Source organism: Gossypium arboreum, chromosome 9 (assembly GCF_025698485.1).
Source record: "Gossypium arboreum isolate Shixiya-1 chromosome 9, ASM2569848v2, whole genome shotgun sequence".
Taxonomy (NCBI): domain Eukaryota; kingdom Viridiplantae; phylum Streptophyta; class Magnoliopsida; order Malvales; family Malvaceae; genus Gossypium; species Gossypium arboreum.
Genome location: NC_069078.1, coordinates 82,290,287 through 82,433,792, shown reverse-complemented (window position 1 = coordinate 82,433,792; position 143,506 = coordinate 82,290,287). Strand labels below are relative to the sequence as shown.

Sequence of the window (143,506 nt, the reverse complement as noted above, 5' to 3'; positions counted from 1 at the left end):
ATAACCATTTCATAAAATCATTATTTCATATATTTCATTTTTATAATCTAATTCAATAACTTATTCTATTCCATATCTAAAACCTTACAACATTAGTCTTTCAATAATTATTTAAACTAACATTTTTCAATAAGAATAATTATAATTAATTCATAAGATTATATTCAACTAACTCCTACACTATTTGATTATTTCCAATTCATTCTATTTTCACTTTTTATTTTGATATCTCAATTTCAATTCACATTTCAATTCATAATTTCACTTTCTCATATTTCCAATAGTTCAATCGATCAATTCTTTTGATTTTCTCATTTCATTTATTCAACTGATTTCAATATCAATAATTCAATATTTTAGCAAATTCGTGAACTTAAGTTCATGCTTCAAATCTCACATCTTAATTCCATTCACAATTTAACTCATAATTTCTTTCTCATATTTTTAATAGTACGATCAATCAAATTTATTTAAGTTTCTCATTTCAGTTATCCACCCTATTAACAAACTCGGACTTTGACGGATACACGGATTCCAACCCAAACATACCAATACGGCACATTGTGCCTAATACAGTACATAGTACCTGATCAGTATACGATACATAAGTGCCTGAAACGACACACGAGGTGCCTGATACGACACACGAGGTGCCTGAAATACGACACATAAAGTGCCTGATATACGACACATAAAGTGCCTGATCGGCAAAGCCGATATATCCCGTACTCTTCAAAATCCTATGGCATGCGAATTATATCCGACTCAGCCCTACTAGTTAATAGGGATTTTAATTCTCAATTCACTTTCATTTCCATTTCAAGATCACTTTTCAATTACAATTTCACATTCAAACCAATATACAGTTCAATTATACATACACATTCACCATTCAATTCAATTCTCGGTCAATTCAAATTCACTTTTCTATTTTCTAATCAATAAACAATTCAATACCAATACATATTTCAAATAATCACATTTCGATTCAATTCAAACTACTTTTCAATCAATACACAATTCACATATTCACACATATTCATAAATTAATTCATTTTTGTTTAATTCATATTTTTAATTCATTTTCCAATCAAATTCAAATCATCAATTACTTTTCAATCAATATACATTTTAAATACTCACATATTTTCTTCATTCAATTCAATTTGATTCAATTCAAATCACTTTTAGTTTCTAATCAATATACTTTCAAATATTCACATAATTCGTAATTCAATTACTTAATTCAAATCATTTTAATTTCCAATTTGTTCACATTCAATTTCAATAGCCATAAATATTTTTGAATCGATTTCATTCAAATCAATATCATCATTTCAATTGCTTACCTAATTTTACTTGCCATGCATTTTAATTAAAATATAACAATTAATAATAAATATATTTAAATTATAGTAATACAAATCCGAATTTGTTCGATTACTCCTCGATAACTTTCCTTTCCTTTCGGTGACAATGCCTCGGGTTCTTTGCTAACTATCAAAGCTTTAAACCTTCAAACCCTAGTTTTTTTATTTTTCTTTTCTTTCCTTTTCCTTTCTTCTTGTTTTCGAGTGGTTTCTGCTATTCTTTCTTGTGCTTTCTTTCTTTCTTTCATTTCTTTTATATCTTATATATATATATATATATATATATATATAATAGTTAATAATGATAATAATGATAATAATAAATATAATAAATATATTTTAATAACACATATTTACATTATTACATATTTCTTATACAAAAATCTCACAATTTAATTATTTATCTAATAAATATCTTTTACTTGGTAATAATAAATAATAAATATATATTTACTAATTAAATATAAGTATTACAAATGTACATATATTTATTTTTAAATTGTACAATATCATCACCATCCATTTAGCAAAATTTTGATTTATTTTGGCAAAATTTTGATTTATTCATATAATATAATATTTTTAATTTATAACTAATATAAATTACCATATAATAAAATAATTATATACATTATAATTTAATAATAATTAAACAATAAAAATCTTATATTTTTATCAACATTTGCCGCCTCATTTATGGTGAATGGTATATTTCCATTTTGGTCCCCCTTTCTTTTTATTAATCTATAATCCTACTTTTACCCCTTATTCAATTTAGCCCTTTTTCTTAATTTCTCTTAATTAAGCTAAATTCAGTTAATTAAAGCCTAATTAAACAAACAACTAGCCTCACAAATATTCCTAATAAATATTTACGAACTCAGTTCACTAAGACAGAGGCCCTATAACTCGCTTTTCCGGTGCTCGTGAATTTTGGGTCATTACAAAAACAACAAAAATTGGTTGTGATTAAGAGGAGGAGAAAAAAAAAATCTGCAGAGCTTAATTCTCAGCAATGAAGCACTAAAGCACATGACTTAGTTGTCACGTTCTCCTTCTAAATACCTACTCTTCATTTCAAGATCCTTGACATACATCTTCTTCCTCTCCTCTGATCTCACAACTGCATCTCTGTTTCTTAACTACTTGAAAAAGAAACCATTCAGATCCATCAATTATAGTAATACCATTTATTATCTTTAGTTTTGGGCATTTGCAAAATACTTGGGTTTGTATGAATATTGGAAAGATTAATCAAGCTTTAAAAGTAAAACTAGATTGAGATTGAGTTCCTCAGGTAAACCATTACACCTCTACCTCAAATTAGACATGCAACTAACAAAATTGAAACAAAATGAAGTTTCAAAGAACAATAAACAAAGACTGATAAATTGGGAATATCAATTTATACTTTTTATGTTTCTTAGCAATGGGATCGTCTTTATCGACGTCAGTGTGGGTCTGGCTTTGTTTGTGCAAATCACCACCGTTGACGCCAACCACATTGCCGTTACTACAAGGAGGTGACCAGTAAATCAGCCAAGAAATCATCATCGGGGACAAGTTGAGTCTCAACCATATGATCAAAATTATCATCCTCCATCAAAACCTTCTCGATCTCCCCGATTCACGAAGACACCACTGTTTCTTCATCAGGATTCTGGGTCAAACAAGGTTGAGGAGGTGGTTTCATTACCTATTCTGGTTCATTATCTAAGATATCCCTGAAATCGGGTAAGTCAGCCTCGAACAAAAGGGTATCCCAATTGATTTCCTCCATGAAAACCCAAAGATTTATGAAAGGGGAAATTGAAATTGATTTCCTCCATAAAAACCCAAAGATTTATGAAAGGGAAAATTAAAGTCTAACAGGATTTACAGAGAAGGGAACATATTTTTCATCTATTTTATCTCCAAGCATCTCTGTAATACCCTTAACCCGTATCCGTCGCCGGAATAGGGATTTGGAGTATTACCAAAATTTACAGATCATTTAATAGAAATTTCGCTTCACATAACATTCATACCTGAAATCAATCAAATTTAATCATAGTGTCTCTTATGTGAGCCATCGAAGCCCAAGATATATATATCGAGATTTAACTGAGAACTCAAAATTTTTTTTTCAAAAATATTTAAATTTTTTTTTTCAATACTGTAAGGAGTCACAGGCTGTGTGGCTAGGTCATGTGGTTCACACAATATTCAGGAAGTTATATTCATCAATTCACAAAATAAATAAATCCACAACATTATTTATACATATCATCTCTAACTTAATAAAATTTTAACTTTTCCGAGTTCCTTTATTTTCATATGTATTTCTTTACTTTCCACACTCATTCTTTATGTATAACACACCGGTTATAAGCATACCATGCCATCATACCCACAAGCTAGTGCGTTTGGACATAACTCTTTTCAATTAATCACATGATAAGTCATTTCATAAGATATTGCATAACTTAAAACTTGCCACTCTCTCATGAGCATAAGTACATTTTCATTTGAGCGCTTACCCTTTCAACACATCATACAAAAATAAACATTTTACCATTTAACCAATAGCTTGGCACTTGTCTAAGCATCAACAAAGAACACTTGTTAGCATACTTGAACATATTCATATAAATTCAACATAGATAAACTTATTTTCTCATCATATCACACTTGAGTTTATTGCTCGTCTCAACATACATAATTTCCCTTGTAACAACATATTAAATATAATTACGTTTTTACATATCATGATACATATCATTCTTTTGCTGTTTCTTTATAAACATTTATCATTCATTTCATTATATTAATATTCCACGTACCATTATTTCCATATATTTCAGGTATATACCGGTAATAATTCATTTCAAACTCATATTATTTCATATCAGAACTTTACCCCTTGAATCATTTAAATATCAATGGGTACACTTATTTCAGATCAATATCAATAATAACCATAGGTCTACCAATACTATTTTCATATCTCACTTACCAATCTTTGTCAAATTAGAGAACGTCTTACGGAATTGAGTCCTTCGTGATCTGAAGCCCGAAGTTTAGCTGAAGCACATAAGTGCTAAACGGAAGCTCGGAGGCTAACTCAAGCACACAAGTGCTAAACAAGCCGAAGGTCGATCAAGCACACAAGTGCTAAACGAAGCCAAAGGCTAATCAAGCTCACCAGAGTGAATCGAAACCCCAAAAGGGTTAACTGAAACTCATATGAGTTAACGGAAGCTCGTAAGAGCTAAACGGAAAGCAAACACGAGAATTCACAACAAATGCTGAATCTCGGTTTACTTGGGTAATTTACCGTCAATTCATCTTTTTCACTGAAAGATTGTACTCATTTCCTGCATTCCGTTCCTCCAAATTTTCAAAGGTAATTTCATAACTTTTGTACATAATTTACTTATTTTCAACAATTAACATACATAAATATTAATCACCATTCATAAAATAATATTGAAATTTAATAATATTAACAAATGGTCACTAAATTTAGTTATATAATCTCACAAGTTCGATTTTTGTATTATAGCGATAATCATAATTTCATAATAAATATTACAAATAAAATATTATATCGTTTCTAATTCAACACTTATCGATTATAATTGGGCATGTGATCAATTTATACACGAGTCATTCATATATTTTTTGTATATTTTCCTCCTCCTCCTCTCCATCCACATCCTTAGTATAAACAACACACTTGTAGGTAACATTATCCATAATTTTGACTATTTACTTATGTGAATATTCAAGCTGTCTATCTGTGTCATAGTCACTAAATTATTTTTATCTTGAGCTACAGAAGTCCAAATTAAGATCCGTAAATTTTCCTAGAAACTAGATTCACCTATCTTCTTACCATAAAATTTTCATAATTTTTGGTTGGGCCAATTAATACAGTTTATTCATTGAAGTCTCCCCTGTTCTGCTGTCTGACAGTTCCGACCCTTCTTCACTAAAAATTAATTATCTCCTCGTACAAGATTCAAATGATATTCCCGTTTGTTTATCTTGAAAATATAATCATTCAGGATTCTAAATATATTAATTTAAGCCCTTAATTATTTTTATCCAATTTTTGATGATTTTACAAAGTCAGAACAGGGGAACCCGAAATCATTCTGACATTGTCTCACAAAAGCTATTGTATCTCATAATTTACAATTCCATTGCTTACATAATTTCTTTTATAAGAAACTAGACTCAATAAGATTTAATTTCATATTTTATTCATCCTCTAATTCCATTTATAAATTTTTTGGTGATTTTTCAAAGTTAGACTACTGCTTGTGTCCAAAACAGTTTTAGTGCAAAATGTTGATTTCCATTTTGCCCCAAATTTCACAATTCATACAATTCAGTCCTTGCTCAATTAACCCCTCAATTAAGATAATTTTCTCAATTAATACTTTTCATAAACATTATAAGTTATTTCATAACTATTTAAATTCAGAATTTCCACATAAAACTCTAACTTCAAACTCTTTTACAATTAGGTCCCAAACATTCACTTTCTATTCAATTCTTATAATAAAATCAACATATAAACAATTTAAAGCTCTAATTCCATGCCAAATCATCATATACTTCCAGAACATATGTATAGAAACTTTAATTTTCTTTCATAGAATCAAAAACTAATGATTTCAACAAGTGGACCTAGTTGTAAAAGTCACAAAAACACAAAAATTTCAAGAAATAATCAAGAATTGAACTTAATTGGAGTAAAAATATGAAAAACCAGCTTAATAGAACTCCTCCATGGGGTTTTTCTGATGAGAATGCGGAAAAATAAAGAGAAATCTAGATAATTCCACTTTAGTTTTAGCTTTATTAAGTAAATTTTGCATTTTTCCAATTTTGCCCTTAATTCTCCTTATTTTATTGCTGATTTCATGCCCTTGCCGTCCAGCCCAAATAGACCTTGGGTCTATTTTCCTTTTAAACCCTCTTTCTTTTATCAATTAAGCTATTTAATTATTTCTCACAATTTTACATTTGATACAATTTAGTCCTTTTTGTTCAATTAACTATCAGAACTTTAAAATTTCTTGACGAAACTTTAATACTAACATATTAACACTCCATAAATATTTATAAAAATATTTATGGCTCGATTTAAAATTCTCGAGGTCTCGATACCTCGTTTTCGATTCTAATTATTTTAATATTTATTTTTTTAGTACACTATTCACTATTTCAAAATTTTTCCTAACTTCACATTTAATTTATACTCACTAAATTAATAATATTTCCTACTCATTTGTCGGATTTAGTGATCTCGAATCACTGTTCCGACACCACTAAAAATTAGGCTGTTACAATCTCCGTTTTTTCTCTTCTCCTTTTTTTTCTTCTTTTTTTTCTTCTTTTTTTTTCTTCTTCTCTTATTATTCTATTGTATAAACCTTAAATTGCTACTGATATGGCTGTTTAAATTGTTGCTAACCGGTCAGCTGGACGGTTAATGACACCAAGCAAGCTGTCATCTGCCACGTCACTTTACAGTTACGTCTGTAACGGAAAACTGTAAAAAAGACTGTTTTGTCACTTTTTAAAAGTTGAGTGACTGAAATGAAACTAATGTGACTGTTTTGTCTGCTACCCCAAAGTTGAGCGACTGTTGATGTAATTTACCCAAAAAATTATTATAGGTTTTGATTGTATCTATTCTTCTTGATACAATGCTTAGAACTACCCATAGCCTCTCTCAATCTATAAATAGGAGGATAATTCACTTCAATGCATTCGAACCTACATCCTCTTACATTAGGAACAATATTCATAATAATCGAGCTAAAACTCAATCTATATATATTTTTATTTCTAAATATAAGTTTCTATTTAACGAAAATATAACCATCAATATATATATATATATATATATATATAAACTGAATATATTTGACTGAAGCAAGTCTTAACATATATACCAGTTTTAATGCTAGCATTGCATTGGATGACAGATTTTTTGGTTAATATCATACCAGAAATCTGAGATGTTAGTATTTTAAAGGGAGAAATTTCAAATTAAATTTAAATATATATTTAATTATTTGTATTTAAAGAAATAAATATATTAATTTATTTTTATATTAGATAAACATTATTATTTATATATGTAATATATAAACATAAATTAATGTTATATTAATAATTATGTCAATAAATTACGGAAAGTGATCAAATTAAAATTATATACATAAAATTGTATATTAAACAAAAATTTATATATGATTTTGAGATTTATTCCTATTTTAAACAATTATATACCTTTGAGAAGTTAAAAGAGACCCACCGTATTTGACGGACTTTCAATTTAAGTCTTTTTCATTTTACAATTTGGAGGTGAAGGTGTTCATGAGTTGAGCCAGGTGAAATTTGGTATGAGTTTGGTTTAAGCATAATATTAACATGTTTATACTTACTCAAATTTGACCCGAGTTGAAATTAACATTTATTGTGTATAAAAATATCTTGAAATTATTTCTGTTAATTGTAATTTAATTCCAAATAAAATATTTTATTTACAAAATTATAAATTTTTAAAAATATTAACTCTGTTAAATAGAAAATAATATTTTTAAACTGTAAATGTTAATAATATTTCAATAAGCTTTATTTAAATTTTGAATAATTAAGATGTTAAATTGATCAATTTAATAATAAAAAGACTAATCAATTAGCTATTTATATTATAAGTACCTTTTAGATACATTCACCTAATTTGTCCAGTCGGTAGGAAGAAGAAATGAAAAAAGATAATTCGAAAGAAAGAAAAAATATTCTCCTTCAAATTGAAAAAGAAAAATGAAAAAGATATTCGATCATAAACCGTCAGGATGTTCCCACGTGGCAATCTAGAAAGAACGAAGAAAGAGGGAGGCAGAGTGCCCTCATCGTAGAGAGTAAAAGGACGTAGTAATCAATCCATAACCTGAGGAAATCGTGATTCGCCCTCGCTTGACTTTCCAATTGCTCGCCGTCTTCTTAGTCAACCGAGTTGTAAAAGGAAAGAAACCAGCCGCCACCACCACCACCACCACCATTACCTAAAGCGTTAAAAATGGCGGAGCAAGCTGTTAAGCTTCGGTGCCAACGAATCGGCTGCAATGCTACCTTCACCGAAGACGATAATCCCGAGGGTTCCTGCACTTTCCACGCTTCCGTATTTATCTTCTTCTTTTTTTCTCCATAGTCTGTGGTTGAGTTTTTAATTTAGTGGATTACATCGTATTAATCAAATTACATGAATTGACCAATTAATTCATAAGCCCAAATCAAAATTAGGTATCTATTCAATCTATTGTTAACTAAATATTACGTTTTGGAATGCAACAATTTGATTAATCCCCCTCCCTTGGGTTATATTTTAAGATTAGATTTAATTTGGTTAAAATACTAAAGAAACCCTAAGCTGCTTCACTTTTCTTAGATAGGCCCTTATTATGCTTTGATTTGTACGCAAATTAGCTTCTATTCAAATGAAATGTTGATTTAGATTGATGTTTTATTTAGGTATATATTAAATGTTAAGCTTATTTGGTGTAAATAAAAAGTGATCATCTGGGTGTAATGAATAGGGTGACTTATCGAGATAAAGTGGTAAAGTTCTTAGTCCTTTTATTACTTTCAACCTTTGTTTTATTTCTCTTGCACAGTTTACTCTTGCATTATGATGGTCACCTTCACGTTTTTGAATTTAATGTATTCATAAAGACACTATAGTTACCCATAGACTTGGTTAAATTAATGTCTGCTTTTTCGCCCGATTTCCCCTCTTATGGTTAAAATCATGAGGTTTTCTGTTTCCTGTTATAAACAAATTTGTGTTATACCTCCCTTCCTTGCGGTTTAAGAAATATATCGTGGGAAATTTTGACATGTTTTCGATAGTGTGATTATTTTCAGCTGCTATTTATAATTTTTTTCCCCTTCCTAGAGTCAGGGTTTGTTAATCATAGACAATAACTCCTTTGCAGTGCCCGTCATGGTTAAGTATGGATTTTGGCATGTTATTAAATCTTGTGAATCCTCCTGATTTTTCTTGTTGTTGTTGTTGTCTTGCATGTTGGCTTGGTTCCTGTGCATGGGCGGATTTATGCAAACAGGGTGTAAGTAGAAATTATTAAAATTAAATAATTTTATTCTTTTCAAAACATCTTTTGCACCTTCAGTTTTAGCTGGTAATGCAAACTTAAATTCCTTTTCCAGCCTATTTTTCATGATGGAATGAAAGAGTGGAGTTGTTGCAAAAAAAGAAGCCACGACTTTTCTTTATTCCTAGAAATTCCTGGGTAAGTACCTCTCATAATTCCTTTAGGTCTTGAGCTATAATTTGTGCTTTTTTGAGCAAGTAATATAGAACAGGATTGAATGTTTGGGGTCCTCTATGGAGAAGGAAGTTCACTGCTCGATAAATTTAATAATTGTTTTGCATCTAGCCAATATCATTTTCTTTAAGTTTTCTTTCTATTTTTTTTTTTTAATGCAGGTGTAAGACAGGTAAGCACACAACCGAGAAGCCAGTGTTGAATAAGCCAGTAGCTACTAAGACGATTCCAACTTCTAGTCCTGCTGTTACTCTTTCCACCAGTGCAACATCAAAAGAATCCTGCCCTAGATGCTCTCAGGGTTTCTTTTGCTCCGATCATGGTATTATCAATAGATCTTCCTCTTTCTGCTTTGCTAGACCATAAAAAATTCTTGTTATTTGCCATATCGAAAAAATAAAAATAAAATGTTATTTAGGTCTCTTACTGTCATGAATATGATATAAATAGGGTACAATGGCACATTATAATCTTAGCAGGGAAACGCTTCACATACTGTTGTGTAGGTATTCCTTTCCCTGACGCGTCAAGTGGGTTAAGTGAAATTTCCAGTGCATCAATTGTCCCTCTCCCCAAAGAAAAAATGAAAAAAACATAGTGCATCATTGTTCTCTTGTCTGTGGCATGTCAATTTTGTCTTGAGAGATTGGAACATCTTTGGGGTAGTAACTATGTAATACTTGCCAGAAAAGAATCTGTTGGAGTCATTGGTTTGGACCGTTGTTTCTTTCAGAACCTGATTATGATTGATGGTTGGTCTCCAAGAAAAGTGGAACTTTTAGAGGGCCATGTTGATCAGTTTTGAGGTTTACAGTTTGCAAGCAATAATACCCGATTATTTTATGTATCTTACAAGTTGAAGTCTTCAGAAACCTGGATATGACTAATGGTTGACTTCCAAGGAGCAAAACTTTCACTAGGTTATGTTGTTCAGCTTTGGGTTAAAGCATTTAGGCAGTCCCTGTAAGTCAAATTGCAATTTAGTCCCAGTACTTTGGAACTGAGTAATGTAATCCTTGTAGGTTTGTTATTGGTGCAAAAAAGTAAGATTGATACAGTGTTTATGGAAAAACTATCTACATGATGACATTGTTTTCTCTTTATTTTGTAAATAATCTGATGACGTGGATTTCTAAAATCTGAAAATAGAGACAACCTCAGCATTTAGATTGTTTTTCCATTAACATTGTTTTTTAATTTTACTTGTTTGCACCAATACCTAACTTATAAGGATTAAACTTAGTTTTATATTATATAGTTTACATTGTACTTTTACTATTTCTCTGATTGCTTAGGAGCTTAAACCTCAGTTTTAAGGTTTATTTTTTGCAAGCGGCAAGTGATAATGTCTGAATATTCTGGGTCTTAGAACCTGAAATCATTAGTTATCCTTTACAGTAGAGAAAACTGGTGATTTTGTTTAAAGTATGTTGTTATAGTATCGCATGCAGAGCTGAAAGTTATATACTTTGTAGGTTCACAGCCCAAAGTACCAAACCCTACCCCAGCTGTACTGGCTAAGAGCAGTGCGGATGTTAAGGAGTCTTCTCCTCCACCAAAGAAGATAGTTGACATAAACCAGCCTCAGACTTGCAAAAATAAAGGATGTGGTAAAGTTTTCAAAGAAATAGAGAACCATGAGTCTGCATGTAGTTACCATCCCGGACCTGCTGTTTTCCACGATCGAGTGAGAGGGGTATGCCATATAATCCTCCATTACAATGAAATGTTGCTATTTATTACAAAATTCTAAAAAAAAAAATGTTGTCAGCATATCCTTTTCTTATATTACCATACATCATTCACTTGAATCTCTTTGCAGTGGAAGTGCTGTGACATTTATGTGAAGGAATTTGATGAGTTCATGACCATTCCACCATGCAAGAAGGGATGGCACGATGCCGATCCAGTGCCCTAAGTCATAAGCATGAGGAGGAATAAGTTCCTGTCTTCTGAAAGAGGTTTCCTTTATCTTCTTTCTTTTTCCCCTATTTTTGAACGGACTCTAGGTTATTCAATTACTTACCGCAAGTGTAATCTAGGATATGCAATTATGAATGTGTTGGAAATGTTCTTTTTGCACTATCTTGCAACCAAAACATTTGAGACTGTTTATTTGTTATTTGTTTGATATGAACATGCTATGGATTCAAAATGTGATATCGGAGTGGTTGATGTCTACAACCCCGAAATTCAAAGAAAGGGTTCAGAATTTTGTGCATATGTTTGAGAAACTTTGAAGGACTTGAGTACGATCTTTTTTTGTTCTGTAATTAAGGTTTTAACCAAGGACTGTGCTATCACCAAAATCCATTTTGCGTGCTAATGCCACATAGTTTTTGTTTTGCATGTTTCGGCATTTGTCCCATAGGGTCGGTCCAGCCAACCAAAGTTAAAACACTAAAATAATTCATTTATGATATAATGTTGCGTGTGTTAATGGATGCGAGTAGAGGTGTGCATGGGCTGGGTTTGGGCTGAATTTAACTAAAAATTTCAGTTCGTTTGTTAGGTTTGGGCTCGGGTTGGCTTGAAAAATAGGTTTAAAATTTTATCCAAGCTTGACTTGAATAAATTTGTTAAAATTAGAATTTGATTTGGTCTGTCTATATTAATTTTTATATTTTAAACATCAAAATAAATATTTTTCAATAAATTGAAAATAAATTTTAAAAATATGTATATTTAATTAACACTAAGATATATGTAATTTAATAAGTAAATGTTTTAAAATAATAACAAAACTAACAATAAAGTAAGTTTTATACAATATCTAAACAATAACAATAAAATAATAGCAATATAATAATAAAATGGTAGCAAAATAGGGACAAAATAATAAGAAAATAATATTTAAAAAATAGTTAGTGAATTTGAGCGTGGCCTAGGCAGAAAATGCTTTACCCGAGGTTCGGTTCGTTTTTAAATGAGCCTTACTTTTTTGTCTAAACCTATTTTTGGAGCTTATATTTTTGTCCAAATTCTCCCACATTTTAGGTGGGCTTTTGGGCCGGGCCGGACCCATGAACAGTCTAGATGTGAATTTGCAAAATTTATTTAAATAAATAGGTCACTTCTGATATCACACAGTGACGGAGTTAGGAGGCAGTTTAACTCTCAAACAAAAGAAATTTTTTAAGGTATCGAAATAAAATGAAAGCAAATACAAAAGATAAAAAGCACGAATCAAGCAGAAAAATCATAAGAAAATAATAGAACATTTGAGTAAATATTTTAAAAGTATTTTGTTATTCCAAAATGAGTGATCACAAATGAGGGTTAATAGTTGAGCTTTTTTATTTTGACAGTATAATTTAAATTATATTGATAATCGAGATTAAAGTCAATTCAATTCTTAAATTAAGATTTTAAGGGATTTTCCAAAATCTCTAATCATTATTTTACATATTTACCCTAATCCTCCAAGGCAGCCTAATGAAACTTTAAAATGATAGCGCTAAAAGATTAGATGATATTATATTAGCGTGTTTGATTCTTGAAAGGTGTAATATATATTAATTCTCTTGTTATGTGTTTTATACGTGTTAAAATATAAGCGTAATTTATTAGTAGTCTATTTTACTTTTAATATCCTTAGTTTTTATTATTTCTTAAAATATCTTATTTTTCTTAAGTTTTGATTAAATAACTAAAATAATAATATCAATTGGCTTTACTAAATTCAAGAAAGTGCTGAATTACATGACTTATAAAATTTCATTGAAAATTCAACAAAAAATTTTAAATTAAAGAACATACAAAGCAAGACAAGTAGTAGTAAAAACAAAAACAAAAATTAGCAAATAATAAACTATATATAAAAGATAATAATTACTTCGTGTACGTAACTTTGGGGTTTGAGGAGACAGACAATCTTTAATAATTTTCTTTACTTTAGATATGGTTTGTTGAGTGAAGGTAAATTGAAATAAAAATAACTAAAGTTGAATAAAAGTGGTTCTTGGTACACAGCTTGACATGAGAGAAAATTGATGCTCAATCAAAGTCATGTGAGTTTAATATGTATGTAATGTTACCAAATATCTAGTTACGTGTGATAATTATATTATAAATTATTTATTATTTTAATTTCAAGCAAGTCATTGAATTCATAGCATTTTATATGATTATTTTAAAATAAAATTACAATATGTATAAGATAAATATACAAATTGCATTATCTCGCTTTCTTTCTTTTTTTCTTTCTTTCTTTTAATTTGCCTTTATCTGTCGATCATAAATTCACAAAAGCAATTCTAATTAACAATGTTTTCTTATTTGTGATCTAGTTTCACTTTTAAATTAGAGAAAAAATTAATTATATAATATCATTATGAAATTATATTATTTGGTAATTTATAATTTTATTCAAAATATTATATATTTGATTTTTAGAAAAATTAAAAGATAATTTAAAATATTTAAATATTTTGTGATTAATATAAACATAAGCTTAATAAAATTAAATTGAGTTTCATTAAAATAAATGGAGTCAACTTGATTGTTGTCATTAAAATTTAAAACTTAAAAAATGAAGCTTGTTGAAACTTGAGCTCATTCCCAATCAACCATATTGAGCAAACTCAAGTAATTCAATCTTCATTTTAAATTTGAATGAATTCAACTTTCCAACCCCTGGGTGATAACATAAACTAAGCACTATATGAGAGTCAAAGGAGTATCAGCTTTACTAGTTTGCTCAATTTTAACATCTACACAAATATACAAAAACAAATGTTGTGAACATTTCAGTTTTCATACATTTATGCTCTTTCGTAACTTTTTTTTTTCTCTGGAAAGCATGTCAAAAGCTATCAAAATGTTTAACACTGCTATACATTGCTATTTTCTCCAAAATTCTTTCTTCTCTTTTCAAGCAATAAATACCGCAATCATTTAGAAACAAAGTATCCACTGTTCTCAACAAAAAACTTGCCTGCAATGAACCCGCTTTTCTCGTGCAAGAAAAAGGCCAATATGACAACCTAATTTACTCGGGGTTGGGGGGTAACTTTACATTATGTCCAATCTCAGTCTCCTGTGACAAGAAACAACCCTTTACAATATTGTTCAACTACATGCATCAAAATCATAAGGTTCTTGTTCTTAAAATGCTCTACGTAATCAAACATTTACGACAAAATGTGCATATATATATATGGACAAACATGTCAAAGATATCCCATCTAAATACTAGCTAAAATGAACCATAAATCAGAAAGATGTAGGCTAATGAATTAATTCAAGACTATCATCATATTAGTTTTCAACGCTCAGCCCTTTACCCACAACCAACTTTAAGAAAGGCATTTTGTGATTAGGACTTCACATTTCTTTGATTACTCTTTTTTTTTTTTTTTTATTAGTTTGGCTAATGGAATTTATACAAGGTAGTTTCAGTTTCTATGAAAAGTACTTTAGAGTTTACAATCTAATCTGCCTTAGACATTAAGCTGCCAGTGCTTGACTTATTTCTTGAAATTCCAATAACCCAAAATACAGTCATTACTCATCAAGACACTGCACAGACCAGATATCTGACCTGTTTCACATGCAAAAATTTTAGCTGCACTAGAATTCTAAAACTCGAAACAGACCGGGTCTTTTTTACCAACAGGCTAGTTGTAACCAATCAAGCTAAACTAGATACACTTGCATCAATTTAGCCAACGCTTCAATTATTTTCAAATAGAAGTGGGAAAAGCTGTTGGAACCAAGATGTTATAGCAGAAAAAGAGAAGAAAACCCATAGGTCAAAGTTACTGATAAAAGTAGGGGGAAAACCGAGCACCACAAATCTGACAGGGTAAACTAGGCTATACCTGCTAATGTTCTCTTGTTGCCCAATTACAGCATTCCTTTCTCTTCTACACTGGTACTGCATCCTTCCATTCCTTTGCAATTTTTCCTTGGCCACTTTCATGATCTACAAATTGCATATTTTGTATTCGAAGTTAATAAAAGAACAGGAGGAAGATGTATAAAATTACTTCAATCCTGTGATCTAGCGGGTGCATGCAAACATCATATAATGTACCTGACATTGCAGAAGTAAAGTACCTGGCTCATTCTCTTTCAATCCCTTAATTCAACAAGTGCAAGAACTAAATTAGTATACAATTTATAGATAGGTTTAGGTTCAGAAAAATGAAGATTTTGAGGGAACCAACCTCAGAAAGAGCTATTTTTTCTCGAGGCTTTTCACCAGAATGGACTTCAGCTGACAGCGTGAGCTGGATACATATCATGCAAGTGAGCGGTGAAGTATTATTACAACCAAATCAAGAGCAGATTGAGAAATTCTACTAAGGATGGTTAAGGTGTGAATTATTCCAAAAACATTTTAGGAGGTTCATTTGAAGCTATAGGTTGTTGTTGAATAAAGCTCGGAAAAAGTACGAAGTAATACCTTATTGAATAGTTCTACTGGTGCTTCATCCGGAAGCTTCATTGTGGCTGTTGTTTGGTTCATATTCTGGAGGACACCGTTTTCACCTTTACTAGAAATTGCCTGAAAACCCAACAACATGGTTCGGCATGTGATTATTGTTTTTAATAAAATATCTAAATAACGAGGACAATCAATATATTCGCTTAACCTTCTTATTAAGAGCACAAGCTTTAAATTTGTTAACAGCTTCATGTTTCTCCTCCTTTAATGAACTGATGGACTTGAAGCTATGTACGCAAAGCAAAGGAAAAAAGGGCTACTTCAGCAAGCAAAATGAAATCATCTCAATGGTTATATATCAAAAAGTTTAATTTTGGCTATTAACCAAGTGATAGTTCACCACATGAGAAAAAAGAACATCAAGCACAAGAAAGCATGAAAGCTTTGTAGAAAATAACTGAGTGAAGTTAAAAGCCAAAGTGCCATTACCTTCTGAGGCCTGTGTTTGCATTTCTTGAAGTTGACACATAACTAGGTACTTTCATTGCCTGCAACCGTAGTCCCAAGGATTGAAAAAAGTAATGACATGTGGAATCCAAATAGAGTTAAACTTGAGAAAACACTTAAATAGAATACAGGTGCTGTATGTAAATAAAATTTTAAATAACCCACATGATTAGATGCATGCTGCCTGGCTCTCTCGGATGTCCTCAGATGAAACAACTGCAGCAATGAAACAAAGTAAATCTGTGTCATAAAGTTATCCAGAAAAGGTTCATGCAGGATATTTCTCAAGACAATGACAAGAAGGGCAACCCTAAGAGGTAGCAAATTAGTAAGTTACTGTGGCTATCAGTTACCTGAAACTCTGGTGGTTGAGGCAGGCTTTTCTTGGGAAGGGGCAATGAGGGAGCCTGAAGAATCTATCAAGTCCAAAGAAAAAATTGAGATTACACATTCAACATCAAAGGTTCCTGAAACTTATAACAAAATTTAAGTTCCAGCAAAAATAATTTTTAAGTGCTAAAAGTACCAACCTTTTTGTTTAAGGGGAGTGCTTTAAACAAATGAACACTTGATTTTGCATTTTCATCTGACTCTGCCTTACCTTTAGTCCTGAAATCATCACCGTTTGGCTATCAGCTTTTTAGGAAAGCACAAAAACATAAATCTCAAGATGAATGGCAAAAAATGATAGGAAATCAATTGTACCTGTGTCTCTGAGCCCTTCTTGCTGTTTGTAGTTCTGGTTCTTTCGGAATTGTGACTTTAGGTTTAGCATGCAAACTACCATCAAGGGATTGGACCTGGACAACAAACTCAAACTTGTAAGAAAACTGAAAATGCTGATGATGTTAACTCAATTGTTATTACAGATTATTGTCCCTGCAAACACGCACAGGAGGTGATGGCTTCTTTAAATAAGCCCATAAGTAGTTAGCGGCAAAAGGAATTTACACTTGAGTATTAGTCTAAGTAATAAAAAACACTTTCTTAATTATACAACATACCTTTTTTGGTTTCTTGTGCACAAATAGAGATTGATGCTTCAGATGAGCAGCCTGTTTCACAAAAATTAGAAATTATGGAACATCCTATAGGGCCAAAATCTAAACTCTAGCAAACAGATTTGAGCTATATATGACGACAGTGAAGTAACATGTAATATCAAACCAAAAAAGAAAGCAGAAACAACTGTATATACCACGATACAGACACGTATGTAAAAGAAGGGGAAAACAATATCATAAGCCAAATTACAGCTCGCTTTACAAAATATTCTTGGACATAAGATATACAAAGAGTATATTGCTTTCCCAGAATCCCTATCACTTCAATTTTGACCTGCCTGATTATTTCCATTTTCAACATCACATGGAAAATTATAGAAGGTAAACTCAGACATTCTGACATTATTTATAATGATTGGCCTGGTTCCAGAACGATTATGAATCACAGAGACCCTTTGAACCATAATACAGGAAAAATGAGGTCCAATCTTATATTAGATAAGTGAGAGTACCTTGCACAGGTAACCAGCTTCCAGCTTTTGTCGTTTGGTAGCATTGTCTTCATGAAAGGAATTGCTCTTATCAAGCCTGTCAGCAGACTTTAATAACCTGAGTAGTAAACGAACCGACAAGTAAATACCCTTTTACTTTATTATGACTCCAACAGAGAATTAACCCTTGAATTTGGGGCCAAAATTCATATAAAAACAGAGTTCTAACTACCGATGGCATCATATAATGGTATCCAACGACAATAGAGTAACACCTTTTCTGATATTTATTGGAAATAACCATTCGAGATTGGTTTTGCTTTGCCAAGTAACTTGCTGTAGGTTTCATCAAAGTTGAATTACGAGATAGAGATGCCTTGCTCCGAGAATTAGTTTTAGCCGTCGGATTACCTTCGCAATAGCTATTACATGGTTCTAATTCAGAAGTAAAAAGGGGGGAAAAGAAGAGCATTAGTGCATTGCAAATTAATTTTTTTTAAAAACCCTTGTTCAAACGGAGATCATATTTAATCGATCCTGCCAAAGAAAACTAAAGTTACAAAGAAAACTAAAGACAATAATATACCTCCATTATGTTCATCACAATCTGTTGAATCATTGCCAAATTCTCCATCTCCATTCATATCATATCTCCATTTCAACTTTATTACAAAAGCTGAAAATTAAAATATCTTATAAGATTATTAGAAGACTTCACAATAAAAGACTTTATATAGCATAATGAATTGATTAAAAACGAAGAAGAAAGAAACACATGAAAAGGCTTACGCGAAGGCGGATAGCTTCCAGCTAATTCGAACCAGAGTTCGGCTTCTTTAGCCTCACAATCAGTTTCTAGGTGATTGAAATCAAAGCATCGCGGTGCATCAAACTCGTAATCAAGATCAAAACATCTTTCACCCTCAATCGATTCCTCGATGGAATAAAACTCCTCCTCACCGATTTCATCAACCATTTTTTTTTCCTTTTCACAAGAATCCTCTCTGCAAATCCGCGGCGCTTAAAATCACAATTCAAATATTCCTTTTCTCTGTTTCGGCAATAATGTTATTACCAAATCTTGGATAATATTTTACTTCTTTTTCCGTCTCTTTCCTTTTAAAAATCGGAGCGTATTGATTTGTTTCTTTCCCAAGTAACCAACAAAAAATAAAATAAAATAAATAAATGAAATTGTGAAACCACTTTCTCTCTCGAGCTTGGTTCGAAATTGAGAGAGAAAGCTCGTAAGTTTCAAAACTCCATTGAATTGGCCTTTTTCCCCCTCCTCTCTCTGTGTGTCTAAAAAATGCGAGAGCAAACTAGAAAAGAAAAATAATTGATTGGTTGATGGTGTAGAGCCCTAACTTTTAATGAACAGAAAAAGGTTTTTTTTTTGGTTTGTATCATCCAAATTTGCTTCGTTGTGTCGAAGTGAACGGCGAAAATATCGGATGCCGAAGGAAACCATGAAATGGCAATATCAAACCAATGTCCTTTTTATAGAAATTCAGCCTCCAAATTTTTGAATTGGTGGGGTCCGCCATCTGTTCGATAAAAACGGAAATTAATTTGGTGGATAATGTTGTTTACGCAATTTTATGTCGAATCATTTTTAGCATCTTTGAACCCTCTAATCAAAGTTATGAGCCCAAACAATATCTAAAAGTAAAAAGTGTATAATCATGACAACTTTTTTGTTTTTGTTATTAAAATACTTTTTATTAGTATAGTTTCGTCTCTAGCTTCGAGTTCGGTTATTTTTTACTGAATCATAAAAAAATATTTAAAAATTATAATATATTCTTTTTATATATTTAAAATTTAATTTTTTAAAATAATCTTACTTTTAAAATTTAAAATTTACAAAATATATTTATTAATACTATCAAAATATTGATCTGATATTTTGAAATTAAAAAAATATTCATTTATAATTTATATAACAAGAAAAAAGTTGTGATGAACTTAAAATTTAATAGAGAATTTTAATACTATTAATATTTCTAAAATTCTATATCAATATTTTAATCAAAATAAAGTATTTGGGTAATATTATAAAATTTGAAATGTCAAAATTAATGCATAGAGATTAAAAATCAGTTTAACATTGCTTTTGAGAAGTACTTTTAAAATAAAAACATTCATGAAATAATAAGTTTTTAAGCTTTTTAAAAGTGTTTTTGAGACAAGAAAATATTTTGCAAGAACATAAAATTTTAATTTTTACTAAAAATAATTTTTAACATAAAAGTACTTTCAAGACTTAATGTTAAATTAATCTAAATAATCAAATTTGAAAGAAGTATAATATAGAAGAGGAATTAAAATTGAAATTAGTGATTATATTATTTAGTAAAAAGAAAAGTAATGGACATGTGTGAAGAATGACCTTAGAGCATTTTTTTTTCTTTTTATACATACTAGTAAAGATTATTCATATCATCATTAATCATGAATATTTAAAACAAATAAATATTAATTTTAAATTTATCCACATAGTTAAGTGCAGCAATTCTAGTTCAGAATTATGAAAAGAAAATTATATTTAAAAATTTAAATTTCTTGTTTAAACTCAATCAGATAGTGGGATCAACTTAATAGCTTGTTTATTTTAAAAAACTAATATATAAATATATATTTTTATCATCAATAAAATACTATTAATATTTAATAGTAAATCGAGTCTTGTCTGTTTGAATTAAGAATGATTTTGTCCAAGCTTCAATACATCCATCATGGGACTACTATGTATCTAATACAGTTGTGTTGGAACTTTTTTTTCTTAATTTTTTTTGATTAAATGACGGGTTATTTAAATTTGAATTTGATGACAGATTTGCACATTAATTTTTAAAATTTATCACAAAAATACTTAATAATTGAAAATTGTTTGCTAGACAGGAAAATATGATAAATATATAATTAATGATTTTTACTATATTTTAATTATTTACATTATAATAATATTTATTATTTATTATTTTTTAATCGAATTAATTTAACTTATAACACCAATTAAATCAATTATGTTATATTTATCTTAATTAAATCAATTATGTTATATTTAATAAGATAAGATACGATACAAATTGAACTATTTTATTATACGGAAATTAATGAAGACATAAATTTCAATAAATACTTTCACAATTAATAGAACCTTTATCATTTTTGACATTTTATTATTTGGGGATTGGCTAAATTAGAATTTAAAATAAATTATTCTAAACGAATAAATTTAAAAAATTGATATTTATCTCAATGGATAGAATTGAAGCTAAATTTCAAAAATTAAAATTTAAATGAAGCTTGAAGGCTTATATAACTACAGACGGTCCATTTGTTTCCATTTTGTGGGTGGGGAGAAGACGGCCTATAAATAACCTTTTGGCATATTATAATTTGGAGCAGACAAATAGTAAACAAAACTCATAGACACAGGACGCTCCCCCCAATTCAAATTCCGCACAATGCTTACACTCTAGCTTTTGTCATTTTATAATTTCCAAATTTATTTATAATTTAAAAATAAATTATTGTCACGCACGCACAAATCACGTAGGCTTTGAAGTCAACTTTGAATTTTAAACATGCTTTTACTTTGACACGTGTATTTGCTTATGAGGATAATCATCGTATAATAAAAAAAAACATTAAAAATAAATATATTTGTGTTAGAAAAATACCCAACACCCACTCCAATGAAATGATAATTTTACAGTAGACTTTGAGTTGTATTCCAGATCATTGTGCGCACTACAATACTTAAACAATTTCCAAATGCATACCCGTCTTTAAAAACTAGCCCAAGTCATGGAATGGTTCATATTTTAAATTTAGAATGCTTGGTTAAATGCGGACATAGTTTGTCTTAAACTTAATTAAATGTTGGTTTAAACAATACATCAATGTTTAACGTTTGGTTTTATTATCATCGTAATATTAAATATTGACATGTTTGTTATCATCCTACTTTTATTTTTTATTATTATAATAACATTCAAGGTATTATATAGATTTAATCATGGTTTCAGAAATTTTATTTTATTTTTTATATTTGACATAATTATTTTCATAATATCATTAATAAATCTAATTGATAACGATGCTGATGATGTGAACATCGTTAAGGTTGATTTTGTGCTTCTAATGTTGGGTTCTTTTTTAGGCAAATTTGGTAGAGTAATGTTAGGTAGGATGGGTTCTGCTCTGGTGGACAGCTATTCGTGTTTCTAATCCTCATTTCATTTTGTTTTATAATTTATATTTGAAGTTTATAATTTTTACTTTTTAACTATATTATCTTTAAAGTTGAAATACATATTTTTCTTAAGAATATAATATATCTTATTATTGCATCTAACATTCTTGTTGGTAAATTTTTACGTTTTAAAATAAAAATAAAATTATTTCAATAGAAAATAATTTATACTATTATAAATTCAACAACAGATTTCATTTTCATAAATATTATTAACATTAATTACAGTTTTAATAAATTATTCAAAACAACCTTAAAAATAAATTATTCAAAACATACAAATTATTAATTACTTATTATATTCTCCACTGAGTTAAGATAGTACTTATATATACTAGATTTTAGGTGCCTTGCACTTAAACATACATATATTTTTTATGTGATAAAATATTTTTAAATCATGTACCTAATGTAAGAAATAATTATTAAAATAATTAAAACATATAATATTCAAAAATAAATATTTTAAAATCATAAATTATATAACATTCAAAATGAATAATTTGAAATCAAATTTTAAGTAATTGAAGTTATATATGTTTAAAAGATGGACATGTCTATTATTGAATCTTCATTTTTAATCTATGTAAAATCGACATAAATAAATTAGTTACATTATTAAGTAGCCAATATTAATTTAAGATATAAAATATATTGCTTATCAATGTTAATAATATTCTGTTTTTAGATGGTACGGAAATGACAATATTTAAGTATTGAATATTATTTATATTGATAAATCTTAATCATAATTATATGTACCCATGATACTAATAAACTAATAATTAATGAAAAATATTTATTATTAATATTTAATTATTCTTCTATGCTAATCTCACTTGTATAATTCAAAAGAATAAAATTTCTATTCTAAAAATAAATAAAATATTATTTATAAAATTTTTATCTATTATTAATTAATTAATTAATTAATTATTAATATTGCTTGAATCTAAATTTTAAATTGTATAATTCAAAAAATACAAAAGAATAAACTTATTTTACAAATGTGCCTACCAAAATAAAGCAACTTCAACATACAGGACTATTACTCCTAAAAGTTTACAATACATAAAGCAATAATACAATGTGTAGTGCGAAAATGATGAGATAGGCTTGATGAAGAATATTATACATTATTCTTGTACATGGATCTGACTATTCTGTCTGCCTGAAAAATAAAAGTATTTAAGTAAAATTATAAACTCAAAAAATGAGTTTGGATAAAAAAACAATACTTGTTTAGAAAATTGATCAGGCCTAGGTAAGGGGTTTAGAAAATTGATCAGGCCTGGGTAGGGGTTTTTTGGTTTGGCTCAATCCTAATTTACAAAAAAAAATGTTATTTTCTTATTGTTTGTATATAATTGTGTTAGTAATTAATGTATAGAATTATAATTCCATGTATAAAATTACGTAAAATCAAAATTAATGTATAGAATTTCACATTAAATTATAATTCATGTATAGTTTTGGGATTTATCCCTAATATAAAAAAATGAAAAGCTCAATAATGCTCGCGAGCTGTTCGAGTCAAGTATTATTAAGTTCGAATTCAACTTGATCAATAGTTTGATTGGCTTGAGCTCAAGCTTGACTCGATAATTACTGAATTGAATTTAAATTTTTTTATAGTCGAACTTGAATAGCTTGCGAGTACCAATGTCTTATTTATACTCCTAGTACTAAACACCTTAACTAAAACACTAATTCAATACTTGATTAAATTGATGTTACAAGTTAGATAGACAATACTCAAATGAGAATTTACCACAAAAGTTCTCTGTTAAAATAAATATTATTATTGATGATTTTATTTTTATATATTTCTATATAAAATATATAAAAATAATTTAAATATGAAATAATAATAAAACCCAAATGGTGGGACCGTAAAAGATAAACATTAAAATCCCAAAACCCTTAATTTTGCTACCTTTTTTATATAATATTTTTATAAATATATTATTTAATAATTATATTTCATCAAATAAATACACATAATAATTTCTTAAAATAAAAAAAAATCAAATTTAAATTTCTTAACTATAGCTAATATCGGACCCTTGAAAACAAATCCGTAACGAACAAGTGCTTTCTAACGGTCCATTTTCCATAAACGCCTGCACAGCACACAATCTCTCTCTTTCTATCAACCTTTGAATTCATAATTTTTGTTGCAAATCAGAAACCACTTCAAGCCTCTAATTCTCGCGTATTTTTCTGTAAGCCTTGCGTTTCTATTTTCTAACCCATTTTTTATTTCTTCTTCATACCAAACAAACACAAAGCTTTTGAGAGAAGCAATATTTAAAAAAAAAAAAAAAAAAAACTGTTCGTCCCATTCTCTTTTTGTTCAGGTTTATCTTCATCTCTGCACCTTTTCTTTTTCTTTTCTGTTTTCCTTCAAATTCTAACTTTGCTTGGCTGACGAGGAGAGCTTAAAGTTTATATTTCATGTTTCTCATTCTTCGTCAAAATGGAGAGTCTTGTAATTGCTCATCCTGAAATATTTGGTGCTCAGTAACTTAAAATTTTAATATAAGATCATGATTTAGTGTGTGTTGTTGAGAGATAAACATGATCGTTGATAAAACTGTTTCCATTAATCTTTACGTTGGAATTGATTTCTTGAAATATTGGCTGACAATCAAATTTAGAAAACAGAAAGGAAAAAGAAAACATGAGGAGAGCTGAAGATGGAGGCTAATTCTTGTAATAATGTTGTTAATTTTGATTTTTTTTTTTGGTGATTATTCACTGAATATTCTAGAATAAGATAAAAATTTTGTTATTGACTGGTAAACAAGGTCCTTGAAACTTTAAAGCCATGGAGCTTACAAATGATTTTTATAATGAGATGTTGATGGAATTGGGTTAGTTGATGGATGAAACTAGGTTATCTTATCGTCATGGATCCTATGTCATTTTCTTTCCCTTTTCCTTGGCATGTTCATCCGAATATTCATTTGTAATCAACTCCTAGTTTAATGCTTAATTTAGAAAAAGAAAACTATGGAAATCCAGACCCCTGTATACTGTGTATTTGCCTAAAATAGTAACAGAATGTCTTAAAACAACCATTATATCGAATTTGGATACTGTTGTTATTGACAGATTCTTTAATTTCAACTTATAGTAGTCCAGAACAAAGTTATTACATGCTACGAATTGGAGTCAGCAAAACAATAATTATCCATTTTCATGTCCCAATGCAAGCTTAAAGCTTCAGCTTATATACTTGGTGAATGCAATTTTTTTTTCTTTCTGTTGTTTCATTGTTCTTGCTTCTCATTCTTACTGATAAAACTGACCTGAACCAGTATTGGCCATTTTTCACACTTTTATACATCAGCCGAACTTTCAGTTTTCCATTTTTAGTCTCCTGGCTTGCATTACTGTGTATGATTTCTGATTTGAAGATACTGGTTTTGTCAGGAATTATTAACATGTCTACTCAGCGAATTGATCCACTTGTTCAAGTGGAAACAACCTGTAGAGCCCTTCTAAATGAACTTCAGGTATTGCAGATCGTTCCACAGAAAAGATAACTTAAAATCTTTTATTTTTGTCCCTCTTGACAAGTTAATTCTCAGTTAAAATATGCATCTTTCTGCTTCTATTCTAAAAAATTGAACACTAATCGAATATATATGCTTTCACGGTTCCTTGAAAAACAAAATTAGATAATCTGGGAAGAAGTTGGGGAGACAGATGCTGACAGAGATGAAATGCTGCTTGAGCTTGAACGAGAGTGTGTGGAAGTATACAGAAGAAAGGTAGATCAGGCAAATCACTCCAAAGCCCATATAAGACAGACAATTGCTGATTCTGAAGCCGAACTGGCTGCCATCTGTTCAGCAATGGGGGAGAGGCCAGTGCATATTAGGCAGGTCAGGAATGAAAGGATAATGAACCCTAGATGAATAGTTTCCAATTAGATTGAACTATTTACATTTTATGGTTCACTTTTTCAGTCAGATCAAAACATTGGCAGCTTGAAGGAAGAGCTCAGGAAAATTCTTTCACAAGTGGAGGAGATGAAGAAAAGGAAGGAAGAAAGAAGAAATCATTTCATAGACGTTCTGGACCAAATAGAAATGATCAGAAATGAGATAAATGGATCCACCGAATCAATTTCCTCGGAAACAGTTGTGGATGAAACTGATTTATCCTTAATGAGGCTTGAAGAATTGCATAGACAGCTGCATGAACTTCTGAAAGAGAAGGTCAACTTTTTTTTCTTTTTCCAATTCTTTATTGTTTCCACCTCATGAAAACTCATGCTTATCTTTTGCTCTCTGACTGATCTTTCTCTTGTGCAGAGTAATCGTCTGAAGCAGGTTCAGGACCATCTTAACACATTGAACTCACTCTGCTCAGTGATGGGTATGGATTTCAAGCTTACAGCTACCGAGGTCCATCCTAGTTTAGGTGAATCTGAAAGATCGAGGAGCATTAGCAATAATACACTCGAGCAGCTGGGAACAGAAATAAATAAGTTGCGGGAAGTTAAGATACAGAGGATGGAAAGGGTAAAAATAAACTTTAGTATTTTGCATACCGCAAAATCCGGGGCCTCTCCCTTCTCTTTGATTATAATAGTGATCGTTTGACCCTTTACAGCTACAAGATCTTGCAACTACCATGTTGGAGTTGTGGAATCTGATGGATACACCGATTGAGGAGCAACAGAAGTTTCAGAATGTTACCTGCAATGTAGCTGCTTCAGAGCATGAAATTACTGAACCCAACACTCTCTCTGACGATTTTATCAACTATGTAAGTGATGGATGTTTAAAGGCCAGTTTAGCTGAACTTCAACTATGTAAGTGCTTTACTCTGGATTAACAGAGAAATAAATATGCTATGCTGTGCAGGTTGAGGAAGAAGTTTCTAGACTGGAAGACTTAAAGTCGAGCAAAATGAAAGAGATCATTCTCAAGAAGAGAGAAGAGCTAAAGGAGATCTCTACAAAGACGCACTTGATTCCTGACACTCATTTAGAAGATGAAATTGAAGCTATTGACTCAGGTACATGCTAATGATATATCACTGTCATCATACGATTTGTACTTATTGCACCAGCTTTTCCTAGTGTGTGTCATTCTTACTTTCTTTATTCAGGAGTGGTTGATGCTGCAACTATACTAGAACAAATTGAACTTCAAATTGCCAAGGTTAAAGAGGAAGCTTTTAGCAGAAAAGAAATACTTGAGAAGGTTGAGAAATGGTTGGCAGCATGTGAGGAGGAATCTTGGCTTGAGGAATATAACAGGGTGAACGTTTTACTTTTTGCCATCTCTTCAGAGGTTCTTTTTTTTCTTTATATATATTCCTAAAATGGTAACGTTGCTTCATTTTATGTTATTCCATAGGATGAAAACCGATATAATGCCGGAAGAGGTACTCATCTTACACTGAAGCGCGCCGAGAAAGCTCGTTCCTTGGTTAATAAACTTCCAGGTATATGGTACATTTAAGATAAATGGTTGAGAAATAAACTTGGTTTTGTTGTTAAGATTTCACATCATCCATCCCAGATTTTTGAGGCTTCTTGCGAAGTGTTTCTTTTTCCTACCTGTTTGGAGCAGAATTAGTTAACACAGTGCTGAAGCTTTCTTATATCATATTAATGCAGGAAGGGTGGAGGCTTTGACTTCAAAGATTATGGCATGGGAAGAGGAGAGAGGGACTGAATTTTTGTATGATGGTGTGCGTACTCTAATAACTTACCCCCTTGGGTCTTTATGTTCCATATTTGCTTGCACTTTTGGTATCTAACTGTAGACCTAGCAAAATTAGACGACGATATAGAAACAAAGACATGATGTGAATATAAAAAATATTGAAATCTATACGATACAAATTATTAACAGCTCAGAGTTTGTTTAAAATATCAAACACAATTATGACAAGAAAACTATAGACAAATTCCGAACTCTGTCTAACTGACCCGTTTTACACTATCCAGACTTCTGTTCTTTCAATGCTTGAAGATTATGCTAATTTACGAGAGGAGAAAGAGCAAGAACGCCGTAGGTTGCGGGTAAGATAACTAAACTTATTCCCTAATCATGGTGCACATGTTAATAATGTTCTACCGATTTAGGAACCTAGACTATATGCAAATGGGGACATTTTCCTAGTTGAAATTGATCTTTAGTCATTTTTGTTGTTCAGGACCAGAAGAGACTTCAGGGACAACTAATAGCCGAGCAAGAGGTACTCTATGGCGCAAAACAAAGCCCACCAAAGCCGCAGAGTGCAAAAAAGGGTTCCAAGCAGTGTACTGGAGTTCCAAGCACTAAAAAAGTCGCCTTGGGAGGACCAATGCTTCAAGCTCATAAACTCGATTCAGTCAATTCCCCGAGGATTTCTCAAACACGTTCTAATAAGAAAACTGAGTTTATGTTACAAAATGACGCCATTCCAGCTTCCCCAGCTTGTAAGTTCTCTGTCCATGCTTGTTACAATCAAGAACATCTCAACTAGACTTTGATCATGTATTCATGTGTCATATTTGTGTTATAATTGTGTTCATGTGTCAAACATTGGAAGAATTTTATATACCCAAAACCGATTTATAGATTCATTTCACAGTTTGACTCTATAGCTGCTATTGAAGGTTGTATATTTTTATATAAAATATGGCATGTTAATAATAATTTGTGTTAAATATATATTGATATTTTTGTATATTTGTCCCATACTTTATAGTCATGTAATTGTGCCATGTTCAAAATTAACAGTCCTAATCTCAACTCTAACCAACAATCAAAATTGTACTAACTACTAAAGCACCTTCGGTTCTTTCAAAATTTGTTCATTCTTTTAGGTATTAAAGCCTGACACTTTCACTATTTGCAGTTAAGAGAGACCAGGACATTGCCGATGCTCCCTTTCGAAAGCACCCATCAAACGGCGTAAACACTAATGAAATAGAATCACAACTGGTTCGTAAGCCATTCTCGCCCATCTCCCCCCCAGTATCATCAAAAGCCAATATGACAAACAAGCTTGAAGATAACGGTGAAAGTAAAACTTTACAGAAAACAATTCCGACCAACGATCCATCCAACAACACCATGACTCCCTTGAAGACGATTTCTTCAGTCGACGAAGAGAATAGGAAGCCAAAGGCAATGCATTCAACAGCGTCAGTTCAAATGCAGACAGACATAACACCACCTCCAACGTTGCAAACTTCACTAGTCGAAGAAACTCATGAAGAGATGGAACAGTCGTTTGAAGAAAAGAGGCTTGCTTTGATGCATTCGGATAAACAAATTCCATCAATGATACAAGTATGAAAGCTTCAGAAACCTTCTTATTACTTGATTTTTTAAAAATTTTCACTCTCTTTGATGTTTATAATTTTGACTGTTCTGCTGTGAATGTATAACTGCGAGCCTGAACGTGGACGAATTGCAAGCTTTTATTATCCCAGTATTTTCGTCATTGAGGTTCTTTTTTAAAAGAAAATACCTTGTTTTCCCTTCTTTTTTTGGTACATTCTTTTATCCAGTCTTAAAGGTTACAGTAATTATTTGGCTTCTTTCTGACTTTGGTTCTTGTCTACTTAATCTAACCATAATCCAATCTCATTTTATTAGTCCGAAAGAAAACAGCAAAGGAAATACTAATAAGACAGGGATAATAAAATAGAATAGAAAAATAGCATGGCCTTTTGGATAATGATGAACCAAAGGAAGAGATAAACTTATAACCACAAATCTAATTAGAAATGGCAAGCAAATACATCAATAAAATGAAATTAAAAGAACAAGAACGAAGAAAACAAAATTTGAACAAAAAGAGATGATGATGATGATGATGATGATGATGATGATGATGATAAATATTTAAACGAAGACAAATAAAAGAAGAAGAAGAGATGGATAATTGGTCCCCCAACAGGTTGTTTCTCTAAAGACAATCTGGTTGAAATGATGGCATAAAACCTTTTCAAGTTGATCCTTGACAAATCCAGAAGTGGAAAACTTCTTCTGAAGAGTTATTGTGAAAAAGAATCTCAATAGAAAAAAAAAAAAAAAAAAAAGCCATGAAGCTGTATGGCCAGCCCTATTTATAGTCTCCAAGTAGTAGAGTTGAAGCTACACCAAACTCTCAAGGATAAAAGTAGCATTTATCTACTAGAGTTTAAATTAAATCTACCATCAGAATTTTAAAAGAAAACAAAAACTATAACAAGTCAAAATTCGTCAATTTAAATAAGGAATTTTTAAGTTATTTACCACTTTAAAACTGTATAGGTTGTGCCAAGACAATAATAAACAATCCAAATGAACTAATTTCCTCTTAAATGTCTTCACATCTACGTCTTTTGCAGGCTTACTAAAAATGTTCATTTAGCTTTACTACTCCTTGTAACCCAAACAACATGGAACTTAGTTTTCAATGCTTGGTCCTTCCAATCTCATCTCTTAAAAAGTCTTTTAATACACATTTTGAAATAAATAAATAAAATTTCCCTTATTTTATAATAAGAGGTGAAGTAAAAAAAAAAATAGTTCCTACAGGGTCAGAATTAAGTGTACTTTTTTAGAACTGAAATGTAATTTTGTAATTTTAGTAGTTTATATATTTTTAATTTTTAAAAGATTAAATTAAAAATTTGTAAAATTTAAAAGTGAAAAGTGAAATTTTATATTTTAAGGGGCTAGGGCCCTTGTCACCCCCCTCAATGCCGTCATTGATTGTAATGAACTTGAATTTAATAAAATAAGTTTAACATTGATAACAATTGGATGTGAATTTTGAATTAATAAAAGTAAAATGTCTAAGTTCGTAAGAATAAATGTATGAGAATTAAATTCCAAATTTCCGCATAGTACATGGGCTTAAGACATATTTTAACCGTTTGAATAATATTGCTTTTGCATTAATACATGAAGCAAAACTATATTATACTTATGTAATTGTCTAAGCGAGTTGGTGTCATAAATTAACTTGACACTGACTCATTTATAAAATTATTTAAAACATATTTTAATAAAGAATTCAATATTAGTACAATGATACTTTTGTCTTTTACTATTTTTATATGAAATATTTAAATACAACAACTAAAAATGCAATACACATGAACCCAAGTCAAGCAAATGCTTAATAATAAGCACTTTATCATTTTACTTATAACACAATAATTAAGTAATTAGGTATTAAAATTAAGAAATTAAGTATTAAATTTAAGTTAAAATTAAATACGAAATATAATTTATTTATTTGATAAATGTAAAATTTAAAAGTTTTGAAGTAAAGTATTTAAGAACTAGTATTAAAAGAAATAAAATAAAATAAAATATTGAATTTTTTACATTAATTGATAAATAACTCATTATCTATTTATCAATTTTACATTTTATTGTTAAATTCTATAATTTATTTTTATTACAACTTATTAAACATAATTAAAAATTGAACTAGTGAAAATATTAATTTTTATTTGGTTTAATTTTTAATGGTTTATGAAACAAAATTTAAATATGAGACAAATACTTTTACAAAAAAAAATTGTACAAATAATTTAATTATTAAATAAATTAATATATTTTAATTATATTCAACGAAAAACAAAATTAAAAAGAAACCACTTAGAAGCTAATTATAATAATTTAAAAACATTATTTTAAAAACTAATTAAAATTTGATAAAAACCCTAAAGACAGAAAAACGCCATATAAAACTGATAAGAAGGAAGGAAGCTAGGGTTAGTCGTGCGCCTGCCTTGTACGTAGTAACAGTAGCGGGAAAGAGAGAAGCCTCACCACCGCTGCCGCAGCCACCATGGGTCGTATGCACAGTCGCGGGTATCCTCCTCCTCCTCCTCCCTGTTCCTCCCTATCTATATATGTGTGTGTGTTTTCTGTACATTGTTAACATTTTCCCTTATTTTTATTTTTTGCAGTAAGGGTATTTCAGCCTCAGCTCTGCCTTACAAGAGGACCCCGCCAAGCTGGCTCAAGATCTCTTCTCAAGATGTGAATACTTGAAAGCCCTTTTCTGTTCCCTTGATTAATGAAATGCCCATGAATGTTTTCTAACGGTTCAATGTTAATAATGTATTCAGGTTGAGGAAAACATTTGCAAGTTCGCAAAGAAAGGCTTGACCCCATCTCAGATTGGTGTCATTCTCCGTGATTCTCATGGTATTGCTCAAGTTAGGAGCGTTACTGGCAGCAAGATCTTGCGTATCCTCAAGGCTCATGGTATTATATTCTTCTTCACGCTTGGATCTTATTATTCACTCATTTTTTATTTCTTGTCTCTGATGGCTGCAAATTTTCATTTTTATGCCAAGATTGAAACAGTGGGTTGCTATTAAATTTATTGTTTTCATGTTAAGGTCTGGCCCCTGAAATTCCTGAGGATTTGTATCACCTTATCAAGAAGGCAGTTGCCATCCGCAAGCATTTGGAGAGAAACAGGAAGGACAAGGATTCCAAGTTCAGGTTGATCCTTGTTGAGAGCCGGATTCACAGGCTTGCTCGCTACTACAAGAAAACAAAGAAGCTTCCCCCGGTCTGGAAATAGTACGTCTCTAATCTCTTCCTATTTTCCCCCCTTGTATTGGTATTGACATAGCGATTGTTTGATATATAGTGATTTCTTCTGCTGTTGTGTATTTGGGTTCAATTTTTCTTTACATCCTCTCTAGGTCACACGCTGAGCTTTCTTGCAATCTATGTCCAGTTTCTGAACTGGGATTGTTTACTCTATTCCTTCATTCATACCATTCTTGGCTCGGTGTGTTCAATGTAGTATGTTATGATGGTGCAAGGGATGAACCTAAAGAGTTGTCACCATACTTTGCATAATTTCGTTACAAAATGGATATTCTGCACATTGTATATCTAAGGCCATAGCATTAGACCATAAGGAGCATGTTAATTTGTCCTCCATTTGTTTCAATTGTATTTCTTGTGCCATTTTTTGTTATCTATTACCATGTATGTTTCTTCCTATATATCTGGCCTGTATATATATTATGTTTTCTCCAAAGCTTTGAATTGCAATATTGATTCCCACATCTCGGTTTGCAGCGAATCTACAACAGCCAGCACTCTCGTTGCTTAAGTTAGGCATGTGGGGTGGTGCAATTTTGTGGGAATCCGGGTTTGATGTTGATGCTACGGTGGAAGCTAGATTGTGTTTTGTTGTTCTAGTGAGATGTCCTGATATAAGACTTTAATTATAGCTGTTAAAATTTTTGTTATGCTTGGAAAAGAAAGTCGAAAACTTGTTTTACTTATGAGATTGTACTTGTTTTCTTTTCGTCCATTTGAAATTTTAAGCAAGAAATCTTTGAATTTTGAAACCCTAGTACACCCTTTTCCTATAAGGGTTCTCGAAATGGAAAGGGTTGGTGTTTGAAGAGGCATTTTTGTGTTCAACATCGGTTTTGTTCAAAACCTTCACATGGACTTTGGTTTTAAAACAATTTCTCCTTCATCTCCTTCAAGGTGCTGACATGCTATGTTGAACGTATAAATTATTTGTTGTAAACTAGCGTAGTTTGTACAATTTATGGTATTAATTTATTAACATAATTTTAGTGTATAAATATGAGTTTAATATATGGACTAAAATTGGAAAATGCATACATTAAAAACTTGTTAAGACGTAAAATAGTTTCATTATGATTTTAGGTTTTTTTTCTATGTTAAGTTTTAATTTCTCTAATTTAATATAATCTGATTTTTTTATAATATTGTTGTTAGTAGGTTAGTTGCTGACATTAGAATAATGGTGTGAATTATTGGTCACTGTTTGCATAAGTTTTTAGTTATAGAATTAAAAAATAATCATTTTATAGTTATTGATGTTATTGACTTATAATATTGTGACTAAGTTGTTCACTCTCTTTCTTGTTCACCTGCGGGGTTTTCATTTTAGATCAAATTGAATTATGATATGGTGACTTAGTTGTTAACTTGGGCATATTAATTTCAATTGTGGAGTTTACTGGGGTTGTTTTTTTTTTTTTTGATAATTTAGTGAGGGGAATGGAATTATTTAGGATAAGCTAAATTCTGATGCCTATGATATAATGTTTTTACATGAGTTAAGAGGTTGTTTGTCTCGGTTTTTATATTTTTTATATTATTTTTGTTAATTGCATCTTACATCTCTAACTTATAATATTTATTTTAAATTAGCCTGTAAATTTTAAAACTTTCTAATTATATTCCCAAACTATTAAGGTCTTTTGATTACAAAACTAGTTCATTTAACCATTATAAGACGTTAAATTTTATGTTACATAATTTAAAATGAAAATTTTGATGAAAAATGAATAATGTAAAAGTGGTTGTAAAAATATTAGTTTTGAGGTTTTCAAAATTTTTACAAAAGTTTTATTGCTCACTCTAATTTTTTTTACTTTATTTTTGGTTTAAATTTTAAAAGTTTGCAGTAATAGTTTACTTTATTTATTTATTTAAAATTATGTCACAATAGGGAACCTAATTGATACATTATTGATAATTTGAATATGTAATTAGAACGTTTTAAAATTTTAGTACTGATTTAAAATGAAAATCAAATGGAGATGACCTCTAACATTGATCACATTATCCAACAAGCTATTTCTAAAATGAGTAGCATCATATGTCCCAGGAGCTTTTAACACAAACTTCCCAGATAATTTTTCTTTGATCAGCATCAACTTGAAGCAAAATTGAATCATACCCATATTTACATTTATAAAGTCGTTAAGTTTCAATCCACGGACGTATATGGGGCTCCCATTAATAGCTCCAGAAATGTTGGGGAATGAAGTCAGCCAAGGGACTAGCCACCATGTTGGTGATTTTCGTTCAAAGAAGAGTGTGAAGCGAAGGTTTTAGTGGAGAAGCCATGGCAGAGACAAGAAAGGACCATGGCTACAGCGTAATTTGAGGGAAGGGAAAGATCCAAGGCGGGTATAGAAGGCTTGAACTTCTCGGCCATGGTGGTGAATACCTGGTTGGAGAGTCCGTACAAGGACTGCCTCTAAGTGTCATGGATTGGGGTGTCCATGGACCAAATAATATGGTCCGTCAAGAGAGTGTGAAAAACCGTGACGGGGAAGTGGGAGGAAGACAACGGAGGAGGGGATTTGATACCATAAGCAAGAATGTTCCATCCATTGATGGAGGAAAATAGGGGTTTAGTTGGATGCGAAGAAATATATCAATTTTGACAATGGATCCAAAGCGTTATGTTATATCTCCTTTGCTTCTTGATGCAAATATTTTGGTAAGAGAAAGAAATAAAAGAAAATTCAAAAGAAAAAAATTGAAAAAAAATAAAAATTAACCATATAATTTGACCTAAAACTCCATTAATCTAGTTAACAGCTCAATGACTATAATATAATAAATCAATAACGATAATGACCATATTCATTATTGGACGGGATATTTATATAGTTTTGTTTATGCAGTTGAGGGGGCAATGATGAGAATCCACATAGAATGAGAAATCGTCTTCCCAAGCTAGTCTTTTTAGATGCATCACTGATGTTAGTTAACACTTGGGTCCTTTACTAATCTTTGAATCATGGGATGAACATAAAGCAACTCATTCAATTCCTTAATGCCAAATAATGCATAAAATCAAAATATCGCAACATAATCTTTAGGTTACAAAAAGGAATGAAACTATAAAGCCACCCAACAGATTAGAATTTTACTTCCATTATGGGAAAAACACCAACTATAGAAACGCTACAACATTCATCCAAGCTTGAGATTGATCCAAGCAAATAAGGTCACATCAATCAAAAGTCTCTTTCAAATAAACTAAAAACCTTGTGAGGCCAAAAAGCAAAAGTAAGGCACATTTAAGAATCTGCAATGGTGACTTCTACCTCAACACCGGGTTCAATGGTGATAGATGTGATCTGCTTTACCACGTCAGGGGAGCTGAATAGGTCAATAACTCGCTTGTGAACACGGAGCTCAAACCGATCCCATGTGTTTGTTCCTGCAAAGCCAAACAAATTACTCACGTTACATGAAACCCTTAGCATGCTTGACTACATAGGCCTGCATGTCGAAACCCTAGCTATATGGCTAACATACACAATCAAAAGATATAGTTCCAAACAACTACGTCATATTCAACAGTAAACCAGTGGACATCCAATTAAAAAGAACACATATAAAAAATCCATTATGTAGGACAAACAAAACAATGTGTACCAAATGGTAGTCCTTAAAGATTGTTCCGAAAAATAAAAAAAAAGAGGATGGTTCTAGAATTCAAATGGTAGTAGACAAGCATATACAACATCATCAGATGTGTTTGAATATGCGTTGAGCATGGATAATTAAAGAAAAGCATCATAAATCATCAGAGTCAGTCAGATGCAAGGCAAATAAATACCTTCACCACAGGGAGACTTCCTGGTCGTGATGTGAAGAACCTTGGTGGGCATTCTTACTGGTCCCTTAACCCTCAGTCTCTTATCCTTTGCACCGCGAACCAAATCAGCACAAACTACCAATCAAACAGACACACATTGAACTAATGAATTCTGTAATCAATTGAGCCAATATCCATTATAAATGAAGCCATACTACTCTCATCAAACAAAAAAATTTGTACCTTTTTCTAGGTTTTTCACATTCTTAGAGGAGAGAGTGATCCGGATCTTGTGAATCTGCTCTTGGGGCTCCTCCAAACCCGGCTTGGTAGGCTTCATCGCAGCATACGCCATTGCTACTAAACTGACTTCTGGCTTCTGGTTCAGAACAATGAATTACAACAAACAAAATTTCTCATCACAAACTTAATTCACAAAGTTTACAGTCTTAAAACCATTGAGTGTGAATCACAACATGAGATTGAATCACCAAATTCAAACCACTTCAAGCTAAGAATAAAACTTTCCCATATTCCTTACATAACTCAAGCCAAAATTATCTGAAACAAGTAGGAAAAAAATCTATATGCAACAGAGATCCTTGTATTGCATAAATTGAAAAGGTTTTAGGCTAAGATTAGTAGCCTTTTATCCTTTTACTGGTTTAATTGAAGATCAAAACTCGAAAACCGAAAACATAAAACCTGATGGTAAAACATTAAATACAGTAGAACAAAAACAAAAAACCAGGAGGATGAAGAAAAACAATCCGAGCCTCCATTGCAATGAAAGCCTTTTCATATATGTGTGTGTGTATATATATATATATACAGATTTAACATAGGAAGGAAAATATGAAAAGCGAGGGGGAAACCTGTAAGAGGTGAGAGAAGGGAAGTGAAAGCCGCGGCCTCTGCTGCTTTTTTTCTCGAAATGAAATGGTGGGGTGCTGCTGTGCTTTGTGCTTTATCATTAGGGTTAAGGTTTTTCGAGAGCAAAAGCTGTTCTCCGGGTCGGGTTGCAGATACTTGACCCACGACGGAATCAATTTTTTGTCTTTGAGATATTGGATGGTATTAAGTTAAATTTGGTGTAGTAAAATTTGATTTAATTTGAAAAATTTTGAAAATTTTTTAAATTTTGAGTTAATTAAATCGAGTTATGAGAATAAATTTGAATAAATAATTCAAGTTCGAGTTCAAATCGAGTTAAATTTTACAATTTGGATAACTCGAATAATAGATTCTCAGAAATATCCTTTTAGTCCCTATCAATTTTAAAATGAACAAATTAGTATTTCTCTCAACAAAATTTTAACAAAATTCAAAATATTTATAAAAATTCTAAAATTTATATTTTAAAATAATAAAATAATTTTAAAAAATCTAAACAATATATGAAGAAAGTTAAAATTTTCTAAAATTTCTAAAATAATAATTTTGGGACCTAAATAAGTTAATTATTGATTCAAGTTTATCATACTAAAGTATCTTATTGTTTTTGTTATTTAATTTTAAAAAAATCAAATATATATAATTTCAAATTTATGTGCTTTAACAGGAATTAGTTATCTTGTTATAAGATTTTTATTTGACATATTTAATTTTTAATTTAACTCAAGCAATTTCACTTGATTCGATTCGACTCAATTTCATTTTACTCAACTCAATTTGAAAAACTTCAAATTGAGTTACGATGATAAAATAGGACTTGTCAACTCAATTAACTTAAATTTTTTTTACTAAATTCGATCGAATACTCAACTCTAGTTTAAACATAAGGTTTGGGTGTCATTTCAAGAGAGTTTTTGGTCTTTTTTAAATACTCAAAAAGGTCTTAAATTTGTAAATTTATTCGATTTCAATTAAATAAATTATTAAAAGTTTGTAAAATAAAATAATTTAAATTTTTTAATTTAATTAGTTCAATCAGCTTTATTGTCTTAGTTAAGAGTGATTTGCAATTCAACCGGTTCAACCTTTTTTTCGAGTCGATATGTGGATTGAATTCAACCATTCCAATTTCATCAACTATGAGTTTTACAATTTTTTTTTTTTGAATAGTCTAAGATTAAACTATCTGTCCAAGTTGAAATTTACTTAAAATATAAGAGGACTTGAAGAAGAATGCAAAGCTTAAAAATTAAGTTTTGACATAAGTTTAGACCTGTTTTTATTTAAATACAATATTTATATTTACAAAATTTAAATATATAGAAGCCTAATCCAAGTATTATCAAATGGAAAGTCCAAACTCAATGCTTAATAAATAAAACCCAAGCCCAAATTTGATTTCTACGAAAGTTGAAACTATTTTGCCATCAAACAATATTTCCTGCAACCATTTCTATTCTATCATTTCCTTTTGTTTCCATTCTATTCTTACTTCAATTGGGGCATTATCTTAAACGAAACAAAAAAAATTGTGTTATTATCTTTCTTTTATCTATGATTAAAATGGTGCTTTATCAAAATAAATTGAAGAGGGGTGATTCTGTTAGGAATTATAAGATTGATTCCGTGTTTGGGCTTTCATATGGCTCATCATGCTGTTTGCCTTGTGACTTTTGGGTCCCGTGGAGACTTGATTTTCTTTTGTCCTTTGTGGCTTGGTCTCTTGAGTTTATGGGAACTTGTTTTTGGTTAGATTTTTATTGCAACTGTTGTTTGAGATTTAGGGTTGTTTCCACTGCTATGACGACAAGGATTTGAAAAAAGAAACACCACGTCAAAGTTTTGATCACCTGATGACTAATAACGCCGAGGTTACATGTTTAAGCTTACTTTTTATCTCACGCTACAGTATCGTTACAGTATCTAATCTCACCGCCACCACTGCTTTTACACTAACCGCAGGTAAATGCACCGCCCATCCAAACTCACCATTTGTTTAGTATATGATTAAGGTCCTTTCTTGATTTTTCCGCTTTGTGAGAATGAGTTTATTACTTTGATGATGACCTTTTTATTGTATGGATGAAAAGACCTTTTATTTCTTTATGATTCATGAATGTAAAAAAAATCAATACCATCTTCCTATTGATGGATATGATTTTTATGTTTGTTGCAAGAATTTTTCAATACGTGTTTAAACACATAATGGTTTTCACTTTGGAGATTGGTATTTATGAATTGTATAAAATGAATTAATAAATAATTTTAAAAATTATTAAAAGTAAATATTAATTAGAATATTTTTAACATGTGTATGGAGGGTGAATAATAATTTCACCCACCAAGAACCTTCCTTGGCTACACCCTTAAATTTATGAACATATACTTCAAATATAAATATTTTATTGTAGAATTCATATTTTAATTTAATGGGAATTGAAGAAGAAAAAAAAGGGAAAATAATATTTATAGAAGATCTATATTCGAACAATGGAAAGATTTGGGTGTGGATGCTACATCATCAACAATAGTTATATTTGACATGAAAGCTTTCTTAAGTCTTTTCACTTTTATTGATCCCCTGTAATCATAAATAATTAATCTAGACATAAAGCTTAATGAGGTCTATTAACGAACACATAATGCCTCTTTTCATTGTTCACATGCGTGCACAAAGGCAGGGCAGTCCCTAATAGGTGCATGCTAAAACTTGCCACCCATGTCAAGGCAAATTCATCCCTAATATTTCACTGAAACCACTAAATCCCAAGTTCCCATCATCGTCACCAGCATCCCCCACCAACCATGAAAAACAGGTCTCCTCCTTTGAAGATGTCCCAATTTCACTATATTCTTTCCACCAAGAATCAGTGCCATGGAAGTTCTCCGACAAGTCATGGAGAAATGCCTCTGACCATATCAAGTTGATCGAGGGGTCATCATCGGACTCCCAAGATGATCTCCATTCGTCGGTCCCAGTTGGAAGGCTGAATTCATGGGCACAACTTTTCGACAAGTTTTCTGGTTGATTAGGATCAAGATTTGGCTTGTTTTCAGGGGTGTCTGGTTTTTGTAAAGGCTCATGTGTGGCAGGATCGATCCCCATCTTAATAAGCTTCTTTTTTATATGGGTGTTCCAATGATTCTTGATCTCATTATCAGTTCTTCCAGGCAATCTTGCTGCAATTTTGGACCACCTAAGGAAAAATCAATGCCATTTTAATGTTATTTCTTTTAAATATAATACACTGTTTTTACTTACATATAAAACATATTTAAAAATGACAAATTGCAATTAAATCTGTCAATCAAATTCAATACACCTATATCTTCAATTAAAATGTCATAATAGAAGCAGTATAAAAATTAATAGAAATTGTTAACTTTGTAAATCTTATCTAAATTATACTATCTCTTTTTTTGGAATCAATTCTCTTTAATTTAATATCTCAAACAATAATTAAAACTCACACTTATGCCCAAGATGAAACCAAGACCACATTGATCGTGTTTCTACTATTTTATGTTACGTATATATTATATATGTTATCATTATCATCAGATAATAGGACCCAAACAAATAAGTGAAATTAATAGTAATGAAATTATGAATTGCCCATACAGTTACGTAGCTTTTCAGGTCTTCAAAATAAAAAAAGTAATCGAGGAAAAGAAACCTATTGCCAAGGCGCGCATGGAGATCAATAACAAGTTGCTCTTCATCATGATTGAGGAGACCTCGTTTCAAGTCGGGCCGGAGGTAATTTGTCCAGCGGAGTCGACAACTCTTGCCGCAGCGGCGGAGACCGGCGAGCTTAGGGACTGCCCGCCAGCAGTAATAACCGTGAGTGCGCATGAAATTCACTAATTTTTTGTCCTCCTCAGCTGTCCAAGGACCCTTCTTCACCCCTAGCTTGTCACAACAAGGCTGCCTCCCCGTCCCTCTCATCTTACACCAATCAACTCCAACCATGCCCAGATCCCCCCCTACTCACCCGCCTTTATATACTATCATTTTCATCTCTTTTTTTTTTTTTGTGGTAAATCATATTTTAATTTCGGAATCCTGAGCAGCCTCACGGTCTTCTTGCGCGCGTGTGCTCACTGGCTTTCTTTTTCTATTTAGTCTCCTATGAATATCAAAATAATCAACCCATAATATATTTAATATATTTTTAAAGCATTACGACTGGTATAAATTTAAATATAATTATAAGTAGCAAATTATTATAACACAAATCATCTGAATAATCACTAGAATCAAACCATTATAACACAAATAAATTTAAAATTAGTACAATCCAAACTAAAATCAACAAATTGAGTTAACTAGTCTAAACTTACATATGAAAATTATATATGATGAAACTCAAAGCCCACTCATCTAAATTGTCATGGTAGATCTCAAACTTTGATGACTAACTAAATCAAAGCCTTATTAACATATTCAATAAATTTGAATTTGATAGAAAAATACAAAAATATGCCATATGTTAAGTAAAAATATAATATATGGTTATTTAATACATATATTACATTTGTATTTAAATTTTATACTAATTATTTTTATTTTATATTTAACCATTGTAACATAAATATATTAAATAAGCTCTAAATTGTAAGTATTTTTATTTCGATAATTAAAACAAAATATCTAAAAATTGTGTGACCAATTAAATAATTTATCTTTCAATTTTTATTAATAATTTTTATTTAAAAATTTAAGGTAAAAATAAATTTTTAAAACTTCTAAGTTAAAAATTTTAAATAATTTTTAATAGCACGATGAACTCTTAAATGTTTTTTTAAATAAAATACTTTTAAGACGTAATATTTTTAAATTTAAACACATAATTCTCTTAAGTTTTTAAAGATAAATTAAGCTCAAGTGATAGAAAATACATTTAAAAATTTAAGGTTAAAATAATTTAATCAGAGAATTTAAGCATGTAATACCTAATTAAACTTTTATTTCAAGTAAATGTTGATTTATGGTTAAGAGTTTATTTAAATATAAATTAAATATTAAAATGATTATTTGGGTAAAAGGCTTAATGTTTTTTTCTTTTAAACTTATAACCTTTAAAAAGTAAACTAATGTAAGGCTTATTAAGATGCTATAAATTTAAAACGGTTTTACCTAAATAAAAAGTTGGAAATATTTTATTATTTTTGCTCATTTTCAATTAAAAAATACCAAATAAATAAGAGAGTGCGAATCACGCTCGGAAAAGAAGGGGAAATATGTGTGAGGCCGAAGGGGAGGGGCCAAGGGATGAGTTGATGACAGAAGGCTGCTACCGGAACATGATGTCACTCTCACTTTACTACTTTCCTTTTTTATACGAGTAACACATCCCCAGTATACCTAAATTATTAAATTATTATTATAAATTTTATTATTAATGATTTTTCAAAAAATAAATAAAATGTTTAATTTAAAATTAATAATAACATATTTGTAATATGTATGAGTGAAAACTTTTGTATAATAATATTAAAATGTAAAAAAATCAAAATGTAATATTTGTTACAATTAAAATTTGAACAAGTCAAGTTTATCAATTTATCAGTATGAATTACTCAAACAATCTATTTTATTCAATTGAATAAATTATTTAAAAAATTAGTTCAATCAATCCATATCAATTTTCGAGTCAACTAATCGAATTGCTTCCTTTGGATTGACACTCGATTTAAACAACATTAGCTATGATAGTAAAGTTAAGGTTTTATACATGTTGATGATATGAGTTTAAATATCATCATTTACACTTTTATTGGTTTTATTTTAAATTGAAAAAATAAAAATTAGCATGTATGAATATAACTATTTTAAATCTGTATGATAGTAATTTTCATAATCAAATTGTTGTCTGTAACACCAATTCAATTAAGAGTTTAAATGATATATAAATTAATTAATTAATAATTTAAATTTAAATAAGATTAAGAGATTTTAAAAATAAATTTTAGATTAAAGATAGTAAATGAATACGATAATAATTAAATATCAATACTTATGGAAGTATAAAAATTATTTATTTTATACAATTTAAAAAGTTAGATATGATTGAACTCACACTTACAATCACAATAATATCAATTTCAATCAATTTATTTTATAATTTTTAATAATCCAACTAAGTTATTATATTCATGAATAATTTTTTGGTAAATTATAATAACAAGATAAAATTTAAACAATCAATACAATTTAAACTCAGACCAAACATGAGGTTGTATAGTTAAAAATAACCAAGATTTATGATAATTTTTAATTAAGAAATTAAAAAGTTCTCGAGCATGAAGACAAATTTTATATATTTAATATTATTAATTGAAAGTTCTCGTGCATCAGTTAAATCTGTTAAATGAGGAACGTATTTCTTCATTCAATAACGTTCCTACTTTTTGAATGTCGGTTCCGATAAAGTAATTAAGCATTAATCACATGATTTACAATTTTTTATTTGAAAAAAAAAAAGAAAACAAAATTAACTATTTAATTTCAGTTTAATTACAACTGATCCCTGCATCTTTCTTACTTGAGCATATCACCAGCTATTACGTCAGCTCCCTTTAACTATAATTTCTTATTAAAATCGTAATGATTTTATTCATTTTGTTAATATTCAGTGTATTAAAATATCTTGTCTTAAAAAATAATTTCGTTTTTCAAACCTCATATTTTAAAAAAATTTTATACCAACTAATGGACTTCGTACCAGTTTAAAACAACTTAAGATAAAAAAAATCATAAAAAACTAATTAGTTGAATTAATGACGTAATATTTAAGTATTGGCATCGTCATATATAGAAATTAAAAAGAGACGAGGAAACTCTGTGAAGCCCCTTCAAGTTAAAACAAATGAGTTAAGTGGGGAAAGGGGGTAATCATTAATCTACATATTTTTATTTTTATTTTTATTTTTTGAAAAAGTAACATAATGGTGGAGGGGGAAGTTTTTAAGTTAGGGCGAAGCCAAAAAATTTTTTTAATAGAGATTGGATGAAATTTTAATTTTATATAGTTTATATCTTTATAATTTGTAAATGATTAAATCAATTTTTATAATTTTAGGGGCGCTAAAGTGCAATTTTAGCTTTACTAATTTAAAATTTTTAGAAAATTTAAAGAGCTAAAAATATAATTTTACATTTTAGGGGGCAGGGCTAGCTACGCCCCTGAGTCCAGCTTGAAACGACTAGGAAAGCGTATCTTGTTTGCCATGTAATGAACAGCACTTTCCTGATTTGCTTGCCTGACACATTTTAATATTGATGATCCTCTGTTCTTACAAACTTTTTAAGTACATATGTATTGTTAATGGCCTAAATTTAAAGTTATCGGAATAGTAGTTTCGTAACCACAAATCCGATTTAAAGAGAAATTTATTTTAATATTTTTGCATGAAATTTGATATGATAGGAAAACCGCATGAAAATATTGATAGAAAAATTTTACCGATTTAGTGGTTAGTTAGAAAAATAAATTATTGAAGAAATTGGGTAAAAACAAGGTATCAAGACCTCTATTTCGTAAAACCAAGTCGAAAATAATTTTATAAATATTTATGAAATGTTAGTAATGTGGTATTAAAATTTCGTTAGGAAATTTTAATGTTTGGGTAGTCAATTAAATAAAAAGGACTAAATTGTAATAGGTGTAAAAGTTGCTAGAATGATTAAATAGCTTAAGAGTCTAATGAGAAAGGATTTAAAAGGCAATTAGACCCAAAATTTATTTGGGCTGGACGACAAGGGCATGAAATCAGCAGGAAAATTGATAAATTAAGGGCAAATTGGAATATTGCAAAATTAACTAAATAAAGCTAGGACTAAATAAGAAATATCTAGATTTCTCTTCATTTCTCTTCAATTCCAGCAGCTAGAAACGCCATAGGAGGGTTCTCTAAGCTGGTATTCCATAATTTTTGCACCAAGTGAGTTAATCCTTACCTTTTTCTTGTAATTTTGTGTTTCTAAGACTTTTACAACTAGGTCCTACTATTAAATTCATTAGTTTTTGATTTCATGGATGAAATTGAAAGTCACCATGGTTGAGTGATATAAGTTTATGATGAAATAGAATGAAATTAAAGCTTTAATTTGTTTATGAGATTGTCGAAACCATCCCTCGATTTAAAAAATTTTAAATTTAAAAAAAAGGGGGGAAATCGACTTTTGAAAGACAAATGCAGGGAGTCGCCACCGATCTTTTGTTTTGGTGTGATCGAATCACTTAAAAATGAGGTTAGTCTAATAAAACATTTTTGGTTTATTAAAACAATGATTTTGGTCTACGAACTTTTGAGAAAACGGGTTCGGGAGTCGGTTACGCATGAGGAAGGATTAGCACCCTCACTACGCCCAAAATTGGTACCGAATCGATTAAATACTGTCCTTATGTCTAAAATTAAAAAGTTTTTGAAATGTGGTTCTTTTTTATAACGTTTGAGTAACCCGAGATGGTTGCCAAAATCTTCTTGTTTCGTTGTCCGAAAGTTTATAATTCGAGAATTACAAAAGGATGCTCAACTATTTAGTCCAACGAAAAATCGAAACCCAGCACAGTAGGGTATGATTCCTTGAATTTCCAAACATTGACCATTACCTTACCTTATAAAATACGTGTGAAATTCCAAGGAGATATTCGATTATTTTGGACAAATGAAAAAGCGCAACCCAGCACGATAGGGCTCGATTCTCAAATCGCCAAACATCGAACATCACCCTCATTTTAGAAGATTTTAGAAGATGTGAGTGAAATTCCGAAGGGATCTTCAATTGTTTCGATCCAATGAAAAAGCGCAACCCAGCACGACAGGGCACAATTCTCAAATCGCCAAACATTGAACATCGTCTTCTTTTTTTAAAAGACATGAGTGAAATTTTGAAGTAATATTCGATTATTTTGAGCAAACGCGAAATTGCAACCCAACACGTTAGGACACGATTCCGCGAATTGCCAAACATCGAATCTCGTCTTCGTTTTGAAGAATTTTTGAATGAATGATTATAAAGCTAGCTTAAAACGTATTAATTTGATTTTAAATAAGACGACATTGATCACGAAATTTGGGTTTTATAAAACCACATTTCAAAAATCAAGTGGAAAACGATGAATGGGGTAATATGTGTATGCATAAAAATACGACAATGGAAAAATGAGGATAATACAATTTATTTAATCAACTACAAGAACTTAAATGACTAAGCATAACTAGCTTGGAAATATAATTCAACTTCAATCATGCATGGAGAACAATTAGCTTGACAATAATGAATACATAAAATGCAACGACAGTATACATGGCATAATAAAAATTATTAGAGGTACCAAACAAAATGCAAACCAAAGAAGCAATATGGTATAAAACTATTTCACAATAATGACGAATAAATGGACATATAAAATATAGGTTGAAAAATTTGTATAAAACTAAGAATATATATATATATATATATAATCTTTTTGAAACCGATATTATAGAATGAAAGTTTAGGTCAAATTGCATGTAAAATATTTTAAATACAAATACATTTAAAAGTTGACAAACTACATGATGATTTAAATAATGTAATATAAAAGAATGAGAATAAAGATATATGACAAGACTTAATACATAAAATAGATTCTGAAACATGTGTACATGTATAAAAATAGTATTTAAGTGTGAAATTTTAAACCAAAACAATGTGTGGTAAAATGTATTCTTAAAAGGTGACTTATGTACGTAAAAGAAAGTATATATATATATATATATATAGAAAAATTTAAGAGAATTCATAAAATAACTTTAGTATGGGACTAAATATGTACATAGAACTAAATTATTAACCAATTATGAACAAATATACGTGGAACATTTGAGCAAGTGTTACATAGATATTTTAAATAATATAGTATAAAAATGAACTACAAAATGGTGGTGAAAAATATATGAGAAGATTATTGAAATAGTTCAACAAATATATAAAAATGTTAAGCACTTTAAAGTACAAATATTATAAATTACAAATTACGAACCTTGATTAAAAATGTACATGAAACATATATAGAATATTTAAAGAAATATCATATAAACAGCGAAATAACATGATAAAAAGAACCTTGAACTCATTACACAAAGAAGACTATAGGTATAAAATCATGGATCTAATAAAGTATATAGATCAAATATATGTACCAATATATATATAAGTACAAAAATATTTTAAACGATATGTAAAGCGTATATATCAAACATATTAAAATAAAAAACATATGAGTCTAATTATGTATAGGTTAAACACGGTGTCCATATATATATAGTAGTTTTAGAAAGTATATTACGTAGGGTTACATAATAAAATACAAGAATAAACTTAAAAGAAATTGTATACATAATAACAATATAAGGTTGATAATAGATATATATGAAATCAAATCAATTTTAATGCAAAGTGTAAATATACATGTATAATAGTGTATATAAAATATGAAAGTATAGTTACCTAAATTACAATAAGTAATGAAACAAATAAGACGATATATACAAATAAATAAACACAAGTAACATAAAATAAAACATGAAGTGAATTTAGAAAAACCTAATTAAAATCACATTAAAAAATGGACCTGAATGAAATCACATTAAAATAAATGGATAATTTAAAAATAAAGTAAGATATAAAAATAAAGGACTAGCGCGCCACGCACACGGATTCTCAGGGATCAAACGGGGAAATACCCCGCTTCCAAAACGCTGCGTCACGACGCATACCAGATTGCAAGCAAATGTAAATTAAAGGGCCAAATTAGAAAATAATATAAAATGCATCAGGTGCCATTGAGTACTCGTGTAAAATGGGGGACCTCGTGTACAATTAACCCTCAGAGACCCAAAACACGCGGATCTAATCTCATCTGGGTCGGGTCATCGGGTTTGGCCTATAAACGACGCCGTTTTGAAGCCATTGTGAAGGGCTTTAAACGACGTCGTTTTATGACGTATATAAGAAGAAAAAAACTAAAAAAAAAAAACCTAATCAGTACATTATTTACCAGAAACAAAAAAAAAAAGGGAAAAAAGACAACAGAAAGCTCTAGGGCTTCTTCCTATTCGGTTCGTTAAGAACCCATCGTCCAACCACCATCCCACCATTGTAATCGGTGGATGGTGTGAAGGGACTCTCTTATCTCTTCCTGAACCGGGCCTTAAGGCCTATTTCTATTGCGAGATCCCATCTTAACTCTAATCTCGACAAAGGAGAGAGATCCCGATGGCGCAACTGTGAAGGTAAACCCCTTTCCTCTTTCGTTCTTATGCTAAAGTGTGATATGCACGAACAAAGAGAAACAAAGAAAGATTGGAAACCCAAAAAAAATAGATCTGAAATCACCTTCTAATATTGGTTGCTTTTGTATTCAATATGCGTTTTTTTGTGCCCGTAAAAAAAAAACCCCTTACAATCAAAAATCAAAAAGCTTTATAGCCGAAATCAAAATGAAAATAAAAATAAAATACAATTTTCTTTTTCTGTCCTATTTGTTGTTGTCGCTCTCGTTTGTTTGCAGGTACGAAGAAGGCCAGCTGGCGTGCGGTGCTGCGTACGGAGGTACGGAGAGGCCTTGGAGGTTGCTGTTGCGGCGCTAGAGTTTCTACCCTAACTTGTGTTCTTGGGCCAGGGTAGTTGGGCTTAGGAATGGGTTTAGGTTTTGGGCTATTGAGTTGTATTAGGTTTAGGTTTTAAATTTGGGTCATGTAATTTGGATTTGTGGACTGTTAATAATATTTATTGGGTTTTTATTTTGGGTTTAATTTTCGGTTGTTGGGCCTGGACGGATTTGACTCATTACAGAGATGATTTTATTAGGTAATTTCAATAAATTAATTTTTAGGACCTAATTGTGAAAATGCTTGGAATTAAAGTCTATTGCTGAAATTTTGATTCCTAAAGGTTGTAAACTAGTTTAAGGTGATAGAATAAAATGTTAATTGAGAAAAATCAGCTCAATTGAGAGGCTAATTAAGTAGGGATGAAATTATCATTTATTAAAAGCTTAAGGGAAAAATGGTAATAAACAGCTTGCACAAAAACAGTTTGGACAGCAGCAGTAGACTAACTTTGAAAAATCACCATAAATTTTAGAAATCGAATTAGAAGATGAAAAAAATATGGAGTTAAATCTTATTGAGTCTAGTTTCTCATAGAAGAAATAATGTAAGCAATGGATTTGTAAATTTTGAGATATAATGAATTTTGTGACACAAGGTCAGAATGAATTCAGGTTCCCCTGTTCTGACTTTGAAAAATCATAAAAAATTGAAGAAAAATAATTAGGGGCTTAAATTTATATGTATAGAATCCTGAATGAGTATATTTTTAAGAGAAACAAACAAAAACATCATTTGAATCTTTATGAAGAGATAATTAATTTTTAGTGAAGAAGGGTCAGAACTGTCAGACAGCAGAACAGAGGTGACTTTAAAGAATAAACTGTACTTATTGGCTATATAAAAAATTCTGAAAATTTTATGGTAAGAAGATATATGAGTCTAGTTTCAGGTAAAATTAACTGATATTAATTTGGAGTTCCGTAGCTCGAGTTATAAATAATTTAGTGACTATGACTCAAATAGACAGCTTTGAATAAACTATAAATAATAATAGTTGAATTATAGAGAATGTTGCATATGAACATGAAATGTATTAAATTGATAATGAAATTTATTTATTTAGATCCAGAAGATTTAAATATGAAGCTAGATCGAGGAAAGGAAAAAGTTCGGGATTAGTAGATTTTTTTTGTTTACAAACAAGTATCAAGGTAAGTTCGTGTAACTTGAATTATATTCTTAAATGCTTGAAATGTATGTTATTGATGTGAATATAATTTAAATGTTCATTGTATGAAAATTGATGAAACATTGATATATTTGATAAATTCAACGAGATAAATATGGAAAAATAACAAGGAAATGGAAATTATGATATTGATGAGCTCATCGATCATAGTATATATTATTGGTACATGGAAATTATTGTACTAACTTGAATGTTGAGTTCGTGCATGTTAGGGTAATAATGTATTGAATGGATATAGGAATGTTTATTGTATTGTTTTGAAAATATTAGGTAAGTATAATTCTTGTTACATGAGCTTACTAAGCACGAAGTGCTTACCCTGTTTCCTTTTTCCCTGTTTTGTAGTGTTAAGAGCTCGGAGGTCAGATTTGGTCGGAGGCACATCACACTATCAACCTCAGGATTTCGGTATGTAAAGAAACTTTATTTTGGAAATCAATGGCATGTATAAGCTAATAAAGTAAATGTTAACGTTAAATGAATGAAAAGTTAGCCGTTAGTATGGTTAACAAACCTGGTTTTGGGTATGTGATGACGTTATTTTATAAATATGCATGAATTTATGTTGAATTGGATTGGTTGATGTGGATTGTTTTTGGTTTAAAATTTCAGGGAAGGTTAGATATCTATAAAAGGGTTATATTGAGTTAAAAAAAATTAATTCGTAAACTCTGGTAATACTTCGTATCCTATTCCGGTAATGAATACGAGTAGGGGTATTACATTTATTGGTATCAGAGCTACGATTTAGCCAGTTCTAGGACTGATGTAGCAAATACGGGATTAGCTATACATGCCATTTAAATTATTATTAATAGTGTGATATCTCCTGACCATTTAAAATGTGTTTTTTTATAGTAAATGTCTACCGACCAAGCTCAATCTGAGGAAGCTGGGAGTCATGCTCCGGCTTCAGTACAAAGAGAAGAAACTAGTAGTAGAAGGCCTGAGACAGAGGGTCGAGGGGAGGAGGCAAAAATAGCCTTCTTTTAAATGATGAATGAATGATTTAGTCAATACTTAAGAACTAACCCTGTAGTGCAGCAAGTTCAAGCTCCCCCTCCTGCTCCTCTACTGGTTCCCGAAATCCCACAGTGCATGTCTAATGAATCTGTCGAAAAGGAAAGCTCCAGCAGATAAAATTGAAAATATAAAGAAGAATTTCAAGCAAAGATTGATGATGATTCGAACGGCTGAATTCGTTAGAAAACACTACTCAGGTTTTGGAAGAATTATCTTGTACACCAGAAGAATATCTGAAATGTGCCGTCTCACTGCTAAAGGACACAGCTTACCATTGGTGGAATATTAAAGCTTCTGTTGTTCTAAAAGAAGAAATTACATAGGAATTCTTTCAGACCGAGTTCAGAAAGAAATATATCAGTCGGAGGTTTCTCGATCAAAAGAGAAGAATTTCTTGAACTGAAACAGGGTAACAAATCAGTATCTGAGTATGAAAGAGAATTTGTTTGATTGAGTAAATATGCTCGAGAATGGGCACAGTCAGAAGCTGAAATGTGCAAATGATTCGAAGAAGGGTTGAATGAAGACATTAAGCTACTGATCGGAATTCTTGAAATTCAAGAGTTTGCTACATTGGCAGAGAGAGCTTATAAAGCAGAAGAATTGAGCAAAGAAAAGAAATAGGCTGAGAGGAAAGCTCGAATTTTTAGTAAATGACCGATGGGAAAATTTCAGTTTTCTGCTTCAAAGAAATTGAAGAAGTACCAGGATCGTTCTACCTCAGCCACTGGGTATTCGGGTAGAGAGCGAGGTTCTCAACGCACTAATCCAAGACCTTCTACTCCATCAGTGACCAGTATTGGCAGTGTTGGCACTCCTAAGCCGAGATGCCAGTACTGTAATAAAGCTCATTTTGGTGAATGTCGATTAAAGAGCGGGGCTTGTTACTGATGTGGTTCTTTTGATCATTTCCTCAGAGATTGTCCAGAAAGGGGTGAAAAAGAAGCTGAACAGATATCGAAGCCGAGTAATCTAGTTTTGAGAGGTAGACCACCTCGACCATCTGGTAATGTCAGTGGTAGCCGAGGAGCTACGAAAGATATTGCAGGCAGGTCTGAAGTACGAGCATCTGCTAGGACATATGCCATCCGTGCCAAAGAAAATGCCTCAGCACCTGATATTATTACTGGTACATTTTCTTTGCTTGATACTGATATTATTGCATTGATTGATCCTGGTTCTACTCATTCATATATATGTGTTAAACTTGCAATTGTTAAAAATTTATCAGTTGAACCTACTAAATTTGTGGTTAAAGTCTCGAACCCCCTGGGCCAGTCTGTGTTGGTGGATAAAATTTGCAAAAATTGTCCACTGATGGTAAGAGGTTATTGTTTCCCAGCTGATTTGATGTTACTGCCATTTGATGAATTTGACGTGATATTGGGCATGGATTGGTTAACCCAGCATGATGCGGTAGTAAATTGTAGACAAAAATATATTGTACTAAAATGTCAGAATGGTGAGTTGTTCCGGGTTAAATCTGATCAGACAGAAGAGTTATCTGATGTGATTTCAGTAATGGCAGCACAGAGGTATGTCAAAAAAGGGTATGATGCTTACTTGGCTTATGTACTCGACACCAAGGTATCTGAGTCAAGAATAAAGGCATTGCCAATAGTATGTGAATTTTTTGATGTGTTTCCAGAGGAATTACCAGGGTTGCCACCAGAAAGAGAAGTGGAATTTTCCATAGATTTGATTCCGGGAACTACTCCGATTTCCATAGCTCCGTACCGAATGGATCCTACTGAATTAAAGGAGTTAAAGACACAATTGCAAGAGCTTGTTGATAGGGGTTTTGTCCGACCGAGTCATTCACCTTGGGGTGTTCCGATTCTGTTTGTAAAAAAGAATGACGGGTCTTTAAGACTATGTATCGACTACCGGCAGCTTAATAAAGTAACCATAAAGAATAAGTACCCGTTACCCCAGATTGATGATTTATTTGATCAGCTGAAAGGTGCTACTGTGTTTTCAAAGATTGATCTCCGATCAGGTTATTATCAGTTACGGGTAAAGGAGTCAGATGTGCCAAAAATAGCCTTCAAAACCAGGTACGGACATTATGAGTTTCTGGTTATGCCGTTTGGGCTAACTAATGCACCTGCAATATTCATGGATTTGATGAACCGGATATTCAGACCGTACTTAGATAGATTTGTAGTAGTATTCATCGATGATATTTTGGTTTATTCTCGGGATGAAGAAAGACATGCAGAACATTTGAGAATTGTGTTGCAAATTCTGCGAGAGAAGCGGTTATATGCTAAATTCAGTAAATGTGAATTTTGGCTCCGAGAAGTGGGTTTTCTTGGACACATTGTATCTGCCGAAGGCATCAGGGTAGATCCAAGTAAAATCTCAGCTATTGTCAATTAGAATCCACCAAAGAATGTATCTGAAGTTAGAAGTTTCTTAGGTTTAGCTGGTTATTATCAGAGATTTGTACAGGGATTCTCTATGATAGCTTCTCCGATGACTCGATTATTGCAGAAAGATGTAAAGTTCGAGTGGACTGATGAATGTCAGCAGAGTTTCAACCGATTGAAAGATCTACTAACGAAAGCACCTGTATTAGTGCAACCTGAACCAGGTAAGGAATTTGTTATTTATAGTGATGCCTCATTAAATGGTTTAGGTTGTGTCTTAATGCAAGAAGGTAAAGTAATAGCCTATGCTTCAAGACAACTTAAACCACATGAAAGAAATTACCCAGTATATGATTTTAAATTAGCTGCTATTGTATTTGCACTGAAGATATGGCGACATTACTTGTACGGTGAGAAATGTCATATTTATACTGATCATAAAAGCTTGAAATATTTGATGACACAGAAAGATTTAAATTTGAGACAGCGCAGGTGGTTTAAACTGATAAAGGACTATGATTTGATTATTGATTACCATTCGGGTAAGGCTAATGTTGTAGCTGATGCTTTGAGCCGGATGTAACACCTCAAACCCATATTCGTCGCCGAAACAGGGTTACAGAATGTTAACATTACATACAGAACATTTACAGATTAATTGAAACATTACTATTCACTTTCTGAGATCATATATATATAACGACCTTTATTTGGGCCCCCGAAGCCCAACATGAAAGTTAAAATCAAGTTGGAGCTCAACTAATTTCTCATAAATTTTTTTCGCTTAATTTTTTTTTAATTTTACTTGTAAACAGTACCCACAAGCCCGTGTGATTAGGCCGTGTTGATTCCACACGCCTGTGTGGCTTGGGACATATCCGTGTCCCTTGTCCGTGGAGCTTTTTGTTTATGACATCATCATCAATTTAGGGGCACACGGTCACATCGCACGCCCGTGTCCTAAAGTCGAATTCCATATACGGCTGAGACACACGGCCGTATCTCTACCTGTGTGGTCAATATCTAAGTTATTTTTCAAGCATTGGTCAACCTTAATCTCTTACACACTTATACAAAATCAAAAGCATATAACATGGTATTTATTTAATGATTAAACATTCTCAATTAAACTAAAAACATAGCATTTGTATGTCATCATACATGTGTCTCTCATACTCATTTTACCTTGTCTATTATGGTACCACTTATACTTTTATACCATGATTATCATCTTACCAAATATTTTCAGCTTAATCATCAAGCATTCATATTTTATTTTTTTTTATTTTTTGAAAAAGTAACATAATGGTGGAGGGGGAAGTTTTTGAGTTAGTCCAGCCAGGGGCGAAGCCAGAAAAATTTTTTAGAGGGGGATCAGATGAAATTTTAATTTTCTATAGTTTATATCTTTATAATTTGTAAATGATTAAATCAATTTTTATAATTTTAGGGGGGGCCAAAGTGTAATTTTACTTTACTAATTTAAAATTTTTAAAAAATTTAAAGAGCCAAAAATATAATTTTACATTTTAGGGGGAGTAGGGCCCATGCCAGCAGCCCCCCCTAGCTACGCCCCTGAGTCCAGCTTGAAATGACCAGAAAAGCATATCTTGTTCCATGTAATGAACAACACTTTCCTGGTTTGCTTGGCCGACACATTTTGATATTGATGATCCTCTGTTCATACAAACTTTTTAAGTACATATGTATTGTTTATCAACAGGCTCTTTTATCATTGTATGATTAGAAGGGCAACTGAACCATGTTGAAGTTGAGTTTATATGACAAGTCAAGGTGGTGAAGTCTTTATAACAATGCTCTTAGTTGACGAAGAGGTCATAATCTTCACAATGTTGTTGAGGCGATATATGTTATAACCATAGTCACACTTGATATTTGACTTTTTTCAATCATCCTTTTCCTCGTATGTAGCTTGAGTGTTTTCAACTTTTAACATGTAGTTAGCGACGTGTTTAAAGTGATTTATATTTCGTTTTTGCTTCTACCTAAAAGAAGCATCTTTTCTAATCTTTTGCCATTTTCGATAGATATTGCCAAGAAAAAGGCAAAAATAAGGTTGTTTCGCTTAGTTCAGTAAGTGTTTGGTGTTTAAATGATCTAAAGAAGTGTGCTTTTTGTTATAGTGAAAGTGAAACTATATTCATAGACAGGGCCGAAGCCAAAATAATTTTTTAGGGGGGTTGAATGAAATTTTAATTTTTTATAGTTTATATCTTTATAATTTTTAAAGGATTAAATCGAACTTTTATAATTTTAAGAGGTTTAAAGTGTAATTTTATCTTTATTAATTAAAAATTTTAGAGGACCTAAATGGCAAATTTTCATTTTAGGAGGACCGGGGTCCATGCCAGCCCCCCCTAGAATCGCCTCTGCTCATAAGACAAACATGTAAGTTGGTTCCTCTTTTCAAATTTATGCTAGAGAGTTGTTCATGCAATAATTATTTAACGCATAAAACATATACCAAATAAAAATTCAATACATTTTAAGAAATAAAATTAGAGATTTAAAACATACCATTTATGAAGGATGTAACCATGATTGAAACTTTAAGTCCCTTAATCAAAAGCTTTAATTCTTGACGCTTTTCTTTTTTCTATCTAATTCTTTCTACATAATTAGTAGGCCAATTTTATATATAATATGCGTTTAACATTCTCACTCAGTTCACTAAATCGATTATGTAAAAGTTGATATTTACATAAGATATCGTTAATATTTATTAAATTTGCCTTTCATTTTCATAGCTCCATGAGTTACAACAAGAGCTAAAAGTTGTCCATCTTGCCTCCTCCTCAATTTTTCCTGAGTGCACTTGCTAGTTAGCTCATTCAAATTCCATTGCTCGTGTTATAGTTATTCTTGAATGGAGCAAACTGAGGAAGAGTTATTCGTGTTATAGTTAGCTCATTCAAATTCCATTGCCAGTTTCCTTTACTTTGATTTTTTTGTTAATGCACTTCAGTGTCAATTTAGTGTGTTAGCTGGATGATCTATATATCCATTCGAGTCCGAGAGATGTTAATAGGGGTCATTAGTAATAAGCTTGACAACTTATACTAAAATTAACTGGTATGATTGCTTGAGATTTTGAATATGTTCATATATGAATTGACATGAGAAGCATGTATCTTATTATGCAAGGCAAGTGAAATCGAGCCCTAGGAGCGAAAACGAATGTGAACAAGTCGGTAGACTCCAGAAACGAATTGAATGGTAAGTATAAGGTGAGTGAAGGAATTGATCATGACAAATTTATTGAAGTAATGGCTTTGATGAACAGTGAGTTAGCAACCATTAGACATGTATTAGCAACTTAATGACCCGCTGATTTAAATAATAACTTTTAAATCGTTTAATAACTAACTTAAAACTTTTTGAAATTGTGTGACAAAGTATAAACTAACTAATAGGCAAGTCATCCTAACTATAATGCTATAGGCCTTACTACTTCAAAGATCGCTTGAGGGCCACGTTGGGTTCAGTGGAATAAATCCTCTGCAAGGAGTTGGCTTTTGAATATGAATGGAGTAGTCAAATTAAGATCCCAAATGGCTTCTATAGGTGCTCTCTTGCAAAATGAAAATGGGAATTGGATTGGAGGTTTTATGTTGAATATAAGTGTGATTGGTAATGTCCATGTTGAACTTTGGGGGTGTTGTGGGTCTGTAACTAACGAAAACTTTAGGTGTAGCACATTTGACAGTTGAACTTAATATTTTGTTAGCGATTCAATTCTTCAAGAAACCTTACGAGAATTGCCACCCAATTGACCATTTAATTAAATACTACTTAAATACTATAAATGAAGGTTAAGTTGTGGAGATTTGCCACATTTAACGTGAAGGTAACAAATACCTCGATCACTTAACAAATTAGATCTAGGATATAAATGTGGGTATGACACATTTAAACAAATTGTTGTTGAGTCTTATACCCGCTCCTTCTGATGCTTGTGGTAAATGGGTAGTTGGAGTTTAATTTTTTATAGTTCTTTTTTTTTTTAATTCCTAACTATAATTTATGATATAGGTATAAATAAATAAAAGTTGAATCGAAACGGGGCCAAAGTACCGTTGCTCACCTGGCCCTTTTCTATCCTTGAATATGTTATGTTAGCCTTCAAACAGGCACAAGGGGAAACGGAAAATTATAAAAAGACGGGAAAAAGAAGGAAGAGAGGTCGCAGTTCCACCTCATCTTCTTACACCTCTTCAACCCAGTTTTTTTTTTTAATCAAACAAACAAAATCATGAAATTAAGTTCATCACCACTCTCTACCATTCGCTTCCTAAATTTCAATTCCCCCTTAATTATATCTCCTCTTTCATTCAATTTTCCCAAAACTACCTTCACCCATTTCCCTAATTTTTCTATCCATACTACAACTTCTTCTCCCGCCATTACTGCGGATGAATCCCAACTGGTGCCGCCCAAGCTCCCGCCTCACCTGCCCTGGCTCATTGTCGGCCTCGGTAATCCCGGCAAGAAATACAACGCCACTCGCCACAACGTATTATATCTTCTTCAAAATATCCTCCTTTAGTCTTTTTTTTTTTCGCATTTAAATTTTTTAGTCCTTTTTTTTTTCTTTCAAACAGGTGGGCTTTGAGATGGTAGACGCCGTAGCTGAGTCTGAAGGGATTTCTATTAACAATGTTAACTTCAAAGCCCTGTTAGGAAGAGGTTCTTTTCCTCTATTTCCCTTTTCTGACCCTAAAAGAAAACTTTGGGTTTCTTCAATCCTTGAATTACTTTCTCTGATGTTAAATTTACGGTCTTTAGTATGCCTTGAACTATTGAATATTATAGCAATGGCTCTTTGCTACGTACGCATTTCTTGGTGCTTCATGGAATTAGCAATGGGCATTATAGGATCCCTCGAATTTGGTTTTGGAATTTTTAATTTTTACATTGATTTGATTCTAATTCCGCGCCACTGACTTTGAAAATCAGAATATAACAGGTTTAAAGGGTATATTTGATAATCGGTACTTTCTTCTCGGTACATTGTAATCACTACTTAGATGTAATAATGAAATGCTTAATCCAGTAGTGTAGTAGCATGGTTCTTATATTGGAGAATTTTCACTTTACTAATTTTCTGCTTTAATTTGCTTTCTCTATTGAATATGAATTTGCGATTAAGATATTAAGACAAAATAATGGAATAGAAAAGAGAGAACAGGGCGCGTAGAATGTAGATAATGGAAACTTATTAAATCATGATGCCATTCCTCAATTTACTTTTGATTTAGATGATGGCAGACAACAGAAACTACAATTTTTCAGTAAACTCTTAGCTTCTTTTGTCCTTTTTGAAAGGTGCATGATATAAATTATGCCAGAACCTTTATCTTAGCTTCTTCAGCATAAGTTTAGGCATCAATATCGATGTCTCTTCTGAAAGCCTAAGACAGAGATATATGTGAAGCTGAAGATAGCATGCTTGGCAAAGTCTAGAAATAGAATTACACATGGTTAATGATTAATTCTGTATAAAGATTCTATGTGTGTATATACATGTACAATGAGGTTGTGTCTAATAGATGTAAAAGAAAGTTAAAAAATAAATCTATCCAGTTCATGAAATTCATGTTGCAAGCTATAATAGGTAACTGAAAATGCCCTACTATACAATATTTGATTGGAGATAGTTACTGTTTTCCAGGGTTTATTGGAAATGTTCCAGTCATGCTTGCCAAACCACAAACTTTCATGAACTCAAGTGGTGAATCTGTAAGTGGCCGTCGGACCTACAAATTGTCCATGAGGGTCAAAGCCTCTCAACTGAACGAAATTACTATAATTCTAATTGTCATTTCATGTTTTTTCAATATATTTTGAAGGTTGGTTCCATTGTCTCGTATTACAAGATTCCTTTGAAGCAAGTACTCGTGGTAAGTTTCTTTCTTTGATGTGACTTAATGCTATTCTTTCCCTCTCTTTCTACACTTATTGTTCTCCACAGGTTTACGATGATTTAGATTTACCTTTTGCCAAATTGAGACTACTTCCAAAAGGCGGACATGGAGGACATAATGGGTATTTATTCTGTGCTTTCTTATCCTATTAAAGTGAATATGTTAAGTGTAATATTTGGCAGTATGATATGTTGGTCTTTTCTTTTATTCTAGCATGAGAAGTATCATTGACCGTTTAAAAGGGAGCCGTGATTTTCCTCGTCTAAGAATTGGTATGCCACTAAGAGCACTAAATTAATACCTGAAGTTCTGGTAATAGCCTTATATGCTGGTTTGTTAAATTTGTTGAACTTCTCTAGGCATTGGGCGGCCTCCTGGGAAGATGGATGCTGTTAATTTTGTTCTTCGCCCTTTCAATAAGCAAGAACATGAAGAGGTATGCAAAAATATATAAAACAACAATATATAGAAGTAAAAAAGAAAGAAGTTGGCAAACTGTTTCATGGTTATGTCTTTGTTTTTATCATTCAGCTTGAGTTTACATTTGAACGTGGAATAGAGGCTGTCCGGATTCTTTTACTTGAGGGTTTCAATAAAAGTGCTACATTTGTCAACAGCACCAAAGCAATGGAACAACTTGGTTAAATTATAGCCCTTGGTGGTTATATCTTTCGTTTAAGGCAAGTGCATTGAGGTAATTTACGGAACTAGAATGTGATTACAGTGAATTTTTAGCTAGAAACTTAGGTTAAAATTTTCGAGGATGGAAGCATTCAAGTAAGTGGGTAGATCTTTTCCTGAGCTTCATTTCCTTTTAACATAAAAGAAAATTTTAATTCTACAAGTAGGGCTCAACTTCTGTCATGTGTCCTATATTTTTAATACTTACTATTTATTTTATTTTTTGCCTGACCACGTATCAAATATGTTTTCATATTTGTAGAATTGGTAATAATTTCAATGTTCCGGAATAGGAATAGAGAGCAATAAACATGGCTGCCATGCAACTAATTTTCCTTTTTTGAGGTGACACATGTTTTATTCTTTGCCATCTACTTCATGTATGGAATTCCCTGAAATGTTTTATTTTTTATTAGTTTCTTTGTTGGAGGAATTCGGGTTGAGCTACACATTTCTATTATGACAGAAAATTCTACTGAGTTTTTTTTTTAGTTTATGCTTTGTGGTCTCATGAACTTTTGGTTTATTTTTTATTTAAGCTTCTTTTTAAAGCTGACTTATATTTTGGGTTGTATGTAACGATGGTGGGTATCCAGGAGAATCGTTTAGTAAAGAAGTCGAACTATAGAGATTCAAAGGATGACAATCTGAGAAGCGAGGAAGGAGATGCAAAACCAGAAAATTTACTTGGTAAATAGGCGAGCAGAAAAATAGCCACGACCCATTGAAGCAGTCAAATTTGCATTTTGTTTTAGGACTATGTTGTTGGCATCCAAAGCTTTATAAATTAAACATCTGCCATTACCAAGCTCCTGCATATCAATTTGCAAAATTGGGTGTGTTGAATTGAGACTGTAGCATTAGAAAACAAATTATTTTATTGTTAGGTGATCTGCCTAAGGGATTAAGGAGGTTGAATGCAACTCTTTAGAATGGTCATCCATTCCCATTCATTTTTCTGTGACAATAAGTCTTTGTTTTTATTGGTTTCATGGAATGAGATTACTTGTATATTATGAATGAGAACACAAATTATCGAGAAGCTATGTGCTAACGTATAACATTACTGCAATTCTTTTTGTCATACCGATGTTAAGGATTAATTTTTCTTTTACAGACAATTTTCCTTTTAATCATTTTAAAATAAATTATATATTGTGGTGAAGCACGAGAGACGGTATTACTTTCAATTTGTACATGTATTAGAGTGCTATAAAACATAAAATTGAGACACATGGCATATGCATTGGCATAGATTTGTACATTTATAATTGATGGGGTTGTGGGCTGAAGAGAAAGAGTAGTGACATTGATAATAACGCAAGTTGTTTAAGTAGACAAATTTCTTAAGGAATGGGGTACCCAATCCATGCAATTCACACTTGTTCAAATTTTCATTTTTATTTGGCTCAAGTAGTGAAGAGAAAACAGAAAGTGAGCGCAAGTAAACAAATTTTGTACATTTTTGTGTGTTCAAAATAAGTTTAAATGTTAAAATATAAGTTTTCATTGAAATTTTCTATAGATCGTTAAGCAATGATATGACAGTTAACGTGAAAAGACATTGCCCATTAGATGTCATTATAAATTAAAAATTAGAGGTGTGATTATAAAATAATTGTGTTTTCATAAAATTTAATACGTTTGTTGTATAAATCTGGACACTTAAATGTGAATTTAAGTTGTTGTTGTTTTATAGTGTGGTGGTTAATTATATTTCTGGTGTTTAATTGGAACAATAAATGAAGGATGTGGTGGTGTGCATTTATGAATGTTGTTGAAGGAGATATGAAGATGGTGTTTTTCAGTTTGTTCAAAACTTTGGCACACATTTAATGAAGCATTGAAAGGCGCCAAAAATATGGTTAAGGATGATAAATATGAATATGAGTGTGATGTTTGGAAACTGCATGTCCACCCCCATCTTCACAATTTTGCCATACATGAGTGGTGCAAATTCTGGAGTTGGGAGTTTGTTTTGTCAGCTGGGATTCAAAATTGCTTCTTAGATCGAAATTAAAATATATAAAAAGAAAATGGTAATATGAAAATAAAATTTATTTCATGGAATCCAACACATAACTTAGATTCGACAATACCTTTAATAGTATTTATTATGGATTAGGACTACAAGTTGGGTTGAAATGAATTTTAGACACCAACTTCTCTTCCCAATCAAAATTTCCAATTATAATCAATAAAAATTGACATTTGTTCAATTGAGTATTTGTATTGTAGTAAGCACTAAAATTTAAGTTACTTTAAAAACTTTGAAGTCCCACTAAATTAAAGATGAGATTCAATTAAATTTTGAAACTTTATATAAAATATAAAATTCTAATTTTACATTAAACTAAGAAAAATTATTTAAAACAAAATATGTGGCCACAAAAATGGTTGAACTAATAATAATAAGAAGAAGAAGGATGGAAGAAATGAGATTGGTTTGATCGAGATTGATGTGTAATAAAAATAAAAATAAAAAGGATTTGTTTGAAAGAATCCAAAGTATATATTGGGAGGTTTGAATTAAATTCACAAGCATCTCGTTACACCAAAACTATATGCATGAATACACAACTTGAGATGATTTACCTTTTATATTTTTAAATGAATATGACGAGATAAATAAATAAATAAAACATAAATTTATATAAATATACTACATTTAAATAAAAATATATGATTTATCATATTTTGTAATTTTATCGGAAATTGCTGACATCAGAATTTTTTAACTCAAATATGGGCTAAAGTATTTAAGCCACTTAAAACATCTAGCAAAAAAAAAAAAAGAAACTTAAAACAAATGTTGTTAACAAAATAAATTATTTTGCTATTTTAGTTCTATACCTATATTTTTGTATTTTGGGTGTTCACTTGGGAAAAAGAAAACCATTTTTCTTGTCAATGTTGGCTTAATTGTAAGTTTGAAATTTTGGCAAATTTAACATCTACTTTGATTTTGTTTTTCTTATGTAAGGGTTTTGTTTAGTTTTTATCTACATTACGATATATTTGGATTATTAATTTTTAATAATATTTATTTAAATTTGTATTATTTGTAATGTAACCATAAAAGTCTTCAAATTTAAAAAAAAATCAATTAAATTCTTGCCACTTTTTTACATCTAATTGATCCCTTGAATAAATAAAATTGGTCAAATGGGCCCTTTGACTAACATTGACTGTTTCAACATTGATATGACAATTAACGACGTTAACATGGAGCTCGTTAACAAAAAATAAAAAATTTAAAAATATATTTATTTATTTTTACTAGAATGAACTCGGATATAACTTAATTTCTTTTAAAAAATTATAAATTTGTAAAACATTATTACAATTGATAACAATATTAAATAAAGTTCAAAAATATATAAATTACTAAAACCATTGAAAAATTAAGTCCATAATGAATCAGGATATATGGTTGTCTGGATTCAATGTAAATTTAGACAACCTTATGTCTAGATTCATTCATTCAAGACGATTTTTTCTAAATTATATAAAGATAAATTATTGTTCTTTAAAAATTGATATGTGTATCAATGTTTTAATTCTATTGGACATATGGTTGTCAGCAATTATCACTAACATCGAGCACCAACTTAGTGCCATTAACGGCCACGTCAACAATGCAAACGGTCAACATTAGTCAAAGGGCTTATTTGGCCAGTTTTATTAGTTCAAGGTTGAATCGGGTGAAAAAATCGCAAGGGGCATAATTAATATTTTCGAAAAAATTCGAAGTCCTTTTAAACCATTAAACCTAATTGGACTAATGGCTGAAACAATTAGAACACCCATTCTTGGCTCAATTGATTAAATTGTGAGCTGACCAATAATTAAATAAAAATAAAAATAATAATTGATTGAATTAAGGGTGTGCAAATTTTGGGTAAAATCGAATTAATTCGGTTAACCAATCGAATTTAGTTAATCAGTTGGTTAACCGAATCAATTCGGTTAGGGTCGGCTAATAATTTTTTAGAAGTTTGGTTAACGGTTAATTAACCGAAAATTTATATTTTTTATATGCATTTTACATATATTAAATTTGGTTAATTTGATTAATTCAGTTAATTTTTTATATGTTTTATACTTGTTTTAACAAAAAAAATATAATAAATTTCAGTTAATTCGGTTAATCGACCAAATTAACCGAAAAAGTTCAATTCGGTTAATTTTTTTGAAAATATTTCAGTTCAGTTAACGGTTAAAGTTTAAAAGCGTCAGTTAATTCGGTTAATGATAGTTTGAGTCAGTTAATCAATTGAACACCCCTAGATTGAATCGCTAATTTTTTTTCCGAGTTTTGATTTATTTATTGGTTCACATCGCTCAATTAGTTACTAGCGGTCAAATTGATCTAGTCCAATCACGAAATATTTATTTTATAAACTTTCTTTAGCGCATTATTCATGGTCTCTACCAATTAAAAGTAAATTCGTCATTTTTTTTCCCACATTATATGTAAAAAGAGATCATAGATGATGTGAAAAAAATATTTATTTTTAATTGATAGAGACCATAAATAATGTGGTAACAATAATTAGATATTTTTTTTCAATGATAATCCTAATTATAATCGCACTTATCACTGTACCGGTAATTAAGTTTTAACATTTTTAAAATTAAAATGGTTATATTAAATCAATAAAAATATTCAAACAAGTTGACCGAAGATCCCACGAAAGACTCCTGCTTTTCATCGCCCCATAGCCATATACATTAAAGCAGATAAAACTGAAAAGCAGCTTCCTAAATATCTGGTTTCGGTGACATTTTACCCCTTTCTTCGTATGTCTTTTTATTACAATTAAATATGTGTGCCTCGTATTCATCAAATTTTCAACCACTTCTTTTAATTTTTTTTGTCTGATTTAAAAATAGGATTAATTTATTTATTTAAATTTAATTATAAAATTTATAAATATTAGTATTAATATAAATAATATAACATTCCGAAATAGGGCCTAAACGGAACAGTGGTTGCGAAACCACAAATTTAGGGTAAAAAATATATATATATATATATTATTATTATTTTGAGGTTCATGGTATGATTACATGATTGTGTGAAAATTTCGTGATAAAATTCTATGCATAAAGTGCTTAAATTGAGGTTAGGGACTAAATCGAATAATTTGCAAAACTTGCATTCTAGAAGTTTTTAGTATGAAATTATTTTGGAATATTAATTAGGAGATCTTAAATGGTAATTTGACCAATTTTAAGTTCATGGACAAAATTAGGACATGGAAGGAATTTTTGAAAGTTTAGTAAGGAGGGGCATTTTGGTCATTTGGTTATTAACATTAATAAAAAGGTGAAAAAGATGATAAAATTGTATCATCTTCTTCAAGTTACCAGCAGAACCTTACCTCTCTCCATAGCTGGGGTTTATTCAACTTTCAAGCTTCATAATCAAGAAGAGCGAAATTCGAGAGTAGATCGGGGAAAAGAAAAAGTAAAGGACTAAATTGTAAAGTTTAGTCACATTTTGTATCGAGGTAAGTTTACAGTAAATAAATGCAATATTCTTTTATTTTACATTATTATTGTCAATTTCCAGCATTTATATATTTATGTTATGAAAATATTTAAAGTCGAATTTAAGGTGAAGTGACAGAGGAAAAGTGTTAGAAAGCCCCGGTTGAACCCTAGGAATGTTAGGATATTAGGGTTGTGAATGACAGAACGAAATGAGCCATGTAAGTCCATATTAGAAATATGGCTTTGGAGATGAGATTGAGCCATGTAAGTCCATATTATATATGGCATTGGAGACAGAATAATTCATGTAAGTCCATGTCAAAGACATGGCATTGGCGAGATATTGATAGACAGAACGACCCTAGTATCCTTAGTATTTCGAGTGGTTCAACGGGTCAGGATACGAGTTAAATTATAGTGAATTAACAGCAAAGGAAAAGTAGATTATACTTATGAAAAGGAAAGGTCGGGTAAGAAAGAAGGTAAGGAATAAAGAAGAAGATAGAAATTGAGAAGTAAAGAAATTTATGATGTTAGATGATATTATGCATAATTATCCATTATGTTGAATGTTGTGATTTATTTGCTTGTAAGCTTACTAAGCCTAGTGCTTAATCTCTTTATTTTCTTCTTCTTATAGTACTTATCTAGCCACTCGGGATCGAAGGAAACGTCGGAGGCCGATCACACTATCAAAGAAATAACTCGGTATAATTAGACGTTTTGTTTTGTGTATGGCATGTATAGAAACTTAGCCACTTTTGGTATAATATGAACAATGAATGATGTGTAAATACTTGCTAGTGATTAGCTAATAAAATGGCCGATGATATGCATGTTTATTAATATGTATGATTGAATGGTGATTATCACATGAAAATTATGAAAATGTGAAAGTAACCTAAAACAGATTCAAGTAACAGCAATGACGTAACTTTGAAAAATCACTAAAAATTTTATAAACATAGTTTGAAGATGAATAATATATGAAATTAAAGCTTATTATGTCTATTTTCTTATGGAATAAGAAAAATAGGTAAAGGTATTATATTTCATGATATATCTGAGTTTTAGTGAAACAGGGTCAGAGCAATTTCTGGAACCCCTGTTTCAACTTTGAAATTCACCATAAATTGTACAAAACTAATTAGAAGGTATACTTTATATGGTTATAATCCTTGTTGAGTCTAGTTTTAAGAGAAACAAACGGCTTAGTGATATGAATTTTGTACAGGAAGAAACATGGTTCGTAGTAACAAGAGGTTAGTGCAGTCGAGTTTTGAAACAGGGAAACTTTAACTAATAAACTGTACTAATTGGCCAAGTCAAAAATCTATGAAAAAATTAGTAGATAGATATATGAGTCTAGTTTCAGGAAAAATTTACGGATCTTAATTTCGAGTTTCGAACTCAAGATATGAATTTTAGGCGACTACGACGCAGAATGGCAGCACATTCCGAAATGCTTAAATAAACAATTTAAACCTATTTAAGGGATAGAATAAGTTTAGTAATGCCTCGTGCTCGATTCTGGAAACAGTCTCGGGTAAGGAGTGTTACATTTATTGGTATCAGAGCAGGTTTAGTCGGTTCTCTAAACAGTTAGTGTGAGAAAAAGTCTAGCTATACATGCCATACTTGTATTTTGATAGTGTGACGACTCCTGACGATTTTTTTTAAATATTTTGTTTTATAGTAATGGATCCCGGGCGAGCCGGTGATGATGATGTAGAAAGTAATGCGCCTGCTTCCACAGAAGGGGCAGCGCCATCTGAGAATAGGCCAGTAATAGTTGATCAGGGAGGAGTGACTCGAGAAGCTCTCTTCCGAGCTTTGAATGATTTATTTGCCGAGTTCGTTCGTACGAATCCGGCAGTTAGACCTCCACCCCCTCATGATTCTCAGGCTACCCATGTAGCTCAAGCTTCCCCAGTCACAGGTACAGTGGTAAGAGAAAAACCACCAGTTGATAGAATCAGGAAACAAGGGGCAGAAGAGTTCCGAGCAACAAAAGATGATGATGCAGAAAGAGCAGAATTTTGGTTAGAAAATACTATCAGAGTCTTTGACGAATTATCTTGTACACCCGAGGAATGTATGAAATGTGTAGTATCACTTCTTAGAGACTCAGCCTACTACTGGTGGAAGACACTTGTATCAGTTGTACCGAAAGAGAGGGTCACTTGGGATTTCTTTCAGGAAGAATTTCGTAAAAAGTACATCAGTCAGAGGTTTATTGAAAAGAAGAGAAAGAAATTCCTGGAATTGAAACAAGGCAATATGACGGTGACCGATTATGAGCGTGAATTTGTCAGGCTCAGTAAATATGCTCAAGAATGTGTGTCCACAGAGGCTATCCTGTAAAAGGTTTGAGGATGGGTTAAATGATGATATCCAATCGTCGGTGGGTGTCCTAGAAATAAAAGAGTTCGTTATTTTAGTTGAGAGAGCACTGTAAGGCGGAGGAGCTATTAAAAAGAAAAGGCAAAGTTGAGACAGAGACACAAGATACAAAGAAGAGACAGATGAGCAGATCATTTCGGCTACATCCAAGAGGCCCGAGAGTTTTCTACCGGATCTAGCTTTTCGGCAGGCAATCTAGTCGAATAGAGGTAGCAGATTTAAGGATCCGAAGGCTCGGACCACCTCGACTACGAGTGTAGGTAATGTCGCATGAGGTAGATCGGGTGTCCACGGTGTGGTAGACTTCATTATGGTCCTTGTCGGGCGGTGAAAATGTTTGCTATAAATGTGGTGCTCCAGATCATTTTGTACGAGAATGTCCGAAGTGGCTAGCCGAGAGGTAACACAGAGTGCTAGATCCGAAATGCTCCTACTAGAGGCGATCACCGAGGCAACCGGAGTAGGAGCAAAAATGAGGTACCTCTAGAGATTCTACTGTGAGACCGGATGTTAGAGCCCTGCAAGGACTTATGCTATTCGTGCACGCCAAGAGGCATCCTCCCCGATGTGATTACGGGTACATTTTCTCTACATGATATTAATGTCATTGCTCGATTGATCCGGTTCAACTCATTCTTATGTTTGTATGAAATTGATGCCTAGTATAAGTATGCCTATAGAATCTCTGAATTTGTGATTAAAGTATCGAATCCATTAGGCAAGCATGTATTAGTAGATAAGGTATGTAGAAATTGTCCTTTAATGATTAGAGGCTACTTTTCCTACCGATCTCATGCTATTGCCATTTGATGAGTTTGATGTGATTCTTGGTATGGATTGGTTGACTACACATGATGTGATAGTGAATTGTGGAAAGAAATTCATTGAGTTGAAGTGTGAAAATGGTGAAATTCTTGGGTTAATTCGGAAGAGTCGATAGTTCATTTCCTATAATTTCTGTTATGTCCGCCGTAAATACTTGAGAAAAGGGTATGAAGCTTATCTTGCTTTTGTGTTGAACACTAAAGATCCGAATTGAAAATTGAATCGTTCGTGGTATGTGAGTTTCCGATGTGTTTAGGAAGAACTACCGTGTTTGCCTCTGTTAGAGAAGTTGAGTTTGGTATTGAGTTGATTCCGGTACCACGCCCATTTCTATTGCTCCTTATAGAATGGCTCTATTGGAATTGAAAGAATTGAAAGCTCGGTTGCACGAATTAATGAGATAAAGGCTTTGTAAGACCCAGAGTTCACCATGGGTGCACCAATGCTATTTGTGAAAAAAAAGACGGATCGATGAGATTGTGCATAGATTATCGGCAACTTAACAAGGTAACAAGAAAGAACAAGTATCCATTGCCTAGAATTGATGATTTGTTTGATCAACTGAAGGAGCTCTGTGTTTTCCAAGATAGATTTGAGATCCGGATACTATCGATTCATGAGTTAAAGAGTCGATATCCTCAAGACCGCTTTCCGGACTAGGTATGGTCATTATGAGTTCCTTGTGATGCCATTTGGCTTGACTAATGCTCCTGCCATTTTATGGACTTAATGAACCGAATTTTTAGACCATACTTAGATAAGTTTGTAGTTGTGTTCATTGATGATATTTTGATTTATTCTCATGATGAGACCGAGCATGCGAGCATTTGAGAACAGTTTACAAATTCGAGAGATAATCGGTTGTATGCCAAGTTCAAGAAAAGTGAGTTCGTTACGAAGTTGGTTTTCTTGGACATATTGTCTCGTGAAGGTATTAAGGTTGATACGAGTAAGATTTCAACCATTGTTGATTGGAAGCCTCCTAGAAATGTATCGAAGTTAGAAGTTTTCTTGGTCTTGCGGATATTATAGACGATTTGTGGAGGATTTTCCATGATAGCTACCCGATTGACGAGACCGCTACGGAAGGATGTTAAGTTTGAATGGATGAGAAGTGCCAACAAAGTTTTGACAAGTTAAAGGCATTGTTGACGAAGCTCCTATCTTAGTACTGACGAGTAAGGGTAAAGAATTTGTGATTTTGATGATGCATCCTTGAATGGGCTCGGTTGTGTACTCATGCAGGAAGGAAAGGTAATTGCTTATGCCTCTAGACAATTGAAGCCACATGAGAAAAATTATCCGACACATGATTTAGAGCTAATGCTATTGTATTTGCATTGAAGATTTGGAGACATTATTTGTATGGTGAAAGGTGCTGGGATATTTACCGATCATAAAAGCTTGAAATACTTGATGACTCAAAAGATTTGAATTTGAGGCAAAGAAGATGGTTGGAATTGCTTAAAGATTATGAGTTAGTGATTGATTATCACCTAGGTAAGGCAAATGTAGTTGCTGACGGTTTAAGCAGGAAACTTTTATTTACATTGCGAGCTTTGAATACCAATTTAGCCATGTCAGATGATGGTTCTATTTTAGCTGAATTTAGAGCTAAACCGTATTTCTTGAAGAGATTTGTGAAGCTCAGAAAGATGATAATGAGTTACAAGCTAAAAGAGTTCAATGTGAGTCAGGCATAGAATCAGATTTCTGGATTGGTTCTGATGGTTGTTTGATGTTTAGAGACAGAATTTGTGTACCAAAGAATGATGAGCTTATTCGAAGATTTTACAGGAAGCACATAGCAGCTTCTTTATCTATTCATCCGTGCATTACAAAATGTATAATGATTTGAAGAAATTGTATTGGTGGGTAGGAATGAAAGAGATATTTCGAGTTTGTTTCTAGATGCTTGATTTGTCAACAGGTAAAGGCCGAACATCAGGTACCCTCAGGATTATTGCAACCTGTGCTAGTTCCGGAATGGAAATGGGACAGAGTTACTATGGATTTTGTGACAGGATTGCCGTTAACACTGAAAAAGAAAGATGCAATATGGGTTGTGATTGATAAGCTAACTAAGTCAGCTCATTTTATCCCAATCCGTATGGATTATTCACTTGACAAGTTGGCCGAGTTATACATTTCGGAGATAGTTAGACTACATGGAGTGCCATTATCGATCATTTCGCATGAGATCCAAGATTTACTTCACGTTCGGAAGAAGTTACAAGAGGCTTTAGGTACGAAGTTGAGTTTTAGTACGGACTTTTCACCCTCGAATCGATGGTCATCGAGAGAGTTATTCGTACTTGAAGATATGCTTAGATGTTGTGTATTAGAATTTCAAGGTAGTTGGGAAAATACTTACCATTGGTAGAGTTTGCCTACAATAATAGTTATCATCAAGTTTGAAGATGGCACCTTATGAAGCTTTGTATGGACGTAAATGCCGCACACCTTTATATTGGATGAGCTTAAAGAAAGCCGATTTACGGGTTGATCTAGTTAAAGAAACGGAAGAAAAAGTGAAAGTTATCGAAATTGTTTAAGCGACTTTGATGTGTGTAAGTCGTATGCGATTTAAAAGAAAAGAGATCGAATATCAAGTTGGTGACAAAGTTTTTTGAAAGTATCCCGTGGAAGAAAGTTCTCGATTTGGCAAGAAAGGCAAACTAAGTCCACGTTTTATTGGACCGTTTGAAGTGATTGAGAGAGTCGGACCATTAGCATATCGGTTAGCTTTACCGATTGAGTTAGAGAAGATTCATAATGTATTTCATGTGTCTATGCTACGTCGTTATCTTTCAGATCCGTCACATGTGATTTCTCAAACAGAGGTTGAGATTCACCGGACATGACTTACGGTGAAGAACCAGTAAAGATTCTAGCTCGAGAGGTAAAGCAATTAAGGAACAAAAGTATTGTACTTGTGAAAGTACTATGGAATAGACATGGGGTAGACGAGGCTACATGGGAACCCGAAGAGGCTATGCGAAAACAGTACCCATATCTCTTCACAGTAAGATTTTCGGACGAAAATCCGTAAAGGGGGGAGAAATGTAACATTCTGAAATAGGGCCTAAACGGAACAGTGGTTGCGAAACCACAAATTTAGGGTAAAATATATATATATATATATATATTATTATTATTTTGAGGTTTATGGTATGATTACATGATTGTGTGAAAATTTCGTGATAAAATTCTATGCATAAAGTGCTTAAATTGAGGTTAGGGACTAAATCGAATAATTTGCAAAACTTGCATTCTAGAAGTTTTAGTATGAAATTATTTTGGAATATTAATTAGGAGATCTTAAATGGTAATTTGACCAATTTTAAGTTCATGGACAAAATTAGGACATGGAAGGAATTTTTGAAAGTTTAGTAAGGAGGGCATTTTGGTCATTTGGTTATTAACATTAATAAAAAGGTGAAAAAGATGATAAAATTGTATCACCTTCTTCAAGTTACCAGCAGAACCTTACCTCTCTCCATAGCTGGGGTTTATTCAACTTTCAAGCTTCATAATCAAGAAGAGCGAAATTCGAGAGTAGATCGGGAAAAGAAAAGTAAAGGACTAAATTGTAAAGTTTAGTCACATTTTGTATCGAGGTAAGTTTACAGTAAATAAATGCAATATTCTTTTATTTTACATTATTATTGTCAATTTCAGCATTTATATATTTATGTTATGAAAATATTTAAAGTCGAATTTAAGGTGAAGTGACAGAGGAAAAGTGTTAGAAAGCCGGTTGAACCCTAGGAATGTTAGGATATTAGGGTTGACAGGATGAACGAAATGAGCCATGTAAGTCCATATTAGAAATATGGCTTTGGAGACGAGATTGAGCCATGTAAGTCCATATTATATATGGCATTGGAGAAAGGAATAATTCATGTAAGTCCATGTCAAAGACATGGCATTGGCGAGATATTGATAGACAGAACGACCCTAGTATCCTTAGTATTCCGAGTGGTTCAACGGGTCAGGATACGAGTTAAATTACAGTGAATTAACAGCAAAGGAAAAGTAGATTATACTTATGAAAAGGAAAGGTCGTAAGAAAGAAGGTAAGGGAATAAAGAAGAAGATAGAAATTGAGAAGTAAAGAAATTTATGATGTTAGATGATATTATGCATAATTATCCATTATGTTGAATGTTGTGATTTATTTGCTTGTAAGCTTACTAAGCCTAGTGCTTAATCTCTTTATTTTCTTCTTCTTATAGTACTTATCTAGCCACTGGGATCGAAGGAAACGTCGGAGGCCGATCACACTATCAAAGAAATAACTCGGTATAATTAGACGTTTTGTTTTGTGTATGGCATGTATAGAAACTTAGCCACTTTTGGTATAATATGAACAATGAATGATGTGTAAATACTTGCTAGTGATTAGCTAATAAAATGGCCGATGATATGCATGTTTATTAATATGTATGATTGAATGGTGATTATCACATGAAAATTATGAAAATGTGAAAGTAACCTAAAACAGATTCAAGTAACAGCAATGACGTAACTTTGAAAAATCACTAAAATTTTATAAACATAGTTTGAAGATGAATAATATATGAAATTAAAGCTTATTATGTCTATTTTCTTATGGAATAAGAAAAATAGGTAAAGGTATTATATTTCATGATATATCTGAGTTTTAGTGAAACAGGGTCAGAGCAATTTCTGGAACCCCTGTTTCAACTTTGAAATTCACCATAAATTGTACAAAACTAATTAGAAGGTATACTTTATATGGTTATAATCCTTGTTGAGTCTAGTTTTAAGAGAAACAAACGGCTTAGTGATATAAATTTTGTACAGGAAGAAACATGGTTTGTAGTAACAAGAGGTTAGTGCAGTCGAGTTTTGAAACAGGGAAACTTTAACTAATAAACTGTACTAATTGGCCAAGTCAAAATCTATGAAAAAATTAGTAGATAGATATATGAGTCTAGTTTCAGGAAAAATTTACGGATCTTAATTTCGAGTTTCGAACTCAAGATATGAATTTTAGGCGACTACGACGCAGAATGGCAGCACATTCGAAATGCTTAAATAAACAATTTAAACCTATTTAAGGGATAGAATAAGTTTAGTAATGCCTCGTGCTCGATTCTGGAAACAGTCTCGGGTAAGGAGTGTTACAAATAATATACTTTTTATATTTATTTTTGTAACAAAGTTTGACATTTTTAAATGTGGTATATGTTTTATATTTTGCAAAATTTATAAATTTTAATATTCAAAGTTAACAATATTAAGTTTTTAGTGTTTAGTTCAGTTTTTGTAATGAATTTGATGAGAGTTAATTACTAATATTATTAGGTTTGAATTTCATAATTTTGTTAATAAAATAAATTTAGTATTAATTATGAAGTTTTTAAATTTTAATTTGTTAAATATTGTTGATACAAGAATAGGTAGATGATTAAGATGAGTGTAATTCATGAGTGTAATTCACCCTGTTTAGGATAGATTAGGGAGCCGCCATATAGAGTAGTTAAAATAGTAGGAAGTAAAGAGGGAATGTGAGAATATGTGGCTTGGTGTAGGATGGGAGGAGAAGAGGTGTAGGTCGCTTGGTCTATCCTCAGGCATTAAGTTTTATATACTTGTGATCCCTTATCTTGAGGTGTCACGTGTTGTGTTGCTATTAACAAGTCAGGGGCAAGTGGCTTGGTGCCATAAGCTTAGGTAGACTGACATTTTAATGTGCCTTAGGTCATCTCAAATGAGATGTGATAGTTGATATTTAATGTGGCGATTAATGAGTGAGTTCGTTGGTCAAACAAATTGTAGGTCGAGAGGCTTTTACGAAGGATGCCCTGGGGAGTCTATTCATACAACTTGAGGACTTGGTTGTCCTAATGATCATAGCTAAGTTTAACAAATACAATCAAGGATTATGATTTTCTTTTAAGTTTTAAGGTTAATTTTGAAACTTAATTACTAATATCATCAGTTAAAAACTTACTTTCATCAAATAAATTTAAAACTTAAATTAAACACTAAAAAGATAATATTATTATTTTATGTTCCAAATAATATATTAAAAAATAAGTTAGTAAACCCATTTTAAGTTGAATTAGAGCAAAAAGGATTAAAATTGTTTAAGCTAACTCTAGCCAAAACACACACCTATTCCAAACCAACCTTTTGGCTTTTACACAAAATTTGATAAAGATAAAATATTTTTTGAGTGAACATAAAAATGATAATAGCAAAAAACCAAACATTCCAACATCAATGTAGGCCTTGATTGACGTGAGGACAGGCATTGTCTGCCACATGGGATGTTCCCTTTACGCATTGCTTACCTCCTCTTCTACAACAATATATCCTTTTCCCATGTGCAATGGAAATCCTATTTTAGGATTTTATTATAAAACCTATTTTTATGTATTAATAATAACCTAATTATTTAATATATTTGACAGTGAATAATCACGCCATTAATTGTTATTTAAAACTAAAAAGTAAATAAATGAGATAATAGTCAAATTTTAAGGAAAAAAAACTTTACAATGGATCATATAATATTTTATTTGATATAAAGAGAGATTAAACTAATGTATTAATTTATAGAAGATTACACTACATGAAGAAGATCTTCATGTAGTATTTGAACGATTTCATCAGGTGGTTGCTTGAATATATTTTTACTCAACGGTGTTGAGAACGTCATCTTTATCAATAAATCGCATAATGTTAATTAAATAAAGAGGACATGAGTTCTATTAAAATTAAGCATATATTATTTTTTAATTTATAACAAAAAATTTATTGTTTAACTTTTTAACTACATGGAAAACCAAGAGCTCTGTCCTCCTATTCTATCTATCCATGGGATGGAGGGTGAAGACCTTTGGTGTCTCCTCTAGTCGAGAGCTAGGGCCTCATAATTACTAGCATTTTGGTAAAAAAAAACTTGTGTTATAACTTAGCATCCTTCTCCTCCAAAACAACCTCCTATTTGTGTGAATAAAATTTTTACAATCTTTAGCTAAACACTTTATTTCATCTCATCTGCTTGATTGAACTTCAACCAATTTAATGTTCTTAGCAATTCGAAGGCCAATCAATTTGGCACATGTTTATGTACAAACATAAGCTCAAACATGCTAGAAAAAGTTCATGACAATGGTTTCTGAGCACTTTTGCTACATGCTAGTGTCACTGGTTGAAAGATCTAGCCTTGTGACACTAGCACCCATAATCATCTAAGACAACATTGACAAACAAGACAACTACTTTTATTATTGTTCCTACTATCACGAGATTTCTCACCTTTATCACATATTTGAGAATTTTTTTCATTAATATCTTTTGAAACCAAATATTAAATATATTTATAATTAAAAGACTCATGACCAACATTATCCCCTTGAATCGTTGCTTTCTTCTTCATTCATTATATTATTTTTATAAAGAAATTCAAGCAAGTTTAGTGTTGGTCTTAAATCATAATTAATTTTGACATCATTCTTAGAACGACTCTTTTTCTTCTCCACTCTTATTCAAATTTGATTTTTGATTCAAAATTTTTATTTTTGAAGGTGTTATTAGATATTAAAAAAGGTAACATGAATTAGTAAGGTAAGGGAAAGTTTTCCTATAATGAGCAAATGATATGTGTATGAGCTGTTATATGCTTTACATAGGATAAGATAAATCTTAATAATAGACGAGAAAGCATCTTGAAAATAGAGTTAATAATGATTTGTTTCATGTTTGCTTTCGAAACCATATAATAACTAAAATATTATTATGATACTAGAGCATGAATACTCATAGTAACAACATATCCTTATCATCCGTACATATCACGTCTAAAGAGAGTTAATAAATTATTTAAATATGCACTAATAAAATATAGAATAAATTTAGTCTTAACATTTATTTATTTTATCATTCTTTAAAATTTAATTAATTTGTTTATTTTTGGACAGAAAACTTAATTAGACTGTTAAAATTTTAATAGCATTGATGTGGTCATTAACATAGTAATCAACGATAGTTCATAAAAATTCAAAAAAATATTTTAAAAATCAACAAAGTTTAAAAAAATTATAATTTTTTAAATATTTATCCATATTAATATATAAAATGCCCTATAAGTCGCCACGTCAATGTCATTAAAATTTTAATAGTTTAATTAATTTTTCAATAAAAGACAAACAATTTAATTAAAATTTAAAAGTTTAAAGCTAAAATAACTCTTTTAGAAAAAAAAAGAAGATGAATAGACGTTAGAAAATAAATTTATATTTATTGCATTATTTAATTACATATTGTGAGAGGAAATTGGGAGTAAGAGTTATGCTGTAAAAGGAGAAACAAGCGAATGAGATATTCATCTTTCACTCCAAATCTGCCTCAACATATTGTTTTTATTTAATCTCACTTTTTCCTTTTTTTCATTTCTTGTTCACCATTGATGAATCTTTATGCCAAATCCGCCTAGACATAGTTCTGTTCTTCTCACTCACTCACTCTTTCTTTTGAAAGATTACTTTATTCACTACTGATATCACATAATGTAGGTTTGATATAACTGAATTAGTATTAAAAATTAATCCAACACCAAATTAAATGTGAAAATAACCTAAATAAAAGAAGCAAAGATATAGCTACTTTAGTAAATTTTAAAAACAACATTTCACATTTTAAAAATCACCCACTAATCATAAATTTTGATAACATACTTCAATCAATTTTAACACCACCTAAAATAAACTATCCACTCTTTTTCCTATTCCATTTTGTAATTATTAAAAATAAAATCTTTTAAAATTTTGAAAAATATGAAATTTATAAATATTATAAAAGTTTTAAGAAATTGATAAATTTTGAAAAAAATTATTTTTTAAATTATTAAAATATAAAGAAGTTCAAAAATTATGAATATTTATAGAAATATACAATATTATTTTGACCAACTTAGAATCAAAAGCCTTCCACTTTTCTGTTTTATTTTTAACTTTCCCCCACCGCCAAACAATTTTTTTCCCGTTAATATAACATTCCACCGAAAAGGAAAGAAAAGAAAAACATTGTCATTCGCATTTTTCATTATAAAAATCAATTTTATTTACAATTTACATATTATAATTAAGATATTTTAATTAGCAATAAATACAATAGGTAAAGTTTCAAAATTCAGAACATTTCTTTTCACTCGACTCACTATTTGAGTAAGAGATGATAATAAATTATAAGGTGTAATGTGGTGCTTACTGACTTTGTTCCTTAATCATATGGTTGGAAAAACAAAACATATTTCATAAATATTTATTTAACTTTTTAAAAAATATCCACAATAAAAAAATAAAAAATAAATTATATGTAGAGATGGTAAATACCCTGATTAGGAAAAAGAAATGAGAGCACACTTTAACCAACGATTCAAAATACTAAATTTGAGTAGGTGAAAATTGAAAGGAGGGAAGAAGTAATAATGGAGGTTGGCTTGGTCTTGAGTTGGACATTATTGCCAATTGGCTTTTTTTTCACGTGACAAGCAGCGGCCGCACCTATCCCATTGACCAAAGACCCTAAATTTACATCTCCATTTCACAACCAAATTTGTTGGGTAAAAATATAAAGTTGTATAATTATTTTGAAATCGAAGCACGCACCCCAAAGATAACATTTTTTATAGAAATAATAAGTAAAAGTAGATACCATTCTCTTAAATTATAATGTAGACTGAAATATATTACATATTTAAACTAACACCTTATGTAATTTTTTTTTTATAAATTTATTACCTATTTTTCATTCACCATGATCTTTTAACAATTTCAACCCCAATCTTATTAATTTTTATAATGATATTTTTACATAATTTTTATTTGAATTGTGAGTGTAGTTCTGAATTTAATAACAACAATAATTTAGTAGTTTAAATGAAAATAATTGGGAAATTGATTTTAAAATTTGGACGGGCGGTAAATGGATATGGTTGATGATGGTGAGAGCGGGAGCAAAGCTAGTGTAGAATCTTGTACGCGTCATCTAAATGAATGAAACGACAATCTATTAATGAAAAAGACGCCTGCCGACAATCACGGAACGGGTCCCACACTTGCCTTCACTCCACTGCAACTGGGACCATACGTAACACCTACTTTGTATTTACTTAGTATAGGAATTTGATTAACATGGTAACCAACTTAATATCATGATTTACTATACAAATACAATGCCACTGAACTGTAAAAACACACTATCAGATTTAATTTCTAACAGAACCCTAATACTTTCTTCTTCTTCTTTTTTTATAATTTATTCCAGTGGGACCCATCTTTTTCAAACAGAAGCCCCTCATTTAATTACCAAACCTAGAAAAAAGCAGTACTAATATTACAGTAGCAATAAGTAAAAAAGCCCCTCATCTTTTCCTTTTTGTTACCAGAGATAAGAAAAAGGGTGATTATTAAATTAATTAGTGTCGTTAACATTTATGAGAAGAGAAGCCAACCCTATTATTAGCAAGGTCGAAGCTAACACGTGTCCCTTGTTGTTGCACGTTCCCAATAATAGACATAGACGACGACGTAGGAGCAAAAGCGAAGCAAAACGTTCCCGATGAGTCCACGGGGATTAAATAATTTTTAGCCGGTAAATCAAGTGATTTCCCTTCCCCGAAATGGAACGCCACCGTTGGCACCTTCACGCTGCTCTTCGACGACAAGTCGTAACACGTGTCGAACAACGCCACCCCACTCGCGCTCTGCAACCCCTGTGTCTGTTTCACAAACGCGTCTCGCAGCGCGTTATATGCCTGAGTTTGCAGCCGAGTGATGGCAGTCCCGCAGTCTATGATCACTCCTCCTCCTCCTGACTCGTTGATTTCAAAAAGCCCCGGGGAAATGTTGACCGCTTGCCCACCTACGCTGAACCCGGTGAGACCGATGTAATAAAACGTATTCACCTTTCGGCTCTTCATTAATGGAGCGATCACCGAGTCGGCCGGTAAACCCGAGTTGAAGTCCAAAGTCGACGAGCCGGTCGAATCACGATCCACTAAGCAGTAAGAGAACGATGTCGCTTTAATCTGGGATGTTAAAGACAAGGGTCCACCCCCGAGTCCAAGCAACCCCGCCGCTCCAACAAACAAGCCTTCATTATCATGGCCACAACCCAAAGCCACTCCATTCATGTTACCGGAGTTTCCAAACGACACTGTCTCGGTAACGAAATCACCCACCGTGTAAGATCCATCACCGTACGAGACTTGGTATAGGCATTTCCCGCTACGGCAAGCGGAAACTTCAAGAGAAGAGCACTGTTTTGATTCGCAAGTAACCGGGCTGTAAGTGGAGGACCCGGATGGGTTAAATATGGGGTCGGATTGTTGGTAACATTCGTTACAGGGCTCACACTGAATCCAGTTGATATCACTTCCAGTATCAAGAACCATGTAGTATTGTTTAGCCGGGTTACCGACTCCGACCCGGGAAAAGTACTCTCCACTCCCTTGGCTTGTTCCGGAAATAATGGGGGTAGAAAGTGCCTCAGCTTGGATCTGGGTAGGGAGTGGGCGGAGCTGGGATTTCTTGACTCCATTGAGAGCGAGTAGAAGCTTGGTAGAGAGAGAGTCGACACGGGCGGAGTCACGGTCTAGTCGGGATGCGACAAGGGCTTTGTAGTCGGTGTGGTGGGTTTTGTGTACGGAGCCCCTAGAGTGAAGTGGAACAGAGAAAACAGCAGCAGAAGTAGAAGAGTTGAAGAAAAGGGGTTGGGTTTGGGTCTGAGCGAAAGCTTTCAAAGATTGTGGGTCGAAGGAAAGTATATGTTGAGCTTGTGAAAGAGAGGAAGAGACATCGAGTGTAGTCGTGGTTGTTTGGGGAGAGAGACGAGCGAGGGTGGAAGTAAACAGAAAGGAAAGGAAGAGGGAAAAGGAGAGAAGGAAATGGTTGGAAGAAGCAGCAGCCATGTTTGGGGTTGTGGAGTGAGAGAGATGAGGGAGCAATGGGTTTTATTTATTTGGGTTGGGAGGCAGGTCACGTCAGGCTTGTTGGCTGGCAGACCATTAAAGCAATAAGCTCAGGGCGAAGCTTTGAACCCAACTCTCCATTTCCATTTCCTTTTCCTTTTCCTTTTCCTTTACCTTTCCTTTTATTTCGTCGTTAAAACAAAAAACAAAAATATACAAAGGCACGTAGTCTGGTAGCTTAACCCTTAAGGCTGACTTTGGATTTTATTCTCTCTCTCTTTTATGTTTTCCAATGCATTCATTGTAATAAATTAATGGATAGACGATGCACACGTATTAAAATGAAATTTTTAATCGAAAGACGCTTAATCTCAATAATATACTATTTTACATATTAATACAAAAATGTTTTAAATAATTTACAAATGATGAGCCCTTGGGTAAAGGGATTAAAGACTGTCTCAATCCTATTTTATGAACTCACCTCTTTCTCCTTCAACATTGTTTTGATATTTGTTAGGGTTAAAAAATGCTTAGTAAATAAGTTGATTTAACTTTCAACTTTTGAGTATAATAATTATAAATTCTACTTTGGACTAATTCATGTTTATATTGAAAATGTTAAGAGTTGTTAATTTTTTGTGTGTTGGTGTTTAACTTCAAATTAGTTTTAAGTCAAGATTTGGGATTAAGAAACCTAATCATTAGAATTTGACTCTTTTTTTCCTCTTTCAGAATTTTGAAATTTTTAGTTGAACTACTTAGCTTTTTGTTTTGAATGGTTATTTCTAGTGAGACATAAGACTTTAAAACATAACTCTAAACCCTAAAAATTTTATTTAATGAAATTAAAACAGCTATACTTTCATCAACTCGTATTAATTTATAAACCACAAAGAGATATATAGTTGAAGGGTGAAAATGGTGGGTGGGTTATTGTGAAATTCAGAATGCAGGCCTACTTAGAGATATCGAATTGGACCTTTTGAACAAAACGAAGGTCAAGGCCTTTGACATAATAACACGCATTTTTAAGTTTAAGATGGTTAAACTGTTTGAATTTTAGTCTGAATGGTATGGATATTGTTATCTACACAAAATGATATAAATTTAAGTATGTTGAAATGTATTATTCTCTTATTTATAAATTAAACACCAATATTAATATAAGCAAAAAGAAAAAAGCAAGAAAGAATGGAAGCGATTAAATGATAACCATATATATTGTTGTATTGTTTAAATGAATGTAGTTTTTAAGTTATGTATTTATTAAAATTTATCCATATCTATTGAAATTTAAAATGTTTTTTAAAAAATCTTTGGTGTTATAACATTTTAGAATTTTAAATTTCAAGGAATGCTTTTATTAAAGAGATTAGAGGAGCCGTACTTTGAAAAGGTATAGATTTGAGTTTTTCAAATTGCAAATTTCGATTCTCTTACATTTTTATTATATTAGAACGAATCAATATATTCTCAAATCATTTTGAGAAAATATTATAAAATATTTTTAGTCCTCAAAAACGATTTGATTTATTTTTAATGTTTTTGAGCTAAATTAAAATAATTTCTAGATATTTTAAACTCATTTTAAGTACTTTTGTATAGAACGGAGAGGGATTGAATTTTGCTCCATCCTCGATGTCTAACAGTCACATTTTCCAGCTGATGGTGTAAGTTTACTCCCCATATGTGTAAGGTTGTCCAAAGTTGTGTTTTTTCTTCTCATAATGGTTATATTTTGTCTCCAACAGTTATAAACTCATTATTTGGTACAAATACACATCAAAAACACTCAAAAAAGCAAGAAATCAAGAGGAAATTCACCAAAGGTTTATTTTCTTCCTTATTTCTCTTACATGATATTTTTAATGAGATCTTTATTGCTAAATTTTTGTATAGATTTTATTTCATCGAGAGAGAGGTTATATTTTGTAAACACCCACTTTAAAGAGGCTTTTTTTTGTTTATACCATCTCACCAATTTGTAATTGGGAAGGTTTCTAGTTGAGCCATAAAATGTAGAATTGTTCTATCTTACCCATTGTAAAACATAAGAGGGTTTTCTATTTTAGCCTTGTAATGGTTACTTTGTCCTTGGAAATCCTTGACAAGTGGAACTAATATAGTGGAGATAGGAGACTGAGATTGAGATTGAATCGCTATAAATCGATTGTTTTGATTTATCTTTAATTCTCTACATTTCTTTTTTATATTTTAAATACTAATTCATTCTTCATTTACCCACTTAGTATTTTTTATTTAATAGAGGTGTCACTTTAACGTATAACATTCGTTAATTCATGAAATTCAATTGACAACATAGATTGTCAAATCATCATTATATTTGAATTCTCTAGCGATGCTCAATTTTTCTTAAAGACTCATAACCTGTGATCTTTAGCTACTTGCAAATAATTTAAGTTACAAATTTTCTAATGCAACATGTGAAGAAGTAGAGGATGAAACAAGGGACACAAAAGCGATGATGGCATGTAGGAGTAGTTCAGTTTAACAGATCCATAGGTTGTAAGCAAGGTTTGGTATGGAATCATTGTTTTGGGTGGACAAATAGCTGACTCTTTAAGTTTACAAATTTGGGTGATTTTCAGCTGTGTTTGGAGTGGTGATGGCTTCTAAATGTCATGGCATGGCAGCATAATAGGTGTAAGTTCAAAAATGGTTTATAAGACTAATGAATTTTGGAGTTGTTCTTCTTTGCCGGCATTCTCATTGGGACACTATATGTATGTTTTTAGGCATCGCACGTTGTAGTAATCATACAAGGACAACTCATCTTCATTCAATTGTTGTTTTCTGAATGTAATATTTATTTTCACATTGTGGTTTTGTCTGTCTCATTCACTGATAATTACTATGTGAAAACTAGTTAATAATTTTCTCTGTTAATTGTCTTCATCATATTTCTTATCATTTTCTTACTATTAATGCCTTTTTTTCGGACGCCTATATATTTTGGTGTTTTATTTAATCCACAATACGATTACCTACTTATAACAAGACTGTTAATTAATCACTTTGCTAGTTTAACTTGATAATAATTAGCTTTTTTCTAAATAACTATTCATATATGATTTAATTGTAAAATATATATATTTCAATTTTCATTGAGTTAGTGACTGTTTATATATAAAACCATTTAATCGTAAGGCGAGTCAAAAAAATATTTTGGGGAGGTGGAAATTAAATTGTATATTTTATAATAGTAAAAAAATAATTTTACCATTTTAATAGACTATATCTTTATAAATTTTAAAAGATTAAATTAAATTTCTATTATTTTTGAGAGTCAAAATGTAATTTTACCATTATTAAATTAAAATTTTATAAATCATAAGGGCTTAAGTGAAAATTTTTCCATTTTACGGAATTAAAACAACCATTTACTTAAAAAAAAACCCTACTATTTTATTTTTCATTGAATTTATAATTAGTTTGTAAAAATGATTTGTCACCCAAAGTGGGTGTCATAAATTCTAATATATAAAATACACTTATCAATGCTATAGAATAGGAATCCTAGCATTTATAAAATTTGAAAGAAAAAAAGAAAAGATCAATGGCTCAAATAGAAATGGATACTCATAATTTGGAATTTCATGGAGCTGAAGCAGAATATGTTCCAAATCGAGTTCAAGCGAGTCACCCATATGGGCTTCCAACACCGTCCGCTCCACCCACGATAGAGGCAGCGTGGTTGCCGACCCCCCAGGCCCCTCACTCAAATGAGCCGAATGCGATCTACCACCACCACCAACAAGGAGCAATATATGAGCAACCTCCTCCTCCGGCGCCAAGTTATCCTCAAGATATAGGGCAAAGGCCTTTTGCTTCAACTTATGCATCACATTCGCAACACTTTCAGCAAGCTGCTTACCAGGTTCCTCCAGGATATGTTGTTATGGCACCATACGTTCATTCTACTTACCAGCAGCATGTTGAGTTCTGGAAAACTGGCCTCTTCGATTGCATGGATGACCCAGTCAATGGTAAAAATTTCTGGATAGCACTATCACTTTTCGCTAATTAAAAACAGTGTTACTTAGAAGGTAATTAAGGAAGGCTAACTTTGTGGGTTGCAGCTCTGATTACAGTTTGCTTCCCATGCGTGACCTTCGGGCAGGTCGCAGAGATTGTGGACGAGGGTCGTACCTGTAAGTCATCCATCTTTTCTTACCTACACTTTTCACCTTTTTTAACAACCACCCTAGTGTTCAGTTGATCCCTTTGTTATTAATTCTTTTGATTTTCCCCCTAAAACAATCCAAAATTACTTATCCCAGATCTCCATTCTCTCAGTTCATTAAATTTAAAAAAAATTACTGAAATTGGATTAAAAAAGTGTGCCTAGGAATTGTGATAAAAATAATCACAAATCTTGAACATTGATCATAAAATAAACATGAAAAATATAAAATAAAAAAAAAAATAATGGAAGGTGTCTAAGGAGTGAACTACATTCTGCAAGGGTTTTTTTTAGTAAACACTGCTCTTTTTAGGTTTAAAAAGTTATAAATTAAACAATAAAATCAATTTTTTTTAAGCAAAGTTTTAATCATATTATCTCGGCAAAATGAAGATTTGATGAATTCAAATTTATAGTGTTGAAATTCCAAGCCAGCCATCTACAACGTAGAACATTATTTGAATTTGGACCGACTAATTTATATGACAAGCTAGCTGATGAGTGATGATGCATAACATTATATATATGTGTGTGTGACAGCATGTGCAAGCAATGGATTGCTTTACGGTGTGTATAGCATTGTTGATAGGGATTCCCTGCATATTGTCGTGCGGATACCGCACCAAACTTAGGAACAAGTTTCAGCTATCCGAGTCTCCAGCCCCAGACTGGGTTGTACATTGTTTTTGCGACTGTTGCGCTCTTTGTCAAGAATATAGGGAACTTCATCAACGAGGCTGGGATCCATCTACAGGTATATATTATAACTGCATGTTGTTTATTATAATTGCTGATGTAAGAACACCAAAATTACAGAATAACACCCTAACAAATGCTTATTACATATATTCAGCTACTATTCTTATAAAGAGTTGCGTATTTTGTGTTAATATATATAGGGTGGCATGGAAACCTAGCAAGGAGACAAAACATGCACCAGCAACAGCAATATGTGATGATGGCACCAATAAACCAAACAATGATGGGTTGATATGATTTCCAAATGCTTCAATATTTTGTTATTAATTTTTTTTCCTCTTCTCAATTTACTTGGAAAGAAAATTTAAACGATGGAAAAATAAAGGGTAAAAAATATAAATTTTCTTTTCATAGGTATGCTTATTAGGAAAGAAAAATTGAAAAAAAAAACCTTTTCATCCATTGTTTAGTAGAGTTGAAAAATAAAAAAAAAAAATAAAATATTTGAGAAAATTATAATTTTGAACTAATGTACACATCTCTCTCATTTTAGCACATCTATTGTTCCAATTTGGAACGATTGATTTTACATGTTGAAATGAGAAATGATTATCTTTTATATTTTCTTCCGTCTTACTTTTCGTTTTTCCTTTTTGCTCAATCAAATATTCAAATTTATATTTTTAATTTAGCTTCCAATTCTTTCCACCCAATAATACTTTTATTTGTGTTTTTTTTTAAATGTAATAAGTAAAAGTACTATACAATAATAAATAAAAATTTGAGTAACAACAAGTACTAAACTATTACAAAAAGGCTATCCGAATAATCACCAAGTAAAATCAAACTATTATAGTACAAATGGATTAAAAACTGATCCAGTTCAAGTTAAATACCAACAAATTAGAATTAGTTGGACTGAAACTCCCATACATGATGGGACTAAGAAACCTACGCATATAATTGTGTATAATAAATCATGAACCTAGATACTCAAGCCCTAAGGCCTCCTCTTACTTTTAACTTTTTGATCATTATTTACGTTTGTTATTTTTCTAAATTGGGCAAAATGTTTAACCATTACTAAAAATAATTTTTCATAATTTTAAATTATTATATTTGAAATAAATATATTTTTAAAAATTTATTATACGCACATTTTAATTTAATTTCCTTATTGGAAAACGTTAAAGAAAAGATGACAATTTTAATTCAAATCCTTTAGTTAATAGTAATTATAATAAATACAGTATGTTGCTCCTTATGTCCTATTGGGGAATAGAACTCTAAAACGTGGCATGCGGAACTTCAATTAGTTTCATAATCGAAATTTCTTTCCTCAGAAATTTTCTCATTCTTAAATTTTATCCGTAGTGTTAGTTTATATATATTACAAAAAAGAAACTAGAGAGTTATGCCAATATCTTGATAAAAATAATAAAAAGGAAAATTGACATAACCAAAATATAAGATTAACTTATTTCCCTTCAATTTAAAAAAAAAATCATTTTAACTCTCCATTCAACTTTTTAATCTCTTAATCATTAAACTTGTATTATTTATCAAATCACTACAAAACAAATAAAAGAAAATCAATGTTTGTTAGTTTTATTGATATACCATCCATATTTATGTCACATCAATAATTACTTAAATTTTAAAAAATTATAATTTTTAATTTTAAAATAATTCTTAATTTTTCAATTTTAAAATTTCAAAAATTAATTAATTTCTTTAAGCTCATATGGTAAGAGTGAGTAATCAAATCTGTGACAATGCAGGCAGGATGTTATGTTAAAATTAAAGATAACCACAAAAAGTAGCCACTATGGCTAAAAAACATTTAATTAATTCTTCAATCAATTACACATCACAACATCTTTCACTTACAAAGAAACAATAATGTGACCAAAAAAAAGAAAAACACAAAACAGAAGGAGGTGGGGGAGGGATAGAATTCAAACTCAGATGTTGATTGTGGCTTCCCAAAGCCGAAGAACTCCATTGCGACCCCCACTGCATATCCTTTTCCTTTCCAGGTCCGACACCACACATCGTACCTACCAAAACCCAAACCAAAACCAATGTCAAGGGCAACACATGCAAACCTCAACTGGATTGTGTTCTAACTTCCAAAACTAGATCACAAATCATCTCTTTAAATACCCTATTTCACTCTCTAAATAAAAATAAAACAAAATGCTTAACCTTTACTCCATCTTTATAACATATTTGCTGTTAGGTTCATTGTATATTAGAAAGTTTAACAACACTAATGAAAGATCCATTTGATATCCCCCCTTTTCTAGTTACAAAAGGATTTAATTTATCCTTTTCCACTTCTCTCCTCTTCCCTTAATATCAGAAAGCAGGATTTCAACCACATGCTACAGAGATGAAGTAATACAAACATAACTAGTTGCATTCCTAATCCCACAATTACATAAAATATCAAGGGCTACTTTCGTCGCACTATTAAAGTTCTTTTTGTATTGCAAATGCAAATATAATTTAATTATAACCAATCAAGAACTGCAAATTGAACCCAAAAAATGCATGAGAAGAAGTGAAAACAAAGAACCACACAAGTATATAGGGGAAATAAAAGCATATACCACAGCATTGGTCTTTTGTGGGGTCCGATAAAGTTGCCACCCAGACATTTTGGATCCTATGTTAGGGACACCAAGCCTCTCTTGAGGCCGTTGGAAGAGAGACATTGAATTGTCAGCTGCTCCAACTCCTAACCACTGCTCCCCGGCATTTATAGATAAGATAGGAGCAGTATGAATCGTTACATTCTTCACGCATTTTATACCCTCTGCATGCAAAACAAGATACAAACTATAAGAATTATTGGAAGTAACAGACAAGAATCAATTGAAAGATGACCATCAACAAACATAATGAAGAATCAAACGAATTTAAGATTACACCTTCAGTAACTGCTTTAACCAGGTTGGATAAAAGCAAACCTCAAATAAAGATGAATAATGATTGACTCCAGCATTGCACTTACCCTCATCATTTTCCCAAAATCGGAGCAGCCCATCCGTTGAACCTGAGAGGAAATTTTCAAAGTATTACTTCTTTTAAAGCCCTAGACATAAAACTGTGGCTAAAATTCATTAACATTTAAAATAAACTAAACAGACTCAGGGCCAACCAGTTATTATTCCTTTGTCTGATGCTGAATACTCAACACAAAGCAGTGGGCCAGCATGACAAGCAAGAACAGCATCACATGTTCCCCGGGAAACAGTCCAAACTCTAGCAGTCCAATCGTCACTACCCGTAATTAGAGTGTCTCCAACCATTCTAATAGACCTGCATAACTGACACATGAACACACTGTTCCTTCCAAGGATCACGAACAACAATTAACTGAAAAATAAAAATTTCTTCATTTCTTTGCTAACCGTATCCATTTTGTATGCCCTAGAAGCTTGTGCATCTGCCTGCCAGCACGAATGTCCCAGATATTTGCTACACTGAAATGCAAAGGATCCATCAGTTCAACTTCAAGGTGACAAAGACATAAATCTAAATTTATCATCTACAGGCTAACTGCAAGTGATTTTATACATACGCGTCTCTGCCAGCAGCAGCCAAGATCCCACTGGTATCATCATACTCCATGCATAAAACGGCACTAGAACAGCGACCAACAGTTGCTACACAAGTATCAGTTCGAACATCCCACATCTTAACAGTTCCATCATGAGCAGCTGTTAGGACACGTTCCCCAGATAGCATCCGCACACAGCTGACCTACAGTAACATGTCGCGTTTCAATCATCTAATTCATTCAGACTCAAGAAAAAAAGAGAATTTGCACAGATTTATTTTCTCCTTTAGAACACCATTAAAGAAAAGGAATTTAGACACAATTAATTGCAATGAGGAAAAAAAGACATCACTAAGGCGAAGCTTATATTATATTTAGAAGATAATAATTCCATGATTAATAATCCTAAAAGTGGAATATTCAATTCAGTAATACGTAAACAAAAATACAAGAAAAACAAAAACATAGGGCTGTAGAGAAATATCTTCAAGTTCAATTTTTTTTTTTTTTCCTAAAATACATATATACAAAAGTAGATATGCATGTCAATGCTTGAAATAAGTTCTTTCATATTCCTGGCTTCACTGAGAATACACAAAATTACATATTTAGTTTAAAAGGCAAAAAGGATAAAAGATCAGAGGGAAAAGTCTTTGCTTGAATCCTTTGGGCAAAAAAGAAAAGAAAAAAACAATTTATGTTCCTTTCTTTACTCTCTATTCAATGCTATCTCAATCTCTTTCTCCCCCAACCACCCTGCCCCTCCTCCCAACTCCCCCACTGCATCCTGAAGCTTTACATTCTGAGTACTTTTGAATCCAACATTGTAAAAAGAAACATTCAATGATGATCAATGCTACAATCATTGGTGATTCAACAACAGCCATCATTAATAAGGTAAAAAGAGTCGGGGTTTACTAGATTATGACTACAATAATGCTCATGATAACTGGAATTGTTCTATGTATATGCAAATATATCTTCAATAATGCCAACTGGTGCAGCAAAATCTGTATTCACTGTTTACATGTTCCTTAAAAAATGGCCACTTCAGATTTAAACCCAGTCTGCAATCAAGATGTTATGAACAAGCAAACCTGTGCATCATGACCCTTTAGTTCCTCCAACAACTGGGTTGTCTGCTTGTCCCATACGATAACAGATAGATCATCAGAACCAGATACAACTTTTCCTCTATCAGAACTAATGGCACGGATGGTTCTGCATTGCAAGAGTTGTGGAACATGTAAAACTGACTTTGAACAACAAAAATTTGAAAACAGGAAATGTTTTAATGAGAAGAATGACTAATAAAAGTGTTTAAATATCACATAACAGAGACCTTGTATGTCCTTGTAACGTTGCCCGAAGTTCAGAACCGCGAAGACTAGGATCCCAAATCTTAACCTGGAAGATTTATGTACCCAAATCATAACTATTGAACAGAATAATTATGAGCAATCATAAATATTTGCATCAGCAAATGAAGTAAGATTTCATAGAATACAAATATGAAACACGATGCGCTTATTCCTTACACAAGCAACGCTAGTAATTTAGCAAATATAGGCATGTCTGTATTAGATATATCATATATCATAACCACACTCTACAAGTGATCATGGATGTGGATGTGAGTATAAAGACAGTGACTAAGTTTTGTAGGTCTCTAGTGAAGTACTCTTGTTTTTTTCAGCAGAAAAACCAACCAACAAAGCCTTAGAGACAATCAAAAGACCATAAGATTGTATAAAAAGAACTATAGGTCCCTCTTAATCTGAACATGATGCAGGATAGGGAAGAACAGAACAATTAGAGAGAGATTGACAATCCAAATACTCTTTGAGAAACACAACCGAACACTAGAACAAACACTATATGAACTTCTCCTATCATTTGAAGACTAAACCAGCAAAGTTTGATCCTTTTTTCTTCTTTCAAAAAATAGATATTAGATAGGGCCAGAAGAGCACAGTAGAACCAAGCCAGAAAATTGGAGGGAATCCCTATAATGTTTTTCTAGAAATTCAGTCATTTAAAAGCAAAACAAGATCAATATATAAAATAAAATATATAGAAACTCACCGTACAGTCGGTGCTTCCACTAATAAAGAAACCTGCATCTTCACGATCACCAACAAGATCCCACACCTCTCTTCTAGTTACACAATGCAAAGCAGTAACAGGACCACTATGACCCCTCAATATGCGAACATTTGTTTGTGTTTTCTTCTGCCCAGTAGAAGACATATCTTGTTTGCGTGCATTCCCGTTCTCTGATCAGTTAAATAATGATGAGTCATGAAACCATAGGGTCCATGACCTAAACATGATAGAACACTGTGGGTATCTAATGCTAACAGAAGACATACCTGCAGCACCATCAGAAGCCCATTTACGAACTCGGCTAAATGAGTTTGTTCTTGATGATGTATCCCTGCTGAACATGCTCTGCACCCAGCTCCTTCCAACACCAGAAGCCTCTAGAGGTTCTTGATTCTCATCTGCAGCATCCTTTAGACGTGGTGATGACAATCCAGGAGGCAATAGCGATTGTGGCTTCCCAGATGAGACACCCCAGTAATTGATACGAAGTTGATGGATATGTGACAAAAGTCCTCTGAGTTTTATCTGAAACATTGAGGCAACATCAATTCAGAAATTCTATTTATGCTTGCATAAATAAATGTTCCATGGAAAAAATAAGCTCCAGCTCCAACATAAATAAAGTGCTTTAAAGCAGAGCATGAGAGATGTTAAAAAAGGAGAGAACAAGGTCGGTGAAATAAAACTAAATCCCTAACAGAAGTCAGAGTAGATTACTTATTCTTCATACTGAGTTTGCAAGCTTAATAGGGAAGAACATCCCACTACAACTCTGAAAGTTCCTAACAGAAAAGTAAAGTGCAGATGAAGTTGTTCCAAGTCTAACTTTTAAAGCATATGCATTGGCTTGCAATATCAATAGGACAGCATTCAAGAATCTTATCTTTCAAAAACAAGTTCATTTCCATTACCAAAACCCAAGTTAGAGATGCCAAAAGTACCTTTCAAGAAGATGAGTTTTGAATCGGATGATCAAAGATGCTTATTTTGTGTGCATTAAGAGGACACAATTCATTAGGCACTCAAGCTATTTTGTGGGTGCAATATAGAATTATACTGATTTAACTGACATCATTAGTTATTTAATAATGCTGTGATGCTCTTCATCAAATTAAATTGCTACGTCAAATTACATGGAAATCAATTTCAATTACTAGTATGTTCTTTGTGTGAAAGCAAAGGTACTATGAGGCGATTTCTCACCTTTATATACTAAGTCTAGCACAAATATGGACTATAGAAATGAAAGGGTGCATTTGAGAAAAGTACTGACTTCTAGCTAGTGCAAAAAGGGTACTTCTGCACAATAAGTTGAAACCTTGAAAGCCAAACTAGAGGAAAGACAATATTGCATGAAGGAAAGAGAAGTTGCTAGATAGAAATCAAAATTAAATTCAAGAATTAACGCAAAAAACTGAACACCGTGTTCAAGGCATGAGGATTGAAACTGATGATGAACTTGGCAGGATAAGGAGCAAGGGGCAAGGCTGCAAGGACAGATATTTAGAGAAGTCCATATTAAGTATCCCTTTATTCGATGAGAATGCAATGTCTGATCTAGGAATTGTCAGCAGATTAGTGGAGCCTTCACAACAAGAATAGAAAGAAACTCAAAATAACTGATGCTAGGTGTGGATCCAGAGAAGAAACCAGTCATGGGCTTAGAGAAAAGGGCCAAACAGCACAATATAAAGGAAGAAAGAAAAAGACAAGGGAATAAGAGGAAAACAATGTCAATATTTGTGGTGAACATTGCTGATGAGGGAAAAAAGAACATAGTATGGTAAATGGAGGGTGGTGAATTTTCTCGAAAAACTAGAGAAAGAATGAATAAGGAAAGAACAAGAAAACTAAAGCCAATAAATTTTAAAGAAAATAAGTTAAAATGCTGAAACTACATCCAGGTTATCAAACATATTTTTCCACTTAAGTTGACAAGTGTTGCAATATTATAGATAGAAAACTGCACCATCATCCATGACCAAAGGTGAGTTAAGTTAGCAAATTAAACAGAAAGTAAAAGTTCAAGCCTTGCGTAGCAAATGCTCAGTGCAAGTAACCAAATTAAACATCAATTTACAAATACAAGTACCATTGCAGCAATTAACCTGAAACATGAACCTATATCTGTTATAGGGGACACTGGTCAACAATTCCTCATCTGTTTTATGTCATATAGAATGTAAAGGAATACAGGGAAATCCTAAACACAACACAAAAATTCCAAAGCACCTGTCACTTGAATGGCAATTTATGACATGAGAAACTAGCGAAACTTAAAACAGAACAGATTATCAGATAAGATAATACATCAAAAATAATCAAATCAGGCTGCAGAGGTAATCCCAAAGTATTCACATGTTTCTAGGAAGTTATAGGAAAAAAGAAGGTCAAGACACTATTTTCAACCATGTACTTCTTTGTCCCAATCATAATAACACAGTAACACACTACAGGATAGAAGGTGTACTTACTAGCAACTTATATCCAATATTGTTTCTCTCTGCTATTGTTTCAATAATATACCAGGCATCGTTATCAGGAAGTCCTAGTCCAGCCTTCAAGATAACATAAAATATTATTAATGCTTACAGTTTTGGAAACAAAAGGGAAGTGTCAGAAGAGGATTCTAAATTACAAGACATGCTACCATGTGTGAGGCCAGTACAATTAGCTGTGCTGTCACCAAAGCTGCATAATTGGCAGATCTGAGAAAAGAAAAACCGAAATTAGATAAACATTAGTTTCCAATTTAAGACTCCATTAGGAGAAACTAGTAACAGATTCTAATATAAATGGGTTAGAAAATTTGCATGGGAAATAGGGAGTTCAATGGAACTGAAGACGAACCAAAGGACAATTGCCTGAAGGAGTTAGTCTCCTCATTTTTAAGGGAATGAAATAGAAAGAAATGATCATTCCTGATTATTACTTTCAATAAAAATTAGAGTAGTTTGACTGTATGATTTTATAGATAAGAGTGCTTTACCTAGCATTACCAAATAAGACTAAACCCTAACTGAAGGGCTATGCGATGCTGTTTTAGAGCAAGAGAAGGATATCCTCAATTGGACATGAGATTCAGATGTAGGAAAAATGAAACTAGAAAATAGGCTCAAGAGACAGCAATAGAGACCAAATAAACAGCAAAATATGGCTGGTCTCCTCAAATAATGAAGCAGAAGAGAACAGTGAAACCTATTGAAACATGATCTTAAACCATTAAAATAAAGTACACTTAATTCACTTTTTTCTTGATTTTTGTGAAAGTAAAAGGGCGATAAACAATTCAGGATAGGAAAAGTATTAAGAGTCAAGTGATAACATGCAACTTTTCATGACAAACTAACAGCAAATAGCTCTTAACAGTAAATTGCAAAGGGATCAAGAACTAATTGTATGTCTAAGGCAAGCCTCCTGAAATAGTCGCTTAATGTCAAATTAGTGGCTGTCGTATCATGATTTTAAGATATATGCAGTGCAATTAAACCAAAATTACAGCTGCTTATCCCTGAACTAACTTCTAATGTGTAGATTTCTCCTAACAACATGAGAGTCCATATTTTCTGTGAAGATCCACCACTATGATAGATCTTACATGGTGACATCTATACAGGGACAGCCAGGAAGGTGAGTAGAGTAGAAAAAAGACTTCAATCTGTTTCTTTAATCTTGATGTTCTCCCTCCATCATATCTAATGGCAAGATTGGACCTTATTTGCAGACCATATCAATTTTACTCCACACCAGCCAGGGAATCTCTTTCCATTTTCAAACAGCATCACTTTACCCCTTGAAACCCTATCAATCATTGGGGTTCGCACTGGGAACTAAACAGGAGAAACTGCAGGCTAGAGACATGGGTGTACTAAAATGCAACCTAAATAGATTTAACAAATATTGGGGTAGGCAGACCCATCCAGCCATAACTCAATGATGAGTAGAGAATCAGCATGCTTCAACCAGCAAAAAAAGTTTGACAATCTCAGATCAAGTAGTAATTCTTACATATACTCACACTAGCTGAAAAATCCATTGAATCACGAAAACATAAAACAAGTTGAAATCCAGATGAAAAGTGAATAGATCTAAAAGGGACTCGGTGAAACCCACAACAACAATTAAAATGTAAAATGATTCCACTATGTTTTCTTTCAAAACAACTTCTAAGGGAGACCCAGTTCCATGAGCAGCCAAAGTTCAAAACATATCATTACTATACCAATAAATAATAATGTCAAACTTAAAGAAATTAGTTACATTTAATGCACAGACTATCTAAAAGAAAAAAATTCAGAAACTAACTTTTAAACATATTATTAACTTACTTGTCAGAAGACTGCTCCACAAGATAGTCAAAATATCCTTCCCAAAACCTGAAAGAACCTTGCCTTAGCTTTCTAAAATTTCAAAATTTAGGTACAAAACCCGAAGGGCTAAACAATGTTCTCTAAGGCAATTGAAGAAAGCAACAAAAATCTTAATTTTGGAAGAAACAAATACCACTTCTAAAAGTAAATCTTGCATAAGAGTAACTGATTTAATTTCAATTTATAGAAAAGCCCAACTGGAAATGACCGTAAAACTTAAGCCAAGGGAGTAATACACAGTAATACATACCGTAACTCCTCCCATATAGACAGAGAAATAAGGTGACGCTGGACATAGTCTGGAACATTATTAGCATCTTTCTTATACATCTCAGCAGACACTTCCAGGGCATCTCTAATAGTCAAAACATCATTTCGAGAGGTTGCACGACTGATAGCTGTTTTGAGCTGAAATTGCGCATTAACATTTATGGGAAAAGGAGAAAAAAAATAATTACAAGAGGAACATTAAACATTAAAAAGTCAGAGCAAAATGTAAAAGAAAACAGCATATAGGAAGTTAGAAAACAATCTATTTCATTAACAAAAACATTTAAATTTGATAATGTTAATGATTCTTAACATACCAATTCTTTCACAGCTATAAACTGTTCTTCAGTCAGTTGACCATGCCATCCCTGAGCATGAAATCCAGTATAAAGTTACTAGTGCACTGAAACAGTTAATCATGGTATGCTTCTTATAGCTATACATACTGAATTTATGTGCTCTCTTATACACTCAACAAAACCACTACCACCAATTCCCTCTGCATCAGACTCAATCAAAGCTGCAAAATTAGAGCACAAAATATTGTTACTTTGCAAATATCTTTGAAGAATGGAAGCAGATTTCTCAACTACTGCCATAAGAAGGCAGCAGAAACTATTAGTTGGTTTAGCTGTTCCTGAAACATACCCAAGATTGTGCCATATTCAAATGATGAAAGTGGATCTTCCCCTGCTTCCAATTTCAGAAGACGTAGCCATAATCCCTGTTAAAAAAGAAACGCACAAAATTTAATTAAAAAATATTAGAAAATGAAAAAAAGAAAAAATAACACCGTAACAACTTAATTGTCTCAGCTTGAGATTACAATGCAAGAAACTATCTTCTTCCTCGTCTTTTTAGAAAAGACAGATTCATGAAAGAAAAAGAAAACTGATACTTTTTTTCTCTACGCACTCATTTAAGCACCCTGCTTAGCAAACTCTCCTACTGACTGTCATAACAACAAAGACAAAAAAAAAAAATTTGACGAATGGAATTGAAATATAGCCATAAGGTTGACATTGTAAAACCAACCAAAACCATATTTTGTATATGAGAGAAAAGACAATTTTTCTCTTTTCAGATTCACATTGTAACGAAAAGGCTTCCTAGGTATACAAGCAAAATTGAAACGTAAAAGCTTTTACCTGCAACTTAACTTTTATGTCCAAAACCATGCGCTCTCTTTCTGCCTGTAAAACAATGGTAGTTGAATTCATTTATAGTCAACTAATATTGACGAAAAAAGCTATTGAAACATCAGACAATGGTGAAAATAACTTACAGCCCTCTCCAATGAACTTATAGACGGTGAACTGGAAAAGTGAGAATCATCTTGTTAGTAAGCAGATTAACACGTATGACCAAGCACCAAAAAAAAAATCTACCTTGGGGTTTGCCTTCCTGAGTATTCAATAGCCCCATTTACAGCAGCAAGAATCTGCTTTCGCTTCTCTTCTTGCTCTTCTGTTCTAACATTGGAAGGGAACCTGTCATAGGTATATTTGGCACCTGATCCTGAGTAAATAAGAACATGAGAAATGGTTACTTATTTACAACTTCACATGTATTTGGCACACTGAATAAGATTGATCTAAAAGAATTTAGAACTTTGACAAAGATTCACGTCAAGTTACCTGATACTCCAACATCTGGATCTGATATTGTTACAATCTCAGGTTCCGCCAAGATGGAAGGAAGAATAGAAAGAGGATTTTGTCCTCTTCCTAGGGCATCTTGTAATTTGTCAAGAAGATTATCATTGTTTTCGTCAGAACCTAAACCACTCTCCAGATAATCCAAGAAACCATGAGAATCTAGAAATTGCGCAATCTGCCAAAGGAAAAAACATAAAAAATAACTAGAGATGAGCAATTTTTAAGAAAATAAATATTTTTAATTCACAAAAGAGTTGATGCATGCATGGAAAAAGAAACTGGCTATTCACCCATTTTAATTTCAGTACCATAAATATAGGATTTTAATTTTATAAATTCTAGCTATTTCATGCAAGGGGACAACTGGAATTTCTGCAAATCCTGCCCTGGAATAAAATTTTATTTTCAATTTGTTTTAGGAATTTCAGGAATTAGGTCAGTTTCTTCAAACCCAAGTTGGTTATTAACCTGTCTTAAGCTACTTCAACTGGGAATATTAATCTTCATAGGTCAGTAGAAGCTTAGCTGACTTATTAAATGCATATATAATCTTCATATTGCAGTACAAGCATTTCGATGAAATTCTTGAGCATCATGTCTTAATAAATACATATGAGAGAAAAGGGAGGAAAATGCAGCTTTCATGTTTTAGTTTGTTGAAGCATGGATGCATAATAGTATTGAGTGCTCATTTTCTCCTTCCTCTCTAGCTACAGTGTTCTCAAGTTACTTGAGACAGCATGACAAAAGCAGCCATAAACTCCATCTACTTATGTGCTGCCAAAAATTTAATTAAGCACCGCTCAATTCGATCCTCAATTGAGGTCTAACCTGAATTTAATGAAATCCTAATTGTAACAAAACCATAACTATTTTATACCCCATCTATAACCTACCCTTTCTGAATACCCTATGTTATCATACTCCTCAAAACTGCAGCACATCATGAGCATTGACTTTGTATCGACAATCCTAAACAATGGCAAAGAGAACACTTCTATGACAATATCCTTCACCATTGAACCATCACTAACAAATTCATTAATTAAAGATAACGTAAGCAAGCAGAAAAAGCATCACCATAGGCTCTGATGGCTGGTTGGTTGACCGAGACCGCTTCTTCAAAAATGCCTGAGTGTTAAAGACATGAGTGGCATTGTTTTCCTAATGAAAATCATTTCAACGAGATACTCAGGTTAGATTGGTCCAAAGTTAAAAAGCCAAACCCATACAAGATCAAAGACAAATTTTCATACCATGAAATTGCGGTAGCCAGCTAAGATTGAAGCAAAGAACTTTAAAAATATCAACCTGAACAACAAAAAATTGAGCAAAACGCACTAAATTTTCCATGTTAATCAGATGTGTAAGTAAGAAGTTTAAATGACAGGCTGAGTGTTGCACAATATATAAGATAAGCATCCACAATAAAAATTATAAAGATTAATCAAATGCATATTCACAGCTTAGCTATCAAAAACAGAACAGAGAAGAGAGAGAGAGAACAAAGGAACAAATGGTGAGAATAAGATGAAGCCTAATGAGAACTACAGGTAATAGGGAAGTGAGTAAAATCAAGAGGGAAAAATCTCTAAACTCAAACTATCCAAATCTCAGTAGCTTTTAATACCAACTGGTTAAAATATTAACCAGTCAAAGTATTTCCAGATCCAAGCCATAAAACCCTAAGATAAATACGACTCCCAAATATTCATACTCATATAAAACTGTAAAATGCAGCACTCCACAAAGGGACATGCAATGCCAGGAATTGAGGCATCAGAAAATATACCACTTAGAATTATACCAAAAAGGAAATGTTTTAAAGCAAGAATTGCTCAAGCTAAGTGATTAAATAATCATCCATAAGATGATTTTTTTCCAGTAAAACAAACTCTTGAAGAGAAATACAAGGTGAGACATAATATTACTAAGCAATGTCTTAAGATGAAGGCTATATAACTATTCCTTCAATAATATTGATTTGAAGGTAAATAGCCAAAACAAATCTTTCTTACTATTTTTCAATTATCTGAAATCGTTGTAAAGAAGTTCAAAATTAAAAAAAAAAAAAAGAGTCATGCAATAACCATGCTTATCATTAAAGATGACAACTAATTAAGAAAATATGGTCATTTCACATATCACTTCTAGAGAGAGAGCAACAAGATAATTTCAAATATCAGTAACCTCAGTCTGGAATAACATCAATCAAAGTTCAGAAAATATGATCAAGTTTCCTAGATACCTAATATTACACTTCTCTTTTTATTGGCAAAAAACTTCACCTAGTGCCTCTTTCCTCCTCTAAAAGTAAAATGAGAATGAAAAATTAACAATTGCACTCCACATCATAACAGCAACAATCTAAACCATATCATAAAACAGGACTATAGCACTATTGTCAGAAAATATGTACAGAAATGGATTTCATTGTTGTAAAGATAAAAATATTAGAGATTCCTTATGTCAATACTTAGTATAGAGTACTCTCTATAGGAATGTAAATGTACATCATAAACATTTCATATGGCATACAAGAATCACCTTAGCTGAAGGTCATGATCTTCTCCCCAAGGCTTGTTGATGATTTTAAGATTCTGATCAGATGAACCACAGAAATTAGCCCTCATCAGATCTATCCCCACCACATTTGGATGCAATAATTTCAGTATTTCACCACGCAATAAACTTAATTCTGGCTCAGGAATAGGTGGTATTTCTTCAGTCGTGGTGATTTGATTGAACTCGAGATCCACGATAACTACCTAAAACAGAAGCGAGGGAAATTGCAGCTTAAAATATCAAAGTAAAAGGTTCAACATGAACAAGATAAAATTACAAAGCAACCAGTCACTAAATATTTGGTAGCAAATGCTTAAGCTGAATAATCATATGGACAATCACACGCTTGAGATATTCCGATTTACTGTAATTCTTTGGTGGATAGGGGGCAAAATATGATACTATTAAATGCAGTAATGCCTAGAAACAATCCCAGAGAAAGGAGGCGGATCAAAAACCCTAAAGACTGAATCCAGATTGCTTGATTTGCTGATTCCATCTTTTTTAATATAAAAAATGGGCAGGTATTGTTGGAAGATCTTGAGCAAATAAACATTTAACATTTATAGCCAATAGACATTTAATTCAATATATTTGTTTAAATACCTTATGCTAGTACTACTTATGTTATAACTAAATAGCTCCAAACAGAATTGCTGCACTGATAATATTAATCAATCAACCAACAAAAAAATACACAAGGCAAGCCTCACCAGCAAAAAAGGATAATGATGCAAAGCAAACCTAACCCTTAATATAAAACACAAAGGATCAAAAAAATCAAAAGCAATAAAGAGAAACAAAGTATAGTTTATAAATTAAAAGAAGAAATTGACAATAATCTTTAGCTTTAACACATTGCAATATTTCCAGGATGATAACACCATTGCTTTGAATAATTTTACTTATCTCCATGGTATTCAATTTTTAATCTAAAACCTAAGACCAATTTTATAAGACAAAAATAAAAAGTAAGAACTATCTCATTCATTAGCTAAAACTATAGTAGGGTAGAAGCCAATCAAAGAAAGATAATAGATACTTCAAAAATAACCCATCATTCATTGCTTGACACTAATTTAAGAAGATTCTCATATTGTAAAAAAACCATTAAATAAAGAGTGATTAATCATGTTAAATGATATAAATTTAAAATTTTAAATGAAATATCTTGAAAGATGCAACTTCATCAATAGTGCAAATGTTCGATAACTTTTTTCTGAAAAGTGCAACCACATTAACAATATAAAGACTGATACCTTGAAACATATTGAAGAAAAAATTGCTACATGTATTTACATAAAATAAATAAATTTTATCATGATAAAAATACTAACTAAAGAGAGATTCTATGGGAATATAAGTTAAAATAATTATAACTCCTTTATAAAAGCAAGAAAATTAAAAACCATCTTGAGTATTTTACCTCTGCCAGCCAAGAAAAAAAACATGAAGATTTATTCTTCTCAAAAGATCAGAGGTCACAAACCTTTCCCATAATGAATAGAAAAATAAAAAAGCTGGCATAATATGTATAATGACATGAGATTTAGTTACTTAGTAAACCCTAACGTTTGAATATTGTTTGATAAATTTAACTACTCAAGCATTACCTAAAGTGTTTTATTTTTTTAAATAACATGATATTGATATTTTCAATGATAAAATTTTATTAATATCTACAATACAAGAATGAAATAAATATTATTTTACTAATTTCCGAAGTTATTTTTCTCTTTGGTGCAAGGGCTCTACAGTTCAAACCTAGGATCTCAACCCAAGCAGCCATGCCCCATCCCACTGTGGCTATGGCAAGATCATTCACATAAGATAAATGAAGAAATAAAATAATGAGAAATAACAATAATTACTGAAATTCACATAATCAAATGATATAAAAATACTACAGGAACAAACTGAAAATGATAAAAAGAATACATGGACATGTTAAACACCGAAGTTCATGAAAAACTTACACCGTCCATTCCAAGATTTGATGTATCAACACCTGAATGAAGACCCATCATATATGGTGTTGGAGCGTCAATGTAGTCTACTCCACTGAAAAACAGTAATGGAATGTAGACATGCTTCAGCACGAAAAAAAAGTTTAAAGATTAGATTAAAGTTTACAAATTTCTCATACAAGGAATATTCAGCGATGCTTATAGCCCATCTAACTATATGAAAAAGAAAAGAATAAGGGGGATTATCCTTCAAACAACAGATAGTTCCAACCCGATTTTCAATTGACTAAAGAGAAGTTATTCAAATAGATAAACCTACCTGCCACCGAAATGGATAAATCAAATGGCATATGGCCTCTGATGCTAGGGTCAGAAGTGAATACCTGCCAGAAATTAACAAAACAAGGGAAACTTATTAATAGGACAATAACCAGCAGAAGAATATGAAGAAAATGGTGAGTAAATCAGCATCAAAGTAGATACTAACACTATTGCATCAATTAGATCTCTTGACAGCCTTAAATACATTTTATCACAGCAACCACATGGTCCTAGGTTCAAGTAATCAAATTAGCTGATTAACCACATCAAACAAATGGGGCATAACATGAATAGTTTCAAGAACAAAATGTGAATTGAGTTACTGATCACCTTACAAAGTTTTTTTTTTTTTTTTTTTCCTTTTATAAGGAAGTCACTTAACTGAGTTTAAGTAGGAGATAAATATGAACAGTTTGAAAAGACTTTCAAAAGTGGTTTTGCATAAAGGGTCTCTCAAGGAGCTCTAGTCCCTAGCATGAGCTATTAGTAGAAAGAAGTATGTCCCTTCAAAAAAAATGTCTCTAGTATGCAATTGCTAAAACACTATCAAGAAGAAGCTGACAGTAATCATAATTCTTAACCACAATGAAAACTGCATCAAAGTTTGCATCTTCAACATGCCACTCTTAAATAGAGGAAAGCTGTAGAAAGAGCATAACTCCAATGGAAACATAAAACAGCTGCCATAACCATTCCATTAAAAGTGCTCATATCTACATCATAGTAGGAACTGAAAAGAATTTCCTTTTCCCTAGATTTAGAAAATTACTTGTTTGATCGAATCAAAATCCTCCTTTCAAGTAACACAGCAGTAAAAAGTTTAATCAAGTTGTCAACGTCCAAACACTGTACCAATGGCTGAAAAGATATCTGCAGCATTTGGTGAAAAGATGTCAGCTATATTATCATTTATGCTATTCAGTTCAAAGATAGTTACTTAAGGAAAATGAAAAAGAATAATGCAGTAAATATATAACAGAAGTAGATATTCATACATCTGCATGAGGTAGACCATCTTTTGGAGGAACCTCCACAGAAAGCAAACAATTGTCAATAGCAAATAGAACCCGCTCTTTCCCAGGTGTAGGCAAAGGTACATTGGAGACTATATGTGCAATAACATCCCACAACGGCTTGCTGGAATTATCACAGAGATGACACATTAAATGCACCGAAAGGAAAAACAGATTTTTATATCTCCATCAATCATAAAACATTATTCACATATGTAAACCATAAAGGAAAAATGTGTGCACATAAACTATTGATATCATCCTGAAGAAGGGGGGCGGGGGAAGAGCACTGGCACTGGCGGGGGAAGAGCACTGGCACTATCCATGTCTGTGCAACTGATCTATTATACTTGAATACACAAGAGCTCTTAACGCTTCTATTATAATTTTGGGTTAATTAAGGATTAATAAAAAAATCCCTATAATTGCTCTTTACTGGCACTTAGACGGCACTAATGTAAACAAGCCTATGTTGCGTGTGGTCAGTTGGTGCCTAATTAACAAAAAGATTCATGACTTTTTTGGCCAAAAAAGATTCATAAGTTGATCTATTTACTATAAATCCATATTTAAAATTGAACTGAACTTAAACATTATATTTTTTTAATAAAATTTCGAATCAACTCTAACTATATCAAAAAAAAAAATTTAAAATAATACTGAAAGTTAGAAGTTATGAATAGCCTGCTTATCACAATTAGCAATTGCAAGTCGGACAGAAAAGGTAATTAAAAAAACTACAACAGCAACACGTACACGCAGAGAGAGGGGGGGGGGGAAGGCATCTTCATAAAATCAAATGGACGTCGTTTGGGCACATGATTCTCACAACCAACTCTGAAAACCAAAGTTAAAACACTCAAGCACCCTCACATTAACTCCAATGTTAGAATGTGAAACTAGGATTAAATGTGTAGAGCTGGCAGCTATTGGCCAGATCTGACATTTGACACCAATTGGCACCAGACAAAAGCCTAACAACTACTGGACAACACAAACACTGTACACATAGCTCTGAAAAATTACATTTGCACTGGTTTCAGCATAAAAGGTGCAGTTGGGGCCAAATGGCCTGATCCAATGCAAAGCCAATACAAGTCTAACTATTGATGCCAAATCAGTGTTGTTTAGCATTTCTTCCAACATTGATCATAAGAAAGAAGAATGAGTTGGGAAAATAAATTCAAAAGAAGATTCGTTAATGAAATATTTACACTCAAAAGTTGAGTTATCTATCTTTTCTAAAATTAGGTATATTAATGCCACTCAAATTTTAATAAAGATTATATATTATTTAATTAGCTTGATTTAAAAATAAGTTACATCATTAAGTTTTTGCAACGTAAGTCAGTCAGAACATGCGGTAAATTGTGATTAAAGTTTTTGACCTACAGGCATACCATATAAGGCATAATACGTGCTCCTATTCAACCAAACTAAGAAAAGAAATAGAGGGAACAATTAAAGTTTCCAGTTTGTTTTTGGTTTCCAGAACAAAATGTTTTTGGTCCACAAGCTACTTACTCTTTATGAATTATGACAAATGAAAACTCACCTACTACCACTAGGAGAAAAGCAAAGTGCAAATATCTCTTCCAGTGCCTCCCGAAGGACACGAAAACAAGGTGAACGTGAAACAACGCAGATACATTTGTCAGCAAATGAATTAGGCGGAATACGATAAGCTTCTGCAATGTCCTCACAAACTGGATCCCTAAATGTGATGCAACTGACATAAATTTTTGACCCATCTCCCTCTGCAGAAAATAATTAATAAAAACTGATGATGTCAATGTTTTTGGAGAGCAAACCCATAAACAATTGCAATCAGGCATAAACATGAAATGGGATTATTACAATAAAGGAAATAAACTGAAAATAAGAAGAGAAAATCCTTAATCTCGTGTCATGAAACATGTCATTGTTTGAGAAAAATCTCTACTCCAGGTAACCTGCTTCATTGACACGCTTATCCTACCAGCAACTTTACCAATATTCTCTCCTACTAACACTTTCTTTAATATTACTAAAAATAAACACTTTCTTTGACATATTTGCCTTACTTCTCATCTACATCTCAAATTTCAGGGTCTGTAAGTGGTTTCTATTCCTTTACCTAATTACCTAAGAAAATGAGAAAAATTACAGCTTTTGAGTTGCCATATAATTTTTCTGTTTTTAGGCTGCCTTATTAACCATGTAAAAACACACGCAGATAACTATAAAAGGGATGTCAGAAGAGACAACATATCATTTGAAGTATTGATTTCTGTCAAACATTTGTTGGTTAGTAGCTGCATTTAATTTTGCATAAGTAAAATTCAAGAATCTGTCCAAGTTGCAATTCTTCTGTTCTATAGCAATTCAAGCTTACTGGAAGGGTAAGCAGAACCCTTACCAATCAGCCAATTAATTGAATCCAGCAACATTTTACAAAATCATATCATCCACGTTATACTAATAGGGGCATGTTCCAATTACGCAATAAGTAAATTAAGCTCAAGAAATTCTCGTTACGTATATATATATATATAAGAGTAGCTTTCATAATAACAAAATCTTCTTCACTGCAACACTAACTACAACAAAATTCTTACATAAGAAAACAATAGGGAATACCGCGTCATACCAGTCAAAACAATGGGATAGCTCCGGGGATAAGATAAGGGATCATTAGAATCAAAGCCTGATGGAAACAACTCCACACCAGCAGGCAACACACACTGCAAGAACAAAGTTTTAAACACCTCTACGGCGAGAATTGGAAAACCAATTAAAAATTCAGGAACTGTGGGCTGGGGACTTACGGTTGGGAGCTGAGGAGGTGGCGGCGGATAGAGGGTATGATTGAGAGGCGGATACTGGTCAAGCAGAGAAGGCAAATACAAATACTCAGTTCCATGGTATCCTTTCGTCCCGTCCAGTGTTCGAATCTCGGGACCAAGCCCGCACACCACGAAGTACTCAAATATTCTGGTCATTTGTATTCTGTTTTATGTTGATTGGATCTGATACGATGAGTCGATCCCGGTTGGTTTATAGCTATGGTCTTTCAGATCTGATCTGCATTTTTGCTTTTCTCTATCTGGGTTTTGGGTGAATACTGAGAGAGATTCGGGGACACCAAGGAATTTAATCGAGAAATAGCTGAAGGAAGCTGCCTTTTGCTGTTTTTTCCCTTTTTTCTCAAAAAAAAAAATAATGTTAAATGTAAAATAAATATTCAATACAATTATACTTACTGAAATTTATATTTATTATTTAAAAAACTAAATTGTCATTCGTTAAAAATAAAATACTAGTCGGCATTTGATTATTTTATCAAATAGATATTGGTATTTTTTTATCTCAATTTTGCACAGTTTTTAGGTAGTTAATTTGAATAAATCCCAAATTATTTTGATTTTCATTCATTTATTAATATTGTTAAATTTTTTAAGGAAATGTGTAAATATGCATTTCAGTACCTGAATTTGTTTCAAAGTTCAAATTCATCCCTTGGAACTTTAACTTAGCTTTAATAAAGTTCAATTCCGTACTTAAAATTTTATTTTGGTCCAATTAAGTATCTAAATTTGGCTTATCGATTTTAAATCAACACTTGAATTTAGATTTTTTGTCCAAATTAGTACTTAAAGGTAAATGACTTATTTAAACCATGAACCTAACACCTGAATTTAGATTTTTGTCCAATTTAGTACTTAAAAGGTAAGTGACTTATTTGAACCATGAATCTGAGTCCATGTACTAGTTTTGATCAAAAAGTCATATTTAAATAGGTAATTGAACATAATAAAAAGAATTATGATCAATAAACATATCATAAATATAAATCTTAAATTATGATCTATTAATCGAACTTTCACTTTTTGTAAAAACAATATGAGTTCAAACACTATTATTGAAAAAAAAAACCCATCATAAACGTAGTTTGGATTTTTCACATGTACAATTAACAGCCACCTTGTGAATCTCTTAACTTTTTAGAAGCTACCATACCACTTCTTACTTTGTTTCAATCGAAAAGTCGGAAAAAGAAAAAGATCAATAAACCGCTTTATCAATTAGGCATTTCTGTAGGCATTTTGCAACACTATTTGTGGTTTTGAGAATATAAGTGAGAATCATTGAAAACTATAAGAGAACAATCTGAGATCTTCAATATTCTATCTCTCTTGTAACTATTTAGCTCTTTATGTCTGTTAATGGGTCGAAGCATGCATGTTTTGGTTTCAGCTGCTAAATGAAATTTAGTGCTTAAACGAGCGCGAATTCAGATTTTTTAGGAAATTAAAATTAATTTATAATTTTTACGATAATAAAAATATAATTTTATCATTTTAATAGTTTATATTTTTATAATTTTTAAAATATTAAATTAATTTTTATCATTTTAAAAGAACCAAAATATAAATTTACTTTTAATAATTTCAAATTTTAAAAATTTAAATAGAAAATTTTCATTTTAAATGAGTCCGGCTGTTAGTCCCTAGCTACACTTTTGGGCTTAAATTTTATTTGTTAGAGAATAAAATACATTATTGACACTTCAATATGTTTATGTTTGAAAGTCATAGAAATATAAAATTTACATTTTCTATATAAAAATTATATTATCAAAAATAGATACTGAATAAATTTATTAATTAGAAAATCATGGATGTTAATATAATAAATTTAAATATTATATATATATATTAAAATCATTCGATAAATTCATTAATTAAAATAATTTTGTATAACTTTTATGATTAATATTATAAGTAAGTTTAAATTACTTTATAATTTCTATATATTTCTAATTCGTTATTTTATTCGTTAAAATAATATATGAAATATACATTTTACAGTTTAAAACTATAAAATTGTTTGTGAAATCTATTAAATTTTTATTCGCGAAATTTTTTATGATAAATAATTTGTTTTATTTTTTATTTTTAGAAACATGTTTTTAATTTTTAAAGTTTAATTTTATTAATTTTGTTTTAAAATAGATCATTTACATATTTTAAAATTTAAATTCACCTATGCTGCTAAAAAGATTAAATAATTTTTAAAATTTAAATTCTTTAATTTTTATGCATATCTTTAAAACTATATAATGAAAATCTAACCAGTGTTTAGAAAATTTATCCCTTATGTTTAAAAAGTTACTAATTTCTAGCAATAATTTCCAAAATTTTCAACTATAATATTAAAAATTGTAGACATTTTAATATTATATTATAATAGTTAATGAAAATAAATACTATTATATTAAATTTTCATTTGAAAAGCTAAAACTACAATATTGATATTTTATTTTATTTGTTTTTACACTTATCTTAACGTTAAAAAACCATTACATGCTTAAAGTTATTATTTTAAGAATCAAATATAATAACAAAATTGATGCATAAATTTAAAATGTGAAAATATATGCAAGTATTCACTAGAATAAATTTCAAAACTGTGTGGAAATAAATTAATTAAAAAGAATATAAGGAGTTTAAAATTTAATTTGACCCTTATTGATACAAAAATTGACATACATATATGTGAACTTAAAGTATACTTTAAATATTGATTTATTGAATTTTTAAGAGAAAATGAAGAAAATATACCTTAAATTTCTTCCAAAATAGAAGTAAAAGTTTAAAAGAAAAAGAAATATTAATAAAAAATATAACAAAGAAAGAATATAGTAAAAGTAACAGGAAGCAATAAAGAAATGAGAAAAAGAGGCAAAGGAAGATAAAACTAATGAATATAATAATTGAGATAATAAATATAGATTATCAATATCTCAATATTTTTCTGTATTTTTAAATTTAATTTGAGAATTATTAAGATAAAAAATTTCAAAATAAATTTAAATTTAGTAGTTTTTTTTATATTTTTACTTTGAAATTTTACTAAATTTTTAAAGATTAGATAGATTGGATTTCAAAACATAAAATTTTAAAATGTTAGATGTTTAGTTATTTTTGAAAATTTTAATTTTATATGAATAAATCAATATACATTTTCTTATCTTATGTTAATTACGTAAATAGTTAATTAGATAAATAAAATTTGCTTTTAAATTTTACATTTTCATTTTAAGATAATTATTTAATGAAACCTTTTTCATTTTAAATTTAAATTTTAAGATAAATATTATGAATATAATTTGAAATTAAATATTTATATATTTTTAATTTTAAAATTCACTAAATATTTTAATAATTAAGTATTTAGACGAGATTTTCAAATTCAAAATTTTTAAATATTAGATGTTACGGTTTTTTTCCTTTTTAATTTAAATGAATAAATAAATATATTTTATCCCATGTTAATTGGATAAATAGAAATTTAAATATTTGTTTATTTTTTTAACTATATATTATCTATAACAATTTGTTAATTGAATATTCTAAAAATTTTATGTCTAAGATAAGGGTTAGTATTTGGTATAGTATATTTTTTTATTTTATTGCCATGTGTATCAAATATTTTTCCTTAAATTAAATAGTTAATTAAAAACCAAAAATATGAAAAAGAAAGCTAATTTATTCATCAAATTTAAGTTATATAAATAAATTATTTATTTAATTATCTTCAAAAGTAAGAAAAACTATAAAAATTAAATAGATAAAGCATGGCACCAGTTGTGTTATATTATATATGTGTTGATATATGATTTGTATATTTTGTTAGTTTTAAAATCAAATTACTTTAAAAAAATTACTAATATTTTTTAAAAGTTTTTTCTTTTGATATAATGACTAAAATTACCTATAGTTCCTCCCAACTCATAAATAATAAGATAATACATTTCAACGAACTCAAATCTAGATCCTTCTGTGTTGACAAAATGATTGATATTTTTTTTATCTAATAACCATCATCATAATTTTTAATTCTCTTAAGGCCCAATATATTCGATATACCCGTATTTGGCTACCCACTCGGCCCAATAGAGTCGACCTACCTGTACCGAAATTTAAACAGTTCACTTCGTAAATTAATCCAGCTGGACTTGACCGAATTACTATTTATTAATAAAAAAATATTTTTGTACCAAAAAATAATTATTTAAATTTAGTTGTAAAAACAATCTTAAATATTTTAATTTCTGAGCTGGTTAGGCCAAACCGTGACCTGACCAGTGATCGAAACTACTGACGAAGATACAACTTCGAATTTGTTTGAAATTCAGGCAAGCTCAATAAAATATTACTTCAAAAGAAGCAATGATGATGTTTGCATTCACCGAAAAAGTCAGCAGTTACGTTTCAACAGCAATAAGCTTGAGCTATTAACGACCGATGCAACTCACCAAAAGCCAACTCTTAAATATACAGAAAAGAAAAGGGTTAACCCTTGGATGCTTGGGAAGCCATTCAAAGCAGCATTGAAGTGATACCAAGGGAGAAATGGGATCAAGGACAATAAAGAAAATCATAACATTCTCCACCTCATAACCTGAAAACAATCGCAGTTTCATGTTGTACTTCTCGAATAACAAAGATCGAACCCGTCTAAAACTTGCTGGTTCGAATGGACTAGTTTTAACATGGATTGATGGATAATAACATAGAAGTCTTGGCTACAGCAGTTGCAGTTAAGAGGTCAAAATGTTTACCCTACAACCTTGTACACTGTTGGTTTAAGTCGTGTCTGGCTAAGACAGCAGTTTTCACCTCACGTTCCATTCCATTCTATTAGATCCGATCTCATTAAGTTATAGAACATTATACTGGGAAGAGACTTGTTAAAATCCTACATGTTGAGGTTCAGATCTTAAGGTGTAACGCCGGATTTAGGCTCCAAGCAATTCCATTTCCTACTTTTCTAATTCTTAACTACTATGTTTTATGCAAATTCTAAAACTTCAGGCTTCTAAACAATTTGGACCAAAAGCCAATGGACTCTCTTGCTGCAGCTGCTGCTGGTAGCTCGTCAGGTTCCTTAAAGTTTGCTTTCTCACTCAGCTCTTCGAATGCATCAACAACATTTTGCAACCTTACAACGAATTCAATCAAAAGTGAAGTAAATGTTGCCAATGACAATGCACTTGCATTCTCATATGTTTTTGACTCTTCCGGAAGTTTCTTCACATCGGGGTTAAACGTAGGGCGTGCTGACCATGATATCTGCTGCTTAAGTAAATCTTCAGAGGGTGTGCCGGGAGAGACAACGGGGTTGACATCCCCATTGGTATTGAGGTAATCCCAATTATTTGGCATGGAAACCGATCTGAGATCAAGTACTGTTTCACTAAAGGACTTATAACCCAGGACTTTGTGTTCTTCACCATCCGAGCTAAGAAAATCTTGGGGCTCTAATAGAATCTGTGGTCGGTTCCCAATTTCCCAACTTTCGGCATTGACAAGGAGGTATGATTTCCGGTCAACTTTCCTTTGCAACTCTTCTGCAGCCTCACTTACTTCACATAGAATGTCAGTAAAACCTAATTTCTCCATCCTTTTTACTTTGTTCCCTAGCTCACGCAACACTCTAGCACCTTCAGTGCCTACCCTCTGAAGTTCTTGACAGAACACTTGTCTCCGTTCCGGTGGAGCCTACATATACAAATATTGTTATTCAAAATACATGAACCCATCTCTTTTTTAAGAGAAATAAATTAAAAAAAGTAGCAATTACGATGGTCAATAAGGGGAAGAATTGTAACGGGTAATCATCTATCAGTAAACTGTGATTCTCAATAAACATACCTATACCTATGTCTTAATATGCGTTGGATATGGATGTGCTTAAAGAAAACTGAACAGTCAAAGCAACAAAGCAATAAACCTGTTGCTAAATGAATAACTGCTAAATGAAAAAAGGGAAGCCAATGACTCAGGGATCCTAGTGCCACACTGCTATAGAAAAAACAATGCAGGAAGAATGTGGAATTGACCATCAATTGCATACATTCGAGATAGGTATGAATAAGTACCTGTATTTCTGAAAGTATACAGCCATGTAATGCCATGACCATGAATGCACAATGCCTCAATGCTCCACTTACTTTGACATAATTCTTCCATGGGTAACCAAGTGACCTGTATGGACCGTGCGGTGGTTCCCAGATGGCAAAGCCCAACTTTGCATAGGAACAGAAAAAGAAGGAAAAACGGAATAAATACAAGAAAATTAAAATTTCAAGTACCAAGTTCAAGATGCAACAAAAGTACAACAAAAATTACCAGAGATTCCTCCTGACTCGACGATTCCACAGCTGATCTGTAGCCACTGTAAACCGGGTCATCTGAAGCTTGATAAGTTAGAATTTTTGAAGGGACCCGTTTATATTCAACGCAGTTAAGGTAACCTTTAACACATCCTGACCAAATGTGGAAGTAAATAAGCATGAGAATGATAGATTACTTTTGAAATTCGTAGAGATAAATAAGTAAACATTAGATGCATATTAACCTTCTAAAGAATTCGCCACACTCATGAAATTTTTAGCCACCGAGTTGTGCAGATCCTCACCAGCCCAGATGGGGTAAATGCCTATATTAACAACTAAACTAACACTGGCACCAAGTGCTATTAGCAAAAATCGCGTCACTGCTGTATGGACGAATTCCCCTGTCCTATACCCGGATACCGTTATGAAACAATACGTCAACGTGAACACGCGGAAACCGTACTCGTAAGGCTTCATTGCTGGGTAAAGTTTTGCATAAGTTGAAAAGAATCCTGGTAATGTGTGTCATGTCAGAGTAAACCTACGAGTAACTCGTGAAGATACTACTAATTAACAGCATACTACATGAGAGTTGAAACACAACTGATGACCACGAAACCCAACCTATTATAAAGATGCTAAGAACAATAACAACTTCTTCCCATTCTCCAGCCAATTGGGACAATTCAGCCATACCCAATGCAAGACCTCCAGCTGATAATGTCCCTAGCCCACGGTTAAATCCTTTGCTAAGAGTTGCTCCTACAGGGGAAAAAAAACATTTATGGTATTAATTCATTCAGAATTTCTATTTGTTTAGTTTTAATCAATTACGGTGTTATTTTCAGTTCATAAAACCAATTATTCCAACCATAAGAGAAGGAAATAATAAAATCGTTAAAGAAACCAGGGGATGTGTGTTTTCAAAAACCAAGACAACAATAAATAAAGAAATAAAGAAATGAATAGAAGCATGATTAAGAGTAAAATTACGTACCTATACTAAATTCAAAGACGACAACAACAGTAAGAATAGCCCAAACAGAGTGTTCACTGAGCTCCTTGATGGGTTCTTTCAAGAAGATAAGCAAAGAAATAAGCATCAAGGCAAGACCCACCTTGGCAGAGAAAACAATCTTTCTGGGATCCGATATTCCCATTTGCCATGCCTTGAGTGCAACATCTTGAACCTTTTTTGAGAACCCGGTCACTTTGTCGCTTACCAACCTGTAAGAAAAGCATATTTTCCCCTGCTCTTCTTCTTCCTCGTACAATCCCAGTACTGGGCACCCCTTTGTTCTCCCCTTTTTCTCTAGCAGGGAGTGCCTAAACGAACCCAGCTTGGCAGCCATTAAGAAACAGAAACTTGTTTTTCTTTTTTTACATATGGTTCATAAAATATGAATATAGAGTGTGGGGAGAATTTTTCTTTCCTGGAGGAGGATGGATTCAAATTTTTTTTAAAGAGATGATGGAAGGGTGACGAGAAGCAGGGAAGTAAGAGGGAAGGGAGGGGAAAAGTATGAGACGGCATCGTAAATGCCGAACCTACCTATCAAAGTAGGAATCAGTGGAAAGGTCTTTCACGTTTCAACCGTCCATTCCCATGTGGGCCGCCATTCCAACGATCCTTATAAAACAAATCTTTTTTCCTTTTTGAAAGCAAATAATAATTTAATATCCATATTTTTAGTTGATGGGGATGTTTTGTCTTTTTTCCAACATAAATTCCACCCATTTTCAACAACTCGAACAATCCGAATGGTGAAGAGGCAATGTGGATTTGAAGGAGGTTAATCTAGTATCTGGAGGACCACATATAATGGTGTCTCATAGATTGACGGGTTGTGGGTTTCGAATTTCATATCCTTTGACGGGTTTTAAGAGTAGGATAACCACGATCAAGTAATCCTGTTAGAATTTTAATTTCGTAATTTGTGCGATAATTCATATTGAAGTATTTATTTTTAAAGAATATAGCATATAATAGATTAACGGATAATTTATAATTGAGGGAAGACTTTTTATTTATAATTGAACTATTTAAATCTAACAGTTTAGCTAAATTATATCGACGGGCGAGAAGTTTAACCTACAAGATTACATAATTAAATCAAATTTAATTTTATAATGTATTATTCTCTTTAATATTTTAAGGTTAGTTTATTTACCAATGAATGTAGCCTAACTTTCCATATCTTCTTCATTGAGCTAACTAAGTTTCTTCAACAGTTTTTTAAATCGAATTAGTTCTAATGAGTCAAATAATCTCTATCTAATCATTTGACCTTCATGGGATACATTTTATGAGATGATCACGAGTTTTGTATCTTGGCCTGTGACATAAGACTAGTACTTTGTGGTCGCCGATGATTTTAATGTTGAAAGAGAATAAAATTTTGAGAAAAAAAGTAAACTTTTTTTTGTATTATATATTTTCTTACTTGATTGCCTTCCATCAACAAAACATCTTTTTTTATATATTCTTAATATTTCTTTTGAAAAATTTGGAAAAGTTTAAAGTTTTTATGTATTTTTATATTCTTATATTTATTTCCCATAATATTTTTATTTTATTTTATGTAATTATAATGTTTTTAAAATTTTAAAATTAAAATCATATTGATAGAATGTGTAAACGTTAATATTTGAAATTATTAAACTTTTTAGTATTATGATCAAATTGATAAAATACGCAAATTTTGATAACTAAAATTACTATGCCATTTAAAATCTGCCACAATTAGTGTACCAAATACTAACTTTATGTAAAATTTCACAACAATTTACAAAAAAATAAAAAGTAAATAGCAATTAAGGTTTAAATATGATAAAAGTCCTGTATTTTTATGAAATTCAAAATTTAGTGTCTATACTTTAATTTTGAGAGGTTTAATCCTATCCTTTCATCTAATTTTATAATTATAAAAAGTTACCCTCAATACTTACAATTTTTGTCAATTTGGTCTTTATTGTTTAAAAGTAGATAAAATTTTAAAAATTAAAAGTTTCTATATTTACAATAAAAAATCCTAAAATAGTTTTAAAAAGTATATATGTAATTTATTTAAATGTTAACAAAATTACAAAAAATATATGTAATTTATTTCTTGAATGATAATAAGATATCTTCAATGTTTGAGTTATTGATTCAATCAGTATTAAATTGGATATTATTGTAAATTTTGAATAAGATTATAAATTAAAATACTAGTTCAAATTCAATTTTAATGTATATTGAATGAATAACTCAAATATTGTAGAGATTTTATTATCATTACAGATGCAAATAACACATTTGTTAAAAAATTGGATTTTTTGTATTTTTATAATTTAATGAATTTAAAAGAATATTATTTTTATTTTTGAATTGTAAATAGTTTTATTTCTTCATATGTTTATGGAACATTTTAATAATTTTGTAAATTTTAATTTTTAGGACTTTTTGAAAATATAAAACATAAATTTTTAAATATTTTGTACGTAGGGATAAAAGTTGAGGATTAAAAAATATTATATATTTTATAATTAAAAATATAAAAATTCAATATCTCAAAAATATAGTACAATACAGAAATTTTGATCAATTTAAACCCAAATTTAAACGTGCAAGCAAACCTAAGGCATTATAAATACAAAACCAAAAGCTGTGATCACCAAACCCAACGTTGTCCAAAGTCTCTTTCGGACAGCAACCACTCGGTTCAAAGCTGTTGTCCGGCACTTTCTTGCAGGGCGAATCTAGGGCCTGGGGCTCAGAAAAAATAAATTTTTAATATTTTGATACTTTAAAAATTTTAAAATTTTAAATTAATAAAGATAAAATTATATTTAATTTCTCCTTAAAAATAATAAAATTTAATTTAATTCTTTAAAAATTATATTTTTATCCTCATAAAATTTATAATTTAATATCGACCCTCTAAAAAAAATAATTATGACTTCGCCTCTGCTTTCTTGTACAGTTTTAGATATTTCCAAAAAAATCCCAAAGTAATATATCTATTTCGAAACTTAATAAAACAAAATTATCTAGAAAATGAATGAAAAAATGACAGTGACGAACTCGAAGTATTTGAAATCATATATTAGGTAAAGTTTGTTTAGATTCATGTAATAATATACCTCAGAGACTACCCTGATTGCATAAACTTTACTTCTCTATTTTCCTCTATTGGTTAAAATATCAATGTGCATTTTTGCTAAAAAAAACACTCATTACAAGTTATCACGGCAATTTTTTTTTTGGTTAGAATGGTTTTTTAATACAAATTCATGCTATTTATTAAAATAATTAATAATACTAATTATTTAGACTAACTAATAACATTATAAAAATAAAAAATTAAATTTTACTAAAACTAAAATATAATAATTAAATTTTAAATTTGAGTATAACGTAAGGGTTAAAATAGAAATTTGATTAAAAAAAATTAAGGGCAAGACGCATGTGTGTGTGAGAGAGAATGTTGATGGAATCCTATCATCTATCAAATTTAGAGCTCTACCTTGACAATATACCAAATTCTTGGTGAATGATTTTGGCATACGAATTAAAAGGGCTTGTAGGTAGATGTTTCTATTTACAAGTTACTCATATTTAGTTAATAAAATCTTCAAATTTCACTTGATTAAGTTAGATTTGAATAACAAATTTGAAATTAGGGTGAAGCCAAAATTAGAATATATATTTTTATGAAATTTAAAATGAAATTTTAATATTTTAATAATTTTTAATTATTAAATAAAAAATTATATTTTAAAAGTAAAAATATAATTTTACCATTTTATCATTTTTCGAGATCTCTGCCAACTTTCTCTAGTTTCACCCTGTCTGAAATTAAGCTTAATCAAACAAAATCAAACAAAACAAAATCATATATTCAAATTATCTGATTTAATTTTGACATTCTATTTTGATTGAAAATTTGAATTATCTGCTTTAATCCATTATACAGAGGTAATGCTGCCATCAATTCACCAAAGTAAAATGGCACTGACCTTGCTGTTTTCATCCCTGAGACCACCAGGATTGATACACACCAACATTGAATTTCACAACCCTTAATCAAGTTTTTCATAACTAATGCATCAGAAGTTTACATGTATATTCTCACTCGACATATGCAAGCAAATCAACTGAATTAATCCATATGCAATATTTATAGTCATCATATACATGCTACACAGGTTTCAATATGGGTTTGGTTGGATTCAAGGTTCCAAGTATTAGAAGTGATCATCAATGGCTTCTCTTCGTGAGTTTGCTCATCGTTGATGCTAAATTCTTGTATTTCCAATATCTCCACTCTTCGATTCGTCTTCTTCCTTATTTTGATGGCCACATCTCGCGGGACAAATCTCCCACAGACGCTTACCCTGCACTGCTTCTTCTCTATCAAATGCGTTTCCAACTCTATATCATAACATTTATTACAAAGAAAACAAATGACCATCTTTAGGGTTCTTATTAAGCAAAGTAAATCTTATGATGATGAATATTTTGATCTAACCTTTCATATCAAGGAGGGCTCTTCTTACTTTTCTATAACACCCATTGCAGTCAATGTTGATCCTCATCACCATGCAACAAATCTGCAATGCATTAATATAAATGAAGAGTTGATTGAAACAATAAGTTCAAAAAACATTTGAAAGAATCAGTGGAAAATGGGGGGAACTTGCCCTTTCTGTCATGAAGCCTGCAGACTGCAGCAGGAGTTCTCTCGAGATTCCAAAGAATGAGGGGTTTGAATTACAAAGAAAAAAAAGTTGCCTGTTAAAAAGGCAAAAAAAATTATGGGAATTTGTTTAGAATGAAAAAGGAATCATGATCAAACTTGTTAGTATAACAAAAGTAATTAAAGATACTAAATATTATAATACAATGTATCATGCATTTCGCTTTTCATTTTTTATATATATAAAAAATAGTGTATGCATCCACAAACTTCAAACCTAGACAATAAAACAAACATGAAAATACAAAAAAAAAAAATGTAGATCACCATACTCGAATCGTGCACATAACTGGAAATAAACCCTAATTTGTGAAGAAAACTAGTTAATATATTGAGATTCTTTTTATCTCTCATGATATTGGAATCTGATTCTTACATGGGATGTTTGGCATAGCTTATTGCCTATTAGTTAATGTATTCTTGACCTATTGGAGTAGTTGTTGTAGACACATAGTTCCATTTCTCTTGCTGGAGAAAGCATCCGTTTATTGCTTATTTGCTAAGCTTTATTCTCTTTCGAACCAAGGAAAAGGCATAATTTTGGATTTGTATTTGTTCCAAATCCGATTATAGCAAAAGACAATTTGAAGAATAATTGTATTTATATAGCTTTCTCCATTAACATACCATGAGATGCTTATTCCGTTTGTTATTCTTTTCATATAATCCCGAATAATTTAAGGACTTGATTATAAACCAAAAATAAGGGTAGAACAGTTTAACAGTGTCAACTTTTATGAGCTGTTATGAATTTTGCTTTACATGATATTAATTAGCCATCACCATTGTCTGCAACTTTAGCATCCATCCTCTGAAAAGTGTCCCTTAACTTCCAAGGCCGAGAGCGTTCATTAGAAAAGCAGTCGATGGTTTAGGGCAGAATCTGATTCCACTTTCAGCAACTATTCCAAACTGGGTGCAACTTCAGTAGGATTTGATTCAAAGACATCTGAATTAGAGGCATCAGGTTGTTCTAAAAGCTCTTGAGATTGGATCGACTCTTTGTATGCAGGAGTCTCCTTAAAATCCGTTGCCCCTTCATTGTAAGTAGCCACAGCAATCCCGCATGCAATTAACTGATACAATAAAATGCAAAACTCAGATTCAAGTATCATCAAATAGTGCCTTTTCTAACCAGAAACAAGCAAAATATCTCACCTGTTCCATGGATAGCAATGAATTTTGAAATGCCAAGGTTCTTTCCTAGTTATAGTGAAAAGAAAAAGTACAACAGGGTAGGTCCAGCCTATTATTGAAATAAACAACTCGGATACTCTCCCTTCCCCAGAAAACCAATTCACCAAGGACTAAAATTTATTGGATTTTCAAGTATTTCAACCATACGAAAGAGACAAATCTTAACCAAGTGTCTTCATAGAAGTATATAAATTGGTCTGCAACAGGTGTAGATCAATCACCCACCTACTTCTCAAACCACCTTTTGAGTAATCCATGAATGAATCTAACAGATAGTCAACATCGACCATGAAATATAAGAAACTACGAGCGCTACCAACTAAACGTATTACAAAAAAGAAGGCAGTGCTTAATCCAATGAAAAATATTATGAAAACGACTGTTTTGTGCGTAAGGTTAGAAAGCTGTCATAAACTTTGGTCTTTAAGAATGGATTTCAATTGTGTCAAGTACTTTAAGTTACATCGATATTTCTTATAGTATAAGATGAAGAAATTACATAGAAGAAACTCTGAGCGCTACTGATTCTACTGAAGGATGTAACATTCTACAAATTCCATGCAAGGTAAAATGAGGGGCAGGGTCATTTGTTTCCTTTATGATGTATATTAGCATAAAATTTTAAACCATAACCACAGAATAGTTTCCATGTTTCACCAAACTCGGGAACTACATCTTCACATTTGGTCAGCACAAAATCAAGCCTAGCAAGTCTGGGTGCTGCATGCTGTTCACCTTCCTTAATTCCCATCACAAACCCAAGAAAAGAAAATCTCAAGAAATAGTCCAGGCTACCTTGTTGCAGCCACCAAATTCGAATAAAGTTTCAGATTAATCTCCCATAATTCTCCAAATTTCACAGGTGCCTATTTAGTGTTTACCTGAACTTTTTAATTCATTCCCTTATCCCCCTCCTGAGGAAATGTAATCTACAAAAAATCTCTCGAGTATGAACATTCTTTCTCAGTCCTTTTCCCTATAACTCCACAATAGAGCTTTGGACTCTAACACAAGCAGAATTTCATTATTTTCTTATGGCACATCCCCGGCTCATAAATTCTCATTTGAACTTTGCAACTAAAATCTCCAAACCCAAGTTCAAGTTCTAACCACCACTTGGATACAGGGTAGATTTTTTTCCCTTTACCAGCATGCAGAAGCTATCATATTGTTAAATTTTTTAACTTTGATTTAAACCCATAATCCTAATCCTTCATAGGCTTATATGAATTCAAATATCGATCATTTCAGGCATCAGCACAACAAAACTGAACAACGGAAAAAAAAAGGCAGAGATAAAGAGCTTTGAGAGATACCGCGAAAACGATGCCAAAAGCCCACAAATACTGAACAAGGAAACCGAGAACATCCCACTTAGGACCTTCCCATAAATCCGGCTGAAGGCCCGGAAGATCCGGGAACGGCTTACCATCAGCCGAAATCTCAGACGAACTCCCACCAACGTCCTCTAATCCAACTCCAACAGCAATGTTTGATTCTTCAATCTCCCCCGTCCGTTTGAGCTCCTGTTCCTCGTCTTGTTCTTTTGTCGTGAGATTGCTCCTCCGGTTCTTGCTATCGAAGCGTCCGGTTCGGGAAGAGAACTTTTTGGCGGCGGAGGTCAAGTGGAAGGTTCTGGGGGAGATTGGGAAGAGGACGTTGCGGCAATGAGGGAGGCCGAAGGGTAGCTGGTTGTTGGGAAGGATTGGGCCCCCATTTGCATTGCTACTGCTACTGGTGCCACTGCTGATGGTTAAGGATAGCGCCATTTGAGTGGAGAGTAGCGAGAGGATAAGAATGAGCAGATATTATTTTATTGAGTAAACTACACAGTATATTTAAAAACATTTCTCAACCAATAATAAAAGGGTTACAAAACGACCTCTCTGTTGCTCGTTTTTAATCCAATTCGGTTAACTACGCCTAATTTTGGGATAGAGTTATAATGTGGTAATTTTAAGCTTGTTTAATCTTCATTTAAATATAATTTTTAAAAATTATTACTAATATATTCCATCTTTTTCTAAACAATTATAAAATAACCTTTTTTATTTTTAAAAGAAGTCCATTAAAGACTACATTCGTTAGTCGAGAATCAATCAATAAATGATATGAGCAACGAAGAGTTCAACTAACATGATATAGCCTACATATTATACATCATCCACGGTCCATTTAATGACAGATAAACAGGGGGCCTTTGCTGGTTGATGTATTCGTTGTTGCCGGAGGACCTTGCAGTACTACCCAAGATTTTGCCATTTTGGCATTCATGCACCGGTCTCAAATAATGCGGCTAAACAGAAAATAGAGCAATTGAACTGTTGTAGCACCCTCCTTCATATATGGCATAGATGTGGATGTTGTTTATAGCATTAATCTCTACTCATCCGTTCTCTTTTTCGTTAGCGAAAAGGTAAAAAGACATTATGTGCAATGTAGGCACGAGTTTTAAGATTCAGTTTTTTATAGTATTTTTGATAGATTTGAAAAATAATTGTAGTTTTAAGGTTAACTCGAGTCACACCACCTATTATTAGGAGTTGACACGGATCCATATTGAAATTGATAGATATGTAAATTAAGAGGTTAGTTACTTAGCATTTTAAAAGGGCTACGGTTTCAATACATAATTATCATTCATTGTTTTGTTAACTTACAATTATGAAATATAGTTTCGGCGAACACTGTATTTAGCATAGGATGTTCAGTTTGTGGTACCAAGGGACATAGCGTAGGGGCCCAGTAACCATGCCTCGGCATGTGCGCGTTGATATTATGAAATCAACACAAATTTTAAGAATTTAAAAGTGAGTTTAAGTTGTAATATTATAAGTGTTACAATTAAACATTTGAGTATTTCAATGATCGAACACAAATGATTGTCAAATTGATTGTCAATTACTTATAATCTAGTAATTACTAATTTAATTGAGTTGAAAATTATTAGTGCGAATTAAATATAAATTATTTATAAATTAAATTTAAATTATCAATAAAACAAACTAAGTTAAACTTTCTTCTTATTGTTTTAGATAATGATAATGATATAACAATTGTCAATCGATTAGTCGATTACTAGTTAAACTAATAACCTAGTCTAATTATATTGCTTTCCACTTCTAACAAGGAATCTCCTCTTAGTCTCATCCTAATTTGGAATTACCTACTAAGTTCTTCTCTTGATCTCACTTAGACAAGTAGTTCTTCTCTTGGTCTCATTATCCAATATAAGTATACCGAACTATCAACGATAAACTCTCTTATCGATCTCACTTATCTAGATTTTTCATTAGAGGTATCAATTCTAGCGGATTAAGCATTTCAATATAATCGAAAACCAATTAATCAAGAACAAACATTAGCACATAATCAAACTTAAATTTCAAACAAACATTTCATTAAAACACATGGTAGGCATAAAAGTAAAGAGTTTAAGAAAATGCTCATTTAATTGATGAAAATCCAATTAAGCTCAAAAGTTTAATCATCTCTCTCTTGCATAGTCTTCAACAAGAAAAGAAGAAATAGAAAGCAACAAAAATTGAAGTCTATTCTAAAAAGAAAAGAAAACTTAATCTAAAAATAATAAGAAAAAAAAGAAATCTAATCTAATCTAAAAATATTGGATGTAAGGAAAATGTTCAACCACCAAAAATCTACTCCAGAAATCTTATAAAATAATATTTACAATCTACTAATATTTAACCTAACGTTGATAATTATGTCCTTAAATAAAAAGTAACTTCAAGTTTGTTTGGATACAAAATTGCCTCCACAAATTTTTCACTTGTGAGATTTCACTGTCGTGACATTCATGGCAATAGGCACAATCTTGGTTTGGGGGTTCTCGGCGTCGCGACAACGGTGGCCCTGTCTCTTCAATTTCAACCATCAATAGTGAAGTTGTGACCTTAAAGGCTTAAAGTCGAGATTTTGAGGTTCAGTGTTGTGACACAACACACTTGGTGCCACAACATCCTCAGTAGACTGCTCCGGGTTGGTTTTTCGTTGAAGTTTTGCTCCCCTGAGGTAATGGAGGATTGATGTCATGAGATACATGCATCAGTGTCGTGACACCCAAAGCAGTTGATATTTTCTTTAAGGTTTGACCGTAGTTATCTTCTTGCACAAACTCAAATCAATCATTGGACTCCTAATAGAATAATTTTGGCAATTTGGGTCTCAAAAAATTAAATTTTAAGAATATTTTAAAAAATTAAAAAACTCATAAACTATTTGAAAACTAGCTCACTAAGTACTCGAGAGAGTCTAATTTGACATATCAAATTATTTCATATCAAACTCCACCACACTTAAGCCATTGCTTGTCCTCAAGAAATCACACAAAACATGCATAAGACAACCTTTGGAATGTGTTGAACAATAAGAAGCATGTCAATCAAATATTGAATTTGTACATGACATATCTCACGTGCAATTTAAGATTGATGTTTAGCTAATTCAAGCACTCCTAAAACAAATATACCTAGTTCTCTAAAGAACTAACAGACCTAGAAGCAATTCAAATGAATAAATACTCGATTGTGTTAACCAACATAAACTATATAGATACGTAGTAGGCACAAAATGTGAATCAAAAACATCCATTAAGCTAATTATAAACAAATCAAGAAGATAGTATAAAGGAAATGTTTAGCTCACATAGGTCTTCTAAGCTTGTAATGTTTTGAGGCTTAAAACGTTTGAATTTCAAACTAAAAGATAACTCGAAACAATTTCAACCACTAAAATAGTAAAGCATATGACATTGTTCCCTATTCATCCCAAAAATAATTATTAAGCTCACGGCATTATTTCTCCTTCTCTTACCATTCCTATCTCTCAAAAGATATGAAAAATATTGTTAAATATTGATGCATACAAAAAATTAGCGATACTTGTGCATTATGAAATATATTCAAACCTTAAACAATTTCTTTTAAAATATAGAAAGTAATTATTTTTATTTTATTAAATATTTCCAATTAAGTCTAAAAAAGTACCAATTTTTCTTGCTGGCTCTCTCTCAATCCAAATGATAAAACCGTATTAATAAAATAGTTTAATTTTTACATTTTAAATATAATAATAAAACACATTTTATTTCTAAATGATAAAAGTAAATTCTAATATTATTGGAAAAATAACCACAAACCTCAACTATATATAAATTTAAATTTAAATCTATCATATATAATTTTACGTGTAAATCTCCAACTTTTCTTGTCATGGGTGATGTTAGTTTAATTAATTTATTAAATTTAGTTTAAATTATATTAATTATTAATTTGTTTGTAATATAATTATTTAATTCTATGTTTTGATCACTCAAACGATCCGATTATAATAATTTAATGTTTTTATTACTCAAAATGCATTCTACTTGCTTAAAAAAACACTTTTGATTCCATATGTAAATTATATATAAGCTTTGTTTTATTAATTCGTCTAAATCCTTTTAAAGTTATTATGTTTGATTTATGATTCAAACATTTTGCACTGTTATAGGCCAATTTTGGGCCGTTTTAAATGACTCGGGCCCATTTACATCCAAACCCCTTAACCCATTTTCAAACCCATACCCGGAGCCTAATTAAACCCAATCCCTAAACCCATAAGCCCGTTTACAACATTTTAAACCCATTAAAATTACAAAGCCCAATATCTAATACAAACTAACCCAAACTAAACCTACCCAAGCCCATCTAAACTAACCCATTTACCACCGAAACCCTAGCCTCATTCTCAGCCTCCCCACTTGCTCCGATTGTCAGCCGCCGTGCCTAGGCCAGCATGCCCATCCCTCTGTCTGCTGCCACTACCTAACCCCATCCCATCGCCCGTATCACCTGCAAAATGAAAGGAAACACGCAAAGCAAAAAAGAAGCAGCAGACAACACGAAACAGTAGAAAAAATGTTGTATTTCATTCGGCTATAAAGCCAACAAAAAACGAATGTAACAGGGGGATCCTGGAATAAATACGAAAATAATTGCAAATATATGTGCAAGCAGTGATCTAAATGAGGAAATATACAAGAACAACATAAAAAACAGATACCCAAAAAGCGAGAATCAAAATCAAAAAAATCGAAGGTGCCCTTTTGTCTTTTTGAATCGGTTTCATCTATTATTTTGTTATTTTTCTTCTTCTTTTTCTTCTTTTTTTTTTCTACTCATACGTATACATATATATACGCGACGGTGACGATAGCCTTCCGGGCCGGATTCTGGACTTAGTCCAGAGAAAATGAGCCCCCTCTCTCTTGTTTTTTCTCCTCAACATGCAGAAATGAAAAATTTTCAAAATTTTTTAACTTTTATAGGGGTCTGGAACGGCGTCGTTTTGGGCACTGCATTTAAGCAGTGAAACGGAGTCGTTTTACTCTGCCCGACCCGATTCGACCCGAACCCGCTTCAGGATCCAGGTGTTTTTAACTCAATGGTATATTTATGCAATTGGTCCTTCCGCAATTTTATCTTTCGCAATCAAGTTATCTTCGGATTACAGATCGGCCCTGAAATTTAATCTGTTTTACAAATTGGTCCCTTTCAACGAGCGTTTTAATAACTAGGAACATTGAGCTCTTGGTCCCTCTAAGTCATACGCGCGTTGCAATTCGGCCCTGTGTCCTATTTTATTTCTAATTTTGCCCGAAAACTTTGTTTTATGTTCGATTTAGTCCTTTTGTTAGTTACTGCTTTATTTTCAATTTACTTTTTTTCATTTTCTGTTATTTATTATTATTAATTATAATCTTTGTATACTATTTATATTTATTGTATTTGTTATATATCTTAGTATATAATTTTTTGTGTATGCGTATTTAATATACTTATGTATTATATTATATATAATTTTTTTTCATATTATATATATGTGTTTTTAATATTATGTTATATATAAATATATATATATATATATATATATATATTATGTATATATATTTTCAATATTATTAGTTATATTTTCTTATAATCTTCCATGTATATATTTTATATCATCTTATATATGTTCCTAAATACTATGTTATACGTATATATTTTAATACCACGTTAGTTATGTTTTGTACTATCTTATGTGTACATCTTAAATACTATATTATGCATGTATTTTAAACACCTTATTTTTATATATGTCGTGTACATTTTCTCACATTTTACCACATACGTATATACATTTTATTGTATTATGTACATATTATTATATCTATTTTACCCCATTATATTTATTATTAATATTGGTTTATTTTATTATACCGGTATATAAATATACTTTCTATATGGTATTATTTTTATATATCCTTTTAGTTATTACTATACTTGTTATTTTATTCTAATGTTATTATGTATTCATTTTAAAACATATATATTTATGTAGTATTATCATGTATATTTTATTTCTATTTTTATTTTTATTAACCATATATTTTTACGCTACTTCATACATATATTTCTATCTTTATTTATTGTCATTAACCTTAGTACTGTTTTATTATTATATATATATTTGATATATATAGGTATATATTTATGTAATAGGATTTTTTATATATACCATTATTCCAAATATATATATTATGTAAATTGTAACGCCCTAACCCTATACCGTCATCGAACAGGGTTACGAGACATTACCAGTCAGTACAGTCCAATTTCGGTCATTAATTAAAATAAATATTTACACACATCCTAGTTTTAAGATGTCGTCCCTTTAATGGGCCCTCGCGGTCCAATATGAACAGTAAATTCAATTCGGGACTAATTTAGAATCACTACTAATTTTTAGTAAATTTTAAAATTCATACTACATACCGCTGTTAACCATAATTTACTCATTTCATGAGTACATCTACAGCCTAAATGACTCTCATAAAACATCCTAGGTACATGCCATTACCAATAATTAACACACTTTACCTTAATGAATTCGGGATCGAACTAGGATGCTGATTCAACGTTCTATCTTTACTAAACTGCAAGCGAAACAAACCGTATCTTTGAGTATGGTATACTCAAGTGGTATTTCCATAATCCGAACACTTAATAATATAACAATTAAACTTAAAATCACAATAACAATTATAAGTATTCATTTATTTGTTTTATAGATAAAATTTCAATTACTTACCATATAAATTCTATACAAGTCATATATTCACAATTCACTTGTTTTCACACTTTACTTCTTAACAATATACCATTTTAATTCATTCTAACATCAATCATCATCCATTTGAACTTCACTCATTTCATGAACCTTTTGGTTCATGTTTTCAATCTCATATCTCAATTTCAATTCTCAATTCAATTTCTCATTTCATTCCAATAGCTCAATCAATCAAATTCACTCGACTTATCTTTTCACTTATTTACCCCTATTAACAAGACTCAGACCTTGGTGGATACACGGATCCAACCAAACACACCAATATGGCACCCAGTGCCTCATCGGATAGTTCGAAGCAATATTTGACACCCAGTGTCTCATCGGCCTAGTCAAGTAAAGTTGGTACCCAAGACCTCATCGAATCTATCCGAAGAAATATAGTGACACCCAGTGTCTCATCGACTCGAGGTCGAAGAATCCTGAACACTTCCAATCCTATGGCATGCCAACTATATCCGACTCAGCCCGATAACTGTTAATAGGGTATTCAATTCACTTTCAATTTTTTCAATCAATACACATTTTAATTAATCACATAAATTCATAATTCAATACAATTCAATTCACTTTTCAATAACAAATATCCAAATATCACAAATCTCATATTTAAAATTTTCAAACAATTTATATTTCAATTCAATTCAAATAATCAATATATATTCAATATTCAATATATATATCTATATATATATACGCCAATTCAATCAATATAAATTCAATAAATTCATCACATACTATATCAATCCATTTCATTTGCAAAACACAATAATTCTTACTTCAAAACACTTAATATACATATTAAGAAATAAATTCAACAATTAAGTATCAGGTTCGGATTATAGAAATACAAACCGTAATTTTCGAGCTAACTCCCGTTGACTTTCTTTGTCCTTTCTTAGCCGAGATTTTTGGTACCACATTGACTACGAAATTAATACAATTCATAATCATTAATACATTACTAATTCATATCTTGAGTTATAGAATTCTAAATTAAGATCCGCTAATTTTTCCTGAAACTAGACTCACAAATCTTCTTACAATAAAATTTTCAGAATTTTTGGTTTAGCCATTAAGTACAGTTTATTCTTTAAATTCACCCCTATTCTGCTGTCTGACAGTTTCGTCTCTTCTTCACTAAAAATTAATTATCTCACAGTACAGAACTTGGATAACATTCTCGTTGATTTCTAATGAAAATAGACTCATTAGGGATTCTAAACATATAACTTTAAGCCTCTAATTATTTTTATTCAATTTTTGGTGATTTTCCAAAGTCAGAACAGGGGAACCCGAATTCATTCTGACCTTGTCTCACAAAATTCATTATATCTCATAATTTACAATTCAATTGCTTATATCGTTTCTTCTATAAGAAACTAGACTCAATAATATTTAATTTCATATTTTATTCATCCTCTAATTCAATTTCTACAATTTTTGGTGATTTTTCAAACTTAGACTACTGCTGCTGTCCAAAATAGTCTTAGTACAAAATGTTGATTTACTTTAATTTCATTTTAATTCTAACTAAATTCACTTACTTTTCTATCTTAATTCATACTTTATTTCTATTCAAATTTCATCCATACTCTCATTTAAATATTAAATTTTCAGCATACTTTCCTAATTTCAAAATTTCATCAATTTAGTCCCTACAACATAAAACTTATAACTTACTTTACAATTTGATCCTATTATCAATTCTAGCTTGAAATTTACTCAATTAAACCCTTAATTTACTATTTTATTCAACGTGAACTATACTTGAAAATCTATAAACTCTCAAAATATCAACTTAATTTCATCAAAGTCTTGTTCCAAAGCTTCTAAAACATCAAAATTTAAGAAGAAATGACTTAATTGACTTACCAAATTAAACTTTGAGCCTTGAAACCCAAATTTTCCTTTTTCTTTTTCTTTCTTTCTTTCTCCCCTGTTTCTTCTCTGTTTCGTTTGCTTTCATTCTGTTTCTTATGTTTCTTTACTTATTTATATAATATAATATATAATATAATATAATATAATATAATAATAATTTAATATATATTTTAACACATAAAAATCTCAGATTTTATGTTTATGCTGCCTCACTTAGGACAAATGGCATAATTATCATTTTGGTCCTCTTCATTTTCTTTTAATCTACAATTCAACTTTCATCTTTTATTCAATTTAGTCATTTTTCCTAATTACTCTTAATTAAACTAAATTTACTTAATTAAACTCTAATTAACCACTCAATTGACTTCGTAAATATTTTTAATAAATATTTACGAATCCATTTTTCAGAAACAGAGACCCGAAAATACACTTTTTCTGTAACAGTAAAATTCAGGTCGTTACATAAATATTTAAACTTTATATTACATACGCATTTCTACGTGTATATACTTTTTAATATTACGTTTTATCATGCATATATTTGAATACTATATTATATCATATATATATATTTCTATATATGCTATGTACATACATTTTAATATTCATTTTATACATATATATGTATATATTATATATATATTTTTAATAATACAAGTTATATATTTTTTTATTATTTTATGTATAAATTTCAAATACTATATATAGTACATTTCGACACTATTACTATTTCTCTATATATATTTTGGTGTACAAGTTCTTAATAGCATTATTATGTATGTATATTCATTGTTTTCTCGTATTTGATACTATTATTACATTTAATCTCGCATACATTGTTATTGTTTTTTTATATTATTGTCATATTCGTTATTTGCTTCAAATTATTTCTGGCTCTTTTATTTATTTTTATTTCACATCAATTTGCTTTGTATTATTTCGAAAATCTTATCCATGTTTTCTTAATTAATTTCAATAATCAAGGCAATGTACCGGTTTAATATTAAGTTATTTCATCGCTATGTTGGGTGAACATCAATCGACTCGTGTTAAAACGATACTTCCTCCTCAAGAATCAAAAAATTAAAATTCTCATGTTTCAATCGGATTACGACAAAATATTACATTGAACTCGTATTTTAAAAATCAAGATAACACGTATTTTACAAGATACCAATTTTGGACATCGCGAGGGTGCTAATACCTTCCTCGCGCGTAACCGACTCTCGAACCCTATTTTTTTCTGAATTTTCACGTAGACCTAAATTTGGCCTTTATTTTTTCAAAAATAAATGTCTTCTCAAAAAAGATAATTTATTAAGTGTCCGATCACACTTAAAAAAAAATCGGTGACGACTCCCCCTTTTTATAAAATCAAGATTCTGTTTTCAAATTTTTATTAAATAGCCACAATTAGCGATCAAGCTAAAATTTTACATCGCTACATGCACATTTTATATATTTATAAATAAATAAAAGTTTACACAATTAAATTTAGGATGCTACCTTTTATTTCTAAAATATAGTAAAATAATTAAAAAACCACTTTGGAAGTCTTTTATTGTCAGAATAATTATCCAGGAATTTATCACTTAAAAGCATAAATTTATCACCAACCACTTTGCATTCCCAATTTTATTTCCGTCTTTCCGCCTCCAACCCATTTTTTTTTCCTTTAATTTACCATTTTAGTAATTAACAAGATTTACAGGCCTACATATCCACTATTTTTTTTCAAAAAAAGAAAAGATTTAGATCAAACGGCACCGTAGTGCGCAAAGCGATTCAGGTCACGAGGTTAGCTCCGAAATTTCTACAATGGGTTCGAACAAGCCTCCTAACGCCACAAAATCACCGCTATTACTATGATTTTTGTTGTCGGCATCTGAGTCACCGCTGATTCCGAAGTCAAACGATCCGTAACTCGGAATCGGGAACTCATATCCCATCATTTCCTCTATTCCATCGGCTCCTAACTCTACACTTCCCTCTATATCAACGCCCTGCTCAACAGACGAAAAACTCGGTGGCAAACCCAGTTCATCATCCGAAGCCTCTAAAAGAAACCCTAGATCCGGCTTCGACTTGCGGGTTTCCAACGATTTTACCGGTAGCGTCGCCTGAGCCGGAACTACGATCTCTTCTTCGAAACTTTTGAGAACCGAGTCAAGTCCCTGAATCCCCAGTCCAGGTCCAATGACCGGGTCGGAATCGTCCAGGAAGTTCAGCAAATCCTCCTGGATATGCTTTGACTCCGGCAACTGAACGTCCACGTAATCAAGGGCGGATTCCACACGAGTGAACTCGGACGAGTCGACTCGAGAGAGTTTTAAAAAGGGAACCGAGTTAGCCTCTGACTCAAAATTCTCAAACTCTTCCCGGGCTCTCTTCTTGTCGCCTCTGTTATCGTCATTTTCCATTGGAAAATGTTTCAGGCTTTTAAAAGAAAGCTTAGTGTTCAATATAGTAACTTGTCATTGGATACATATAAAGATAGGGAGATTTTATAAGGAGCAGACTGCAAAAGAGTGTCAAAATTTTTAAGTGTGGAGGGAGTGTTTGGATGTCGAGAAAAATAAAATAAAGAGAGGGGAGCATAGATTTTGTAGAGAGAGAAAATGAGGAATATAGGGTGAGTGGGAAAGAGATATGGAACCGATATTATATAGTTGCAAATATAAGAGCAATTTCTGATTTTACATTTTCTAACCTTTTTTTTTTTTTTTGAAGGTTTGCTAGTATAATATATGTAGGAATAATTCTAAGTATCAAATTAATTTAACATGGATTGTTTCAGAAATCAGAAATAAAATTAAATTATTACAGTATATATTATACAAATAAAATTAAAGATTTGAAAAATTACTTAAAATTAATAAAAATTTTGTTAAAAGCTTACAATGAACAAAAATATTTGAAAATTAATTAAAAGAATTTATTGATTCAACCAATCAATGTGCTGAACAATATACACTATTTGATATAGTATTTAAGCTATATTATTTTATATTATTTTTAAGATGTTTAAGTTTTTTTTAATTTTAATATATTATAAGTAATATATACAACTAACTCATGTATTACACGGGATAAGAAACTAGTAATTTTATATAATTACCTAACTATGTTTTTCTAAAACAATTATATAATGTATATTTTTTAATTTTTAAAATAATTTTATTAATTTAATATTTATAATAATAATGAAACTTCTCGTTAAATTTAATAAAACGAGTTAAGATACACCTTAGTTTGAAATTACGTTAATATCAAAGTTGAGGATTTGATACATTGGTAGTGCATTTTTTTAATAGCACAAGTAAAAATATAAATCTGTCACATGTCCCATTTTTTATATACATTTTTATTTTTTACCATATCATATATGCACTTATCATCCACCCAAATTTACTTATAAAAATTCTATTAACAATATACCAAACATTTTCTCTAATTCTAAATCCAAATTATAATAAATCTATACCCATATATAAAAACAATCCCCACCAGAGGAGGCAGTTACAATTGCCTTTTCTGTTTGGCATTTTAAGGTATGGTTTATTTTCTGTTGTGGTGCTTTTATTATATTCAAATTTGAGATTTATTCCTTACATTTTAATTTAACTTATCAAATAATTTTACTCGTAATGGTTAATTTTCAATTTTGTACCTCTACTTGACATAAATTAATCTCTTATTTGTCTAATGTCATTTATTAATCCAAATAATTAATATTAATAACTATTTCAGTTAGAATGTTAACACAATTTCTTTTAAAACACCATTCTAATAATATATATATTGCAACATGATCAGCTAGAATTTATTATTTTAAGAAAAAATTCATGTAAACATTTTAACCAGAATGGTCAAAGATGTTAATTATTTGTATTAACTAAATAAAATATAACAATAAAGATTAAATTATATCAAATTAAAATATGAGGATCAAAACCCAAATTTACCCATGTAAAGAGACCATAAACATATTTTGATATAAAACAATTTATACATAAGACAATATAAGCTTTTATTTATATAAATATATATAGTCATTAATTTATAATAAAAAGTTAATTATTTGACACCATTCGATCTATTATTTTGCGGATTTGTACATATTATATATTAAATATTTGATTTATTGTTGGATATTAATTTATAGTGCATACAAATATGAATCAATGAATATAAATTACCCAAATTCGTTTTAATTCTACTTCAAATGTTCTTTTATATATTTAAATTTGCTACTAAAATTTGAATTACTCATAAGAATAAAAAAATATTATTTTAATTATATAAATTTCACAAATTGGAAAGACATTAATGCTTTGATTGAGAAGATATTAATGTTTTGATGTGGTAAAATGTCATGTCAGCATGATATACACGTGAATATCACATATTGTTGTTTGATTGGTCTGTTTGTTACGTCAACAAAATTTAATAATCAAACTTGATCAACATTAATTGAAGGGCTTGATTGATTAATTTGTCATTAAGAGTTCAATTGATTATTTTTTTCATCTTTTAAGGAATTAGTTGGGTGCAAAATTTTCACGAGGGATTTGTTTTTTTTTTTCTATTAAGCCAATAAATTATTACTAAATCTATCACACACATTTTTTTATTTTTTTAATAGATCATATAGAACACATATCACACTCCCAACTCATTTAAGGTGTGATATAAATCGCCTTAAAGTTAATGGAAAATAATTTCTCCCTTGAAATCTACTTTTTATTTTCTTTTAAGATAAAACTCCTTCTATATTATATATACATATATATATATATATATATTTCATAAAATGGGTGCGATAGATTTAGTAATAATTTATTAATTTTATTAGTTTATGTCTTTTAAAATTTTATATAATTCTTAAAAATAAATTAAACCCTTCAAATCAAAATTTTCACTTCAATCATCGTATCATTAAAATTTTTACATGAGATGTCATGTTAGTCGCCATGTCACCTGCCATATCAATGCTTAATGGTCTGTTGGGGGTTTCTATGGAAAACCATATTACAAAGGTTCACTTCATAGCTAACTTTTGATTAATGGCACAATTGATTACACTTTTAAATGAGGGGCTCAATTGATTTGTAAATTATTTTTGAAGGCTTTTTTAGTACTTAAGCCATTTTGCTTGTAATTTTGTTGATATTGATAATAATTATAGTTTTACTTATAATTAAATAGATGTTTGTAGGTAAGTTTATGTATTTGATCTATTTCGTTTCCTTTTTACTTTATTTTTAAGTATATAAGTACTATGAAGACCCTTGTATTACGATTTGAATTATTTTTTGTCTCATTTGCTTAAAAAATTAGCAAATTAACCATGAAGTGAAAAAATAAGGTGTAAATTAATCATTTTGTTATAAATTCCATCCATTTGTGTTATTAAGTGAAATTATGTAATTGAAGTGGGATTAAAAGATAAGCAGGATTAAGTAAAACTACCATGAAGCCCCTATACTAGGAATTTGCTTGTATTTTTCCCATTCAACTAAAAATATGGGTAAATTAATTACTGTACGTTAGATCAAAGAATAAATTAGTCATTTTATTAAATATTCAATTTGTTTCTACTCTTCAACTTGATTAACCATTACAGGAGAATATCAATTCAGTGGCCCCTTTTTTTTTTTTTTTTTGCTTTTTGCAGAATTTATGAATGCATTTAAAAACCATCACGAAAAATAAGAAAACGTCACAAAAGAAGTTACAATAAAAAACGTAGCGAAAAGTAGCGATGTTTCTTATGTAACGCCATTGAATTTGTCTTTTTTTACGGCATTTTATGGTATTTTTTTCTTCCTAATAAATTATATACAATTCATAAATGAAAAAATTATAGATACAAACTAATCATTTATAATATCACATTATTATATATAAAATAATATAGGATTCATAAATAGAAAAATATAAAATATTTATATAAATCAATAAAGTTGTTATACACTCTAATAAAGGAAGCAATTCATTGATATACATGCAAATATGAACTTGAAAACATCATTATCATTTAAAATTAAAATGCACCTTTCCGTACCGGAACTGACCACTATTATTAGATGTTGGTCACCTTTCCCATTAGCCAATCTTACATTTCTTAATAGCCTAGATTGTCACAAATTCCTCTCCATCTCAGATTTTCCCGTAGGTACCTTTGAGATTGGCACCGACACACATATAGTCAAATAAAATTTTACTCAATGAATTGTCAAAGGCCTCCACTATATAAAATAAATTAAATATATTAATGATTAAATTATATTTATATTTTTATAATTTATAAGTAATATAATATTTTAGTAAATTATTTTATTGAAGTTTTTGTTCAAATTATAAAATAATTTTTCATTTATTCTTTTATATAAAAGACTTTTTAATTAGATATTATTTCATCTAATTCTATAATTTTAAATTGCTAAAAATGCTTTTTGGTAATAATAAAATATTATAATATTCTTAGTAATATGATTTTACTGCAGAACATATTTCGGGGTTTAAAGTCTAAACGCCACCACATCTATGTGAAAAAAAAAATTGTTTATTTTGCACAAATGTGTTAAGCGGCATTTATCAATAAAAGATCACTAAAAGGTGCAACAACAGTGGCAATCATAAAAATAGGCGCCCGTAAAATATGTAATATAGCAGTGTTTCACTTAATAACGTCGCTAAAGGTATGGCGCCAAAACTATTTCGTGGTAACTCGTATACCCTACGTTAATTAATTGGTTAAAGCAGTGTTTTTTAAGAACTGTCGCAAAAGGTTTGAACTACCTGTGTTTATCTTAAAATTGATGCTAAAGGTTTAACCTAACTCTCACACCCTAAAATATAGGGGTTAATCATCGTAGTAGATAGACAATAAAATGAATAAGGGTGAATGGTTAAGTGTTTAGTGTTCTCCTTAGAGATCTAAGATCAAGCTATTTTCCTCCCGTTTGTTTTCTTTTAATTTTCAACAATCTAAGATAAAAGCTACACCAAATATATGCGATTAGAAATATAAACTAGACAATAAATATGTTTTAGGCCTAATGGTTAAGAGTTAACTTTTCCATTTTTTATTTTCGACAGTAAAGGGGTAAATTGCTACGCCGCCCTGGAAACCCTACGTACTTAATTCATCTTTTCCTAATTAGACTTGGATATTACTTTCTTTTCAATCCCAGGCATTTTTCATTTTCAGCGGTAAAGGGGTAAATTGCTATACCACCCTTAAGGTTCCCAAACCTGGGTATTTTGCTCACCTTTTCCTAATTAGGCTTGGATCTTGCTTTCTTTTTCAATTCCAATTAGAATTTTGTATTCATTTATTTATTTCTCCCTTTTTATTTTCATTTCCTTTCTTTGCATTATATTTTCATTCCATTGCTGAAAATTATATTTCCTTTACCGAATTAAAATCAATTCCCTCTTTACTATTTTTTCTACTTGTTGTTGAATTCATCATCGATAGCATCCGTATTTTCAACAAAATTTTAGTAAGTGCATTCATTTAAATAAGGAGAACTCTTAATCCCACAATAGCATCGTTCCACGTTAATCTTTCAATTCAATTACTCAATCTTTTATGACTCTTGCCAAATCTTTCGATAATTTTGACAAATCTTGAAACCAATTATTAATTCATGTGTAAATGTCGTTTAAAGGACATGATTTAGGTGAATTGGATCAGATTTGATTGTGAGAAATGTTGATCGGACCTCCGGTGAAAGATTTGTGTTCTTTCCCAAGTGAATTGGTGGTGATTGTCTGTAGAATTAGGGCTACACAGGTGAACCACACAACCACCACATGGTCATGTGCCTTTGAAAACCCTAGGCTACTTCATGAACCACACGGCCACAGCTCTTCCACACAGCTTGTAACATGATCGTGTCTCTCTTGTAGGATAAATCTTACGTTTTTCACACAGCCACAATCTGTTAAACGACCTATAGCCTCACATATTTTACAATTTTGCCCAAAATTTTATAAATTATTCAATTTAGTCCTTATAGAGACCTTATATTGTTTTTAGGAATTTTATTCACTCGATTGAATTCATGATATTATGAACATGCTTGAATATGTGAGTTGATGATTGATTTGCTATTTTTATAATGATTATATATGAATATTACATGTCTATTGTCACTATATTTTTTGATGGACTGTTACTGTTATTCTTACCACTCTATTATTGATTGCACATTCAACATGCCTACTGATACTGTTAAACTAAATACATGTTAAGCATGTCCACTATTGTTGTTGAACCAAATAAATGTTAAGCATGTCTACTATTGCTGTTGAACCAAATACATGTTAAGCATGTCTAATGCTACTATTGAACTGAATACATGTTAAACATGTCTACTATTTTACATGATATTGTTAAAAACATGTCATACTGCATAGCATGGGGTGAGACGATTGTAAGGAGAAAGTACTGACAATGTAATAATCTGCAACACTAGTGGTTAGTCCACAAATTACTGGCGGCTTGTCTGCAAACCTTTAAAACTAAAAATTTTGGTGGTTCACCCTTAATTTTTACTACTGACAGTTTATCTGCAAATACTGGAGGTTCGTCCACAAACTGTAGTGTTATGGTTAGAAGAGTTCTAGGGAACTCTTATTGATGAGTGTAGCAGAGTATGGGTAGGAGCTTTTTTGTTATTTATGAATTGCAATGATATTCATAAGTATGCTCGAATGAACTGTCAAATTCTACTATCCTATATGATTGTAATTGCATTGAGAACTATTATTCTGTATGCTTTGGTTATTGCCCTGCAACAATTTACTTGTGATTGGCCTCACACTGAGCTTTTTAAGCTCACTCCCTTTTAATTTCCATCTTTATAGATAACTCATTAGGTAAAGGCATGGACTCGGCATCCTGTAGGTCTCGACTCAAAATGTTTTCTCTATTAATTTTTTTAAAGGTATTTTAGGTTTACTATTCGCATTTTTCTGTTACTCAAAGACTGTATTGTTTTATTTTTAAACTGCAGCATAGGATTTATGCTTTGGGTTTATTTAGCATGTATGACATTTAATTTTATTTTAAGATATTGGAAAATGAATTTAAATTATTTATGCATGAAGTATAATTGTCATTAAAACTATGTTCAATATCACATTTCCGTTGCATGATTATGGAAATGAGATTTGAAAAATACATATAAATTAAAAATCACTTTTGAAAAATTAATCATTAAAATCAATAAGTTTTTGAAAGATATTGTAACTTTTGAAAACACACTAAGTTTTGTACTAAAATAAAACAAAATTTTTAAATGGACTATTTTATAAATCTCCCTTAACTTACTGGGTCATTTCGGTAGCCAATATAATCTTCTGAATTCGGGCCTAACATCTAAGTCAGGTTGGAGAAGTTACACTAGCATTCAAGTTAGAAATGCTACTAGTGTCCACACTATATCTCTCTCTCTCTCTCTCTCTATATATATATATATATATATATGTATATTCAATTCTTTAATATAGTTTTATAGTTTTTAAAATATTTATAATTTTTATGATTTTTAGTAATTTATAAATAACTTTCTATAATTTTGTATGATTATTTAAGAAACCACTTTAGAATTAACCTAGACAAGCTGTTGTCTAGGTTCATTTTGGACATTTTAATAATTTTAATAAGTTCTTATAATTCTTAATATTTTTAAATAATTTTCTCTCTATATTTTTATAAAATTTCTATAATTATTTGAAAAATCATGTCTAGGATGAACCATATGGTTTTTAAATAAGTATAAAAATTATTTATTTTAAGGATTTATTTTAAAAATTTAAATATTGCCATGTCAACATGAGCTAACAAGGCACCTTAGGTATTGTTGTTTAGTTGTTCATCAACCATATTATCTCTTAATAGTAGAAATAGATAGAATTTTTAATAGAATGACCAATTTACTCTTTGATCTAATGTATAAAGATTAATTTGTTCATTTTTTAAGTTAATAGATAAAATGTAATTTGACTCTTAGTATAAGTACCTCCATGATACTTTTACCTAATCCTACTCATTCTTTAATTCTATGTCACTCGCATCAAGAAAATTTTTAAAACAATATCATCACTCAACGGCACAAATAAACAGAATTTTGAACGTAATAATCAATTTACACATTTTTTAATATAAAAACTACAAATCAAACCTTAATAAATTGGTCCGTTTAATAGAATATATTTATTATAAATTGATAGGAATTTATTATTATTAAAGATGTACAATTTTTGTTGGTTTCCTCAAAATTAAATATCAAAATCGACAATCACTCGTACCTTTTAATCTGGTATTCTTCTTCTTCTTTTGTATTATATATATATATATATATATATAGATATATATATAATACTATTATGTACATACCTTAGGACTTGGTCGATATAAAAAATAATGAATAAAATGTTAGTTAACAGGTATTTTATTTTTATTAAATTTGGTTTGATAAAGACGGAAAGGTTGAAAGTGATGCAACTTATTAAAGGAAAAATAGATTTAGCCTCTACGCGGTAGGTAAACAAAAATGACTCCAGAAGGATCTTGTTTTAAGAAATACAACTAATTTTTATGATTTTACTAAAAATATTTTATAAAATTAAAAAGTTAACCTAGTTGAAACCTATATAAAACCAAATATTTTTTAACCTATTTTAAAATACCAAATCTGTTACTACGGTTTGAATGTATATATATATATATTTTAAAGTTTTTATATATAAAAAAATTAGGTACCAAACATGTTTAAATGCTTTCAATATTAAAAATATTTTTTTAGTTTTTTACTAAACGTATTTTTAATTTTAAAATTTTAAATAAAAGATGTTTTGAAAACCAAACACCTAAGGTTCGTTTTGATTTTTGAAAATATTTTTATTTTCTAGTTTTTAAAAAAATTTAAATATTATTTTAAATAATAAAAATATAAAACATATTTCACATCTATTTTGTACAATAGAAACATGCGGAGTTAAATAAAAAATATACTTTTATATGAATTTGTGTCGATATAAGAGATTTAATATTCAATTTTTATCGTTTTAAGAAAAATTAAAAATGAAAATATTATTTTTCATTTATATAAATTTAGACCAGAACCAATTTATTTAAATTCAATTTTTTGAGTACTTTTAGTGAAAATAATAAAAAGGGTATTTGCTCGGTATCAATTTAAATCACACGTTGAGAACAGTTCACGCTGTGGATGATGCTAATAATCACAGGGTTAATGATTTGACAAGATTAGGGTGGCGCTTAAGCATAGGTTCAATACTTGGTTTTTTTTGCTGAACCTATTCTTCTTGGATGATGGAGTCATTTATAAAACAGATAATGCTTCTTAACATAGAGGTATAATAAAATTTCTAGTTTTCCATATTTTCTACATTCATGTAAACAGAGTGATCGAAATTAAAAATTTTATGATAGTAAAATTTTAATTCATTATTTAATAGTTTATATTTTTATAATTTTAAAAATTAAATTTAAATTTTATATTTTATAAGAAAGTTAAAATATAATTTTATTTTTATTAATTTAAAATTTAAAAGAAAATCATTTTAGTTGGGAACCTAATTTCTCCGCTGCATGTAAAACAAATCTTTAATTTGTTGTTGTTAATTTAATTGATTTGAAGTGAGTTCAAAGCTGAAATTTATTAAGCATGTCTCGCTCAAATTTCAAATGAAAATTAGAAGATTTACCTTTGAAATTTCCATCAAACAATGAGAGAGAGAGAGAGAGAGAGAGAGAGAGAGAGAGAGAGATATGAATTACGTGCCAACCCTTCCTATGTGCGTCCACTCTACGCTATCACCATACTTTTCTTCAATTCTGACGCTCATATGATTTCGGTGAAATAAAAAAATTTATTCAATTTATGATTTAATATCTATACTATTATTAATTTTTTATTTAAAATAATTAAATATTAATTTCATTAAGAAAATATTTAAAACTATTTTTAAAAATTTAAAATATTACTATAAAAATGTCTGTTTTTTTTGTATTTTTGTATAAAATCTAATCTAAAAAATAATTCAAACACGATAATAAATTTTTAGAAAAGTCCAAATATGAAAGAGACTTCTACATAAAATACCGTTGCTCCCAACGTTTCAATTTTATCATTTCAACTTTTTCATAAATATGATTTTAACATAATTATTTTTCACTAGTGCCACAATATAATATTATTAATACTTTTATTGAATGTAATATTATTTTATTCTTAGTTATTCTATGGTTAAAATATGCTCAAGTCCCTCTATTTTTCGTACAATTGGAGTTTAGTTTTTTATTTTTATTTTAAAATTTAATCCCTTTTCTAGATTTAAAAATGTAGGACCAATAGTGAACAAAGTTAAAATCATTTTTCAAATTCATGTTCATTACAACATTCTTTTCTTACTATATCAATATTAAGTAAGTATTTTTATTTTAAAATATCACACCAATAAATTTAATAGAAGAATTTTAAAGTAAAATTTAAAATATAAAAATGGAATGACTAATTTATTAGAAATAAAAGTAAAATGACTAAATTCTAAATGTTTAAAAATATGGAGATTTAAAAGATACTTTAAATTTATTTCTATTTATAAATAATTATATTTATTTAAAACTGTTGAGGTTTTTTAAGTGCTTGTAAATTTTTAAAGAGTTACGTGCATATAAGTGAGTAAAAATAAATATTTTACTTCATCTAGATTTATAGCACACTTACATCATGGGCGGGTCAAAAATTATAACAAATATATTTGTTAAAAAGTTATATAAAAGATAATTTATGTTTTGGTTACGATAATAAAATTGATTGTTTATTATGTACAGTATTTTGAGTTTAACTTTGTTTATGATCAAATTTTTATTTTTTATTACATAAAAATTAGAAACATCCTCATAAAATATAATTTTATTTGTATATAAGAAAATATTTTAGTATTTTCATAAATTGATCGTCTACTATAGATCTGCGATATCAGCTCAATAAAATATTTAAAATAAATATATAAATAAATAATTGAACAAAAATAAAATTATATATATCATTATACTAAATTGAAATTACATATCCATATTGTAATTAATTCTTCTACTAAATTTATGCCACCAAAATTGAGAAAAGACTAAAAATAAAATAAAATTTATTATAAAAGTATTTCTCTCTTTCAATATGGTTTCATAAATTAAACCACTCAATTGCGATTTTAAAAGAAATTAAAATAGATGGTGGTTAAGTTAAAAATTTGAATTCACTCATTTTAATCTTATTATTTTAATAAAATCCAAAATATTATTTTATAAATTTATTAAATAAAATTTTAATTATATGTCATAATTTATTATTACATAATTTCTT

General features: G+C 30.9%; 14 protein-coding genes and 2 long non-coding RNA genes across 22 annotated transcripts; 6 read left to right on the top strand and 10 right to left on the bottom strand.

The window, feature by feature from the left end:
• The first annotated feature begins 8,112 nt into the window (after positions 1-8,112).
• LOC108461306 (cysteine and histidine-rich domain-containing protein RAR1) lies at positions 8,113-11,923 on the top strand. Its single transcript, XM_053019343.1, has 5 exons — positions 8,113-8,556; positions 9,603-9,685; positions 9,883-10,043; positions 11,197-11,417; positions 11,544-11,923. The coding sequence occupies exons 1-5, from the start codon at positions 8,455-8,457 to the stop codon at positions 11,637-11,639; spliced, it is 663 nt and encodes a 220-aa protein (XP_052875303.1). The 5' UTR covers positions 8,113-8,454; the 3' UTR covers positions 11,640-11,923.
• A 2,462-nt stretch (positions 11,924-14,385) lies between these two features.
• On the bottom strand, positions 14,386-19,581 carry LOC108461870 (protein TPX2-like). Of its 2 annotated transcripts, none has more exons than XM_017761839.2 (16): positions 18,904-19,581; positions 18,701-18,790; positions 18,390-18,549; positions 18,136-18,232; positions 17,624-17,674; positions 17,325-17,419; positions 17,150-17,228; positions 16,973-17,035; positions 16,785-16,835; positions 16,602-16,660; positions 16,321-16,399; positions 16,131-16,232; positions 15,892-15,954; positions 15,759-15,803; positions 15,544-15,647; positions 14,386-14,759 (listed from the first exon to the last, which is right to left on the bottom strand). In XM_017761839.2, the coding sequence occupies exons 1-16, from the start codon at positions 19,088-19,090 to the stop codon at positions 14,735-14,737; spliced, it is 1,350 nt and encodes a 449-aa protein (XP_017617328.1). In that variant the 5' UTR covers positions 19,091-19,581; the 3' UTR covers positions 14,386-14,734. The 2 variants fall into 2 exon arrangements, with proteins under 2 accessions (XP_017617328.1, XP_052875388.1); XM_053019428.1 differs by having other exon boundaries at positions 15,782-15,803.
• Positions 19,582-24,609: 5,028 nt separating this feature from the next.
• LOC108463113 (65-kDa microtubule-associated protein 3-like) lies at positions 24,610-29,863 on the top strand. The gene is made up of 13 exons (XM_017763064.2): positions 24,610-25,622; positions 25,817-25,899; positions 26,065-26,271; positions 26,356-26,607; positions 26,704-26,913; positions 27,005-27,160; positions 27,259-27,412; positions 27,506-27,657; positions 27,757-27,844; positions 28,020-28,093; positions 28,353-28,427; positions 28,562-28,826; positions 29,249-29,863. Exons 1-13 carry the CDS (start codon positions 25,583-25,585, stop codon positions 29,689-29,691), a joined length of 2,199 nt encoding a protein of 732 aa, XP_017618553.2. The 5' UTR covers positions 24,610-25,582; the 3' UTR covers positions 29,692-29,863.
• Positions 29,864-32,043: 2,180 nt separating this feature from the next.
• On the top strand, positions 32,044-33,719 carry LOC108461434 (40S ribosomal protein S13-like). Its single transcript, XM_017761274.2, has 5 exons — positions 32,044-32,211; positions 32,310-32,382; positions 32,472-32,610; positions 32,748-32,934; positions 33,445-33,719. Exons 1-5 carry the CDS (start codon positions 32,189-32,191, stop codon positions 33,476-33,478), a joined length of 456 nt encoding a protein of 151 aa, XP_017616763.1. The 5' UTR covers positions 32,044-32,188; the 3' UTR covers positions 33,479-33,719.
• A 2,254-nt stretch (positions 33,720-35,973) lies between these two features.
• On the bottom strand, positions 35,974-37,775 carry LOC108461500 (40S ribosomal protein S20-2). 2 transcript variants are annotated; one of them, XM_017761355.2, is made up of 4 exons: positions 37,627-37,775; positions 36,995-37,130; positions 36,773-36,886; positions 35,974-36,370 (listed from the first exon to the last, which is right to left on the bottom strand). In XM_017761355.2, the coding sequence occupies exons 1-4, from the start codon at positions 37,723-37,725 to the stop codon at positions 36,228-36,230; spliced, it is 492 nt and encodes a 163-aa protein (XP_017616844.1). In that variant the 5' UTR covers positions 37,726-37,775; the 3' UTR covers positions 35,974-36,227. The 2 variants fall into 2 exon arrangements, with proteins under 2 accessions (XP_017616844.1, XP_017616846.2); XM_017761357.2 differs by having other exon boundaries at positions 36,995-37,127; positions 37,627-37,762.
• Positions 37,776-40,195: 2,420 nt separating this feature from the next.
• On the bottom strand, positions 40,196-41,656 carry LOC108462987 (MYB-like transcription factor ODO1). The gene is made up of 2 exons (XM_017762914.2): positions 41,323-41,656; positions 40,196-40,842 (listed from the first exon to the last, which is right to left on the bottom strand). Exons 1-2 carry the CDS (start codon positions 41,616-41,618, stop codon positions 40,368-40,370), a joined length of 771 nt encoding a protein of 256 aa, XP_017618403.1. The 5' UTR covers positions 41,619-41,656; the 3' UTR covers positions 40,196-40,367.
• A 16,303-nt stretch (positions 41,657-57,959) lies between these two features.
• LOC108461747 (peptidyl-tRNA hydrolase, chloroplastic) lies at positions 57,960-61,564 on the top strand. Of its 2 annotated transcripts, none has more exons than XM_017761675.2 (9): positions 57,960-58,430; positions 58,519-58,603; positions 59,589-59,656; positions 59,767-59,817; positions 59,889-59,962; positions 60,055-60,113; positions 60,201-60,277; positions 60,373-60,521; positions 61,119-61,564. In XM_017761675.2, exons 1-8 carry the CDS (start codon positions 58,170-58,172, stop codon positions 60,484-60,486), a joined length of 789 nt encoding a protein of 262 aa, XP_017617164.1. In that variant the 5' UTR covers positions 57,960-58,169; the 3' UTR covers positions 60,487-60,521; positions 61,119-61,564. The 2 variants fall into 2 exon arrangements, with proteins under 2 accessions (XP_017617164.1, XP_017617163.1); XM_017761674.2 differs by having other exon boundaries at positions 57,961-58,430; positions 60,373-60,535.
• A 17,847-nt stretch (positions 61,565-79,411) lies between these two features.
• On the bottom strand, positions 79,412-81,477 carry LOC108463896 (protein ASPARTIC PROTEASE IN GUARD CELL 1-like). The gene has a single exon (XM_017763887.2). The coding sequence runs from the start codon at positions 81,197-81,199 to the stop codon at positions 79,715-79,717; it is 1,485 nt and encodes a 494-aa protein (XP_017619376.1). The 5' UTR covers positions 81,200-81,477; the 3' UTR covers positions 79,412-79,714.
• A 3,262-nt stretch (positions 81,478-84,739) lies between these two features.
• On the top strand, positions 84,740-86,549 carry LOC108462017 (protein PLANT CADMIUM RESISTANCE 4). The gene is given in 5 exon segments (XM_017762024.2): positions 84,740-85,209; positions 85,303-85,374; positions 85,947-85,978; positions 85,980-86,160; positions 86,306-86,549. Coding segments are annotated over 5 exon segments (807 nt in total). The 5' UTR covers positions 84,740-84,779; the 3' UTR covers positions 86,398-86,549.
• A 1,363-nt stretch (positions 86,550-87,912) lies between these two features.
• On the bottom strand, positions 87,913-107,212 carry LOC108463849 (DENN domain and WD repeat-containing protein SCD1). 2 transcript variants are annotated; one of them, NM_001330022.1, is given in 33 exon segments: positions 88,070-88,165; positions 88,721-88,855; positions 89,057-89,166; positions 89,272-89,434; positions 89,524-89,599; positions 89,698-89,876; positions 90,768-90,894; positions 91,019-91,081; positions 91,757-91,926; positions 92,044-92,110; positions 92,153-92,305; positions 94,258-94,367; positions 94,451-94,486; positions 96,098-96,157; positions 96,396-96,557; positions 96,734-96,787; positions 96,866-96,940; positions 97,057-97,146; positions 97,568-97,636; positions 97,705-97,735; positions 97,808-97,937; positions 98,057-98,253; positions 99,153-99,223; positions 99,334-99,366; positions 100,624-100,845; positions 102,619-102,729; positions 102,932-102,992; positions 103,700-103,800; positions 103,923-104,036; positions 104,039-104,069; positions 105,499-105,700; positions 106,573-106,666; positions 106,751-106,924. In NM_001330022.1, coding segments are annotated over 33 exon segments (3,567 nt in total).
• A 4,134-nt stretch (positions 107,213-111,346) lies between these two features.
• On the bottom strand, positions 111,347-114,728 carry LOC108464337 (aluminum-activated malate transporter 9-like). The gene is made up of 6 exons (XM_017764597.2): positions 114,104-114,728; positions 113,731-113,868; positions 113,349-113,618; positions 113,120-113,256; positions 112,870-113,016; positions 111,347-112,489 (listed from the first exon to the last, which is right to left on the bottom strand). The coding sequence occupies exons 1-6, from the start codon at positions 114,456-114,458 to the stop codon at positions 111,791-111,793; spliced, it is 1,746 nt and encodes a 581-aa protein (XP_017620086.1). The 5' UTR covers positions 114,459-114,728; the 3' UTR covers positions 111,347-111,790.
• Positions 114,729-118,159: 3,431 nt separating this feature from the next.
• Positions 118,160-119,330, bottom strand: LOC108464535 (heavy metal-associated isoprenylated plant protein 25-like). 2 transcript variants are annotated; one of them, XM_017764883.2, is made up of 4 exons: positions 119,224-119,330; positions 118,792-118,882; positions 118,620-118,701; positions 118,160-118,522 (listed from the first exon to the last, which is right to left on the bottom strand). In XM_017764883.2, coding segments are annotated over exons 1-4 (420 nt in total). In that variant the 5' UTR covers positions 119,226-119,330; the 3' UTR covers positions 118,160-118,277. The 2 variants fall into 2 exon arrangements, with proteins under 2 accessions (XP_017620372.1, XP_017620375.1); XM_017764886.2 differs by lacking the exon at positions 119,224-119,330 and having other exon boundaries at positions 118,792-119,088.
• Positions 119,331-119,430: 100 nt separating this feature from the next.
• Positions 119,431-121,911, bottom strand: LOC108464534 (uncharacterized). The gene is made up of 2 exons (XM_017764882.2): positions 121,361-121,911; positions 119,431-119,923 (listed from the first exon to the last, which is right to left on the bottom strand). The coding sequence occupies exons 1-2, from the start codon at positions 121,811-121,813 to the stop codon at positions 119,750-119,752; spliced, it is 627 nt and encodes a 208-aa protein (XP_017620371.1). The 5' UTR covers positions 121,814-121,911; the 3' UTR covers positions 119,431-119,749.
• Positions 120,214-121,602, top strand: LOC128280759 (uncharacterized). Of its 2 annotated transcripts, none has more exons than XR_008270892.1 (2): positions 120,214-120,609; positions 121,296-121,602. It is a non-coding gene; the product is annotated as an uncharacterized LOC128280759 (long non-coding RNA). The 2 variants fall into 2 exon arrangements; XR_008270893.1 differs by having other exon boundaries at positions 120,214-120,906.
• Positions 121,912-125,446: 3,535 nt separating the features above from the next.
• Positions 125,447-128,028, bottom strand: LOC128280858 (uncharacterized). Its single transcript, XR_008271047.1, has 2 exons — positions 127,967-128,028; positions 125,447-125,896 (listed from the first exon to the last, which is right to left on the bottom strand). It is a non-coding gene; the product is annotated as an uncharacterized LOC128280858 (long non-coding RNA).
• A 3,677-nt stretch (positions 128,029-131,705) lies between these two features.
• On the bottom strand, positions 131,706-132,765 carry LOC108461701 (uncharacterized). The gene has a single exon (XM_017761616.2). The coding sequence runs from the start codon at positions 132,518-132,520 to the stop codon at positions 131,891-131,893; it is 630 nt and encodes a 209-aa protein (XP_017617105.1). The 5' UTR covers positions 132,521-132,765; the 3' UTR covers positions 131,706-131,890.
• Positions 132,766-143,506: the final 10,741 nt, after the last annotated feature.

What these genes read in the sequence shown, in the direction of transcription:
- LOC108461306 (XM_053019343.1), top strand. Translation starts at nt 8,455, where the DNA reads ATGGCGGAGCAAGCTGTTAAGCTTCGGTGCCAACGAATCGGCTGCAAT. An exon ending in TTTCTTTTGCTCCGATCATG is followed by an intron (nt 10,044 to 11,196) that starts GTATTATCAATA and finishes TATACTTTGTAG; the next exon opens with GTTCACAGCCCAAAGTACCA. An exon ending in TCCACGATCGAGTGAGAGGG is followed by an intron (nt 11,418 to 11,543) that starts GTATGCCATATA and finishes ATCTCTTTGCAG; the next exon opens with TGGAAGTGCTGTGACATTTA.
- LOC108461870 (XM_017761839.2), bottom strand. Translation starts at nt 19,090, where the DNA reads ATGGTTGATGAAATCGGTGAGGAGGAGTTTTATTCCATCGAGGAATCG. An exon ending in TCCAATAAATATCAGAAAAG is followed by an intron (nt 18,233 to 18,389) that starts GTGTTACTCTAT and finishes TTTACTACTCAG; the next exon opens with GTTATTAAAGTCTGCTGACA. An exon ending in CTTTACTTCTGCAATGTCAG is followed by an intron (nt 15,648 to 15,758) that starts GTACATTATATG and finishes TGCAATTTGTAG; the next exon opens with ATCATGAAAGTGGCCAAGGA.
- LOC108463113 (XM_017763064.2), top strand. Translation starts at nt 25,583, where the DNA reads ATGTCCCAATGCAAGCTTAAAGCTTCAGCTTATATACTTG. An exon ending in GGCTTGAGGAATATAACAGG is followed by an intron (nt 27,658 to 27,756) that starts GTGAACGTTTTA and finishes GTTATTCCATAG; the next exon opens with GATGAAAACCGATATAATGC. An exon ending in CTTGGTTAATAAACTTCCAG is followed by an intron (nt 27,845 to 28,019) that starts GTATATGGTACA and finishes ATATTAATGCAG; the next exon opens with GAAGGGTGGAGGCTTTGACT.
- LOC108461434 (XM_017761274.2), top strand. Translation starts at nt 32,189, where the DNA reads ATGGGTCGTATGCACAGTCGCGG. An exon ending in GGTCGTATGCACAGTCGCGG is followed by an intron (nt 32,212 to 32,309) that starts GTATCCTCCTCC and finishes TATTTTTTGCAG; the next exon opens with TAAGGGTATTTCAGCCTCAG. An exon ending in GCGTATCCTCAAGGCTCATG is followed by an intron (nt 32,611 to 32,747) that starts GTATTATATTCT and finishes TTTCATGTTAAG; the next exon opens with GTCTGGCCCCTGAAATTCCT.
- LOC108461500 (XM_017761355.2), bottom strand. Translation starts at nt 37,725, where the DNA reads ATGATAAAGCACAAAGCACAGCAGCACCCCACCATTTCATTTCGAGAA. An exon ending in CCTTCTCTCACCTCTTACAG is followed by an intron (nt 37,131 to 37,626) that starts GTTTCCCCCTCG and finishes GTTCTGAACCAG; the next exon opens with AAGCCAGAAGTCAGTTTAGT. An exon ending in GAAGTCTCCCTGTGGTGAAG is followed by an intron (nt 36,371 to 36,772) that starts GTATTTATTTGC and finishes TTGGCTTTGCAG; the next exon opens with GAACAAACACATGGGATCGG.
- LOC108462987 (XM_017762914.2), bottom strand. Translation starts at nt 41,618, where the DNA reads ATGGTTGGAGTTGATTGGTGTAAGATGAGAGGGACGGGGAGGCAGCCT. An exon ending in CATGCGCGCCTTGGCAATAG is followed by an intron (nt 40,843 to 41,322) that starts GTTTCTTTTCCT and finishes ATTTTTCCTTAG; the next exon opens with GTGGTCCAAAATTGCAGCAA.
- LOC108461747 (XM_017761675.2), top strand. Translation starts at nt 58,170, where the DNA reads ATGAAATTAAGTTCATCACCACTCTCTACCATTCGCTTCCTAAATTTC. An exon ending in ACAACGCCACTCGCCACAAC is followed by an intron (nt 58,431 to 58,518) that starts GTATTATATCTT and finishes TCTTTCAAACAG; the next exon opens with GTGGGCTTTGAGATGGTAGA. An exon ending in TGAACTCAAGTGGTGAATCT is followed by an intron (nt 59,657 to 59,766) that starts GTAAGTGGCCGT and finishes TATATTTTGAAG; the next exon opens with GTTGGTTCCATTGTCTCGTA.
- LOC108463896 (XM_017763887.2), bottom strand. Translation starts at nt 81,199, where the DNA reads ATGGCTGCTGCTTCTTCCAACCATTTCCTTCTCTCCTTTTCCCTCTTC.
- LOC108463849 (XM_017763804.2), bottom strand. Translation starts at nt 106,924, where the DNA reads ATGACCAGAATATTTGAGTACTTCGTGGTGTGCGGGCTTGGTCCCGAG. An exon ending in TAAGAGAGCACATAAATTCA is followed by an intron (nt 96,788 to 96,865) that starts GTATGTATAGCT and finishes TTTCATGCTCAG; the next exon opens with GGATGGCATGGTCAACTGAC. An exon ending in GCTGCTGCTGGCAGAGACGC is followed by an intron (nt 89,597 to 89,694) that starts GTATGTATAAAA and finishes TTTGCATTTCAG; the next exon opens with TGTAGCAAATATCTGGGACA.
- LOC108464337 (XM_017764597.2), bottom strand. Translation starts at nt 114,458, where the DNA reads ATGGCTGCCAAGCTGGGTTCGTTTAGGCACTCCCTGCTAGAGAAAAAG. An exon ending in CGTCTTTGAATTTAGTATAG is followed by an intron (nt 113,869 to 114,103) that starts GTACGTAATTTT and finishes TTTCCCCTGTAG; the next exon opens with GAGCAACTCTTAGCAAAGGA. An exon ending in TCTTAGCATCTTTATAATAG is followed by an intron (nt 113,619 to 113,730) that starts GTTGGGTTTCGT and finishes ACACATTACCAG; the next exon opens with GATTCTTTTCAACTTATGCA.
- LOC108464535 (XM_017764883.2), bottom strand. An exon ending in CAGGCTTCATGACAGAAAGG is followed by an intron (nt 118,702 to 118,791) that starts GCAAGTTCCCCC and finishes AATGCATTGCAG; the next exon opens with ATTTGTTGCATGGTGATGAG. An exon ending in AGCCCTCCTTGATATGAAAG is followed by an intron (nt 118,523 to 118,619) that starts GTTAGATCAAAA and finishes GTTATGATATAG; the next exon opens with AGTTGGAAACGCATTTGATA.
- LOC108464534 (XM_017764882.2), bottom strand. Translation starts at nt 121,813, where the DNA reads ATGGCGCTATCCTTAACCATCAGCAGTGGCACCAGTAGCAGTAGCAAT. An exon ending in CTTTTGGCATCGTTTTCGCG is followed by an intron (nt 119,924 to 121,360) that starts GTATCTCTCAAA and finishes TTATTGTATCAG; the next exon opens with TTAATTGCATGCGGGATTGC.
- LOC108461701 (XM_017761616.2), bottom strand. Translation starts at nt 132,520, where the DNA reads ATGGAAAATGACGATAACAGAGGCGACAAGAAGAGAGCCCGGGAAGAG.